The 139,533-nt window shown below is 38.4% G+C and overlaps 3 long non-coding RNA genes across 5 annotated transcripts; all 3 read right to left on the bottom strand.

Moving 5' to 3' along the window:
- Positions 1-42,885: 42,885 nt before the first annotated feature.
- LOC138926806 (uncharacterized) lies at positions 42,886-90,633 on the bottom strand. Of its 3 annotated transcripts, none has more exons than XR_011443478.1 (4): positions 90,465-90,633; positions 46,911-47,000; positions 46,680-46,742; positions 42,886-42,979 (listed from the first exon to the last, which is right to left on the bottom strand). It is a non-coding gene; the product is annotated as an uncharacterized lncRNA (long non-coding RNA). The 3 variants fall into 3 exon arrangements; XR_011443477.1 differs by lacking the exon at positions 90,465-90,633 and adding an exon at positions 56,596-56,757; XR_011443476.1 differs by lacking the exon at positions 90,465-90,633 and adding an exon at positions 50,004-50,150.
- A 58-nt stretch (positions 90,634-90,691) lies between these two features.
- LOC138926807 (uncharacterized) lies at positions 90,692-100,865 on the bottom strand. Its single transcript, XR_011443479.1, has 4 exons — positions 100,773-100,865; positions 97,803-98,123; positions 93,681-94,001; positions 90,692-90,785 (listed from the first exon to the last, which is right to left on the bottom strand). It is a non-coding gene; the product is annotated as an uncharacterized lncRNA (long non-coding RNA).
- Positions 100,866-104,743: 3,878 nt separating this feature from the next.
- Positions 104,744-118,624, bottom strand: LOC122322061 (uncharacterized). Its single transcript, XR_011443475.1, has 6 exons — positions 118,530-118,624; positions 115,728-115,773; positions 115,351-115,436; positions 113,938-114,027; positions 113,709-113,771; positions 104,744-105,212 (listed from the first exon to the last, which is right to left on the bottom strand). It is a non-coding gene; the product is annotated as an uncharacterized lncRNA (long non-coding RNA).
- Positions 118,625-139,533: the final 20,909 nt, after the last annotated feature.

The following is a 139,533-nucleotide window of genomic DNA, read 5'->3' as shown; positions in this document are numbered from 1 at the left end:
GATTTAAGCCGTGACACAATTAGATCTCGAAACATGCGAAGTAGAAGATCCGAAAGAACCGAAAAACAAATTCAGCAAAAAAATACATATGTACGTGTTAGAATAGCGCAACAACAACAATCACAGTTTCACAGTCAATAGACGCAGAACAAATGACCAACAACGACAACAGGTACATCGAGCATTTATATCTCAATTATTCCTGCGTCTAGCATTCCAGTATCAGCTTGATATTGAGTATTATGCTCACTCAAAAGTGGTAATTGGTGCTACGGACAAGGTCATGCTCTGAAATTCAAAAACAAGCCAGTTGGGATGTGTTGCGCGTCAGGAAAAGTGCAACTACTAGAAATTGAAACACCACCTGAACCATTAAACGGCTTACTTATCGGCACGGATCCAGATTCTAATGTGTTCCTTAAGTCAATTCGAACATTTAATTCATGCTTTCAAATGACATCGTTCGGAACAACAGAAATAGTTCGAAATACTAATGCAAATGGCCAAGTTTATCATAATATGGGCTCACTGCTGCCAATGCCAAACGGACCACATAATTTCTTACAAATCTACTTTATGGGCGGCGAAGATTCCGGAAGCGCACTTGCCAATCGCGTGAATGCACGTTGTGATTATAATAACCTTGATTCATTTTATGCCAGACGTAGCGTCAGTGCAGTGAGCTATATGCTCTATTGAACAAACACAATGCATTTTTGAAACGAAGCCGTAAATTTTCCTACAGAGTTTTTGAACTCACTGGATTCGCAAGGCATGCCAACGCATAATGTACAATTAAAGGTTGGATCTCCAATTATCCTACGTCGGGTACCCGCCCCGACTCTGCTACGGTACGCGATTAGTCATTAAAAAATTAATGAAAAACGTGATCGAAGCCAGCATTTTAAATGGAAAATTGGTAATCCGGATAAGAATATATTCTTATAGATTCCTATCCGTGGTATTAGTATATTTTCACCACTGAACTTTACTCTGAACTCTGAACTCTTTTCAACTCTGAACTATACTTACAGATGCACCAATTCAATTCAATCGTATTCAGTTTCCGATTATATTGGCATTTGCAATGACTATCAACGAATCCCAAGGTCAAACGATGTCTATTTGTGGCTTAGATTTAAGAACACCATGTTTTTCACACGGACAATTATACGTGGCATGCTCTCGAGAGGTAAACCATCCAGTTTGTGTTAGCTAAAGATGGACTAACAAAAAATATTGTTCACGCTATAGCACTAAGAGATTGACTTGCTGAATTACGATCAAATAATAACTTAAAAATAATGTTTGCCTTTTGTTGTTTTTATATTCCCTCATGGTTCACAGCGCTTCAGATGACTTTATAATACATAATTCTAGAACTAAGTGAATTTTGTACATAAATTATAAAGACATCTGGTGGCAAAACATCGTTTGCCGAGTCAGCTAGTTTTATATATTAGTTTGGCTTCACTCAGAAAAATAGTTTGCGTTGTTTTGAAAATTTTTTTCACCTAATATCAAAGCGAGCTGGGTAAATATTTCATAATACATTCGATGTCATTTTATTTTCGATTCAAGACTTTCTTTTGTGGGTTTTGTTCTTAACATGTGCCCATATCGGGTCTGTTGGTATTGGATTTGGAAGTTACTTACACTATATAGTTATAGTTATACGCTTAAAGCAGTTATTAAACTTTTAAAATTTAAGGACATTAAATATACAACAAACAACTTTATCTGTGAAATAATATTCAACAATTACAGATTTTTTCATTTCAGCTACTGAAAATCAATAACTACCTATTAATAGAAACTATAAATTACTAACTAACAAATCTACTTTCTTGGCTTCTTTTTTATATTATATTATAATATTTTATATTACAATTTCACAATTTAGAGTTAGAGAGTTTAAATTTTACACGAGAGCTATTTTTGGCAAAATAATAATACATCATACGAAATTTCATAACGATCGGTCGACTATATCTTATAGCTGCCTTATAACTGAATGATCGGAAATGGTATTTGGTAGACATACCAACTTTGGTATTTTTGAAAATAGAAGCTTGGGACTTTTTCTTAGATATTTTATTGTAATTAATTGGTTTTATTATGATGTTCTCATAAGGATCGGCCAACTATATGCGATGTTTGCGATATATATCCGGTTTTAACTGCCAGGGTATATCAACTTCAACCGAATTAGCTTTTCTTTCTTGTTTTTGAATTGATCGATACTGAAGTTATTTCTTTGTTTATGAAATGAGATATACAACAAAAATTATTTTATTAAATTGTCCTATTAATACCTATACCATTAAAAAATATTTTACAAATCTAAATGAGATTCGTAAACTGTCTAGGAATGTAAAGAATAAACGTAAAAAATAAAGTGCTTGTTTGATTGACTTTGATTTGAGTGAGTGCTTGACTTTGATTTTTAAAATTAAATACCTGTTCTTTACTGCTATATCCTCAAGCATTTGTCGCAGTCAGAGAGCATTCATATTCCGAAAGCTGTTTAATGAAAAACATACATTTGTAATACAATTTTATCTAAACCATCATGCGTAAAATTTTCTGATTCAGTTTCTATGGTGTAAGGATTCATCAATCGTTTCAAGAGTAGCAAATAATTTAACATCATGATTGGTATTTAATAATATATTCCGAACATATACAAACCTGCATAATAAGTCAGATTTTGAATTATTAACTGCATGTACGAAAGGTGGTCATTCTAGGTGCCAAAACAGGTGAAATCGTGAGTGTTGCACTAAAAAAATAAAAAAAAATACGAATTAAATAGGTGGCCACAAAATAGAGCAAATTTAAAATATAAGTCAGAAAAATAGTTTGCGTTGGTTTGAACATTTTCTTCACTTAATATCAAAGCGAGCTGGGTAAATATTTCATCATTCGTTCGATGTTATTTTATTTTCCTATTAATACGTATTTAATGAAATATATTCTGACCATATACAAACCCAAATAATAAGCTCGATTTTTAATCTATAATTGCATGTACGAAAGGTGGTCATTCTAAATGCCAAATCGGTGAGCTCGTGGTCATTGCACTACAATAAAAAAAAACATACGCTTTAAAATAGGTGACACCAATAGGTGTCCTGTTCGACATACCAAAAATCGCGTTACTACCTCATAGCACTGACAAAATTACGCTACCATAGCATTTTAACTCAATTTAAACTGAGGCAAAAATCCTTCATCATTAAGTCAATACATTGAGAGTTTTGTACAGTGTGCAATGCCAATAAAACGCAAAGGGGGTGATTTAAGCCGTGACACAATTAGATCTCGAAACATGCGAAGTAGAAGATCCGAAAAACAAATTCAGCAAAAAAATACATATGTATGTACGTGTTAGAATAGCGCAACAACAACAATCACGCAGTTTCACAGTCAATAGACGCAGAACAAATGACCAACAACGACAACAGGTACATCGAGCATTTATATCTCATTCATTCTTGCGTCTAGCATTCCAGTATCAGCTTGATATTGAGTATTATGCTCACTCAAAAGTGGTAATTGGTTCTACGGACAAGGTCATGCTCTGAAATTCAAAAATGAGCCAGCTGGGATGTGTTGCGCGTCAGGAAAAGTGCAACTACTAGAAATTGAAACACCACCTGAACCATTGAACGGCTTACTTAACGGCACGGATCCAGATTCTAATGTGTTCCTTAAGTCAATTCGAACATTTAATTCATGCTTTCAAATGACATCGTTCGGAACAACAGAAATAGTTCGAAATACTAATGCAAATGGTCAAGTTTATCATAATATGGGCTCACTGCTGCCAATGCCAAACGAACCACATAAATTCTTACAAATCTACTTTATGGGCGGCGAAGATTCCGGAAGCGCACTTGCCAATCGCGTGAATGCACCTTGTGATTATAATAACCTTGATTCATTTTATGCCAGACGTAGCGTCAGTGCAGTGAGCTAAATGCTCTATTGAACAAACACAATGAATTTTTGAAACGAAGCCGGAAATTTTCCTACAGAGTTTTTGAACTCACTGGATTCGCAAGGCATGCCAACGCATAATGTAAGTTAACTATGGTCAGCCAGACCAGAGTCGTTCACCACAGTCAACATCATAATGAAGCTCCGGCCAGACTGCTGACCCAGCAATGGGCCGGATGCTCGTGCACAGACGGCAGACACTGCATATTTGCGTGGCCGCTGTGAGCCTTTGTTACCTTTAAGTTCTTTACGGCACTTAGCCGTTAACTCTTTTATTAATTACACAGTGCGCCAGTGATTTGGAACTTTTGAAGAGACCTAGTAGAAATTGTTCATTAGGTCGAGTATAGTATAAAACCATGTTTGAAATTTTTCATACACCCTCAAATCTTGATTTATTTCGAAAAAACGGTTTTTCGAAAGTGTTTTGCTCTTAAAAATTCCTGAACGCGTAATTTTAGGCCTATTTTAGTTTTTTAAGTTGTACCGAAAAAATGGCGTCAAAGTTCGAAAAACACGACAAAAAATCAAAAGTGTCAGTTTCTTTTGTAAAATTTGTATCCTTTCTGTTTAAATAAATTAAAGATGTATTTTTTTTTCAAAAGCTACAACATTTAACTATTGAAAAACGTAAAAAAATTGAAAATCGGCCCAAAATTACGCGTTCAGGAATTTTTAAGAGCAAAACACTTTCGAAAAACCGTTTTTTCGAAATAAATCAAGATGAAAAATTTCAAACATGGTTTTATACTATACTCGACCTAATGAACAATTCCTACTAGGTATCTTCAAAAGTTCCTCCAACTTTTCTTTTTTTGTCGCACTGTGTTATTATACTGACTGAGTCACTAGGCCAGCGGTATCGAAGGACAGTCATCCTTCCACCGTAATCTCCCTATTCAGGAACTACGTAGATAGCTCACGCCACTACCAGGCGGTCGTTATAATTAGGAGCAAAATTAGAGGCCCTGCCGATGCGGTGCTGTCCTCGTTTGGCACTATACTGTATTTCGACGCGATCATAGATCGCCTCGATTTCACATATAGTGACAAGCGCCAGATACACGTTATCGAGCAGGAGATGGGTACCCTCAGACAGGGAAGCCTCACTCTCCTACAATACTATGACGAGGTCGAGAAAAAGCTCACCTTGCTTACCAATAAAGCCACGATGTCGTACGAAGCGTCGGCGGCAAGAATCTTATGTGAAAAGTTCCGGGACGACGCGCTCCGCGTATTTATTTCGGGACTCAAACGCAGTCTTTCCGACATCCTTTTCTCGGCGAAGCCGAAAGACATGCCAACTGCATTGGCATTAGCCCAGGAAGTGGAATCTAACCACGAGAGATATACATTCGCAACTTCGTTTGCAAAGAGCTAAGAGGATAGGGATCGTAGGCAAACCTCAAAGCCACAAGATCGCCAACAAAAGCCAAGATCGCCATCTCTGAATACGATTCAGAAACGATTAATTTTTTAGGGGAAAATCCCTGCTACCCGTCATCAGACGAAGAGTAGTGGGGAAAGAAATGAAGTTCCTCATCGACACGGGCGCGTCGAAAAATTTCATTCGACCTCACGAAGGTTTAAAAGGCGTTCGCCCCGTCGATTCCCCTTTCACTATTCATTCACTTCATGGCGTTACTACTATCACAAAGAAATGCTTTGTGTCCTTATTTAATTTAAAAACTACGTTCTTTCTACTACCGGACTTATCCACCTTTGATGGAATAATCGGCCTTGACTTATTAAAGCAGGCAGGGGCAACGCTTTGCCTAGCTTCCGGTAGCCTAAATTGGGGCACCGAGGCGGAGAAAATCGAGTTCCACACGTGCACTGACGTAAATTTCACCAGCGTGAACTGCTCAGATGCACCGCCATCGGCAAAAGACTCGTTTTTGAAAATGCTGAAGACCGGGAAAAAGGCTTTCGCAAACCCTAATGAGGCTTTGCCTTACAACACATCGGTGGTAGCCACCATCCGAACAGTTGATGAGGAGCCCATATACGCAAAATTATACCCGTACCCCATGGGAGCAGCGGATTTCGTCAACAAAGAGATTGAAGATCTGCTTAAGAACGGGATAATTCAGAAGTCGGTATCCCCCTACAACAATCTAATTTGGGTTGTGGATAAAAAAGGGACCGATGAGCACGGCAACCGGAAAATGCGACTAGTTATTGACTTTCGCAAGCTAAACGAAAAAACCGTGCCCGACAAATACCCCATGCCAAATATTAACATGATATTAGGCAACCTGGGTAATGCTAAATATTTCTCAACGCTGGACCTCAAGTCTGGCTACCACCAGATCATACTCGCAGAACGCGACAGAGAAAAAACTTTTTTCTCAGTGAATGGGGGAAAATATGAATTCCGCAGACTACCGTTTGGTCTCAAAAATGCAGGCAGCATTTTTCAGAGGACCATCGACGACATCCTACGGGAACAGATCGGCAAGTTCTGCTATGTTTACGTGGACGACTGGGACTAGATTGGGTTCTTAAGGGGGGACATCTGAGTAACAGGCCAAAAAAAAGCGGTTTTTCTCGAATTTTTTTTGGCCAAATCAAAACAGCTAATAGACAATTTGTAAATGGGGTTTTTTTATATTATATTTAAACTACACAAAAAAATTTTTTTTTAATAAATCGAAAACAAAATGGCGGCCCTGCAGCCCTTATTCGTAGGCCCTATTTTTTTAAAGGGGGTCCATGGCCGAACACCTAACGTCCTTAATTTTTGATCTAGAACAAAAAATCAAGTTTGGTTAGTTTCTTTATCTCAACGGCTATCGACACACGTAGGATTTTTTCGATATATTGATTTTTTCCAAAATGGCAAGTGATTGAACAAAATTTTCCATTTTCACTAACAAAAAACGTCACAAAATTGTTAATAAAAAAAAAAGTAAGCAAAATAAAAAAAAAATCCTACGTGTGTCGATAGACATAGGTATTCTGAGTATACTGTCAAAATTTTAGATCGATAGGTTAAGAGTTGTTCGAGTTAGGTGTTCGGCCAACCCAAAAAAAGTGGTTTCGAGAAAAACGCGTTTAAAGTTTTAAGTACTGTGGGATATACCTGTGAAGCATCGCCGCAGAATGGAAAATTTCGACACTTAGACACTTTTGCCGGACTCTATCTTTTGATATGTCATTTTTAAGACCCTAAAGAATTATTTAAGCGAAAAAAAAAATTTTCGATTTTTTCAAAATTCTACTCAGATGTCCCCCCTTAAGAGCCTGTACGAGGCGAACATGAGAGTATCTATAGAGAAATCCAGCTTTTTAAGAAACGTGTGAGTTTCCTCGGGTTTATAGTCACTTGTAACGGTGCTACAACAGACCCAGAGAAGGTTAAGGCCATAAAAGAATTTCCGGAACCCAAAAGTGTTTTTGAGGTACGATCGTTTCTAGGCCTAGCCAGTTACTATCATTACGATGTTTCATTAAGGCCTTCCCAGCTATAGCGAGACCTATATCGGACATCCTAAAAGGGGAAAACGCAACAGTTAGTAGACACAGGTCACGAAACATTCCGGTTCAATTCTCTGAAGCGCAACAACAAGCGTTCCAGAAATTACAAAATATTTTGGCATCCGATGACGTAATGCTAAGGTACCCCGACTACAAAAAGGCATTTGATCTAACGACAGATGCCTCGGCCCATGGCATTGGCGCAGTATTGTCCCAAGAGGGACGCCCAATAACAATGATCTCAAGGACATTGAAAGACAGGGAAGTTAACTACGCCACTAACGAGAGGGAACTCTTGGCCATAGTCTGGGCATTGGCCAAGTTGCGACATTATCTGTACGCGGTAAAAGATATCAACATCTTTACCGACCACCAACCGCTAACCTTTGCAGTATCGGAATCCAATCCGAATGCAAAGATCAAAAGGTGGAAAGCACGCATTGATGAGTCAGAGGCGCGTATTTTATACAATCCTGGCAAGGAAAATCTGGTTGCCGATGCGTTGTCACGACAACAACTTAACGTCATGGAGGAGCAGGAAGCCCAATCGTGCGCAGCCACCATTCACAGCGAGCTCTCCTTGACACACACAATCGAGCAACGGATAAGCCCCTGAACTGCTTCCAAAACCAGATAACTCTGGAGGAGGCACGCTTTCCATCAAAACGCAGGATAAGATCATTAAGGCGCAAAACTCGCTCCGAACCAGGGAAAATGCCTCCCGACAACGCAGAGTATTCGAAGTCGGCGAAAAGGTATTGGTAAAGTCCAACAGAAGGCTAGGAAATAAGCTCACGATAGGCACCCCAAGAAACATGAGCTAGGCGAGACTCCGATCCCCTCTCATGTGGGAGAATTGCTCCATATCGATATTTTTTCCACAGACAAAAAATACTTCCTCACTTGCATTGACAAGTTTACGAAGTTCGCAGTTGTGCAACACGTACACTCGAGGACAATCGAAGATCTTAAACCAGCCATACTACAGATCATGAATTTTTTCCCCAAGGCTAGAGTAGTCTATTGCGATAACAGAAGGCTAGGAAAGTCAACAGAAGGCTAGGAAATAAGCTCACACCCTTGTGTGAGGAGAGAGCCGTAGAAGCGGACCTGGGGACCACGGTCCTCATTAAGGGGAGGGTGGTCCACAAGGACAATCTTAAATGATGCTACCAACAATGTCCTTTCTGTTTTTTATTCATTAGTTTATAATACCTTCAAGCCACTTGGCGCACACCCTTTCTTACTATAATATTTGTAGCCACTGGCATAGTTTATTTTAAGTTCATTTTATTGGTGGTGGAAAAAACCTCTTCAAGCATAAAATAGCTAAAGTTTAATTTCATAGGATCGGACCAACACTTTGCATATTCCTGTCCTTGGCGTCGGCTCACATTACTGATTATTCACAGGCCAGGTACATCCCCATCGTGGATGGTGAAATCCTAGTATGGGAGGAGTTCGCTTATGTCACACATACAGCAAACCTCTTAGAATATGGGCGCGTAATAGAGGAGACAAACAACATGATCAACATGTTTCCGCTATCCCATATGAAGAAGCTTCTGAGCGTGGACACCGCTCACCTCCAGGATTTATTAGAGTCGTTAGGCGTTCATCACAGAGAAGCTAGGAGCTTGGATTTCTTAGGGTCAATGCTGAAGGTCGTAGCAGGTACACCGGATGCCGGTGACCTTGAGAAAATCAGATTTTCTGAAATGAAGTTAGCCGAGTCAAGCAATAGACAGATTGAAATAAACACTAAAGTCCAAAACCAAATTAAAACCAAACCAAAACCAACTTACCCACTTCGTCAATTCAATATTGAGATCAGCTAAAAATTCACAAGTAGACACTGGACATTTATATGAAACACTGCTTGCTAGAAACCGCATGTTGATGACGGAATTACAAAATTTAATGCTTGCAATAACCCTAGACAAAATTAATATTGTTAGTCCGAACATTTTAGATCATGAAGACTTAAAATCAGTTTGGCTTGAGGAACCCACCGACACACCCATAGGGGATCTTTTGTCCGTCTCGTCCGTAAAAATTCTACAGTCCATTAACATTTTACATTTTATCATTAAATTTCCCAAAATTAAACTATCCTGCAAAAAGATCACAGTTTTTCCAGTTGCCCATGGGGGACAATGCTGCAGATAATAGACAACGTCATTAAAAACTGCTCCGTATCACCGGGAGCCGCATTCTACCGCCTTGCCTCAGAGAGAGGCAAGCGTGCGCCAGAGAACTGCACGCTGGAGGGGTGGCACACTGCCCAATACAAGAGAGTGGCCTGCACCCGATAACCTACGTGGACGAAGCGATTGTAATCATCAATGACAGGTCGGCCAAAGTACGAGTGGACAACGGCACAGAGACATGGACTCACGGCGCGCACCTCATTACCTTTGAGAAAAAGGCCACGATAAATGACACGCTCTTCATCAACCATGATAACACCCATAAGAGAGCTCCAGGGACAGCAAGTCTTCCCTTATTAAACATCACCGCCACCCAAGATGTCCTCAGCCTCCCGTATCTTCACCGCCTGAGTGAACGAAACTTGGAGTTCATCAAGGAGTTCGGAGAAGAGATCGATAACAACCGATCACGTCTCGCAGCAATTATTGCAGGAGCAATATGCTGCGCACTCATCTGCATCGGGCTCACCTACAGGCACTTTACTAAGGCAAGGAAATCCGCAGGTCAGATTAGGCAGGTCATCGCCGAATTACATGCGGCCGAGGGCGGCCTTAACTTAGAGGCGGAGTAGTTAACTATGGTCAGCCAGACCAGAGTCGTTGACCACAGTCAACATCATAATGAAGCTCCGGCCAGACTGCTGACCCAGCAATGGGCCGGATGCTCGTGCACAGACGGCAGACACTGCATATTTGCGTGGCCGCTGTGAGCCTTTGTTACCTTTAAGTTCTTTTCACATATTCAGTTCATATTTGATATTCAATAAATAAAGAGCACCAGCTCTCATGCATGAAACTCCGGCACTTAGCCGTTAACTCTTTTATTAATTATTATACTGACTGAGTCACTAGGCCAGCGGTATCGAAGGAGAGTCATCCTTCCACCGTAATCTCCCTATCTCAACATAGGAGCAGTACGACCATCCCTTGGGATCTACAGCGACGTGGGCCACCAGCGGCAGTTACCTTCCGCCGACCCTCGCCACGGATATCCAACCAGCGGCAGTGACCTACTGCCGGCCCGGACAATCAATTGAGAAAGGAAGTCGAAGCGAACACCCGACTCTCCAGTGGCTGCCAACCTTGGCGGTCACCAATACCTAATCAGCCGGCTCTACCCCTGCCACGGAGGCATAGCCAGCCGGCTTTGCAATATTATCAATTCACACAAATTGGAATATTACTTGTTTTAATTGGCGCTCAACTAGCAGAAGTTGGAAGGTGACAGCAGCGCAACCGTTCAGAGATATAAACACACCATTACAGACTATGTAAGTGGGCCCTTCGGCCAAACTTTTTACGTCTTCGACTAAAAAATAATCCATAGTTCGGACCAGGGCACAAATTAACAAGTCTAAAGTGAAAAAAAAAAATAAATAAAAAAGAATCTCAATATTAAACGTTACGACTTTAATAGTGTTTATTGTTTATTTCTTTCATTAATATTTTTTCGCACTGTGTACGCAACATAAACTCTATGCAGCGGTGTACTGTTACCCTTCAGATACTTTTGGTGTATAAATTAGCGTATTGTGGAGGATAAATATCAGAGCCAAGACTCTTATAATTGAGCATACCAAATTCGGATTTTTATTGGGCATTTATTATTTAAATATATAAAAGGAAAACCTTTTTTCCTGTGTGCAGATATTTTATTTTGTTTCTATTTGTCGCTTCGCTCGAATAAAAGTTCTCGGTATTAGCTTCGCAGTCCAATTTCATTTTTTATTCTTTGTCTCCACTCTACTGCTGCGAACCCGATACGGTCGCACATGCATTTTTGTGGCAATCGTTGTTTTTTATTTTTTCTTTGTTTATCATAGCGGAGGCTCAGGCCCCGCATACCCCTCACCTTACCAGTGCTTGGCAAGGCGGCAGCTCAATTCAACGAGCACACATACATCGTTAATAAGCGGCGGCTCCGTCCCCGCCTCCAAAACAAATTGAGCGAGCAGTTCTTACCAGTGCGATTTAGCTCCACTACACATGAACTCTCAGTTCACGCAATACAGGCAGAATAAGGGGTTTGGTAGTGACTCAGAATCCGACAGAGAAGAGCCCCCGCGCACTTCCACACCCACTCAAGAAACCCATAATACCCCCCAAGTAGAGATGATGGACTCGAACCAGCTTAGGGATGTTATCCTGGCCGCGGTTAGCCAAGCCCTGGCAGAGGCGGCCGGCCAAGCCATGGCCAGAGAAGCTGAATTACGCCAAACCATTCAAGAATTAGCCGCCCAAGTTGCAGCGGTGCAAGCAGCACCCGCGCAGACGGCAGCCCCCAAAATCAAGGTCTATGAGCCCATTGATATTAAGGGCAACATCCAGTGCAATGAGCCCCTGGACGCCGTAAAATGCTTGCCCGAGTTTACGGGAGCACAAGAGTCATATGTCTCTTGGCGGCAGGCGGCGGTAGCCGCATATTTCATATTCAGGAACTACGTAGATAGCTCACGCCAGGCGGTCGTTATAATTAGGAGTAAAATAAGAGGCCCTGCCGATGCGGTGCTGTCCTCGTTTGGCACTATACTGAATTTCGACGCGATCATAGATCGCCTCGATTTCACATATAGTGACAAGCGCCAGATACACGTTATCGAGCAGGAGATGGGTACCCTCAGACAGGGAAGCCTCACTCTCCTACAATACTATGACGAGGTCGAGAAAAAGCTCACCTTGCTTACCAATAAAGCCACGATGTCGTACGAAGCGTCGGCGGCAAGAATCTTATGTGAAAAGTTCCGGGACGACGCGCTCCGCGTATTTATTTCGGGACTCAAACGCAGTCTTTCCGACATCCTTTTCTCGGCGAAGCCGAAAGACATGCCAACTGCATTGGCATTAGCCCAGGAAGTGGAATCTAACCACGAGAGATATACATTCGCAACTTCGTTTGCAAAGAGCCAAGAGGATAGGGATCGTAGGCAAACCTCAAAGCCACAAGATCGCCAACAGGAAAAATCCTTTCCTCACGCAAATCAACAGTGAGGTGCTGGTAAAAACCCGCACTTTAGCAAACAGCATAGGGCGCAGGTACAAGAAAATACCCCGGAACCGATGGACATTGACCCATCCATTTCCAGGATGAGACAACCGACCCAGACACAGGCTTACCAAAACGGGAAGCCGACCCCCTCCGGTCGATCAGAGGGTTAACCATATCGCCCAAAGCGCAGATCAAGCTGAGGGTGCGTACGCAGCCGCAGCTTCCAGCGCAGCGGCCAAAGTCGGCCATGACGCCATCTCTGAATACGATTCAGAAACGATTAATTTTTTAGGGGAAAATCCCTGCTACCCGTCATCAGACGAAGAGTAGTGGGGAAAGAAATGAAGTTCCTCATCGACACGGGCGCGTCGAAAAATTTCATTCGACCTCACGAAGGTTTAAAAGGCGTTCGCCCCGTCGATTCCCCTTTCACTATTCATTCACTTCATGGCGTTACTACTATCACAAAGAAATGCTTTGTGTCCTTATTTAATTTAAAAACTACGTTCTTTCTACTACCGGACTTATCCACCTTTGATGGAATAATCGGCCTTGACTTATTAAAGCAGGCAGGGGCAACGCTTTGCCTAGCTTCCGGTAGCCTAAATTGGGGCACCGAGGCGGAGAAAATCGAGTTCCACACGTGCACTGACGTAAATTTCACCAGCGTGAACTGCTCAGATGCACCGCCATCGGCAAAAGACTCGTTTTTGAAAATGCTGAAGACCGGGAAAAAGGCTTTCGCAAACCCTAATGAGGCTTTGCCTTACAACACATCGGTGGTAGCCACCATCCGAACAGTTGATGAGGAGCCCATATACGCAAAATTATACCCGTACCCCATGGGAGCAGCGGATTTCGTCAACAAAGAGATTGAAGATCTGTTTAAGAACGGGATAATTCAGAAGTCGGTATCCCCCTACAACAATCCAATTTGGGTTGTGGATAAAAAAGGGACCGATGAGCACGGCAACCGGAAAATGCGACTAGTTATTGACTTTCGCAAGCTTAACGAAAGAACCGTGCCCGACAAATACCCCATGCCAAATATTAACATGATATTGGGCAACCTGGGTAATGCTAAATATTTCTCAACGCTGGACCTCAAGTCTGGCTACCACCAGATCATACTCGCAGATCGCGACAGAGAAAAAACTTCTTTCTCAGTGAATGGGGGAAAATATGAGTTCCGCAGACTACCGTTTGGTCTCAAAAATGCAGGCAGCATTTTTCAGAGGACCATCGACGACGTCCTACGGGAACAGAATTTCCGGAACCCAAAAGTGTTTTTGAGGTACGATCGTTTCTAGGCCTAGCCAGTTACTATCATTACGATGTTTCATTAAGGACTTCGCAGCTATAGCGAGACCTATATCGGACATCCTAAAAGGGGAAAACGCAACAGTTAGTAGACACAGGTCACGAAACATTCCGGTTCAATTCTCTGAAGCGCAACAACAAGCGTTCCAGAAATTACGAAATATATTGGCATCCGATGACGTAATGCTAAGGTACCCCGACTACAAAAAGGCATTTGATCTAACGACAGATGCCTCGGCCCATGGCATTGGCGCAGTATTGTCCCAAGAGGGACGCCCAATAACAATGATCTCAAGGACATTGAAAGACAGGGAAGTTAACTACGCCACTAACGAGAGGGAACTCTTGGCCATAGTCTGGGCATTGGCCAAGTTGCGACATTATCTGTACGCGGTAAAAGATATCAACATCTTTACCGACCACCAACCGCTAACCTTTGCAGTATCGGAATCCAATCCGAATGCAAAGATCAAAAGGTGGAAAGCACGCATTGATGAGTCAGGGGCGCGTATTTTATACAATCCTGGCAAGGAAAATCTGGTTGCCGATGCGTTGTCACGACAACAACTTAACGTCATGGAGGAGCAGGAAGCCCAATCGTGCGCAGCCACCATTCACAGCGAGCTCTCCTTGACACACAAAATCGAGACAACGGATAAGCCCCTGAACTGCTTCCAAAACCAGATAACTCTGGAGGAGGCACGCTTTCCATCAAAACGCAGGATAAGATCATTAAGGCGCAAAACACGCTCCGAACCAGGGAAAATGCCTCCCGACAACGCAGAGTATTCGAAGTCGGCGAAAAGGTATTGGTAAAGTCCAACAGAAGGCTAGGAAATAAGCTCACGATAGGCACCCCAAGAAACATGAGCTAGGCGAGACTCCGATCCCCTCTCATGTGGGAGAATTGCTCCATATCGATATTTTTTCCACAGACAAAAAATACTTCCTCACTTGCATTGACAAGTTCGCAGTTGTGCAACACGTACACTCGAGGACAATCGAAGATCTTAAACCAGCCATACTACAGATCATGAATTTTTTCCCTAAGGCTAGAGTAGTCTATTGCGATAACAGAAGGCTAGGAAAGTCAACAGAAGGCTAGGAAATAAGCTCACACCCTTGTGTGAGGAGAGAGCCGTAGAAGCGGACCTGGGGACCACGGTCCTCATTAAGGGGAGGGTGGTCCACAAGGACAATCTTAAATGATGCTACCAACAATGTCCTTTTTGTTTTTTATTCAAGCCACTTGGCGCACACCCTTTCTTACTATAATATTTGTAGCCACTGGCATAGTTTATTTTAAGTTCATTTTATTGGTGGTGGAAAAAACCTCTTCAAGCATAAAATAGCTAAAGTTTAATTTCATAGGATCGGACCAACACTTTGCATATTCCTGTCCTTGGCGTCGGCTCACATTACTGATTATTCACAGGCCAGGTACATCCCCATCGTGGATGGTGAAATCCTAGTATGGGAGGAGTTCGCTTATGTCACACATACAGCAAACCTCTTAGAATATGGGCGCGTAATAGAGGAGACAAACAACATGATCAACATGTTTCCGCTATCCCATATGAAGAAGCTTCTGAGCGTGGACACCGCTCACCTCCAGGATTTATTAGAGTCGTTAGGCGTTCATCACAGAGAAGCTAGGAGCTTGGATTTCTTAGGGTCAATGCTGAAGGTCGTAGCAGGTACACCGGATGCCGGTGACCTTGAGAAAATCAGATTTTCTGAAATGAAGTTAGCCGAGTCAAGCAATAGACAGATTGAAATAAACACTAAAGTCCAAAACCAAATTAACCAACTTACCCACTTCGTCAATTCAATATTGAGATCAGCTAAAAATTCACAAGTAGACACTGGACATTTATATGAAACACTGCTTGCTAGAAACCGCATGTTGATGACGGAATTACAAAATTTAATGCTTGCAATAACCCTAGCCAAAATTAATATTGTTAGTCCGAACATTTTAGATCATGAAGACTTAAAATCAGTTTGGCTTGAGGAACCCACCGACACACCCATAGGGGATCTTTTGTCCGTCTCGTCCGTAAAAATTCTACAGTCCATTAACATTTTACATTTTATCATTAAATTTCCCAAAATTAAACTATCCTGCAAAAAGATCACAGTTTTTCCAGTTGCCCATGGGGGACAATGCTGCAGATAATAGACAACGTCATTAAAAACTGCTTCGTATCACCGGGAGCCGCATTCTACCGCCTTGCCTCAGAGAGTACGTGCGCCAGAGAACTGCACGCTGGAGGGGTGGCACACTGCCCAATACAAGAGAGTGGCCTGCACCCGATAACCTACGTGGACGAAGCGATTGTAATCATCAATGACAGGTCGGCCAAAGTACGAGTGGACAACGGCACAGAGACATGGACTCACGGCGCGCACCTCATTACCTTTGAGAAAAAGGCCGCGATAAATGACACGCTCTTCATCAACCATGATAACACCCATAAGAGAGCTCCAGGGACAGCAAGTCTTCCCTTATTAAACATCACCGCCACCCAAGATGTCCTCAGCCTCCCGTATCTTCACCGCCTGAGTGAACGAAACTTGGAGTTCATCAAGGAGTTCGGAGAAGAGATCGATAACAACCGATCACGTCTCGCAGCAATTATTGCAGGAGCAATATGCTGCGCACTCATCTGCATCGGGCTCACCTACAGGCACTTTACTAAGGCAAGGAAATCCGCAGGTCAGATTAGGCAGGTCATCGCCGAATTACATACGGCCGAGGGCGGCCTTAACTTAGAGGCGGAGTAGTTAACTATGGTCAGCCAGACCAGAGTCGTTGACCACAGTCAACATCATAATGAAGCTCCGGCCAGACTGCTGACCCAGCAATGGGCCGGATGCTCGTGCACAGACGGCAGACACTGCATATTTGCGTGGCCGCTGTGAGCCTTTGTTACCTTTAAGTTCTTTTCACATATTCAGTTCATATTTGATATTCAATAAATAAAGAGCACCAGCTCTCATGCATGAAACTCCGGCACTTAGCCGTTAACTCTTTTATTAATTACACAGTGCGCCAGTGATTTGGAACTTTTGAAGAGACCTAGTAGAAATTGTTCATTAGGTCGAGTATAGTATAAAACCATGTTTGAAATTTTTCATACACCCTCAAATCTTGATTTATTTCGAAAAAACGGTTTTTCGAAAGTGTTTTGCTCTTAAAAATTCCTGAACGCGTAATTTTAGGCCTATTTTAGTTTTTTAAGTTGTACCGAAAAAATGGCGTCAAAGTTCGAAAAACACGACAAAAAATCAAAAGTGTCAGTTTCTTTTGTAAAATTTGTATCCTTTCTGTTTAAATAAATTAAAGATGTATTTTTTTTTCAAAAGCTACAACATTTAACTATTGAAAAACGTAAAAAAATTGAAAATTGGCCTAAAATTACGCGTTCAGGAATTTTTAAGAGCAAAACACTTTCGAAAAACCGTTTTTTCGAAATAAATCAAGATGAAAAATTTCAAACATGGTTTTATACTATACTCGACCTAATGAACAATTCCTACTAGGTCTCTTCAAAAGTTCCTCCAACTTTTCTTTTTTTGTCGCACTGTGTTATTATACTGACTGAGTCACTAGGCCAGCGGTATCGAAGGACAGTCATCCTTCCACCGTAATCTCCCTATTCAGGAACTACGTAGATAGCTCACGCCACTACCAGGCGGTCGTTATAATTAGGAGCAAAATTAGAGGCCCTGCCGATGCGGTGCTGTCCTCGTTTGGCACTATACTGTATTTCGACGCGATCATAGATCGCCTCGATTTCACATATAGTGACAAGCGCCAGATACACGTTATCGAGCAGGAGATGGGTACCCTCAGACAGGGAAGCCTCACTCTCCTACAATACTATGACGAGGTCGAGAAAAAGCTCACCTTGCTTACCAATAAAGCCACGATGTCGTACGAAGCGTCGGCGGCAAGAATCTTATGTGAAAAGTTCCGGGACGACGCGCTCCGCGTATTTATTTCGGGACTCAAACGCAGTCTTTCCGACATCCTTTTCTCGGCGAAGCCGAAAGACATGCCAACTGCATTGGCATTAGCCCAGGAAGTGGAATCTAACCACGAGAGATATACATTCGCAACTTCGTTTGCAAAGAGCCAAGAGGATAGGGATCGTAGGCAAACCTCAAAGCCACAAGATCGCCAACAGGAAAAATCCTTTCCTCACGCAAATCAACAGTTAGGTGCTGGTAAAAACCCGCACTTTAGCAAACAGCATAGGGCGCAGGTACATTCTGTACCGCAAGAAAATACCCCGGAACCGATGGACATTGACCCATCCATTTCCAGGATGAGACAACCGACCCAGACACAGGCTTACCAAAACGGGAAGCCGACCCCCTCCGGTCGATCAGAGGGTTAACCATATCGCCCAAAGCGCAGATCAAGCTGAGGGTGCGTACGCAGCCGCAGCTTCCAGCGCAGCGGCCAAAGTCGACCATGACGCCATCTCTGAATACGATTCAGAAACGATTAATTTTTTAGGGGAAAATCCCTGCTGACGAAGAGTAGTGGGGAAAGAAATGAAGTTCCTCATCGACACGGGCGCGTCGGAAAATTTCATTCGACCTCACGAAGGTTTAAAAGGCGTTCGCCCCGTCGATTCCCCTTTCACTATTCATTCACTTCATGGCGTTACTACTATCACAAAGAAATGCTTTGTGTCCTTATTTAATTTAAAAACTACGTTCTTTCTACTACCGGACTTATCCACCTTTGATGGAATAATCGGCCTTGACTTATTAAAGCAGGCAGGGGCAACGCTTTGCCTAGCTTCCGGTAGCCTAAATTGGGGCACCGAGGCGGAGAAAATCGAGTTTCACACGTGCACGTAAATTTCACCAGCGTGAACTGCTCAGATGCACCGCCATCGGCAAAAGACTCGTTTTTGAAAATGCTGAAGACCGGGAAAAAGGCTTTCGCCAACCCTAATGAGGCTTTGCCTTACAACACATCGGTGGTAGCCACCATCCGAACAGTTGATGAGGAGCCCATATACGCAAAATTATACCCGTACCCCATGGGAGCAGCGGATTTCGTCAACAAAGAGATTGAAGATCTGTTTAAGAACGGGATAATTCAGAAGTCGGTATCCCCCTACAACAATCCAATTTGGGTTGTGGATAAAAAAGGGACCGATGAGCACGGCAACCGGAAAATGCGACTAGTTATTGACTTTCGCAAGCTAAACGAAAGAACCGTGCCCGACAAATACCCCATGCCAAATATTAACATGATATTAGGCAACCTGGGTAATGCTAAATATTTCTCAACGCTGGACCTCAAGTCTGGCTACCACCAGATCATACTCGCAGATCGCGACAGAGAAAAAACTTCTTTCTCAGTGAATGGGGGGAAATATGAATTCCGCAGACTACCGTTTGGTCTCAAAAATGCAGGCAGCATTTTTCAGAGGACCATCGACGACGTCCTACGGGAACAGAATTTCCGGAACCCAAAAGTGTTTTTGAGGTACGATCGTTTCTAGGCCTAGCCAGTTACTATCGATGTTTCATTAAGGACTTCGCAGCTATAGCGAGACCTATATCGGACATCCTAAAAGGGGAAAACGCAACAGTTAGTAGACACAGGTCACGAAACATTCCGGTTCAATTCTCTGAAGCGCAACAACAAGCGTTCCAGAAATTACAAAATATCTTGGCATCCGATGACGTAATGCTAAGGTACCCCGACTACAAAAAGGCATTTGATCTAACGACAGATGCCTCGGCCCATGGCATTGGCGCAGTATTGTCCCAAGAGGGACGCCCAATAACAATGATCTCAAGGACATTGAAAGACAGGGAAGTTAACTACGCCACTAACGAGAGGGAACTCTTGGCCATAGCCTGGGCATTGGCCAAGTTGCGACATTATCTGTACGCGGTAAAAGATATCAACATCTTTACCGACCACCAACCGCTAACCTTTGCAGTATCGGAATCCAATCCGAATGCAAAGATCAAAAGGTGCAAAGCACGCATTGATGAGTCAGGGGCGCGTATTTTATACAATCCTGGCAAGGAAAATCTGGTTGCCGATGCGTTGTCACGACAACAACTTAACGTCATGGAGGAGCAGGAAGCCCAATCGTGCGCAGCCACCATTCACAGCGAGCTCTCCTTGACACACACAATCGAGACAACGGATAAGCCCCTGAACTGCTTCCAAAACCAGATAACTCTGGAGGAGGCACGCTTTCCATCAAAACGCAGCTTCGTCCTCTTTGGAAACAAGAGACGGCATGCGATTAACTTCTCCTTTAAAGAGTCATTAATTGATGAACTCGCAGACACAATCGTTCCTAAGGGCGTAAACGCCATTCTTTGCGACTTGCACACGCTGGCAATGATTCAGGACGAATTGGTTCGACAATTTCCAGCCACCAAATTTTGGCACTGCAAAAACCGCGTGACGGATATTTTTTCAGTCCCTGAGAGACGGGAAATCCTCACCGTCGAGCACAATAGGGCCCACAGATCGGCCCAAGAAAATGTTAAGCAGGTACTCTCCGAGTACTACTTTCCAAAGATGGCCAAGTTAGCTACTGAAATCGTAGCGAGCTGCAAAACATGTGCGAAAGCCAAGTACGATAGGCACCCCAAGAAACATGAGCTAGGCGAGACTCCGATCCCCTCTCATGTGGGAGAATTGCTCCATATCGATATTTTTTCCACAGACAAAAAATACTTCCTCACTTGCATTGACAAGTTTACGAAGTTCGCAGTTGTGCAACACGTACACTCGAGGACAATCGAAGATCTTAAACCAGCCATACTACAGATCATGAATTTTTTCCCTAAGGCTAGAGTAGTCTATTGCGATAACGAACCTTCGTTAAATTCACATACTATCTCAGCCATGCTTGACAATCATTTTGGCGTCAGCATAGCAAATGCACCGCCACTCCATAGCGTCTCAAACGGGCAAGTGGAGCGTTTTCATGGCACCATCTTGGAACTCGCTCGGTGCTTAAAAATCGACAAGGGGATGACTGATACTGTGGAGATTATTCTATTGGCAACCGCCAAATATAATAAGTCAATTCACTCCGTCGTTGACAAACGACGGGTCGACATCGTGCAAGAGCACCCAGATGACCCACAGACGGAGGTCCGGGATAAGATCATTAAGGCGCAAAACACGCTCCGAACCAGGGAAAATGCCTCCCGACAACGCAGAGTATTCGAAGTCGGCGAAAAGGTATTGGTAAAGTCCAACAGAAGGCTAGGAAATAAGCTCACACCCTTGTGTGAGGAGAGAGCCGTAGAAGCGGACCTGGGGACCACGGTCCTCATTAAGGGGAGGGTGGTCCACAAGGACAATCTTAAATGATGCTACCAACAATGTCCTTTTTGCTTTTTATTCATTAGTTTATAATACCTTCAAGCCACTTGGCGCACACCCTTTCTTACTATAATATTTGTAGCCACTGGCATAGTTTATTTTAAGTTCATTTTATTGGTGGTGGAAAAAACCTCTTCAAGCATAAAATAGCTAAAGTTTAATTTCATAGGATCGGACCAACACTTTGCATATTCCTGTCCTTGGCGTCGGCTCACATTACTGATTATTCACAGGCCAGGTACATCCCCATCGTGGATGGTGAAATCCTAGTATGGGAGGAGTTCGCTTATGTCACACATACAGCAAACCTCTTAGAATATGGGCGCGTAATAGAGGAGACAAACAACATGATCAACATGTTTCCGCTATCCCATATGAAGAAGCTTCTGAGCGTGGACACCGCTCACCTCCAGGATTTATTAGAGTCGTTAGGCGTTCATCACAGAGAAGCTAGGAGCTTGGATTTCTTAGGGTCAATGCTGAAGGTCGTAGCAGGTACACCGGATGCCGGTGACCTTGAGAAAATCAGATTTTCTGAAATGAAGTTAGCCGAGTCAAACAATAGACAGATTGAAATAAACACTAAAGTCCAAAACCAAATTAACCAACTTACCCACTTCGTCAACTCAATATTGAGATCAGCTAAAAATTCACAAGTAGACACTGGACATTTATATGAAACACTGCTTGCTAGAAACCGCATGTTGATGACGGAATTACAAAATTTAATGCTTGCAATAACCCTAGCCAAAATTAATATTGTTAGTCCGAACATTTTAGATCATGAAGACTTAAAATCAGTTTGGCTTGAGGAACCCACCGACACACCCATAGGTAATCTTTTGTCCGTCTCGTCCGTAAAAATTCTACAGTCCATTAACATTTTACATTTTATCATTAAATTTCCCAAAATTAAACTATCCTGCAAAAAGATCACAGTTTTTCCAGTTGCCCATGGGGGGACAATGCTGCAGATAATAGACAACGTCATAGCCGAATGCAGCGGAGAAATCTACGCCATTAAAAACTGCTCCGTATCACCGGGAGCCGCATTCTACCGCCTTGCCTCAGAGAGTACGTGCGCCAGAGAACTGCACGCTGGAGGGGTGGCACACTGTCGAATACAAGAGAGTGACCTGCACCCGATAACCTACGTGGACGAAGGGATTGTAATCATCAATGACAGGTCGGCCAAAGTACGAGTGGACAATGGCACAGAGACATGGACTCACGGCGCGCACCTCATTACCTTTGAGAAAAAGGCCGCGATAAATGACACGCTCTTCATCAACCATGATAACACCCATAAGAGAGCTCCAGGGACAGCAAGTCTTCCCTTATTAAACATCACCGCCACCCAAGATGTCCTCAGCCTCCCGTATCTTCACCGCCTGAGTGAACGAAACTTGGAGTTCATCAAGGAGTTCGGAGAAGAGATCGATAACAACCGATCACGTCTCGCAGCAATTATTGCAGGAGCAATATGCTGCGCACTCATCTGCATCGGGCTCACCTACAGGCACTTTAAGGCAAGGAAATCCGCAGGTCAGATTAGGCAGGTCATCGCCGAATTACATGCGGCCGAGGGCGGCCTTAACTTAGAGGCGGAGTAGTTAACTATGGTCAGCCAGACCAGAGTCGTTGACCACAGTCAACATCATAATGAAGCTCCGGCCAGACTGCTGACCCAGCAATGGGCCGGATGCTCGTGCACAGACGGCAGACACTGCATATTTGCGTGGCCGCTGTGAGCCTTTGTTACCTTTAAGTTCTTTTCACATATTCAGTTCATATTTGATATTCAATAAATAAAGAGCACCAGCTCTCATGCATGAAACTCCGGCACTTAGCCGTTAACTCTTTTATTAATTATTATACTGACTGAGTCACTAGGCCAGCGGTATCGAAGGACAGTCATCCTTCCACCGTAATCTCCCTATCTCAACATAGGAGCAGTACGACCATCCCTTGGGATCTACAGCGACGTGGGTCACCAGCGGCAGTTACCTTCCGCCGACCCTCGCCACGGATATCCAACCAGCGGCAGTGACCTACTGCCGGCCCGGACAATCAATTGAGGAAGGAAGTCGAGGCGACCACCCGACTCTCCAGTGGCTGCCAACCTTGGCGGTCACCAATACCTAATCAGCCGGCTCTACCCCTGCCACGGAGGCATAGCCAGCCGGCTTTGCAATATTATCAATTCACACAAATTGGAATTTTACTTGTTTTAATTTGTACAATTAAAGGTTGGATCTCCAATTATCCTACGTCGGGTACCCGCCCCGACTCTGCTACGGTACGCGATTAGTCATTAAAAAATTAATGAAAAACGTGATCGAAGCCAGCATTTTAAATGGAAAATTGGTAATCCGGATAAGAATATATTCTAATAGATTCCTATCCGTGGTATTAGTATATTTTCGAACATATACAAACCTGCATAATAAGTCTGATTTTGAATTATTAACTGCATTTACGAAAGGTGGTCATTCTAGGTGCCAAAACGGTGAAATCGTGAGTGTTGCACTAAAAAAATAAAAAACAAGAAAGGAAAGCTAACTTCGGGCGGAGCCGAAGTTTATATACCCTTGCAGTTAAAACCGGATATATATCGCAAACATCGGATATAGTTGGCCGAGCCTTATGATTACATCATAATAAAACCAATTAATTACAATCAAAATTCTAAAAAAAAAAGTTCCAAGCTTCTATCTTCAAAAATACGAAAGTTGATATTTCTACCAAGTACCATTTCCGATCGTTCAGTTATATGGCAGCTATAGGATATAGTCGACCGATCCTAATGAAATTTTGTAGGTCGGATTAACTGACCAAATAAATAATCTGTACCAAGTTCCAGCTTTCTATCTTCAAAAACACGAAAGTTGGGTCATTTCCGATCGTTCAGTTATATGGCAGCTAAAAGATATAGTCGGCCGATCCTTATGAAATTTGGCATGTCGTATTATTTTGCCAAAAATAGCTCTCGTGTCAAATTTGAATTTTTTTGAATTCGGGAACCTCTCTAACTCTAAAAACACCAAAGTTATACCATTTCCGATCAATCAGTTATATGGCAGCTATAGGATATAGTCGGCCGATCCGGGCCGTTCCGACTTATATACTGCGTGCAAAGGAAAGAAGGGTGTGTGCAAAGTTTCAAGACGATAGCTTCAAAACTGAGAGACTAGTTCGCGTAGAAACGGACAGACAGACGGACAGACGGACAGACGGACATGCTCATATCAACTCAGGAGGTGATCCTGATCAAGAATATATATACTTTATAGGGTCGGAGATGTCTCCTTCACTGCGTTGCACACTTTTGGACAAAATTATAATACCCTCTGCAAGGGTATAAAAATACGATTTAAATAGGTGGCAACAAAATAGAGCAAATTTAAAATATAAGTTTGGCTTCACTCAGAAAAATAGTTTGCGTTGGTTTGAACATTTTCTTCACTTAATATCAAAGCGAGCTGGGTAAATATTTCATCATTCGTTCGATGTTATTTTATTTTCCTATTAATACGTATTAAATAAAATATATTCTGACCATATACAAACCCAAATAATAAGCTCGATTTTTAATCTATAATTGCATGTACGAAAGGTGGTCATTCCACCTGTTCGACATACCAAAAATCGCATATAAAGTGAGTTACTACCTCATCACACTGACAAAATAACGCTACCATAGCATTTTAACTCAATTTAAACTAAGGCAAAAATCCTTCATCATTAAGTCAATACATTGAGAGTTTTGTACAGTGTGCAATGCCAATAAAACGCAAAGGGGGTGATTTAAGCCGTGACACAATTAGATCTCGAAACATGCGAAGTAGAAGATCCGAAAAACAAATTCAGCAAAAAAATACATATGTATGTACGTGTTAGAATAGCGCAACAACAACAATCACGCAGTTTCACAGTCAATAGACGCAGAACAAATGACCAACAACGACAACAGGTACATCGAGCATTTATATCTCATTCATTCTTGCGTCTAGCATTCCAGTATCAGCTTGATATTGAGTATTATGCTCACTCAAAAGTGGTAATTGGTTCTACGGACAAGGTCATGCTCTGAAATTCAAAAATGAGCCAGCTGGGATGTGTTGCGCGTCAGGAAAAGTGCAACTACTAGAAATTGAAACACCACCTGAACCATTGAACGGCTTACTTAACGGCACGGATCCAGATTCTAATGTGTTCCTTAAGTCAATTCGAACATTTAATTCATGCTTTCAAATGACATCGTTCGGAACAACAGAAATAGTTCGAAATACTAATGCAAATGGTCAAGTTTATCATAATATGGGCTCACTGCTGCCAATGCCAAACGAACCACATAAATTCTTACAAATCTACTTTATGGGCGGCGAAGATTCCGGAAGCGCACTTGCCAATCGCGTGAATGCACCTTGTGATTATAATAACCTTGATTCATTTTATGCCAGACGTAGCGTCAGTGCAGTGAGCTATATGCTCTATTGAACAAACACAATGAATTTTTGAAACGAAGCCGTAAATTTTCCTGCAGAGTTTTTGAACTCACTGGATTCGCAAGGCATGCCAACGCATAATGTACAATTAAAGGTTGGATCTCCAATTATCCTACGTCGGGTACCCGCCCCGACTCTGCTACGGTACGCGATTAGTCATTAAAAAATTAATGAAAAACGTGATCGAAGCCAGCATTTTAAATGGAAAATTGGTAATCCGGATAAGAATATATTCTTATAGATTCCTATCCGTGGTATTAGTATATTTTCACCACTGAACTTTACTCTGAACTCTGAACTCTTTTCAACTCTGAACTATACTTACAGATGCACCAATTCAATTCAATCGTATTCAGTTTCCGATTATATTAACATTTGCAATGACTATCAACGAATCCCAAGGTCAAACGATGTCTATTTGTGGCTTAGATTTAAGAAAACCATGTTTTTCATACGGACAATTATACGTGGCATGCTCTCGAGAGGTAAACCATCCAGTTTGTGTTAGCTAAAGATGGACTAACAAAAAATATTGTTCACGCTATTACTAAGAGATTGACTTGCTGAGTTACGATCAAATAATAACTTAAAAATAATGTTTTCCTTTTTTATTTTTATATTCCCTCATGGTTCACAGCGCTTCAGATGACTTTATAATACATAATTCTAGAACTAAGTGAATTTTGTACATAAATTATAAAGACATCTGGTGGCAAAACATCGTTTGCCGAGTCAGCTAGTTTTATATATTAGTTTGGCTTCACTCAGAAAAATAGTTTGCGTTGTTTTGAAAATTTTTTTCACCTAATATCAAAGCGAGCTGGGTAAATATTTCATAATACATTCGATGTCATTTTATTTTCGATTCAAGACTTTCTTTTGTGGGTTTTGTTCTTAACATTTGCCCATATCGGGTCTGTTGGTATTGGATTTGGAAGTTACTTACACTATATAGTTATAGTTATACGCTTAAAGCAGTTATTAAACTTTTAAAATTTAAGGACATTAAATATACAACAAACAACTTTATCTGTGAAATAATATTCAACAATTACAGATTTTTTCATTTCAGCTACTGAAAATCAATAACTACCTATTAATAGAAACTATAAATTACTAACTAACAAATCTACTTTCTTGGCTTCTTTTTTATATTATATTATAATATTTTATATTACAATTTCACAATTTAGAGTTAGAGAGTTTAAATTTTACACGAGAGCTATTTTTGGCAAAATAATAATACATCATACGAAATTTCATAACGATCGGTCGACTATATCTTATAGCTGCCTTATAACTGAATGATCGGAAATGGTATTTGGTAGACATACCAACTTTGGTATTTTTGAAAATAGAAGCTTGGGACTTTTTCTTAGATATTTTATTGTAATTAATTGGTTTTATTATGATGTTCTCATAAGGATCGGCCAACTATATGCGATGTTTGCGATATATATCCGGTTTTAACTGCCAGGGTATATCAACTTCAACCGAATTAGCTTTTCTTTCTTGTTTTTGAATTGATCGATACTGAAGTTATTTCTTTGTTTATGAAATGAGATATACAACAAAAATTATTTTATTAAATTGTCCTATTAATACCTATACCATTAAAAAATATTTTACAAATCTAAATGAGATTCGTAAACTGTCTAGAAATGTAAAGAATAAACGTAAAAAATAAAGTGCTTGTTTGATTGACTTTGATTTGAGTGAGTGCTTGACTTTGATTTTTAAAATTAAATACCTGTTCTTTACTGCTATATCCTCAAGCATTTGTCGCAGTCAGAGAGCATTCATATTCCGAAAGCTGTTTAATGAAAAACATACATTTGTAATACAATTTTATTTAAACCATCATGCGTAAAATTTTCTGATTCAGTTTCTATGGTGTAAGGATTCATCAATCGTTTCAAGAGTAGCAAATAATTTAACATCATGATTGGTATTTAATAATATATTCCGAACATATACAAACCTGCATAATAAGTCAGATTTTGAATTATTAACTGCATGTACGAAAGGTGGTCATTCTAGGTGCCAAAACAGGTGAAATCGTGAGTGTTGCACTAAAAAAATAAAAAAAAATACGAATTAAATAGGTGGCCACAAAATAGAGCAAATTTAAAATATAAGTCAGAAAAATAGTTTGCGTTGGTTTGAACATTTTCTTCACTTAATATCAAAGCGAGCTGGGTAAATATTTCATCATTCGTTCGATGTTATTTTATTTTCCTATTAATACGTATTTAATGAATTATATTCTGACCATATACAAACCCAAATAATAAGCTCGATTTTTAATCTATAATTGCATGTACGAAAGGTGGTCATTCTAAATGCCAAATCGGTGAGCTCGTGGTCATTGCACTACAATAAAAAAAAACATACGCTTTAAAATAGGTGACACCAATAGGTGTCCTGTTCGACATACCAAAAATCGCATATAAAGTGAGTTACTACCTCATAACACTGACAAAATTACGCTACCATAGCATTTTAACTCAATTTAAACTGAGGCAAAAATCCTTCATCATTAAGTAAATACATTGAGTGTTTTGTACAGTGTGCAATGCCCATAAAACGCAAAGGGGGTGATTTAAGCCGTGACACAATTAGATCTCGAAACATGCGAAGTAGAAGATCCGAAAGAACCGAAAAACAAATTCAGCAAAAAAATACATATGTACGTGTTAGAATAGCGCAACAACAACAATCACAGTTTCACAGTCAATAGACGCAGAACAAATGACCAACAACGACAACAGGTACATCGAGCATTTATATCTCAATTATTCCTGCGTCTAGCATTCCAGTATCAGCTTGATATTGAGTATTATGCTCACTCAAAAGTGGTAATTGGTGCTACGGACAAGGTCATGCTCTGAAATTCAAAAACAAGCCAGTTGGGATGTGTTGCGCGTCAGGAAAAGTGCAACTACTAGAAATTGAAACACCACCTGAACCATTAAACGGCTTACTTATCGGCACGGATCCAGATTCTAATGTGTTCCTTAAGTCAATTCGAACATTTAATTCATGCTTTCAAATGACATCGTTCGGAACAACAGAAATAGTTCGAAATACTAATGCAAATGGCCAAGTTTATCATAATATGGGCTCACTGCTGCCAATGCCAAACGGACCACATAATTTCTTACAAATCTACTTTATGGGCGGCGAAGATTCCGGAAGCGCACTTGCCAATCGCGTGAATGCACGTTGTGATTATAATAACCTTGATTCATTTTATGCCAGACGTAGCGTCAGTGCAGTGAGCTATATGCTCTATTGAACAAACACAATGCATTTTTGAAACGAAGCCGTAAATTTTCCTACAGAGTTTTTGAACTCACTGGATTCGCAAGGCATGCCAACGCATAATGTACAATTAAAGGTTGGATCTCCAATTATCCTACGTCGGGTACCCGCCCCGACTCTGCTACGGTACGCGATTAGTCATTAAAAAATTAATGAAAAACGTGATCGAAGCCAGCATTTTAAATGGAAAATTGGTAATCCGGATAAGAATATATTCTTATAGATTCCTATCCGTGGTATTAGTATATTTTCACCACTGAACTTTACTCTGAACTCTGAACTCTTTTCAACTCTGAACTATACTTACAGATGCACCAATTCAATTCAATCGTATTCAGTTTCCGATTATATTGGCATTTGCAATGACTATCAACGAATCCCAAGGTCAAACGATGTCTATTTGTGGCTTAGATTTAAGAACACCATGTTTTTCACACGGACAATTATACGTGGCATGCTCTCGAGAGGTAAACCATCCAGTTTGTGTTAGCTAAAGATGGACTAACAAAAAATATTGTTCACGCTATAGCACTAAGAGATTGACTTGCTGAATTACGATCAAATAATAACTTAAAAATAATGTTTGCCTTTTGTTGTTTTTATATTCCCTCATGGTTCACAGCGCTTCAGATGACTTTATAATACATAATTCTAGAACTAAGTGAATTTTGTACATAAATTATAAAGACATCTGGTGGCAAAACATCGTTTGCCGAGTCAGCTATTTTTATATATTAGTTTGGCTTCACTCAGAAAAATAGTTTGCGTTGTTTTGAAAATTTTTTTCACCTAATATCAAAGCGAGCTGGGTAAATATTTCATAATACATTCGATGTCATTTTATTTTCGATTCAAGACTTTCTTTTGTGGGTTTTGTTCTTAACATGTGCCCATATCGGGTCTGTTGGTATTGGATTTGGAAGTTACTTACACTATATAGTTATAGTTATACGCTTAAAGCAGTTATTAAACTTTTAAAATTTAAGGACATTAAATATACAACAAACAACTTTATCTGTGAAATAATATTCAACAATTACAGATTTTTTCATTTCAGCTACTGAAAATCAATAACTACCTATTAATAGAAACTATAAATTACTAACTAACAAATCTACTTTCTTGGCTTCTTTTTTATATTATATTATAATATTTTATATTACAATTTCACAATTTAGAGTTAGAGAGTTTAAATTTTACACGAGAGCTATTTTTGGCAAAATAATAATACATCATACGAAATTTCATAACGATCGGTCGACTATATCTTATAGCTGCCTTATAACTGAATGATCGGAAATGGTATTTGGTAGACATACCAACTTTGGTATTTTTGAAAATAGAAGCTTGGGACTTTTTCTTAGATATTTTATTGTAATTAATTGGTTTTATTATGATGTTCTCATAAGGATCGGCCAACTATATGCGATGTTTGCGATATATATCCGGTTTTAACTGCCAGGGTATATCAACTTCAACCGAATTAGCTTTTCTTTCTTGTTTTTGAATTGATCGATACTGAAGTTATTTCTTTGTTTATGAAATGAGATATACAACAAAAATTATTTTATTAAATTGTCCTATTAATACCTATACCATTAAAAAATATTTTACAAATCTAAATGAGATTCGTAAACTGTCTAGAAATGTAAAGAATAAACGTAAAAAATAAAGTGCTTGTTTGATTGACTTTGATTTGAGTGAGTGCTTGACTTTGATTTTTAAAATTAAATACCTGTTCTTTACTGCTATATCCTCAAGCATTTGTCGCAGTCAGAGAGCATTCATATTCCGAAAGCTGTTTAATGAAAAACATACATTTGTAATACAATTTTATTTAAACCATCATGCGTAAAATTTTCTGATTCAGTTTCTATGGTGTAAGGATTCATCAATCGTTTCAAGAGTAGCAAATAATTTAACATCATGATTGGTATTTAATAATATATTCCGAACATATACAAACCTGCATAATAAGTCTGATTTTGAATTATTAACTGCATGTACGAAAGGTGGTCATTCTAGGTGCCAAAACAGGTGAAATCGTGAGTGTTGCACTAAAAAAATAAAAAAAAATACGAATTAAATAGGTGGCCACAAAATAGAGCAAATTTAAAATATAAGTCAGAAAAATAGTTTGCGTTGGTTTGAACATTTTCTTCACTTAATATCATAGCGAGCTGGGTAAATATTTCATCATTCGTTCGATGTTATTTTATTTTCCTATTAATACGTATTTAATGAAATATATTCTGACCATATACAAACCCAAATAATAAGCTCGATTTTTAATCTATAATTGCATGTACGAAAGGTGGTCATTCTAAATGCCAAATCGGTGAGCTCGTGGTCATTGCACTACAATAAAAAAAAACATACGCTTTAAAATAGGTGACACCAATAGGTGTCCTGTTCGACATACCAAAAATCGCATATAAAGTGAGTTACTACCTCATAACACTGACAAAATTACGCTACCATAGCATTTTAACTCAATTTAAACTGAGGCAAAAATCCTTCATCATTAAGTAAATACATTGAGTGTTTTGTACAGTGTGCAATGCCCATAAAACGCAAAGGGGGTGATTTAAGCCGTGACACAATTAGATCTCGAAACATGCGAAGTAGAAGATCCGAAAGAACCGAAAAACAAATTCAGCAAAAAAATACATATGTACGTGTTAGAATAGCGCAACAACAACAATCACAGTTTCACAGTCAATAGACGCAGAACAAATGACCAACAACGACAACAGGTACATCGAGCATTTATATCTCAATTATTCCTGCGTCTAGCATTCCAGTATCAGCTTGATATTGAGTATTATGCTCACTCAAAAGTGGTAATTGGTGCTACGGACAAGGTCATGCTCTGAAATTCAAAAACAAGCCAGTTGGGATGTGTTGCGCGTCAGGAAAAGTGCAACTACTAGAAATTGAAACACCACCTGAACCATTAAACGGCTTACTTATCGGCACGGATCCAGATTCTAATGTGTTCCTTAAGTCAATTCGAACATTTAATTCATGCTTTCAAATGACATCGTTCGGAACAACAGAAATAGTTCGAAATACTAATGCAAATGGCCAAGTTTATCATAATATGGGCTCACTGCTGCCAATGCCAAACGGACCACATAATTTCTTACAAATCTACTTTATGGGCGGCGAAGATTCCGGAAGCGCACTTGCCAATCGCGTGAATGCACGTTGTGATTATAATAACCTTGATTCATTTTATGCCAGACGTAGCGTCAGTGCAGTGAGCTATATGCTCTATTGAACAAACACAATGCATTTTTGAAACGAAGCCGTAAATTTTCCTACAGAGTTTTTGAACTCACTGGATTCGCAAGGCATGCCAACGCATAATGTACAATTAAAGGTTGGATCTCCAATTATCCTACGTCGGGTACCCGCCCCGACTCTGCTACGGTACGCGATTAGTCATTAAAAAATTAATGAAAAACGTGATCGAAGCCAGCATTTTAAATGGAAAATTGGTAATCCGGATAAGAATATATTCTTATAGATTCCTATCCGTGGTATTAGTATATTTTCACCACTGAACTTTACTCTGAACTCTGAACTCTTTTCAACTCTGAACTATACTTACAGATGCACCAATTCAATTCAATCGTATTCAGTTTCCGATTATATTGGCATTTGCAATGACTATCAACGAATCCCAAGGTCAAACGATGTCTATTTGTGGCTTAGATTTAAGAACACCATGTTTTTCACACGGACAATTATACGTGGCATGCTCTCGAGAGGTAAACCATCCAGTTTGTGTTAGCTAAAGATGGACTAACAAAAAATATTGTTCACGCTATAGCACTAAGAGATTGACTTGCTGAATTACGATCAAATAATAACTTAAAAATAATGTTTGCCTTTTGTTGTTTTTATATTCCCTCATGGTTCACAGCGCTTCAGATGACTTTATAATACATAATTCTAGAACTAAGTGAATTTTGTACATAAATTATAAAGACATCTGGTGGCAAAACATCGTTTGCCGAGTCAGCTAGTTTTATATATTAGTTTGGCTTCACTCAGAAAAATAGTTTGCGTTGTTTTGAAAATTTTTTTCACCTAATATCAAAGCGAGCTGGGTAAATATTTCATAATACATTCGATGTCATTTTATTTTCGATTCAAGACTTTCTTTTGTGGGTTTTGTTCTTAACATGTGCCCATATCGGGTCTGTTGGTATTGGATTTGGAAGTTACTTACACTATATAGTTATAGTTATACGCTTAAAGCAGTTATTAAACTTTTAAAATTTAAGGACATTAAATATACAACAAACAACTTTATCTGTGAAATAATATTCAACAATTACAGATTTTTTCATTTCAGCTACTGAAAATCAATAACTACCTATTAATAGAAACTATAAATTACTAACTAACAAATCTACTTTCTTGGCTTCTTTTTTATATTATATTATAATATTTTATATTACAATTTCACAATTTAGAGTTAGAGAGTTTAAATTTTACACGAGAGCTATTTTTGGCAAAATAATAATACATCATACGAAATTTCATAACGATCGGTCGACTATATCTTATAGCTGCCTTATAACTGAATGATCGGAAATGGTATTTGGTAGACATACCAACTTTGGTATTTTTGAAAATAGAAGCTTGGGACTTTTTCTTAGATATTTTATTGTAATTAATTGGTTTTATTATGATCTTCTCATAAGGATCGGCCAACTATATCCGGTGTTTGCGATATATATCCGGTTTTAACTGCAAGGGTATATCAACTTCAACCGAATTAGCTTTTCTTTCTTGTTTTTGAATTGATCGATACTGAAGTTATTTCTTTGTTTATGAAATGAGATATACAACAAAAATTATTTTATTAAATTGTCCTATTAATACCTATACCATTAAAAAATATTTTACAAATCTAAATGAGATTCGTAAACTGTCTAGAAATGTAAAGAATAAACGTAAAAAATAAAGTGCTTGTTTGATTGACTTTGATTTGAGTGAGTGCTTGACTTTGATTTTTAAAATTAAATACCTGTTCTTTACAGCTATATCCTCAAGTATTTGTCGCAGTCAGAGAGCATTCATATTCCGAAAGCTGTTTAATGAAAAACATACATTTGTAATACCATTTTATTTAAACCATCATGCGTAAAATTTACTGATTCAGTTTCCATGGTGTAAGGATTCATCAATCGTTTCAAGAGTAGCAAATAATTTAACATCATGATTGGTATTTAATAATATATTCCGAACATATACAAACCTGCATAATAAGTCAGATTTTGAATTATTAACTGCATGTACGAAAGGTGGTCATTCTAGGTGCCAAAACAGGTGAAATCGTGAGTGTTGCACTAAAAAAATAAAAAAAAATACGAATTAAATAGGTGGCCACAAAATAGAGCAAATTTAAAATATAAGTCAGAAAAATAGTTTGCGTTGGTTTGAACATTTTCTTCACTTAATATCAAAGCGAGCTGGGTAAATATTTCATCATTCGTTCGATGTTATTTTATTTTCCTATTAATACGTATTTAATGAAATATATTCTGACCATATACAAACCCAAATAATAAGCTCGATTTTTAATCTATAATTGCATGTACGAAAGGTGGTCATTCTAAATGCCAAATCGGTGAGCTCGTGGTCATTGCACTACAATAAAAAAAAACATACGCTTTAAAATAGGTGACACCAATAGGTGTCCTGTTCGACATACCAAAAATCGCGTTACTACCTCATAGCACTGACAAAATTACGCTACCATAGCATTTTAACTCAATTTAAACTGAGGCAAAAATCCTTCATCATTAAGTCAATACATTGAGAGTTTTGTACAGTGTGCAATGCCAATAAAACGCAAAGGGGGTGATTTAAGCCGTGACACAATTAGATCTCGAAACATGCGAAGTAGAAGATCCGAAAAACAAATTCAGCAAAAAAATACATATGTATGTACGTGTTAGAATAGCGCAACAACAACAATCACGCAGTTTCACAGTCAATAGACGCAGAACAAATGACCAACAACGACAACAGGTACATCGAGCATTTATATCTCATTCATTCTTGCGTCTAGCATTCCAGTATCAGCTTGATATTGAGTATTATGCTCACTCAAAAGTGGTAATTGGTTCTACGGACAAGGTCATGCTCTGAAATTCAAAAATGAGCCAGCTGGGATGTGTTGCGCGTCAGGAAAAGTGCAACTACTAGAAATTGAAACACCACCTGAACCATTGAACGGCTTACTTAACGGCACGGATCCAGATTCTAATGTGTTCCTTAAGTCAATTCGAACATTTAATTCATGCTTTCAAATGACATCGTTCGGAACAACAGAAATAGTTCGAAATACTAATGCAAATGGTCAAGTTTATCATAATATGGGCTCACTGCTGCCAATGCCAAACGAACCACATAAATTCTTACAAATCTACTTTATGGGCGGCGAAGATTCCGGAAGCGCACTTGCCAATCGCGTGAATGCACCTTGTGATTATAATAACCTTGATTCATTTTATGCCAGACGTAGCGTCAGTGCAGTGAGCTAAATGCTCTATTGAACAAACACAATGAATTTTTGAAACGAAGCCGGAAATTTTCCTACAGAGTTTTTGAACTCACTGGATTCGCAAGGCATGCCAACGCATAATGTAAGTTAACTATGGTCAGCCAGACCAGAGTCGTTCACCACAGTCAACATCATAATGAAGCTCCGGCCAGACTGCTGACCCAGCAATGGGCCGGATGCTCGTGCACAGACGGCAGACACTGCATATTTGCGTGGCCGCTGTGAGCCTTTGTTACCTTTAAGTTCTTTACGGCACTTAGCCGTTAACTCTTTTATTAATTACACAGTGCGCCAGTGATTTGGAACTTTTGAAGAGACCTAGTAGAAATTGTTCATTAGGTCGAGTATAGTATAAAACCATGTTTGAAATTTTTCATACACCCTCAAATCTTGATTTATTTCGAAAAAACGGTTTTTCGAAAGTGTTTTGCTCTTAAAAATTCCTGAACGCGTAATTTTAGGCCTATTTTAGTTTTTTAAGTTGTACCGAAAAAATGGCGTCAAAGTTCGAAAAACACGACAAAAAATCAAAAGTGTCAGTTTCTTTTGTAAAATTTGTATCCTTTCTGTTTAAATAAATTAAAGATGTATTTTTTTTTCAAAAGCTACAACATTTAACTATTGAAAAACGTAAAAAAATTGAAAATCGGCCCAAAATTACGCGTTCAGGAATTTTTAAGAGCAAAACACTTTCGAAAAACCGTTTTTTCGAAATAAATCAAGATGAAAAATTTCAAACATGGTTTTATACTATACTCGACCTAATGAACAATTCCTACTAGGTATCTTCAAAAGTTCCTCCAACTTTTCTTTTTTTGTCGCACTGTGTTATTATACTGACTGAGTCACTAGGCCAGCGGTATCGAAGGACAGTCATCCTTCCACCGTAATCTCCCTATTCAGGAACTACGTAGATAGCTCACGCCACTACCAGGCGGTCGTTATAATTAGGAGCAAAATTAGAGGCCCTGCCGATGCGGTGCTGTCCTCGTTTGGCACTATACTGTATTTCGACGCGATCATAGATCGCCTCGATTTCACATATAGTGACAAGCGCCAGATACACGTTATCGAGCAGGAGATGGGTACCCTCAGACAGGGAAGCCTCACTCTCCTACAATACTATGACGAGGTCGAGAAAAAGCTCACCTTGCTTACCAATAAAGCCACGATGTCGTACGAAGCGTCGGCGGCAAGAATCTTATGTGAAAAGTTCCGGGACGACGCGCTCCGCGTATTTATTTCGGGACTCAAACGCAGTCTTTCCGACATCCTTTTCTCGGCGAAGCCGAAAGACATGCCAACTGCATTGGCATTAGCCCAGGAAGTGGAATCTAACCACGAGAGATATACATTCGCAACTTCGTTTGCAAAGAGCTAAGAGGATAGGGATCGTAGGCAAACCTCAAAGCCACAAGATCGCCAACAAAAGCCAAGATCGCCATGACGCCATCTCTGAATACGATTCAGAAACGATTAATTTTTTAGGGGAAAATCCCTGCTACCCGTCATCAGACGAAGAGTAGTGGGGAAAGAAATGAAGTTCCTCATCGACACGGGCGCGTCGAAAAATTTCATTCGACCTCACGAAGGTTTAAAAGGCGTTCGCCCCGTCGATTCCCCTTTCACTATTCATTCACTTCATGGCGTTACTACTATCACAAAGAAATGCTTTGTGTCCTTATTTAATTTAAAAACTACGTTCTTTCTACTACCGGACTTATCCACCTTTGATGGAATAATCGGCCTTGACTTATTAAAGCAGGCAGGGGCAACGCTTTGCCTAGCTTCCGGTAGCCTAAATTGGGGCACCGAGGCGGAGAAAATCGAGTTCCACACGTGCACTGACGTAAATTTCACCAGCGTGAACTGCTCAGATGCACCGCCATCGGCAAAAGACTCGTTTTTGAAAATGCTGAAGACCGGGAAAAAGGCTTTCGCAAACCCTAATGAGGCTTTGCCTTACAACACATCGGTGGTAGCCACCATCCGAACAGTTGATGAGGAGCCCATATACGCAAAATTATACCCGTACCCCATGGGAGCAGCGGATTTCGTCAACAAAGAGATTGAAGATCTGCTTAAGAACGGGATAATTCAGAAGTCGGTATCCCCCTACAACAATCTAATTTGGGTTGTGGATAAAAAAGGGACCGATGAGCACGGCAACCGGAAAATGCGACTAGTTATTGACTTTCGCAAGCTAAACGAAAAAACCGTGCCCGACAAATACCCCATGCCAAATATTAACATGATATTAGGCAACCTGGGTAATGCTAAATATTTCTCAACGCTGGACCTCAAGTCTGGCTACCACCAGATCATACTCGCAGAACGCGACAGAGAAAAAACTTTTTTCTCAGTGAATGGGGGAAAATATGAATTCCGCAGACTACCGTTTGGTCTCAAAAATGCAGGCAGCATTTTTCAGAGGACCATCGACGACATCCTACGGGAACAGATCGGCAAGTTCTGCTATGTTTACGTGGACGACTGGGACTAGATTGGGTTCTTAAGGGGGGACATCTGAGTAACAGGCCAAAAAAAAGCGGTTTTTCTCGAATTTTTTTTGGCCAAATCAAAACAGCTAATAGACAATTTGTAAATGGGGTTTTTTTATATTATATTTAAACTACACAAAAAAATTTTTTTTTAATAAATCGAAAACAAAATGGCGGCCCTGCAGCCCTTATTCGTAGGCCCTATTTTTTTAAAGGGGGTCCATGGCCGAACACCTAACGTCCTTAATTTTTGATCTAGAACAAAAAATCAAGTTTGGTTAGTTTCTTTATCTCAACGGCTATCGACACACGTAGGATTTTTTCGATATATTGATTTTTTCCAAAATGGCAAGTGATTGAACAAAATTTTCCATTTTCACTAACAAAAAACGTCACAAAATTGTTAATAAAAAAAAAAGTAAGCAAAATAAAAAAAAAATCCTACGTGTGTCGATAGACATAGGTATTCTGAGTATACTGTCAAAATTTTAGATCGATAGGTTAAGAGTTGTTCGAGTTAGGTGTTCGGCCAACCCAAAAAAAGTGGTTTCGAGAAAAACGCGTTTAAAGTTTTAAGTACTGTGGGATATACCTGTGAAGCATCGCCGCAGAATGGAAAATTTCGACACTTAGACACTTTTGCCGGACTCTATCTTTTGATATGTCATTTTTAAGACCCTAAAGAATTATTTAAGCGAAAAAAAAAATTTTCGATTTTTTCAAAATTCTACTCAGATGTCCCCCCTTAAGAGCCTGTACGAGGCGAACATGAGAGTATCTATAGAGAAATCCAGCTTTTTAAGAAACGTGTGAGTTTCCTCGGGTTTATAGTCACTTGTAACGGTGCTACAACAGACCCAGAGAAGGTTAAGGCCATAAAAGAATTTCCGGAACCCAAAAGTGTTTTTGAGGTACGATCGTTTCTAGGCCTAGCCAGTTACTATCATTACGATGTTTCATTAAGGCCTTCCCAGCTATAGCGAGACCTATATCGGACATCCTAAAAGGGGAAAACGCAACAGTTAGTAGACACAGGTCACGAAACATTCCGGTTCAATTCTCTGAAGCGCAACAACAAGCGTTCCAGAAATTACAAAATATTTTGGCATCCGATGACGTAATGCTAAGGTACCCCGACTACAAAAAGGCATTTGATCTAACGACAGATGCCTCGGCCCATGGCATTGGCGCAGTATTGTCCCAAGAGGGACGCCCAATAACAATGATCTCAAGGACATTGAAAGACAGGGAAGTTAACTACGCCACTAACGAGAGGGAACTCTTGGCCATAGTCTGGGCATTGGCCAAGTTGCGACATTATCTGTACGCGGTAAAAGATATCAACATCTTTACCGACCACCAACCGCTAACCTTTGCAGTATCGGAATCCAATCCGAATGCAAAGATCAAAAGGTGGAAAGCACGCATTGATGAGTCAGAGGCGCGTATTTTATACAATCCTGGCAAGGAAAATCTGGTTGCCGATGCGTTGTCACGACAACAACTTAACGTCATGGAGGAGCAGGAAGCCCAATCGTGCGCAGCCACCATTCACAGCGAGCTCTCCTTGACACACACAATCGAGCAACGGATAAGCCCCTGAACTGCTTCCAAAACCAGATAACTCTGGAGGAGGCACGCTTTCCATCAAAACGCAGGATAAGATCATTAAGGCGCAAAACTCGCTCCGAACCAGGGAAAATGCCTCCCGACAACGCAGAGTATTCGAAGTCGGCGAAAAGGTATTGGTAAAGTCCAACAGAAGGCTAGGAAATAAGCTCACGATAGGCACCCCAAGAAACATGAGCTAGGCGAGACTCCGATCCCCTCTCATGTGGGAGAATTGCTCCATATCGATATTTTTTCCACAGACAAAAAATACTTCCTCACTTGCATTGACAAGTTTACGAAGTTCGCAGTTGTGCAACACGTACACTCGAGGACAATCGAAGATCTTAAACCAGCCATACTACAGATCATGAATTTTTTCCCCAAGGCTAGAGTAGTCTATTGCGATAACAGAAGGCTAGGAAAGTCAACAGAAGGCTAGGAAATAAGCTCACACCCTTGTGTGAGGAGAGAGCCGTAGAAGCGGACCTGGGGACCACGGTCCTCATTAAGGGGAGGGTGGTCCACAAGGACAATCTTAAATGATGCTACCAACAATGTCCTTTCTGTTTTTTATTCATTAGTTTATAATACCTTCAAGCCACTTGGCGCACACCCTTTCTTACTATAATATTTGTAGCCACTGGCATAGTTTATTTTAAGTTCATTTTATTGGTGGTGGAAAAAACCTCTTCAAGCATAAAATAGCTAAAGTTTAATTTCATAGGATCGGACCAACACTTTGCATATTCCTGTCCTTGGCGTCGGCTCACATTACTGATTATTCACAGGCCAGGTACATCCCCATCGTGGATGGTGAAATCCTAGTATGGGAGGAGTTCGCTTATGTCACACATACAGCAAACCTCTTAGAATATGGGCGCGTAATAGAGGAGACAAACAACATGATCAACATGTTTCCGCTATCCCATATGAAGAAGCTTCTGAGCGTGGACACCGCTCACCTCCAGGATTTATTAGAGTCGTTAGGCGTTCATCACAGAGAAGCTAGGAGCTTGGATTTCTTAGGGTCAATGCTGAAGGTCGTAGCAGGTACACCGGATGCCGGTGACCTTGAGAAAATCAGATTTTCTGAAATGAAGTTAGCCGAGTCAAGCAATAGACAGATTGAAATAAACACTAAAGTCCAAAACCAAATTAACCAACTTACCCACTTCGTCAATTCAATATTGAGATCAGCTAAAAATTCACAAGTAGACACTGGACATTTATATGAAACACTGCTTGCTAGAAACCGCATGTTGATGACGGAATTACAAAATTTAATGCTTGCAATAACCCTAGCCAAAATTAATATTGTTAGTCCGAACATTTTAGATCATGAAGACTTAAAATCAGTTTGGCTTGAGGAACCCACCGACACACCCATAGGGGATCTTTTGTCCGTCTCGTCCGTAAAAATTCTACAGTCCATTAACATTTTACATTTTATCATTAAATTTCCCAAAATTAAACTATCCTGCAAAAAGATCACAGTTTTTCCAGTTGCCCATGGGGGACAATGCTGCAGATAATAGACAACGTCATTAAAAACTGCTCCGTATCACCGGGAGCCGCATTCTACCGCCTTGCCTCAGAGAGAGGCAAGCGTGCGCCAGAGAACTGCACGCTGGAGGGGTGGCACACTGCCCAATACAAGAGAGTGGCCTGCACCCGATAACCTACGTGGACGAAGCGATTGTAATCATCAATGACAGGTCGGCCAAAGTACGAGTGGACAACGGCACAGAGACATGGACTCACGGCGCGCACCTCATTACCTTTGAGAAAAAGGCCACGATAAATGACACGCTCTTCATCAACCATGATAACACCCATAAGAGAGCTCCAGGGACAGCAAGTCTTCCCTTATTAAACATCACCGCCACCCAAGATGTCCTCAGCCTCCCGTATCTTCACCGCCTGAGTGAACGAAACTTGGAGTTCATCAAGGAGTTCGGAGAAGAGATCGATAACAACCGATCACGTCTCGCAGCAATTATTGCAGGAGCAATATGCTGCGCACTCATCTGCATCGGGCTCACCTACAGGCACTTTACTAAGGCAAGGAAATCCGCAGGTCAGATTAGGCAGGTCATCGCCGAATTACATGCGGCCGAGGGCGGCCTTAACTTAGAGGCGGAGTAGTTAACTATGGTCAGCCAGACCAGAGTCGTTGACCACAGTCAACATCATAATGAAGCTCCGGCCAGACTGCTGACCCAGCAATGGGCCGGATGCTCGTGCACAGACGGCAGACACTGCATATTTGCGTGGCCGCTGTGAGCCTTTGTTACCTTTAAGTTCTTTTCACATATTCAGTTCATATTTGATATTCAATAAATAAAGAGCACCAGCTCTCATGCATGAAACTCCGGCACTTAGCCGTTAACTCTTTTATTAATTATTATACTGACTGAGTCACTAGGCCAGCGGTATCGAAGGACAGTCATCCTTCCACCGTAATCTCCCTATCTCAACATAGGAGCAGTACGACCATCCCTTGGGATCTACAGCGACGTGGGTCACCAGCGGCAGTTACCTTCCGCCGACCCTCGCCACGGATATCCAACCAGCGGCAGTGACCTACTGCCGGCCCGGACAATCAATTGAGGAAGGAAGTCGAGGCGACCACCCGACTCTCCAGTGGCTGCCAACCTTGGCGGTCACCAATACCTAATCAGCCGGCTCTACCCCTGCCACGGAGGCATAGCCAGCCGGCTTTGCAATATTATCAATTCACACAAATTGGAATTTTACTTGTTTTAATTTGTACAATTAAAGGTTGGATCTCCAATTATCCTACGTCGGGTACCCGCCCCGACTCTGCTACGGTACGCGATTAGTCATTAAAAAATTAATGAAAAACGTGATCGAAGCCAGCATTTTAAATGGAAAATTGGTAATCCGGATAAGAATATATTCTAATAGATTCCTATCCGTGGTATTAGTATATTTTCGAACATATACAAACCTGCATAATAAGTCTGATTTTGAATTATTAACTGCATTTACGAAAGGTGGTCATTCTAGGTGCCAAAACGGTGAAATCGTGAGTGTTGCACTAAAAAAATAAAAAACAAGAAAGGAAAGCTAACTTCGGGCGGAGCCGAAGTTTATATACCCTTGCAGTTAAAACCGGATATATATCGCAAACATCGGATATAGTTGGCCGAGCCTTATGATTACATCATAATAAAACCAATTAATTACAATCAAAATTCAAAAAAAAAAAGTTCCAAGCTTCTATCTTCAAAAATACGAAAGTTGATATTTCTACCAAGTACCATTTCCGATCGTTCAGTTATATGGCAGCTATAGGATATAGTCGACCGATCCTAATGAAATTTTGTAGGTCGGATTAACTGACCAAATAAATAATCTGTACCAAGTTCCAGCTTTCTATCTTCAAAAACACGAAAGTTGGGTCATTTCCGATCGTTCAGTTATATGGCAGCTAAAAGATATAGTCGGCCGATCCTTATGAAATTTGGCATGTCGTATTATTTTGCCAAAAATAGCTCTCGTGTCAAATTTGAATTTTTTTGAATTCGGGAACCTCTCTAACTCTAAAAACACCAAAGTTATACCATTTCCGATCAATCAGTTATATGGCAGCTATAGGATATAGTCGGCCGATCCGGGCCGTTCCGACTTATATACTGCGTGCAAAGGAAAGAAGGGTGTGTGCAAAGTTTCAAGACGATAGCTTCAAAACTGAGAGACTAGTTCGCGTAGAAACGGACAGACAGACGGACAGACGGACAGACGGACATGCTCATATCAACTCAGGAGGTGATCCTGATCAAGAATATATATACTTTATAGGGTCGGAGATGTCTCCTTCACTGCGTTGCACACTTTTGGACAAAATTATAATACCCTCTGCAAGGGTATAAAAATACGATTTAAATAGGTGGCAACAAAATAGAGCAAATTTAAAATATAAGTTTGGCTTCACTCAGAAAAATAGTTTGCGTTGGTTTGAACATTTTCTTCACTTAATATCAAAGCGAGCTGGGTAAATATTTCATCATTCGTTCGATGTTATTTTATTTTCCTATTAATACGTATTAAATAAAATATATTCTGACCATATACAAACCCAAATAATAAGCTCGATTTTTAATCTATAATTGCATGTACGAAAGGTGGTCATTCCACCTGTTCGACATACCAAAAATCGCATATAAAGTGAGTTACTACCTCATCACACTGACAAAATAACGCTACCATAGCATTTTAACTCAATTTAAACTGAGGCAAAAATCCTTCATCATTAAGTCAATACATTGAGAGTTTTGTACAGTGTGCAATGCCAATAAAACGCAAAGGGGGTGATTTAAGCCGTGACACAATTAGATCTCGAAACATGCGAAGTAGAAGATCCGAAAGAACCGAAAAACAAATTCAGCAAAAAAATACATATGTATGTACGTGTTAGAATAGCGCAACAACAACAATCACGCAGTTTCACAGTCAATAGACGCAGAACAAATGACCAACAACGACAACAGGTACATCGAGCATTTATATCTCATTCATTCTTGCGTCTAGCATTCCAGTATCAGCTTGATATTGAGTATTATGCTCACTCAAAAGTGGTAATTGGTTCTACGGACAAGGTCATGCTCTGAAATTCAAAAATGAGCCAGCTGGGATGTGTTGCGCGTCAGGAAAAGTGCAACTACTAGAAATTGAAACACCACCTGAACCATTGAACGGCTTACTTAACGGCACGGATCCAGATTCTAATGTGTTCCTTAAGTCAATTCGAACATTTAATTCATGCTTTCAAATGACATCGTTCGGAACAACAGAAATAGTTCGAAATACTAATGCAAATGGTCAAGTTTATCATAATATGGGCTCACTGCTGCCAATGCCAAACGAACCACATAAATTCTTACAAATCTACTTTATGGGCGGCGAAGATTCCGGAAGCGCACTTGCCAATCGCGTGAATGCACCTTGTGATTATAATAACCTTGATTCATTTTATGCCAGACGTAGCGTCAGTGCAGTGAGCTATATGCTCTATTGAACAAACACAATGAATTTTTGAAACGAAGCCGTAAATTTTCCTGCAGAGTTTTTGAACTCACTGGATTCGCAAGGCATGCCAACGCATAATGTACAATTAAAGGTTGGATCTCCAATTATCCTACGTCGGGTACCCGCCCCGACTCTGCTACGGTACGCGATTAGTCATTAAAAAATTAATGAAAAACGTGATCGAAGCCAGCATTTTAAATGGAAAATTGGTAATCCGGATAAGAATATATTCTTATAGATTCCTATCCGTGGTATTAGTATATTTTCACCACTGAACTTTACTCTGAACTCTGAACTCTTTTCAACTCTGAACTATACTTACAGATGCACCAATTCAATTCAATCGTATTCAGTTTCCGATTATATTAACATTTGCAATGACTATCAACGAATCCCAAGGTCAAACGATGTCTATTTGTGGCTTAGATTTAAGAAAACCATGTTTTTCATACGGACAATTATACGTGGCATGCTCTCGAGAGGTAAACCATCCAGTTTGTGTTAGCTAAAGATGGACTAACAAAAAATATTGTTCACGCTATTACTAAGAGATTGACTTGCTGAGTTACGATCAAATAATAACTTAAAAATAATGTTTTCCTTTTTTTATTTTTATATTCCCTCATGGTTCACAGCGCTTCAGATGACTTTATAATACATAATTCTAGAACTAAGTGAATTTTGTACATAAATTATAAAGACATCTGGTGGCAAAACATCGTTTGCCGAGTCAGCTAGTTTTATATATTAGTTTGGCTTCACTCAGAAAAATAGTTTGCGTTGTTTTGAAAATTTTTTTCACCTAATATCAAAGCGAGCTGGGTAAATATTTCATAATACATTCGATGTCATTTTATTTTCGATTCAAGACTTTCTTTTGTGGGTTTTGTTCTTAACATTTGCCCATATCGGGTCTGTTGGTATTGGATTTGGAAGTTACTTACACTATATAGTTATAGTTATACGCTTAAAGCAGTTATTAAACTTTTAAAATTTAAGGACATTAAATATACAACAAACAACTTTATCTGTGAAATAATATTCAACAATTACAGATTTTTTCATTTCAGCTACTGAAAATCAATAACTACCTATTAATAGAAACTATAAATTACTAACTAACAAATCTACTTTCTTGGCTTCTTTTTTATATTATATTATAATATTTTATATTACAATTTCACAATTTAGAGTTAGAGAGTTTAAATTTTACACGAGAGCTATTTTTGGCAAAATAATACGACATACGAAATTTCATAACGATCGGTCGACTATATCTTATAGCTGCCTTATAACTGAACGATCGGAAATGGTATTTGGTAGACATACCAACTTTGGTATTTTTGAAAATAGAAGCTTGGGACTTTTTCTTAGATAATTTATTGTAATTAATTGGTTTTATTATGATGTTCTCATAAGAATCGGCCAACTATATCCGGTGTTTGCGATATATATCCGGTTTTAACTGCCAGGGTATATCAACTTCAACCGAATTAGCTTTTCTTTCTTGTTTTTGAATTGATCGATACTGAAGTTATTTCTTTGTTTATGAAATGAGATATACAACAAAAATTATTTTATTAAATTGTCCTATTAATACCTATACCATTAAAAAATATTTTACAATTCTAAATGAGATTTGTGAACTGTCTAGAAATGTAAAAAATAAAGTGCTTGTTTGATTGACTTTGATTTTTAAAATTAAATACCTGTTCTTTACTGCTATATCCTCAAGCATTTGTCGCAGTCAGAGAGCATTCATATTCCGAAAGCTGTTTAATGAAAAACATACATTTGAAATACAATTTTATTTAAACCATCATGCGTAAAATTTTCTGATTCAGTTTCTATGGTGTAAGGATTCATCAATCGTTTCAAGAGTAGCAAATAATTTAACATCATGATTGGTATTTAATAATATATTCCGAACATATACAAACCTGCATAATAAGTCTGATTTTGAATTATTAACTGCATGTACGAAAGGTGGTCATTCTAGGTGCCAAAACGGTGAAATCGTGAGGGTTGCACTAAAAAAAATGAAAAAAAAATACGATTTAAATAGGTGGCAACAAAATAGAGCAAATTTAAAATAAAAGTTTGTCTTCACTCAGAAAAATAGTTTGCGTTGGTTTGAACATTTTCTTCACTTAATATCAAAGCGAGCTGGGTAAATATTTCATCATTCGTTCGATGTTATTTTATTTTCCTATTAATACGTATTTAATAAAATATATTCTGATCATATACAAACCCAAATAACAAGCTCTATTTTTAATCTATAATTTCATGTACGAAAGGTGCTCATTCTAAATGCCAAATCGATGAACTCGTGGTCATTACACTACAATAAAAAAAATAAATACGCTTTAAAATAGGTGACACCAATAGGTGTCCTGTTCGACATACCAAAAATAGCATATAAAGTGAGTTACTACCTCATCACACTGACAAAATTACGCTACCATAGCATTTTAACTCAATTTAAACTGAGGCAAAAATCCTTCATCATTAAGTAAATACATTGAGTGTTTTGTACAGTGTGCAATGCCAATAAAACGCAAAGGGGATGATTTAAGCCGTGACACAATTAGATCTCGAAACATGCGAAGTAGAAGATCCGAAAGAACCGAAAAACAAATTCAGCAACAAAATACATATGTACATGTTAGAATAGCGCAACAACAACAATCACGCAGTTTCACAGTCAATAGACGCAGAACAAATGACCAACAACGACAACAGGTACATCGAGCATTTATATCTCATTCATTCCTGCGTCTAGCATTCCAGTATCAGCTTGATATTGAGTATTATGCTCACTCAAAAGTGGTAATTGGTTCTACGGACAAGGTCATGCTCTGAAATTCAAAAATGAGCCAGCTGGGATGTGTTGCGCGTCAGGAAAAGTGCAACTACTAGAAATTGAAACACCACCTGAACCATTGAACGGCTTACTTAACGGCACGGATCCAGATTCTAATGTGTTCCTTAAGTCAATTCGAACATTTAATTCATGCTTTCAAATGACATCGTTCGGAACAACAGAAATAGTTCGAAATACTAATGCAAATGGTCAAGTTTATCATAATATGGGCTCACTGCTGCCAATGCCAAACGAACCACATAAATTCTTACAAATCTACTTTATGGGCGGCGAAGATTCCGGAAGCGCACTTGCCAATCGCGTGAATGCACGTTGTGATTATAATAACCTTGATTCATTTTATGCCAGACGTAGCGTCAGTGCAGTGAGCTATATGCTCTATTGAACAAACACAATGCATTTTTGAAACGAAGCCGTAAATTTTCCTACAGAGTTTTTGAACTCACTGGATTCGCAAGGCATGCCAACGCATAATGTACAATTAAAGGTTGGATCTCCAATTATCCTACGTCGGGTACCCGCCCCGACTCTGCTACGGTACGCGATTAGTCATTAAAAAATTAATGAAAAACGTGATCGAAGCCAGCATTTTAAATGGAAAATTGGTAATCCGGATAAGAATATATTCTTATAGATTCCTATCCGTGGTATTAGTATATTTTCACCACTGAACTTTACTCTGAACTCTGAACTCTTTTCAACTCTGAACTATACTTACAGATGCACCAATTCAATTCAATCGTATTCAGTTTCCGATTATATTGGCATTTGCAATGACTATCAACGAATCCCAAGGTCAAACGATGTCTATTTGTGGCTTAGATTTAAGAACACCATGTTTTTCACACGGACAATTATACGTGGCATGCTCTCGAGAGGTAAACCATCCAGTTTGTGTTAGCTAAAGATGGACTAACAAAAAATATTGTTCACGCTATAGCACTAAGAGATTGACTTGCTGAATTACGATCAAATAATAACTTAAAAATAATGTTTGCCTTTTGTTGTTTTTATATTCCCTCATGGTTCACAGCGCTTCAGATGACTTTATAATACATAATTCTAGAACTAAGTGAATTTTGTACATAAATTATAAAGACATCTGGTGGCAAAACATCGTTTGCCGAGTCAGCTAGTTTTATATATTAGTTTGGCTTCACTCAGAAAAATAGTTTGCGTTGTTTTGAAAATTTTTTTCACCTAATATCAAAGCGAGCTGGGTAAATATTTCATAATACATTCGATGTCATTTTATTTTCGATTCAAGACTTTCTTTTGTGGGTTTTGTTCTTAACATGTGCCCATATCGGGTCTGTTGGTATTGGATTTGGAAGTTACTTACACTATATAGTTATAGTTATACGCTTAAAGCAGTTATTAAACTTTTAAAATTTAAGGACATTAAATATACAACAAACAACTTTATCTGTGAAATAATATTCAACAATTACAGATTTTTTCATTTCAGCTACTGAAAATCAATAACTACCTATTAATAGAAACTATAAATTACTAACTAACAAATCTACTTTCTTGGCTTCTTTTTTATATTATATTATAATATTTTATATTACAATTTCACAATTTAGAGTTAGAGAGTTTAAATTTTACACGAGAGCTATTTTTGGCAAAATAATAATACATCATACGAAATTTCATAACGATCGGTCGACTATATCTTATAGCTGCCTTATAACTGAATGATCGGAAATGGTATTTGGTAGACATACCAACTTTGGTATTTTTGAAAATAGAAGCTTGGGACTTTTTCTTAGATATTTTATTGTAATTAATTGGTTTTATTATGATCTTCTCATAAGGATCGGCCAACTATATCCGGTGTTTGCGATATATATCCGGTTTTAACTGCAAGGGTATATCAACTTCAACCGAATTAGCTTTTCTTTCTTGTTTTTGAATTGATCGATACTGAAGTTATTTCTTTGTTTATGAAATGAGATATACAACAAAAATTATTTTATTAAATTGTCCTATTAATACCTATACCATTAAAAAATATTTTACAAATCTAAATGAGATTCGTAAACTGTCTAGAAATGTAAAGAATAAACGTAAAAAATAAAGTGCTTGTTTGATTGACTTTGATTTGAGTGAGTGCTTGACTTTGATTTTTAAAATTAAATACCTGTTCTTTACAGCTATATCCTCAAGTATTTGTCGCAGTCAGAGAGCATTCATATTCCGAAAGCTGTTTAATGAAAAACATACATTTGTAATACCATTTTATTTAAACCATCATGCGTAAAATTTACTGATTCAGTTTCCATGGTGTAAGGATTCATCAATCGTTTCAAGAGTAGCAAATAATTTAACATCATGATTGGTATTTAATAATATATTCCGAACATATACAAACCTGCATAATAAGTCTGATTTTGAATTATTAACTGCATGTACGAAAGGTGGTCATTCTAGGTGCCAAAACGGTGAAATCGTGAGTGGTGCACTAAAAAAATAAAAAAAAAATACGATTTAAATAGGTGGCAACAAAATAGAGCAAATTTAAAATATAAGTTTGGCTTCACTCAGAAAAATAGTTTGCGTTGGTTTGAACATTTTCTTCACTTAATATCAAAGCGAGCTGGGTAAATATTTCATCATTCGTTCGATGTTATTTTATTTTCCTATTAATACGTATTTAATGAAATATATTCTGATCATATACAAACCCAAATAACAAGCTCGATTTTTAATCTATAATTGCATGTACAAAAGGTGGTCATTCTAAATGCCAAATCGGTGAACTCGTGGTCATTGCACTACAATAAAAAAAATAAATACGCTTTAAAATAGGTGACACCAATAGGTGTCCTGTTCGACATACCAAAAACAGCATATAAAGTGAGTTACTACCTCATCACACTGACAAAATTACGCTACCATAGCATTTTAACTCAATTTAAACTGAGGCAAAAATCCTTCATCATAAGGTAAATACATTGAATGTTTTGTACAGTGTGCAATGCCAATAAAACGCAAAGGGGGTGATTTAAGCCGTGACACAATTAGATCTCGAAACATGCGAAGTAGAAGATCCGAAAGAACCGAAAAACAAATTCAGCAACAAAATACATATGTACGTTTTAGAATAGCGCAACAACAACAATCACGCAGTTTCACAGTAAATAGACGCAGAACAAATGACCAACAACGACAACAGGTACACCGAGCATTTATTTCTCATTCATTCCTGCGTCTAGCATTCCAGTATCAGCTTGATATTAAGTATTATGCTCACTCAAAAGTGGTAATTGGTACTACGGACAAGGTCATGCTCTGAAATTCAAAAATGAGCCAGCTGGGATGTGTTGCGCGTCAGGAAAAGTGCAACTACTAGAGATTGAAACACCACCTGAACCATTAAACGGCTTACTTATCGGCACGGATCCAGATTCTAATGTGTTCCTTAAGTCAATTCGAACATTTAATTCATGCTTTCAAATGACATCGTTCGGAACAACAGAAATAGTTCGAAATACTAATGCAAATGGCCAAGTTTATCATAATATGGGCTCACTGCTGCCAATGCCAAACGAACCACATAATTTCTTACAAATCTACTTTATGGGCTGCGAAGATTCCGGAAGCGCACTTGCCAATCGCGTGAATGCACCTTGTGATTATAATAACCTTGATTCATTTTATGCCAGACGTAGCGTCAGTGCAGTGAGCTATATGCTCTATTGAACAAACACAATGAATTTTTGAAACGAAGCCGTAAATTTTCCTACAGAGTTTTTGAACTCACTGGATTCGCAAGGCATGCCAACGCATAATGTACAATTAAAGGTTGGATCTCCAATTATCCTACGTCGGGTACCCGCCCCGACTCTGCTACGGTACGCGATTAGTCATTAAAAAATTAATGAAAAACGTGATCGAAGCCAGCATTTTAAATGGAAAATTGGTAATCCGGATAAGAATATATTCTTATAGATTCCTATCCGTGGTATTAGTATATTTTCACCACTGAACTTTACTCTGAACTCTGAACTCTTTTCAACTCTGAACTATACTTACAGATGCACCAATTCAATTCAATCGTATTCAGTTTCCGATTATATTGGCATTTGCAATGACTATCAACGAATCCCAAGGTCAAACGATGTCTATTTGTGGCTTAGATTTAAGAACACCATGTTTTTCACACGGACAATTATACGTGGCATGCTCTCGAGAGGTCCAGTTTGTGTTAGCTAAAGATGGACTAACAAAAAATATTGTTCACGCTATAGCACTAAGAGATTGACTTGCTGAATTACGATCAAATAATAACTTAAAATTAATGTTTGCCTTTTGTTATTTTTATATTCCCTCATGGTTCACAGCGCTTCAGATGACTTTATAATACATAATTCTAGAACTAAGTGAATTTTGTACATAAATTATAAAGACATCTGGTGGCAAAACATCGTTTGCCGAGTCAGCTAGTTTTATATATTAGATTGGCTTCACTCAGAAAAATAGTTTGCGTTGTTTTGAACATTTTTTTCATCTAATATCAAAGCGAGCTGGGTAAATATTTCATAATACATTCGATGTCATTTATTTTCGATTCAAGACTTTCTTTTGTGGGTTTTGTTCTTAACATTTGCCCATATCGGGTCTGTTGGTATTGGATTTGGAAGTTACTTACACTATATAGTTATAGTTATACGCTTAAAGCAGTTATTAAACTTTTAAAATTTAAGGACATTAAATATACAACAAACAACTTTATCTGTGAAATAATATTCATCAATTACAGATTTTTTCATTTCAGCTACTGAAAATCAATAACTACCTATTAATAGAAACTATAAATTACTAACTAACAAATCTACTTTCTTGGCTTCTTTTTTATATTATATTATAATATTTTATATTACAATTTCACAATTTAGAGTTAGAGAGTTTAAATTTTACACGAGAGCTATTTTTGGCAAAATAATACGACATACGAAATTTCATAACGATCGGTCGACTATATCTTATAGCTGCCTTATAACTGAACGATCGGAAATGGTATTTGGTAGACATACCAACTTTGGTATTTTTGAAAATAGAAGCTTGGGACTTTTTCTTAGATATTTTATTGTAATTAATTGGTTTTATTATGATGTTCTCATAAGGATCGGTCAACTATATCCGGTGTTTGCGATATATATCCGGTTTTAACTGCAAGGGTATATCAACTACAACCGAATTAGCTTTTCTTTCTTGTTTTTGAATTGATCGATACTGAAGTTATTTCTTTGTTTATGAAATGAGATATACAACAAAAATTATTTTATTAATACCTATACCATTAAAAAATATTTTACAATTCTAAATGAGATTTGTGAACTGTCTAGAAATGTAAAAAATAAAGTGCTTGTTTGATTGACTTTGATTTGTGTGAGTGCATGACTTTGATTTTTAAAATTAAATACCTGTTCTTTACAGCTATATCCTCAAGTATTTGTCGCAGTCAGAGAGCATTCATATTCCGAAAGCTGTTTAATGAAAAACATACATTTGTAATACAATTTTATTTAAACCATCATGCGTAAAATTTACTGATTCAGTTTCCATGGTGTAAGGATTCATCAATCGTTTCAAGAGTAGCAAATAATTTAACATCATGATTGGTATTTAATAATATATTCCGAACATATACAAACCTGCATAATAAGTCTGATTTTGAATTATTAACTGCATGTACGAAAGGTGGTCATTCTAGGTGCCAAAACGGTGAAATCGTGAGTGGTGCACTAAAAAAATAAAAAAAAAATACGATTTAAATAGGTGGCAACAAAATAGAGCAAATTTAAAATATAAGTTTGGCTTCACTCAGAAAAATAGTTTGCGTTGGTTTGAACATTTTCTTCACTTAATATCAAAGCGAGCTGGGTAAATATTTCATCATTCGTTCGATGTTATTTTATTTTCCTATTAATACGTATTTAATGAAATATATTCTGATCATATACAAACCCAAATAACAAGCTCGATTTTTAATCTATAATTGCATGTACAAAAGGTGGTCATTCTAAATGCCAAATCGGTGAACTCGTGGTCATTGCACTACAATAAAAAAAATAAATACGCTTTAAAATAGGTGACACCAATAGGTGTCCTGTTCGACATACCAAAAACAGCATATAAAGTGAGTTACTACCTCATCACACTGACAAAATTACGCTACCATAGCATTTTAACTCAATTTAAACTGAGGCAAAAATCCTTCATCATAAGGTAAATACATTGAATGTTTTGTACAGTGTGCAATGCCAATAAAACGCAAAGGGGGTGATTTAAGCCGTGACACAATTAGATCTCGAAACATGCGAAGTAGAAGATCCGAAAGAACCGAAAAACAAATTCAGCAACAAAATACATATGTACGTTTTAGAATAGCGCAACAACAACAATCACGCAGTTTCACAGTAAATAGACGCAGAACAAATGACCAACAACGACAACAGGTACACCGAGCATTTATTTCTCATTCATTCCTGCGTCTAGCATTCCAGTATCAGCTTGATATTAAGTATTATGCTCACTCAAAAGTGGTAATTGGTACTACGGACAAGGTCATGCTCTGAAATTCAAAAATGAGCCAGCTGGGATGTGTTGCGCGTCAGGAAAAGTGCAACTACTAGAGATTGAAACACCACCTGAACCATTAAACGGCTTACTTATCGGCACGGATCCAGATTCTAATGTGTTCCTTAAGTCAATTCGAACATTTAATTCATGCTTTCAAATGACATCGTTCGGAACAACAGAAATAGTTCGAAATACTAATGCAAATGGCCAAGTTTATCATAATATGGGCTCACTGCTGCCAATGCCAAACGAACCACATAATTTCTTACAAATCTACTTTATGGGCTGCGAAGATTCCGGAAGCGCACTTGCCAATCGCGTGAATGCACCTTGTGATTATAATAACCTTGATTCATTTTATGCCAAACGTAGCGTCAGTGCAGTGAGCTATATGCTCTATTGAACAAACACAATGAATTTTTGAAACGAAGCCGTAAATTTTCCTACAGAGTTTTTGAACTCACTGGATTCGCAAGGCATGCCAACGCATAATGTACAATTAAAGGTTGGATCTCCAATTATCCTACGTCGGGTACCCGCCCCGACTCTGCTACGGTACGCGATTAGTCATTAAAAAATTAATGAAAAACGTGATCGAAGCCAGCATTTTAAATGGAAAATTGGTAATCCGGATAAGAATATATTCTTATAGATTCCTATCCGTGGTATTAGTATATTTTCACCACTGAACTTTACTCTGAACTCTGAACTCTTTTCAACTCTGAACTATACTTACAGATGCACCAATTCAATTCAATCGTATTCAGTTTCCGATTATATTGGCATTTGCAATGACTATCAACGAATCCCAAGGTCAAACGATGTCTATTTGTGGCTTAGATTTAAGAACACCATGTTTTTCACACGGACAATTATACGTGGCATGCTCTCGAGAGGTAAACCATCCAGTTTGTGTTAGCTAAAGATGGACTAACAAAAAATATTGTTCACGCTATAGCACTAAGAGATTGACTTGCTAAATTACGATCAAATAATAACTTAAAATTAATGTTTGCCTTTTGTTATTTTTATATTCCCTCATGGTTCACAGCGCTTCAGATGACTTTATAATACATAATTCTAGAACTAAGTGAATTTTGTACATAAATTATAAAGACATCTGGTGGCAAAACATCGTTTGCCGAGTCAGCTAGTTTTATATATTAGATTGGCTTCACTCAGAAAAATAGTTTGCGTTGTTTTGAACATTTTTTTCATCTAATATCAAAGCGAGCTGGGTAAATATTTCATAATACATTCGATGTCATTTTATTTTCGATTCAAGACTTTCTTTTGTGGGTTTTGTTCTTAACATTTGCCCATATCGGGTCTGTTGGTATTGGATTTGGAAGTTACTTACACTATATAGTTATAGTTATACGCTTAAAGCAGTTATTAAACTTTTAAAATTTAAGGACATTAAATATACAACAAACAACTTTATCTGTGAAATAATATTCATCAATTACAGATTTTTTCATTTCAGCTACTGAAAATCAATAACTACCTATTAATAGAAACTATAAATTACTAACTAACAAATCTACTTTCTTGGCTTCTTTTTTATATTATATTATAATATTTTATATTACAATTTCACAATTTAGAGTTAGAGAGTTTAAATTTTACACGAGAGCTATTTTTGGCAAAATTATACGACATACGAAATTTCATAACGATCGGTCGACTATACCTTATAGCTGCCTTATAACTGAACGATCGGAAATGGTATTTGGTAGACATACCAACTTTGGTATTTTTGAAGATAGAAGCTTGGGACTTTTTCTTAGATATTTTATTGTAATTAATTGGTTTTATTATGATCTTCTCATAAGGATCGGTCAACTATATCCGGTGTTTGCGATATATATCCGGTTTTAACTGCAAGGGTATATCAACTACAACCGAATTAGCTTTTCTTTCTTGTTTTTGAATTGATCGATACTGAAGTTATTTCTTTGTTTATGAAATGAGATATACAACAAAAATTATTTTATTAAATTGTCCTGTTAATACCTATACCATTAAAAAATATTTTACAATTCTAAATGAGATTTGTGAACTGTCTAGAAATGTAAAAAATAAAGTGCTGTTTGATTGACTTTGATTTGAGTGAGTGCATGACTTTGATTTTTAAAATTAAATACCTGTTCTTTACAGCTATATCCTCAAGCATTTGTCGCAGTCAGAGAGCATTCATATTCCGAAAGCTGTTTAATGAAAAACATACATTTGTAATACAATTTTATTTAAACCATCATGCGTAAAATTTTCTGATTCAGTTTCCATGGTGTAAGGATTCATCAATCGTTTCAAGAGTAGCAAACAATTTAACATCATGATTGGTATTTAATAATATATTCCGAACATATACAAACCTGCATAATAAGTCTGATTTTGAATTATTAACTGCATGTACGAAAGGTGGTCATTCTAGGTGCCAAAACAGGTGAAATCGTGAGTGTTGCACTAAAAAAATAAAAAAAAATACGATTTAAATAGGTGGCCACAAAATAGAGCAAATTTAAAATATAAGTCAGAAAAATAGTTTGCGTTGGTTTGAACATTTTCTTCACTTAATATCAAAGCGAGCTGGGTAAATATTTCATCATTCGTTCGATGTTATTTTATTTTCCTATTAATACGTATTTAATGAAATATATTCTGACCATATGCAAACCCAAATAATAAGCTCGATTTTTAATCTATAATTGCATGTACGAAAGGTGGTCATTCTAAATGCCAAATCGGTGAGCTCGTGGTCATTGCACTACAATAAAAAAAAACATACGCTTTAAAATAGGTGACACCAATAGGTGTCCTGTTCGACATACCAAAAATCGCATATAAAGTGAGTTACTACCTCATAGCACTGACAAAATTACGCTACCATAGCATTTTAACTCAATTTAAACTGAGGCAAAAATCCTTCATCATTAAGTCAATACATTGAGAGTTTTGTACAGTGTGCAATGCCAATAAAACGCAAAGGGGGTGATTTAAGCCGTGACACAATTAGATCTCGAAACATGCGAAGTAGAAGATCCGAAAGAACCGAAAAACAAATTCAGCAAAAAAATACATATGTATGTACGTGTTAGAATAGCGCAACAACAACAATCACGCAGTTTCACAGTCAATAGACGCAGAACAAATGACCAACAACGACAACAGGTACATCGAGCATTTATATCTCATTCATTCTTGCGTCTAGCATTCCAGTATCAGCTTGATATTGAGTATTATGCTCACTCAAAAGTGGTAATTGGTTCTACGGACAAGGTCATGCTCTGAAATTCAAAAATGAGCCAGCTGGGATGTGTTGCGCGTCAGGAAAAGTGCAACTACTAGAAATTGAAACACCACCTGAACCATTGAACGGCTTACTTAACGGCACGGATCCAGATTCTAATGTGTTCCTTAAGTCAATTCGAACATTTAATTCATGCTTTCAAATGACATCGTTCGGAACAACAGAAATAGTTCGAAATACTAATGCAAATGGTCAAGTTTATCATAATATGGGCTCACTGCTGCCAATGCCAAACGAACCACATAAATTCTTACAAATCTACTTTATGGGCGGCGAAGATTCCGGAAGCGCACTTGCCAATCGCGTGAATGCACCTTGTGATTATAATAACCTTGATTCATTTTATGCTAGACGTAGCGTCAGTGCAGTGAGCTATATGCTCTATTGAACAAACACAATGAATTTTTGAAACGAAGCCGGAAATTTTCCTACAGAGTTTTTGAACTCACTGGATTCGCAAGGCATGCCAACGCATAATGTAAGTTAACTATGGTCAGCCAGACCAGAGTCGTTGACCACAGTCAACATCATAATGAAGCTCCGGCCAGACTGCTGACCCAGCAATGGGCCGGATGCTCGTGCACAGACGGCAGACACTGCATATTTGCGTGGCCGCTGTGAGCCTTTGTTACCTTTAAGTTCTTTTCACATATTCAGTTCATATTTGATATTCAATAAATAAAGAGCACGAGCTCTCATGCATGAAACTCCGGCACTTAGCCGTTAACTCTTTTATTAATTACACAGTGCGCCAGTGATTTGGAACTTTTGAAGAGACCTAGTAGAAATTGTTCATTAGGTCGAGTATAGTATAAAACCATGTTTGAAATTTTTCATACACCCTCAAATCTTGATTTATTTCGAAAAAACGGTTTTTCGAAAGTGTTTTGCTCTTAAAAATTCCTGAACGCGTAATTTTAGGCCTATTTTAGTTTTTTAAGTTGTACCGAAAAAATGGCGTCAAAGTTCGAAAAACACGACAAAAAATCAAAAGTGTCAGTTTCTTTTGTAAAATTTGTATCCTTTCTGTTTAAATAAATTAAAGATGTATTTTTTTTTCAAAAGCTACAACATTTAACTATTGAAAAACGTAAAAAAATTGAAAATCGGCCTAAAATTACGCGTTCAGGAATTTTTAAGAGCAAAACACTTTCGAAAAACCGTTTTTTTCGAAATAAATTAAGATGAAAAATTTCAAACAGGGTGTGATACTATACTCGACCTAATGAACAATTCCTACTAGGTATCTTCAAAAGTTCCTCCAACTTTTCTTTTTTTGTCGCACTGTGTTATTATACTGACTGAGTCACTAGGCCAGCGGTATCGAAGGACAGTCATCCTTCCACCGTAATCTCCCTATTCAGGAACTACGTAGATAGCTCACGCCACTACCAGGCGGTCGTTATAATTAGGAGCAAAATTAGAGGCCCTGCCGATGCGGTGCTGTCCTCGTTTGGCACTATACTGTATTTCGACGCGATCATAGATCGCCTCGATTTCACATATAGTGACAAGCGCCAGATACACGTTATCGAGCAGGAGATGGGTACCCTCAGACAGGGAAGCCTCACTCTCCTACAATACTATGACGAGGTCGAGAAAAAGCTCACCTTGCTTACCAATAAAGCCACGATGTCGTACGAAGCGTCGGCGGCAAGAATCTTATGTGAAAAGTTCCGGGACGACGCGCTCCGCGTATTTATTTCGGGACTCAAACGCAGTCTTTCCGACATCCTTTTCTCGGCGAAGCCGAAAGACATGCCAACTGCATTGGCATTAGCCCAGGAAGTGGAATCTAACCACGAGAGATATACATTCGCAACTTCGTTTGCAAGAGGAGGATAGGGATCGTAGGCAAACCTCAAAGCCACAAGATCGCCAACAAAAGCCAAGATCGCCATGACGCCATCTCTGAATACGATTCAGAAACGATTAATTTTTTAGGGGAAAATCCCTGCTACCCGTCATCAGACGAAGAGTAGTGGGGAAAGAAATGAAGTTCCTCATCGACACGGGCGCGTCGAAAAATTTCATTCGACCTCACGAAGGTTTAAAAGGCGTTCGCCCCGTCGATTCCCCTTTCACTATTCATTCACTTCATGGCGTTACTACTATCACAAAGAAATGCTTTGTGTCCTTATTTAATTTAAAAACTACGTTCTTTCTACTACCGGACTTATCCACCTTTGATGGAATAATCGGCCTTGACTTATTAAAGCAGGCAGGGGCAACGCTTTGCCTAGCTTCCGGTAGCCTAAATTGGGGCACCGAGGCGGAGAAAATCGAGTTTCACACGTGCACGTAAATTTCACCAGCGTGAACTGCTCAGATGCACCGCCATCGGCAAAAGACTCGTTTTTGAAAATGCTGAAGACCGGGAAAAAGGCTTTCGCAAACCCTAATGAGGCTTTGCCTTACAACACATCGGTGGTAGCCACCATCCGAACAGTTGATGAGGAGCCCATATACGCAAAATTATACCCGTACCCCATGGGAGCAGCGGATTTCGTCAACAAAGAGATTGAAGATCTGCTTAAGAACGGGATAATTCAGAAGTCGCTATCCCCCTACAACAATCTAATTTGGGTTGTGGATAAAAAAGGGACCGATGAGCACGGCAACCGGAAAATGCGACTAGTTATTGACTTTCGCAAGCTAAACGAAAAAACCGTGCCCGACAAATACCCCATGCCAAATATTAACATGATATTAGGCAACCTGGGTAATGCTAAATATTTCTCAACGCTGGACCTCAAGTCTGGCTACCACCAGATCATACTCGCAGAACGCGACAGAGAAAAAACTTTTTTCTCAGTGAATGGGGGAAAATATGAATTCCGCAGACTACTACCGTTTGGTCTCAAAAATGCAGGCAGCATTTTTCAGAGGACCATCGACGACATCCTACGGGAACAGATCGGCAAGTTCTGCTATGTTTACGTGGATGACTGGGACTAGATTGGGTTCTTAAGAGCCTGTACGAGGCGAACATGAGAGTATCTATAGAGAAATCCAGCTTTTTAAGAAACGTGTGAGTTTCCTCGGGTTTATAGTCACTTGTAACGGTGCTACAACAGACCCAGAGAAGGTTAAGGCCATAAAAGAATTTCCGGAACCCAAAAGTGTTTTTGAGGTACGATCGTTTCTAGGCCTAGCCAGTTACTATCATTACGATGTTTCATTAAGGACTTCGCAGCTATAGCGAGACCTATATCGGACATCCTAAAAGGGGAAAACGCAACAGTTAGTAGACACAGGTCACGAAACATTCCGGTTCAATTCTCTGAAGCGCAACAACAAGCGTTCCAGAAATTACAAAATATTTTGGCATCCGATGACGTAATGCTAAGGTACCCCGACTACAAAAAGGCATTTGATCTAACGACAGATGCCTCGGCCCATGGCATTGGCGCAGTATTGTCCCAAGAGGGACGCCCAATAACAATGATCTCAAGGACATTGAAAGACAGGGAAGTTAACTACGCCACTAACGAGAGGGAACTCTTGGCCATAGTCTGGGCATTGGCCAAGTTGCGACATTATCTGTACGCGGTAAAAGATATCAACAACTTTACCGACCACCAACCGCTAACCTTTGCAGTATCGGAATCCAATCCGAATGCAAAGATCAAAAGGTGGAAAGCACGCATTGATGAGTCAGGGGCGCGTATTTTATACAATCCTGGCAAGGAAAATCTGGTTGCCGATGCGTTGTCACGACAACAACTTAACGTCATGGAGGAGCAGGAAGCCCAATCGTGCGCAGCCACCATTCACAGCGAGCTCTCCTTGACACACACAATCGAGACAACGGATAAGCCCCTGAACTGCTTCCAAAACCAGATAACTCTGGAGGAGGCACGCTTTCCATCAAAACGCAGGATAAGATCATTAAGGCGCAAAACACGCTCCGAACCAGGGAAAATGCCTCCCGACAACGCAGAGTATTCGAAGTCGGCGAAAAGGTATTGGTAAAGTCCAACAGAAGGCTAGGAAATAAGCTCACGATAGGCACCCCAAGAAACATGAGCTAGGCGAGACTCCGATCCCCTCTCATGTGGGAGAATTGCTCCATATCGATATTTTTTCCACAGACAAAAAATACTTCCTCACTTGCATTGACAAGTTCGCAGTTGTGCAACACGTACACTCGAGGACAATCGAAGATCTTAAACCAGCCATACTACAGATCATGAATTTTTTCCCTAAGGCTAGAGTAGTCTATTGCGATAACAGAAGGCTAGGAAAGTCAACAGAAGGCTAGGAAATAAGCTCACACCCTTGTGTGAGGAGAGAGCCGTAGATGCGGACCTGGGGACCACGGTCCTCATTAAGGGGAGGGTGGTCCACAAGGACAATCTTAAATGATGCTACCAACAATGTCCTTTTTGTTTTTTATTCATTAGTTTATAATACCTTCAAGCCACTTGGCGCACACCCTTTCTTACTATAATATTTGTAGCCACTGGCATAGTTTATTTTAAGTTCATTTTATTGGTGGTGGAAAAAACCTTTTCAAGCATAAAATAGCTAAAGTTTAATTTCATAGGATCGGACCAACACTTTGCATATTCCTGTCCTTGGCGTCGGCTCACATTACTGATTATTCACAGGCCAGGTACATCCCCATCGTGGATGGTGAAATCCTAGTATGGGAGGAGTTCGCTTATGTCACACATACAGCAAACCTCTTAGAATATGGGCGCGTAATAGAGGAGACAAACAACATGATCAACATGTTTCCGCTATCCCATATGAAGAAGCTTCTGAGCGTGGACACCGCTCACCTCCAGGATTTATTAGAGTCGTTAGGCGTTCATCACAGAGAAGCTAGGAGCTTGGATTTCTTAGGGTCAATGCTGAAGGTCGTAGCAGGTACACCGGATGCCGGTGACCTTGAGAAAATCAGATTTTCTGAAATGAAGTTAGCCGAGTCAAACAATAGACAGATTGAAATAAACACTAAAGTCCAAAACCAAATTAACCAACTTACCCACTTCGTCAATTCAATATTGAGATCAGCTAAAAATTCACAAGTAGACACTGGACATTTATATGAAACACTGCTTGCTAGAAACCGCATGTTGATGACGGAATTACAAAATTTAATGCTTGCAATAACCCTAGCCAAAATTAATATTTTTAGTCCGAACATTTTAGATCATGAAGACTTAAAATCAGTTTGGCTTGAGGAACCCACCGACACACCCATAGGGGATCTTTTGTCCGTCTCGTCCGTAAAAATTCTACAGTCCATTAACATTTTACATTTTATCATTAAATTTCCCAAAATTAAACTATCCTGCAAAAAGATCACAGTTTTTCCAGTTGCCCATGGGGGACAATGCTGCAGATAATAGACAACGTCATAGCCGAATGCAGCGGAGAAATCTACGCCATAAAAACTGCTCCGTATCACCGGGAGCCGCATTCTACCGCCTTGCCTCAGAGAGTACGTGCGCCAGAGAACTGCACGCTGGAGGGGTGGCACACTGCCCAATACAAGAGAGTGGCCTGCACCCGATAACCTACGTGGACGAAGCGATTGTAATCATCAATGACAGGTCGGCCAAAGTACGAGTGGACAACGGCACAGAGACATGGACTCACGGCGCGCACCTCATTACCTTTGAGAAAAAGGCCGCGATAAATGACACGCTCTTCATCAACCATGATAACACCCATAAGAGAGCTCCAGGGACAGCAAGTCTTCCCTTATTAAACATCACCGCCACCCAAGATGTCCTCAGCCTCCCGTATCTTCACCGCCTGAGTGAACGAAACTTGGAGTTCATCAAGGAGTTCGGAGAAGAGATCGATAACAACCGATCACGTCTCGCAGCAATTATTGCAGGAGCAATATGCTGCGCACTCATCTGCATCGGGCTCACCTACAGGCACTTTACTAAGGCAAGGAAATCCGCAGGTCAGATTAGGCAGGTCATCGCCGAATTACATACGGCCGAGGGCGGCCTTAACTTAGAGGCGGAGTAGTTAACTATGGTCAGCCAGACCAGAGTCGTTGACCACAGTCAACATCATAATGAAGCTCCGGCCAGACTGCTGACCCAGCAATGGGCCGGATGCTCGTGCACAGACGGCAGACACTGCATATTTGCGTGGCCGCTGTGAGCCTTTGTTACCTTTAAGTTCTTTTCACATATTCAGTTCATATTTGATATTCAATAAATAAAGAGCACCAGCTCTCATGCATGAAACTCCGGCACTTAGCCGTTAACTCTTTTATTAATTACACAGTGCGCCAGTGATTTGGAACTTTTGAAGAGACCTAGTAGAAATTGTTCATTAGGTCGAGTATAGTATAAAACCATGTTTGAAATTTTTCATACACCCTCAAATCTTGATTTATTTCGAAAAAACGGTTTTTCGAAAGTGTTTTGCTCTCAAAAATTCCTGAACGCGTAATTTTAGGCCTATTTTAGTTTTTTAAGTTGTACCTCAAAAATCAAAAATTCCTGAACGCGTAATTTTAGGCCTATTTTAGTTTTTTAAGTTGTACCAAAAAAATGGTACAACTTAAATCTATTTTAGTTTTTTAAGTTGTACCGAAAAAATGGCGTCAAAGTTCGAAAAACACGACAAAAAATCAAAAGTGTCAGTTTCTTTTGTAAAATTTGTATCCTTTCTGTTTAAATAAATTAAAGATGTATTTTTTTTTCAAAAGCTACAACATTTAACTATTGAAAAACGTAAAAAAATTTAAAATTGGCCTAAAATTACGCGTTCAGGAATTTTTAAGAGCAAAACACTTTCGAAAAACCGTTTTTTCGAAATAAATCAAGATGAGGGTGTATGAAAATTTCAAACATGGTTTTATACTATACTCGACCTAATGAACAATTCCTACTAGGTCTCTTCAAAAGTTCCTCCAACTTTTCTTTTTTTGTCGCACTGTGTTATTATACTGACTGAGTCACTAGGCCAGCGGTATCGAAGGACAGTCATCCTTCCACCGTAATCTCCCTATTCAGGAACTACGTAGATAGCTCACGCCACTACCAGGCGGTCGTTATAATTAGGAGCAAAATTAGAGGCCCTGGCGATGCGGTGCTGTCCTCGTTTGGCACTATACTGTATTTCGACGCGATCATAGATCGCCTCGATTTCACATATAGTGACAAGCGCCAGATACACGTTATCGAGCAGAAGATGGGTACCCTCAGACAGGGAAGCCTCACTCTCCTACAATACTATGACGAGGTCGAGAAAAAGCTCACCTTGCTTACCAATAAAGCCACGATGTCGTACGAAGCGTCGGCGGCAAGAATCTTATGTGAAAAGTTCCGGGACGACGCGCTCCGCGTATTTATTTCGGGACTCAAACGCAGTCTTTCCGACATCCTTTTCTCGGCGAAGCCGAAAGACATGCCAACTGCATTGGCATTAGCCCAGGAAGTGGAATCTAACCACGAGAGATATGCATTCGCAACTTCGTTTGCAAAGAGCCAAGAGGATAGGGATCGTAGGCAAACCTCAAAGCCACAAGATCGCCAACAAAAGCCAAGATCGCCATGACGCCATCTCTGAATACGATTCAGAAACGATTAATTTTTTAGGGGAAAATCCCTGCTACCCGTCATCAGACGAAGAGTAGTGGGGAAAGAAATGAAGTTCCTCATCGACACGGGCGCGTCGAAAAATTTCATTCGACCTCACGAAGGTTTAAAAGGCGTTTGCCCCGTCGATTCCCCTTTCACTATTCATTCACTTCATGGCGTTACTACTATCACAAAGAAATGCTTTGTGTCCTTATTTAATTTAAAAACTACGTTCTTTCTACTACAGGACTTATCCACCTTTGATGGAATAATCGGCCTTGACTTATTAAAGCAGGCAGGGGCAACGCTTTGCCTAGCTTCCGGTAGCCTAAATTGGGGCACCGAGGCGGAGAAAATCGAGTTCCACACGTGCACTGACGTAAATTTTCTTTTGGGGAAAATATGAATTCCGCAGACTACCGTTTGGTCTCAAAAATGCAGGCAGCATTTTTCAGAGGACCATCGACGACGTCCTACGGGAACAGAATTTCCGGAACCCAAAAGTGTTTTTGAGGTACGATCGTTTCTAGGCCTAGCCAGTTACTATCATTACGATGTTTCATTAAGGACTTCGCAGCTATAGCGAGACCTATATCGGACATCCTAAAAGGGGAAAACGCAACAGTTAGTAGACACAGGTCACGAAACATTCCGGTTCAATTCTCTGAAGCGCAACAACAAGCGTTCCAGAAATTACGAAATATCTTGGCATCCGATGACGTAATGCTAAGGTACCCCGACTACAAAAAGGCATTTGATCTAACGACAGATGCCTCGGCCCATGGCATTGGCGCAGTATTGTCCCAAGAGGGACGCCCAATAACAATGATCTCAAGGACATTGAAAGACAGGGAAGTTAACTACGCCACTAACGAGAGGGAACTCTTGGCCATAGTCTGGGCATTGGCCAAGTTGCGACATTATCTGTACGCGGTAAAAGATATCAACATCTTTACCGACCACCAACCGCTAACCTTTGCAGTATCGGAATCCAATCCGAATGCAAAGATCAAAAGGTGGAAAGCACGCATTGATGAGTCAGGGGCGCGTATTTTATACAAACCTGGCAAGGAAAATCTGGTTGCCGATGCGTTGTCACGACAACAACTTAACGTCATGGAGGAGCAGGAAGCCCAATCGTGCGCAGCCACCATTCACAGCGAGCTCTCCTTGACACACACAATCGAGACAACGGATAAGCCCCTGAACTGCTTCCAAAACCAGATAACTCTGGAGGAGGCACGCTTTCCATCAAAACGCAGGATAAGATCATTAAGGCGCAAAACACGCTCCGAACCAGGGAAAATGCCTCCCGACAACGCAGAGTATTCGAAGTCGGCGAAAAGGTATTGGTAAAGTCCAACAGAAGGCTAGGAAATAAGCTCACGATAGGCACCCCAAGAAACATGAGCTAGGCGAGACTCCGATCCCCTCTCATGTGGGAGAATTGCTCCATATCGATATTTTTTCCACAGACAAAAAATACTTCCTCACTTGCATTGACAAGTTTACGAAGTTCGCAGTTGTGCAACACGTACACTCGAGGACAATCGAAGATCTTAAACCAGCCATACTACAGATCATGAATTTTTTCCCTAAGGCTAGAGTAGTCTATTGCGATAACAGAAGGCTAGGAAAGTCAACAGAAGGCTAGGAAATAAGCTCACACCCTTGTGTGAGGAGAGAGCCGTAGAAGCGGACCTGGGGACCACGGTCCTCATTAAGGGGAGGGTGGTCCACAAGGACAATCTTAAATGATGCTACCAACAATGTCCTTTTTGTTTTTTATTCATTAGTTTATAATACCTTCAAGCCACTTGGCGCACACCCTTTCTTACTATAATATTTGTAGCCACTGGCATAGTTTATTTTAAGTTCATTTTATTGGTGGTGGAAAAAACCTCTTCAAGCATAAAATAGCTAAAGTTTAATTTCATAGGATCGGACCAACACTTTGCATATTCCTGTCCTTGGCGTCGGCCCACATTACTGATTATTCACAGGCCAGGTACATCCCCATCGTGGATGGTGAAATCCTAGTATGGGAGGAGTTCGCTTATGTCACACATACAGCAAACCTCTTAGAATATGGGCGTGTAATAGAGGAGACAAACAACATGATCAACATGTTTCCGCTATCCCATATGAAGAAGCTTCTGAGCGTGGACACCGCTCACCTCCAGGATTTATTAGAGTCGTTAGGCGTTCATCACAGAGAAGCTAGGAGCTTGGATTTCTTAGGGTCAATGCTGAAGGTCGTAGCAGGTACACCGGATGCCGGTGACCTTGAGAAAATCAGATTTTCTGAAATGAAGTTAGCCGAGTCAAACAATAGACAGATTGAAATAAACACTAAAGTCCAAAACCAAATTAACCAACTTACCCACTTCGTCAATTCAATATTGAGATCAGCTAAAAATTCACAAGTAGACACTGGACATTTATATGAAACACTGCTTGCTAGAAACCGCATGTTGATGACGGAATTACAAAATTTAATGCTTGCAATAACCCTAGCCAAAATTAATATTGTTAGTCCGAACATTTTAGATCATGAAGACTTAAAATCAGTTTGGCTTGAGGAACCCACCGACACACCCATAGGGGATCTTTTGTCCGTCTCGTCCGTAAAAATTCTACAGTCCATTAACATTTTACATTTTATCATTAAATTTCCCAAAATTAAACTATCCTGCAAAAAGATCACAGTTTTTCCAGTTGCCCATGGGGGACAATGCTGCAGATAATAGACAACGTCATAGCCGAATGCAGCGGAGAAATCTACGCCATAAAAACTGCTCCGTATCACCGGGAGCCGCATTCTACCGCCTTGCCTCAGAGAGTACGTGCGCCAGAGAACTGCACGCTGGAGGGGTGGCACACTGCCCAATACAAGAGAGTGGCCTGCACCCGATAACCTACGTGGACGAAGCGATTGTAATCATCAATGACAGGTCGGCCAAAGTACGAGTGGACAACGGCACAGAGACATGGACTCACGGCGCGCACCTCATTACCTTTGAGAAAAAGGCCGCGATAAATGACACGCTCTTCATCAACCATGATAACACCCATAAGAGAGCTCCAGGGACAGCAAGTCTTCCCTTATTAAACATCACCGCCACCCAAGATGTCCTCAGCCTCCCGTATCTTCACCGCCTGAGTGAACGAAACTTGGAGTTCATCAAGGAGTTCGGAGAAGAGATCGATAACAACCGATCACGTCTCGCAGCAATTATTGCAGGAGCAATATGCTGCGCACTCATCTGCATCGGGCTCACCTACAGGCACTTTACTAAGGCAAGGAAATCCGCAGGTCAGATTAGGCAGGTCATCGCCGAATTACATACGGCCGAGGGCGGCCTTAACTTAGAGGCGGAGTAGTTAACTATGGTCAGCCAGACCAGAGTCGTTGACCACAGTCAACATCATAATGAAGCTCCGGCCAGACTGCTGACCCAGCAATGGGCCGGATGCTCGTGCACAGACGGCAGACACTGCATATTTGCGTGGCCGCTGTGAGCCTTTGTTACCTTTAAGTTCTTTTCACATATTCAGTTCATATTTGATATTCAATAAATAAAGAGCACCAGCTCTCATGCATGAAACTCCGGCACTTAGCCGTTAACTCTTTTATTAATTACACAGTGCGCCAGTGATTTGGAACTTTTGAAGAGACCTAGTAGAAATTGTTCATTAGGTCGAGTATAGTATAAAACCATGTTTGAAATTTTTCATACACCCTCAAATCTTGATTTATTTCGAAAAAACGGTTTTTCGAAAGTGTTTTGCTCTCAAAAATTCCTGAACGCGTAATTTTAGGCCTATTTTAGTTTTTTAAGTTGTACCTCAAAAATCAAAAATTCCTGAACGCGTAATTTTAGGCCTATTTTAGTTTTTTAAGTTGTACCAAAAAAATGGTACAAAAGCTACAACATTTAACTATTGAAAAACGTAAAAAAATTTAAAATTGGCCTAAAATTACGCGTTCAGGAATTTTTAAGAGCAAAACACTTTCGAAAAACCGTTTTTTCGAAATAAATCAAGATGAGGGTGTTTGAAAATTTCAAACATGGTTTTATACTATACTCGACCTAATGAACAATTCCTACTAGGTCTCTTCAAAAGTTCCTCCAACTTTTCTTTTTTTGTCGCACTGTGTTATTATACTGACTGAGTCACTAGGCCAGCGGTATCGAAGGACAGTCATCCTTCCACCGTAATCTCCCTATTCAGGAACTACGTAGATAGCTCACGCCACTACCAGGCGGTCGTTATAATTAGGAGCAAAATTAGAGGCCCTGGCGATGCGGTGCTGTCCTCGTTTGGCACTATACTGTATTTCGACGCGATCATAGATCGCCTCGATTTCACATATAGTGACAAGCGCCAGATACACGTTATCGAGCAGAAGATGGGTACCCTCAGACAGGGAAGCCTCACTCTCCTACAATACTATGACGAGGTCGAGAAAAAGCTCACCTTGCTTACCAATAAAGCCACGATGTCGTACGAAGCGTCGGCGGCAAGAATCTTATGTGAAAAGTTCCGGGACGACGCGCTCCGCGTATTTATTTCGGGACTCAAACGCAGTCTTTCCGACATCCTTTTCTCGGCGAAGCCGAAAGACATGCCAACTGCATTGGCATTAGCCCAGGAAGTGGAATCTAACCACGAGAGATATGCATTCGCAACTTCGTTTGCAAAGAGCCAAGAGGATAGGGATCGTAGGCAAACCTCAAAGCCACAAGATCGCCAACAGGAAAAATCCTTTCCTCACGCAAATCAACAGTTAGGTGCTGGTAAAAACCCGCACTTTAGGAAACAGCATAGGGCGCAGGTACATTCTGTACCGCAAGAAAATACCCCGGAACCGATGGTCATTGACCCATCCATTTCCAAGATGAGACAACCGACCCAGACACAGGCTTACCAAAACGGGAAGCCGACCCCCTCCGGTCGATCAGAGGGTTAACCATATCGCCCAAAGCGCAGATCAAGCTGAGGGTGCGTACGCAGCCGCAGCTTCCAGCGCAGCTTCGACCATGACGCCATCTCTGAATACGATTCAGAAACGATTAATTTTTTAGGGGAAAATCCCTGCTACCCGTCATCAGACGAAGAGTAGTGGGGAAAGAAATGAAGTTCCTCATCGACACGGGCGCGTCGGAAAATTTCATTCGACCTCACGAAGGTTTAAAAGGCGTTCGCCCCGTCGATTCCCCTTTCACTATTCATTCACTTCATGGCGTTACTACTATCACAAAGAAATGCTTTGTGTCCTTATTTAATTTAAAAACTACGTTCTTTCTACTACCGGACTTATCCACCTTTGATGGAATAATCGGCCTTGACTTATTAAAGCAGGCAGGGGCAACGCTTTGCCTAGCTTCCGGTAGCCTAAATTGGGGCACCGAGGCGGAGAAAATCGAGTTTCACACGTGCACGTAAATTTCACCAGCGTGAACTGCCCAGATGCACCGCCATCGGCAAAAGACTCGTTTTTGAAAATGCTGAAGACCGGGAAAAAGGCTTTCGCCAACCCTAATGAGGCTTTGCCTTACAACACATCGGTGGTAGCCACCATCCGAACAGTTGATGAGGAGCCCATATACGCAAAATTATACCCGTACCCCATGGGAGCAGCGGATTTCGTCAACAAAGAGATTGAAGATCTGTTTAAGAACGGGATAATTCAGAAGTCGGTATCCCCCTACAACAATCCAATTTGGGTTGTGGATAAAAAAGGGACCGATGAGCACGGCAACCGGAAAATGCGACTAGTTATTGACTTTCGCAAGCTAAACGAAAAAACCGTGCCCGACAAATACCCCATGCCAAATATTAACATGATATTAGGCAACCTGGGTAATGCTAAATATTTCTCAACGCTGGACCTCAAGTCTGGCTACCACCATACTCGCAGATCATACTCGCAGATCGCGACAGAGAAAAAACTTCTTTCTCAGTGAATGGGGGGAAATATGAATTCCGAAGACTACCGTTTGGTCTCAAAAATGCAGGCAGCATTTTTCAGAGGACCATCGACGACGTCCTACGGGAACAGAATTTCCGGAACCCAAAAGTGTTTTTGAGGTACGATCGTTTCTAGGCCTAGCCAGTTACTATCGATGTTTCATTAAGGACTTCGCAGCTATAGCGAGACCTATATCGGACATCCTAAAAGGGGAAAACGCAACAGTTAGTAGACACACGAAACATTCCGGTTCAATTCTCTGAAGCGCAACAACAAGCGTTCCAGAAATTACAAAATATCTTGGCATCCGATGACGTAATGCTAAGGTACCCCGACTACAAAAAGGCATTTGATCTAACGACAGATGCCTCGGCCCATGGCATTGGCGCAGTATTGTCCCAAGAGGGACGCCCAATAACAATGATCTCAAGGACATTGAAAGACAGGGAAGTTAACTACGCCACTAACGAGAGGGAACTCTTGGCCATAGTCTGGGCATTGGCCAAGTTGCGACATTATCTGTACGCGGTAAAAGATATCAACATCTTTACCGACCACCAACCGCTAACCTTTGCAGTATCGGAATCCAATCCGAATGCAAAGATCAAAAGGTGCAAAGCACGCATTGATGAGTCAGGGGCGCGTATTTTATACAAACCTGGCAAGGAAAATCTGGTTGCCGATGCGTTGTCACGACAACAACTTAACGTCATGGAGGAGCAGGAAGCCCAATCGTGCGCAGCCACCATTCACAGCGAGCTCTCCTTGACACACACAATCGAGACAACGGATAAGCCCCTGAACTGCTTCCAAAACCAGATAACTCTGGAGGAGGCACGCTTTCCATCAAAACGCAGCTTCGTCCTCTTTGGAAACAAGAGACGGCATGCGATTAACTTCTCCTTTAAAGAGTCATTAATTGATGAACTCGCAGACACAATCGTTCCTAAGGGCGTAAACGCCATTCTTTGCGACTTGCACACGCTGGCAATGATTCAGGACGAATTGGTTCGACAATTTCCAGCCACCAAATTTTGGCACTGCAAAAACCGCGTGACGGATATTTTTTCAGTCCCTGAGAGACGGGAAATCCTCACCGTCGAGCACAATAGGGCCCACAGATCGGCCCGAGATCTCCGAGTACTACTTTCCAAAGATGGCCAAGTTAGCTACTGAAATCGTAGCGAGCTGCAAAACATGTGCGAAAGCCAAGTACGATAGGCACCCCAAGAAACATGAGCTAGGCGAGACTCCGATCCCCTGTCATGCGGGAGAATTGCTCCATATCGATATTTTTTCCACAGACAAAAAATACTTCCTCACTTGCATTGACAAGTTTACGAAGTTCGCAGTTGTGCAACACGTACACTCGAGGACAATCGAAGATCTTAAACCAGCCATACTACAGATCATGAATTTTTTCCCTAAGGCTAGAGTAGTCTATTGCGATAACGAACCTTCGTTAAATTCACATACTATCTCAGCCATGCTTGACAATCATTTTGGCGTCAGCATAGCAAATGCACCGCCACTCCATAGCGTCTCAAACGGGCAAGTGGAGCGCTTTCATGGCACCATCTTGGAACTCGCTCGGTGCTTAAAAATCGACAAGGGGATGACTGATACTGTGGAGATTATTCTATTGGCAACCGCCAAATATAATAAGTCAATTCACTCCGTCGTTGACAAACGACGGGTCGACATCGTGCAAGAGCACCCAGATGACCCACAGACGGAGGTCCGGGATAAGATCATTAAGGCGCAAAACACGCTCCGAACCAGGGAAAATGCCTCCCGACAACGCAGAGTATTCGAAGTCGGCGAAAAGGTATTGGTAAAGTCCAACAGAAGGCTAGGAAATAAGCTGACACCCTTGTGTGAGGAGAGAGCCGTAGAAGCGGACCTGGGGACCACGGTCCTCATTAAGGGGAGGGTGGTCCACAAGGACAATCTTAAATGATGCTACCAACAATGTCCTTTTTGTTTTTTATTCATTAGTTTATAATACCTTCAAGCCACTTGGCGCACACCCTTTCTTACTATAATATTTGTAGCCACTGGCATAGTTTATTTTAAGTTCATTTTATTGGTGGTGGAAAAAACCTCTTCAAGCATAAAATAGCTAAAGTTTAATTTCATAGGATCGGACCAACACTTTGCATATTCCTGTCCTTGGCGTCGGCCCACATTACTGATTATTCACAGGCCAGGTACATCCCCATCGTGGATGGTGAAATCCTAGTATGGGAGGAGTTCGCTTATGTCACACATACAGCAAACCTCTTAGAATATGGGCGCGTAATAGAGGAGACAAACAACATGATCAACATGTTTCCGCTATCCCATATGAAGAAGCTTCTGAGCGTGGACACCGCTCACCTCCAGGATTTATTAGAGTCGTTAGGCGTTCATCACAGAGAAGCTAGGAGCTTGGATTTCTTAGGGTCAATGCTGAAGGTCGTAGCAGGTACACCGGATGCCGGTGACCCTAAGAAAATCAGATTTTCTGAAATGAAGTTAGCCAAGTCAAACAATAGACAGATTGAAATAAACACTAAAGTCCAAAACCAAATTAACCAACTTACCCACTTCGTCAATTCAATATTGAGATCAGCTAAAAATTCACAAGTAGACACTGGACATTTATATGAAACACTGCTTGCTAGAAACCGCATGTTGATGACGGAATTACAAAATTTAATGCTTGCAATAACCCTAGCCAAAATTAATATTGTTAGTCCGAATATTTTAGATCATGAAGACTTAAAATCAGTTTGGCTTGAGGAACCCACCGACACACCCATAGGGGATCTTTTGTCCGTCTCGTCCGTAAAAATTCTACAGTCCATTAACATTTTACATTTTATCATTAAATTTCCCAAAATTAAACTATCCTGCAAAAAGATCACAGTTTTTCCAGTTGCCCATGGGGGGACAATGCTGCAGATAATAGACAACGTCATAGCCGAATGCAGCGGAGAAATCTACGCCATTAAAAACTGCTCCGTATCACCGGGAGCCGCATTCTACCGCCTTGCCTCAGAGAGTTCGTGCGCCAGAGAACTGCACGCTGGAGGGGTGGCACACTGTCGAATACAAGAGAGTGACCTGCACCCGATAACCTACGTGGACGAAGGGATTGTAATCATCAATGACAGGTCGGCCAAAGTACGAGTGGACAATGGCACAGAGACATGGACTCACGGCGCGCACCTCATTACCTTTGAGAAAAAGGCCGCGATAAATGACACGCTCTTCATCAACCATGATAACACCCATAAGAGAGCTCCAGGGACAGCAAGTCTTCCCTTATTAAACATCACCGCCACCCAAGATGTCCTCAGCCTCCCGTATCTTCACCGCCTGAGTGAACGAAACTTGGAGTTCATCAAGGAGTTCGGAGAAGAGATTTTTTTTTTTTTAATTTAATTCGAACTTGTAACTATTCAAGAATGTTCCCTGAAAATTTCAAGTAAAAATTTTAAAAACTCTTGAAGATATAGCCGATTTATGGTGGAAGCCTCAGGCGACGGCGAGAGCCGTCTCAAAACTTTAAACGCGTTTTTCTCGAAACAGTGTTTTTACGACTGGCGCATGAGGTTACTCAATAACTATTAATCCAATCGGTTCCAAATTTTAACACGTTATTCTATACATATATAGCTCTCGTATGAACTAGGATAAATCAAATCGGTGAAGATCTTCTTTACTTTTCAACTCGATTTGTGGCTGAAAAAAATGGAAATTTTCAAAAAAAAATTTCAAAGGTCCGCCATTTTGTTAATTTTTGAGCGAAGTTAATAATCCTAGTTCATACGAGAGCCAAACATGTACTTTTTCTAATCCCGTTGGAATTTTTGGATTCAGATGTTCCAGTGAGCGGAAATCACATGCGCCGCCGAAAAGAAGGGCTTTTCTTTGATCACAAAAAACAACAACAAAAACAAAACAAAAAAAAATTCTGTGAAATGATTTTCTTCCTTTTTGTGTCTTAATATATGTAAGCACAGTTACAGCCCTAAAAAATAATTTATGTTCATTTGCCAGCCCATTGAAAATCGTCAAAATTTAAAATCGAGAATGGGGGGGGTCCCCTTAATTTGTACAATTAAAGGTTGGATCTCCAATTATCCTACGTCGGGTACCCGCCCCGACTCTGCTACGGTACGCGATTAGTCATTAAAAAATGAATGAAAAACGTGATCGAAGCCAGCATTTTAAATGGAAAATTGGTAATCCGGATAAGAATATATTCTTATAGATTCCTATCCGTGGTATTAGTATATTTTCGAACATATACAAACCTGCATAATAAGTCTGATTTTGAATTATTAACTGCATGTACGAAATGTGGTCATTCTAGGTGCCAAAACGGTGAAATCGTGAGTGTTGCACTAAAAAAATAAAAAAAAAATACATTTTAAATAGGTGGCAACAAAATAGAGCAAATTTAAAATATAAGTTTGGCTTCACTCAGAAAAATAGTTTGCGTTGGTTTGAACATTTTCTTCACTTAATATCAAAGCGAGCTGGGTAAATATTTCATCATTCGTTCGATGTTATTTTATTTTCCTATTAATACGTATTAAATAAAATATATTCTGACCATATACAAACCCAAATAATAAGCTCGATTTTTAATCTATAATTGCATGTACGAAAGGTGATCATTCCACCTGTTCGACATACCAAAAATCGCATATAAAGTGAGTTACTACCTCATCACACTGACAAAATAACGCTACCATAGCATTTTAACTCAATTTAAACTGAGGCAAAAATCCTTCATCATTAAGTCAATACATTGAGAGTTTTGTACAGTGTGCAATGCCAATAAAACGCAAAGGGGGTGATTTAAGCCGTGACACAATTAGATCTCGAAACATGCGAAGTAGAAGATCCGAAAGAACCGAAAAACAAATTCAGCAAAAAAATACATATGTATGTACGTGTTAGAATAGCGCAACAACAACAATCACGCAGTTTCACAGTCAATAGACGCAGAACAAATGACCAACAACGACAACAGGTACATCGAGCATTTATATCTCATTCATTCTTGCGTCTAGCATTCCAGTATCAGCTTGATATTGAGTATTATCACTAACCATACAGCATATAGACAACCCATTTCATACAACGAAAATGGACGCGAAAATTTCTTGCGACAGGCCCCAGCAGGCCCCAGAGCGGATTTCTTACGCTCTCTTACGCTCATCGTTCGTTCATCTTACGCTCATTCTCTCATTAAATTTTTTCTGTTTCTCAGTCTCTAAACGGAGCGCGATGAAGAAGGTTGGCCTGCGCTTCGATCAACCGAATGTATGTATGCGTGTCACACATTCACTTACATGGGTGTATGTGTGCGTGCGATTTCGTTTCGAAGCCAGCGCACAAAATTTTGATTTTTCTTACTTTTCAGGCTTGCTACCCTAACCAAATTCGGGTATTCGTTATTTGATGAAATGACGAAAGAAATTATATTATTTTTTATATTATATTTTTTATTATTTCAGCATACATTTTTAATTTATTTAGGAATAAGATTAAGTGTTAGTAGTAAAATGTTTTCTGTATATATATTTTTACGAATCATTAAAAATCAATATACTGAGAAAGTGTCAGAGTATATTTCAGTCGGAGTCACTTAAAACGCCGATTGCTTTTAAGTTTTTGTTGTTTTGCAAGAGGCTTGTGCATGCCTACTCTAACGATGGAATGATTTTTAGGGGAGGGTGAAGACACGAAAACAGCTGATGGACTTGTTTACCTTTTTTGTTTACAATTTTTCAGGCACTTGTTATTATTTTGGGTTATTGTGAGATTTTATTAAATTATTGTCGTTAATTTAATAATTTCCCTATATATTTTGGAACTTTAAAAAGTCGCCGCTCGAATTTGTTACAGATATATATACATATATATATATATACGTACTTATATATGTATATATATATATATATGTATTTATGTCGGTATCCAGGGAACACCACGAGGAGGCCATTGCGATTGCGATGGAGTCTTCAATGAAGACTTTCGAGTCGACTTGAGATACCAAAACTAATTGGCTATCTCCTTGTTCCCCACCTAACATAACCTACTCCTAAACTAATAATAAAATGAGACATATACAAAACCAAAAATTATTCTTTGAGTATTTTTAGTTTCTTTGAACCTGCTGCTGATGCAGCTTTTCCTTTGAAATACATTTTTTCTGTTAGCCATTTGCTGTTTTTCCTCAATAATATTAAAACAAATCCGTCCAGCATTTTCATCCTGTGTTCATAACAGGGATGGCTAACCGAAAACCAATTAGAATATATGCTGGATTTTTCAGTGGAGGATATGCAAGATTGAATAATTGTTTTCTTTATTCTGTTCATCTGTGGCTTTTTTTCAAATATTTTCTTAAAAACAGAATAATGTATTTCAATCAAAGAAAAATAGTAGTCAGAAGGAGCTTTAAGTTTTAAAGTTTTATCAGCGCAGTCATAATTTTTATTCAGTATAAAATTTTCCGTACAGGTTTGTGCTTCTATTTTTTTCTTTAATAGATCAGCACACACTCCGCAATCTTTTTTTTCCAGAATTTTAAACAATATATAGCCTGCAAAATATCGCAAGGCATTGCTATCAAACTCGTCACCAGTTGCAATATCCAAAACTTGCTCAATTTCCGTCTCGTCATCTGAGAACATCTCGAAATCGGTATTGTCTTCGCCGGTTTTTAACTCTTTGCAAGTTTTATTCAAGCTGCAGTCCTGGATAACGTTAATTAACATTGTATCTTCATCTGGGCCGCAATTACCAGATAATGATTTCGAAGTTAATATTTTCATTGATAGCATTTTTGACATTATTGTATTAAATTCTGACATCGATGGATTGTTATTTGTTACTCCGCGAGCCCTTATTAAATAAAACAAGTTTTCTAAGGGGTCTTGATTCAATTTCGCGGTTGATAAATAAAAGATTTCGGAGCTCCACACACTTTCAGATAGTGCAAGTACTGATGAAATTGTTAACATCATGCCGTCAATGCAGTGTACTACTTGTGGATATTTAAATTCTGCAAAATAATTCCTCATTTCTAAGAGGTAATTGTGAACGTTATTATTATTTTGCAGTGCACACCTGTACGGATTTTTTTCATACAAAACATGGCTATTGAGGCAATCAAAGAGCTTATTAACCTTTTCAATAAAATTTGCCGTAGCTTCTGCGCTATTTCGGCATTCCACAAATCCGCCAGAATCAATCACTGTTCGGATTGCGGCCGAAACAGTGTGGCTAAATATTTGTGTTGCATATTTAACTTTCATTTTTTCAAATGAGTTTGGATTTATATGCTTCGCCGTTACTTTGGGACAAAGCCTCGTTGAGTTTCTAGACTCAATTTGGTATAACTTCCTTATTATATCCCAAGATACATCTCCATCCGGCGTGTTTAAATTATTTTTTATTAAAAGGTTTCTCAATGATTTTATAAGATGTGGGGCATCGAATATTGTAAATATTTTTTTACCGTTAACATTGAAACTCGGCTTGTTTATGCTAACGCCCCATTTCTTAAATGCAGCTCTATTATTTGAGCCTTGATCGCATATTATGGCACGTACGTTTAACCCCAACGTTTGCGAAACTTCTATGTTCGCTTCAACTTTTTTCATGAGGCAATCATGCTTAATACCGTTAGCCGAAACAGTATAGCTTAAAACGTACTTCCAATTTTCAAATAAGCCTCTAGCCATGAAGACGCATACTTGCTGCCCTAAAAATCGAGTTCTTTTTTCACCATCATTTTCAAATCCCTGAATTTCATCGAGAGCGGTATTATATTGCAGTCCTTTTTTGATTTTTATTTCATCACAAAGGATCACTGCTTCTTTACCTTTCTCGCTCATTTCACCAACAATTTTCTGGAGGTTTTCTAGAAAATCAGGTTGAAATCCTGGCGTCATATTTTTAAAAAGAGCCCATCGACACAACGTACTTTTGGCAGGAAGTTTTAACTTTAAAACATCCCTCATGTACTCATACGTTCGCGAAGAATAAAAATTTATATTCTGGGCTATCACTTTTTCTGCGCTGTTATATGAGTTCGATTTTTTTAGCAGCATTTTGCATTATGTTTTGGCCTCATCAGAAACATGAGGTAATTTATTTATAATATTAAATAAATTTAGGGTGCTTTTTCTACTATTTCTCATACCCTTGCGTCTACTAGAATTTTTCTCATTTTTTGCATTTTTTCTTTGTATTTTTTTAGTTCAAGAGACATCTCATAATTCTTTTTTCTGTAAAATCTCTCATTTTCTTCCCTCTTCTGGCAATTTGAACAAAAATCTTCTAACTGAGGTGAACTTTCTAAATTGGGAGTTTGTAAATTGGAAGGGCTACCTGCCCTATTTAAAAACTCTTTTCTTCCTATTGGGTTAATATAAGTGCCAATTGGTTCTTCCGCCCCATCATCACAAAATTCAAATTGTTCACATGGAACAGTACTGTTCGGACGCAATAGTGAATTGTCACATAAATTTAAAGTGGGTACGGCATTGCTTCTAAGCCTACTTTTCCCAATATATTTACTTTCAAAATGTCTGTTACAAATTCGCGCAGTTCGTCTGTTAAAAGTGTCATCCAATTGGCACAATTCAACCCATTTCTTAAGATTCCTATCATCCGATGGAAAAGAAAACAATCTAATTGGAATGGAGTGTGATGAATCCCTGTAACTCCCCTGGCAGGATGCAATAATGCACTTGCGTCCATTTTTCCTAACATTAGGCCGATTCATTTCAAAAATATTTAAACCGAATATTTAAATAAATTATTTAAGGTTTAAATAACTAGATTTATACTTGCAATTGATGATGATGTAGCCACGGACGCTCGGAAAGTTTACGTTTAGTAAAAATATTTCCGAAAAATACGTTAACACACCGATACTAATCACTTTGTTCACAAAAATCAGCACTTAATTTGGTCCTCACGAAAAACGCTCCTCACAGAACAAAAATAGAATGCCGATTAAACCATTTTCCTCTTTTTCATCAAATGGCAATATTTTAGGCGGGTAAATTAGGTTGGTGGGTAAGCCAAGTGGCAACCAAAAATTACAAGAATCAAAACAAACCAGAAAAAAAATAGTTTTGGCGCGCAAGTTAACACTTTCATTGCCAAGAACTCCAAAGGCATGCCACAGGGAAATGACGGTGTGTAAATACGGTAGTGACATTTTTATATTCATGTATATATTTTAAATTACACAGCAGATCATACAATAAGATATGCACTATAGATCATAAAACCATATAAGAATCCATAAGCATAAAACCAATGTAAATATATATATATATTTATAATATTTATAAATTCGAGCGGCGACTTTTTAAAGTTCCAAAATATATAGGGAAATTATTAAATTAACGACAATAATTTAATAAAATCTCACAATAACCCAAAATAATAACAAGTGCCTGAAAAATTGTAAACAAAAAAGGTAAACAAGTCCATCAGCTGTTTTCGTGTCTTCACCCTCCCCTAAAAATCATTCCATCGTTAGAGTAGGCATGCACAAGCCTCTTGCAAAGCAACAAAAACTTAAAAGCAATCGGCGTTTTAAGTGACTCCGACTGAAATATACTCTGACACTTTCTCAGTATATTGATTTTTAATGATTCGTAAAAATATATATACAGAAAACATTTTACTACTAACACTTAATCTTATTCCTAAATAAATTAAAAATGTATGCTGAAATAATAAAAAATATAATATAAAAAATAATATAATTTCTTTCGTCATTTCATCAAATAACGAATACCCGAATTTGGTTAGGGTAGCAAGCCTGAAAAGTAAGAAAAATCAAAATTTTGTGCGCTGGCTTCGAAACGAAATCGCACGCACACATACACCCATGTAAGTGAATGTGTGACACGCATACATACATTCGGTTGATCGAAGCGCAGGCCAACCTTCTTCATCGCGCTCCGTTTAGAGACTGAGAAACAGAAAAAATTTAATGAGAGAATGAGCGTAAGATGAACGAACGATGAGCGTAAGAGAGCGTAAGAAATCCGCTCTGGGGCCTGCTGGGGCCTGTCGCAAGAAATTTTCGCGTCCATTTTCGTTGTATGAAATGGGTTGTCTATATGCTGTATGGTTAGTGGTATTATGCTCACTCAAAAGTGGTAATTGGTTCTACGGACAAGGTCATGCTCTGAAATTCAAAAATGAGCCAGCTGGGATGTGTTGCGCGTCAGGAAAAGTGCAACTACTAGAAATTGAAACACCACCTGAACCATTGAACGGCTTACTTAACGGCACGGATCCAGATTCTAATGTGTTCCTTAAGTCAATTCGAACATTTAATTCATGCTTTCAAATGACATCGTTCGGAACAACAGAAATAGTTCGAAATACTAATGCAAATGGTCAAGTTTATCATAATATGGGCTCACTGCTGCCAATGCCAAACGAACCACATAAATTCTTACAAATCTACTTTATGGGCGGCGAAGATTCCGGAAGCGCACTTGCCAATCGCGTGAATGCACCTTGTGATTATAATAACCTTGATTCATTTTATGCCAGACGTAGCGTCAGTGCAGTGAGCTATATGCTCTATTGAACAAACACAATGAATTTTTGAAACGAAGCCGGAAATTTTCCTACAGAGTTTTTGAACTCACTGGATTCGCAAGGCATGCCAACGCATAATGTAAGTTAACTATGGTCAGCCAGACTGCTGACCCAGCAATGGGCCGGATGCTCGTGCACAGACGGCAGACACTGCATATTTGCGTGGCCGCTGTGAGCCTTTGTTACCTTTAAGTTCTTTTCACATATTCAGTTCATATTTGATATTCAATAAATAAAGAGCACCAGCTCTCATGCATGAAACTCCGGCACTTAGCCGTTAACTCTTTTATTAATTACACAGTGCGCCAGTGATTTGGAACTTTTGAAGAGACCTAGTAGAATTGTTCATTAGGTCGAGTATAGTATAAAACCATGTTTGAAATTTTTCATACACCCTCAAATCTTGATTTATTTCGAAAAAACGGTTTTTCGAAAGTGTTTTGCTCTTAAAAATTCCTGAACGCGTAATTTTAGGCCTATTTTAGTTTTTTAAGTTGTACCGAAAAAATGGCGTCAAAGTTCGAAAAACACGACAAAAAATCAAAAGTGTCAGTTTCTTTTGTAAAATTTGTATCCTTTCTGTTTAAATAAATTAAAGATGTATTTTTTTTTCAAAAGCTACAACATTTAACTATTGAAAAACGTAAAAAAATTGAAAATCGGCCTAAAATTACGCGTTCAGGAATTTTTAAGAGCAAAACACTTTCGAAAAACCGTTTTTTCGAAATAAATCAAGATGAAAAATTTCAAACATGGTTTTATACTATACTCGACCTAATGAACAATTCCTACTAGGTCTCTTCAAAAGTTCCTCCAACTTTTCTTTTTTTGTCGCACTGTGTTATTATACTGACTGAGTCACTAGGCCAGCGGTATCGAAGGACAGTCATCCTTCCACCGTAATCTCCCTATTCAGGAACTACGTAGATAGCTCACGCCACTACCAGGCGGTCGTTATAATTAGGAGCAAAATTAGAGGCCCTGCCGATGCGGTGCTGTCCTCGTTTGGCACTATACTGTATTTCGACGCGATCTTAGATCGCCTCGATTTCACATATAGTGACAAGCGCCAGATACACGTTATCGAGCAGGAGATGGGTACCCTCAGACAGGGAAGCCTCACTCTCCTACAATACTATGACGAGGTCGAGAAAAAGCTCACCTTGCTTACCAATAAAGCCACGATGTCGTACGAAGCGTCGGCGGCAAGAATCTTATGTGAAAAGTTCCGGGACGACGCGCTCCGCGTATTTATTTCGGGACTCAAACGCAGTCTTTCCGACATCCTTTTCTCGGCGAAGCCGAAAGACATGCCAACTGCATTGGCATTAGCCCAGGAAGTGGAATCTAACCACGAGAGATATACATTCGCAACTTCGTTTGCAAAGAGCCAAGAGGATAGGGATCGTAGGCAAACCTCAAAGCCACAAGATCGCCAACAAAAGCCAAGATCGCCATGACGCCATCTCTGAATACGATTCAGAAACGATTAATTTTTTAGGGGAAAATCCCTGCTACCCGTCATCAGACGAAGAGTAGTGGGGAAAGAAATGAAGTTCCTCATCGACACGGGCGCGTCGAAAAATTTCATTCGACCTCACGAAGGTTTAAAAGGCGTTCGCCCCGTCGATTCCCCTCGAAAATTGAGTTCCACACGTGCACTGACGTAAATTTCACCAGCGTGAACTGCTCAGATGCACCGCCATCGGCAAAAGACTCGTTTTTGAAATGATGAAGACTCGCACTGTGTTATTATACTGACTGAGTCACTAGGCCAGCGGTATCGAAGGACAGTCATCCTTCCACCGTAATCTCCCTATTCAGGAACTACGTAGATAGCTCACGCCACTACCAGGCGGTCGTTATAATTAGGAGCAAAATTAGAGGCCCTGCGATGCGGTGCTGTCCTCGTTTGGCACTATACTGTATTTCGACGCGATCATAGATCGCCTCGATTTCACATATAGTGACAAGCGCCAGATACACGTTATCGAGCAGGAGATGGGTACCCTCAGACAGGGAAGCCTCACTCTCCTACAATACTATGACGAGGTCGAGAAAAAGCTCACCTTGCTTACCAATAAAGCCACGATGTCGTACGAAGCGTCGGCGGCAAGAATCTTATGTGAAAAGTTCCGGGACGACGCGCTCCGCGTATTTATTTCGGGACTCAAACGCAGTCTTTCCGACATCCTTTTCTCGGCGAAGCCGAAAGACATGCCAACTGCATTGGCATTAGCCCAGGAAGTGGAATCTAACCAAGAGAGATATACATTCGCAACTTCGTTTGCAAAGAGCCAAGAGGATAGGGATCGTAGGCAAACCTCAAAGCCACAAGATCGCCAACAAAAGCTAAGATCGCCATGACGCCATCTCTGAATACGATTCAAAAACGATTAATTTTTTAGGGGAAAATCCCTGCTACCCGTCATCAGACGAAGAGTAGTGGGGAAAGAAATGAAGTTCCTCATCGACACGGGCGCGTCGAAAAATTTCATTCGACCTCACGAAGGTTTAAAAGGCGTTCGCCCCGTCGATTCCCCTCGAAAATTGAGTTCCACACGTGCACTGACGTAAATTTCACCAGCGTGAACTGCTCAGATGCACCGCCATCGGCAAAAGACTCGTTTTTGAAAATGCTGAAGACCGGGAAAAAGGCTTTCGCAAACCATAATGAGGCTTTGCCTTACAACACATCGGTGGTAGCCACCATCCGAACAGTTGATGAGGAGCCCATATACGCAAAATTATACCCGTACCCCATGGGAGCAGCGGATTTCGTCAACAAAGAGATTGAAGATCTGCTTAAGAACGGGATAATTCAGAAGTCGGTATCCCCCTACAACAATCTAATTTGGGTTGTGGATAAAAAAGGGACCGATGAGCACGGCAACCGGAAAATGCGACTAGTTATTGACTTTCGCAAGCTAAACGAAAAAACCGTGCCCGACAAATACCCCATGCCAAATATTAACATGATATTAGGCAACCTGGGTAATGCTAAATATTTCTCAACGCTGGACCTCAAGTCTGGCTACCACCAGATCATACTCGCAGAACGCGACAGAGAAAAAACTTTTTTCTCAGTGAATGGGGGAAAATATGAATTCCGAAGACTACCGTTTGGTCTCAAAAATGCAGGCAGCATTTTTCAGAGGACCATCGACGACATCCTACGGGAACAGATCGGAACAAGTTCTGCTATGTTTACGTGGACGACTGGGACTAGATTGGGTTCTTAAGAGCCTGTACGAGGCGAACATGAGCGTATCTATAGAGAAATCCAGCTTTTTAAGAAACGTGTGAGTTTCCTCGGGTTTATAGTCACTTGTAACGGTGCTACAACAGACCCAGAGAAGGTTAAGGCCATAAAAGAATTTCCGGAACCCAAAAGTGTTTTTGAGGTACGATCGTTTCTAGGCCTAGCCAGTTACTATCATTACGATGTTTCATTAAGGACTTCGCAGCTATAGCGAGACCTATATCGGACATCCTAAAAGGGGAAAACGCAACAGTTAGTAGACACAGGTCACGAAACATTCCGGTTCAATTCTCTGAAGCGCAACAACAAGCGTTCCAGAAATTACAAAATATCTTGGCATCCGATGACGTAATGCTAAGGTACCCCGACTACAAAAAGGCATTTGATCTAACGACAGATGCCTCGGCCCATGGCATTGGCGCAGTATTGTCCCAAGAGGGACGCCCAATAACAATGATCTCAAGGACATTGAAAGACAGGGAAGTTAACTACGCCACTAACGAGAGGGAACTCTTGGCCATAGTCTGGGCATTGGCCAAGTTGCGACATTATCTGTACGCGGTAAAAGATATCAACATCTTTACCGACCACCAACCGCTAACCTTTGCAGTATCGGAATCCAATCCGAATGCAAAGATCAAAAGGTGCAAAGCACGCATTGATGAGTCAGGGGCGCGTATTTTATACAAACCTGGCAAGGAAAATCTGGTTGCCGATGCGTTGTCACGACAACAACTTAACGTCATGGAGGAGCAGGAAGCCCAATCGTGCGCAGCCACCATTCACAGCGAGCTCTCCTTGACACACACAATCGAGACAACGGATAAGCCCCTGAACTGCTTCCAAAACCAGATAACTCTAGAGGAGGCACGCTTTCCATCAAAACGCAGCTTCGTCCTCTTTGGAAACAAGAGACGGCATGCGATTAACTTCTCCTTTAAAGAGTCATTAATTGATGAACTCGCAGACACAATCGTTCCTAAGGGCGTAAACGCCATTCTTTGCGACTTGCACACGCTGGCAATGATTCAGGACGAATTGGTTCGACAATTTCCAGCCACCAAATTTTGGCACTGCAAAAACCGCGTGACGGATATTTTTTCAGTCCCTGAGAGACGGGAAATCCTCACCGTCGAGCACAATAGGGCCCACAGATCGGCCCAAGAAAATGTTAAGCAGGTACTCTCCGAGTACTACTTTCCAAAGATGGCCAAGTTAGCTACTGAAATCGTAGCGAGCTGCAAAACATGTGCGAAAGCCAAGTACGATAGGCACCCCAAGAAACATGAGCTAGGCGAGACTCCGATCCCCTCTCATGTGGGAGAATTGCTCCATATCGATATTTTTTCCACAGACAAAAAATACTTCCTCACTTGCATTGACAAGTTTACGAAGTTCGCAGTTGTGCAACACGTACACTCGAGGACAATCGAAGATCTTAAACCAGCCATACTACAGATCATGAATTTTTTCCCTAAGGCTAGAGTAGTCTACTGCGATAACGAACCTTCGTTAAATTCACATACTATCTCAGCCATGCTGGAAAAAACCTCTTCAAGCATAAAATAGCTAAAGATTAATTTCATAGGATCGGACCAACACTTTGCATATTCCTGTCCTTGGCGTCGGCCCACATTACTGATTATTCACAGGCCAGGTACATCCCCATCGTGGATGGTGAAATCCTAGTATGGGAGAAGTTCGCTTATGTCACACATACAGCAAACCTCTTAGAATATGGGCGCGTAATAGAGGAGACAAACAACATGATCAACATGTTTCCGCTATCCCATATGAAGAAGCTTCTGAGCGTGGACACCGCTCACCTCCAGGATTTATTAGAGTCGTTAGGCGTTCATCACAGAGAAGCTAGGAGCTTGGATTTCTTAGGGTCAATGCTGAAGGTCGTAGCAGGTACACCGGATGCCGGTGACCTTGAGAAAATCAGATTTTCTGAAATGAAGTTAGCCGAGTCAAACAATAGACAGATTGAAATAAACACTAAAGTCCAAAACCAAATTAACCAACTTACCCACTTCGTCAATTCAATATTGAGATCAGCTAAAAATTCACAAGTAGACACTGGACATTTATATGAAACACTGCTTGCTAGAAACCGCATGTTGATGACGGAATTACAAAATTTAATGCTTGCAATAACCCTAGCCAAAATTAATATTGTTAGTCCGAACATTTTAGATCATGAAGACTTAAAATCAGTTTGGCTTGAGGAACCCACCGACACACCCATAGGGGATCTTTTGTCCGTCTCGTCCGTAAAAATTCTACAGTCCATTAACATTTTACATTTTATCATTAAATTTCCCAAAATTAAACTATCCTGCAAAAAGATCACAGTTTTTCCAGTTGCCCATGGGGGACAATGCTGCAGATAATAGACAACGTCATTAAAAACTGCTCCGTATCACCGGGAGCCGCATTCTACCGCCTTGCCTCAGAGAGTACGTGCGCCAGAGAACTGCACGCTGGAGGGGTGGCACACTGCCCAATACAAGAGAGTGGCCTGCACCCGGTAACCTACGTGGACGAAGCGATTGTAATCATCAATGACAGGTCGGCCAAAGTACGAGTGGACAACGGCACAGAGACATGGACTCACGGCGCGCACCTCATTACCTTTGAGAAAAAGGCCGCGATAAATGACACGCTCTTCATCAACCATGATAACACCCATAAGAGAGCTCCAGGGACAGCAAGTCTTCCCTTATTAAACATCACCGCCACCCAAGATGTCCTCAGCCTCCCGTATCTTCACCGCCTGAGTGAACGAAACTTGGAGTTCATCAAGGAGTTCGGAGAAGAGATCGATAACAACCGATCACGTCTCGCAGCAATTATTGCAGGAGCAATATGCTGCGCACTCATCTGCATCGGGCTCACCTACAGGCACTTTACTAAGGCAAGGAAATCCGCAGGTCAGATTAGGCAGGTCATCGCCGAATTACATACGGCCGAGGGCGGCCTTAACTTAGAGGCGGAGTAGTTAACTATGGTCAGCCAGACCAGAGTCGTTGACCACAGTCAACATCATAATGAAGCTCCGGCCAGACTGCTGACCCAGCAATGGGCCGGATGCTCGTGCACAGACGGCAGACACTGCATATTTGCGTGGCCGCTGTGAGCCTTTGTTACCTTTAAGTTCTTTTCACATATTCAGTTCATATTTGATATTCAATAAATAAAGAGCACCAGCTCTCCACCAGCACAAGGCAAGAAACTCCGGCACTTAGCCGTTAACTCTTTTATTAATTATTATACTGACTGAGTCACTAGGCCAGCGGTATCGAAGGACAGTCATCCTTCCACCGTAATCTCCCTATCTCAACATAGGAGCAGTACGACCATCCCTTGGGATCTACAGCGACCCTCGCCACGGATATCCAACCAGCGGCAGTGACCTACTGCCGGCCCGGACAATCAATTGAGGAAGGAAGTCGAGGCGACCACCCGACTCTCCAGTGGCTGCCAACCTTGGCGGTCACCAATACCTAATCAGCCGGCTCTACCCCTGCCACGGAGGCATAGCCAGCCGGCTTTGCAATATTATCAATTAACACAAATTGGAATATTACTTGTTTTAATTTGTACAATTAAAGGTTGGATCTCCAATTATCCTACGTCGGGTACCCGCCCCGACTCTGCTACGGTACGCGATTAGTCATTAAAAAATTAATGAAAAACGTGATCGAAGCCAGCATTTTAAATGGAAAATTGGTAATCCGGATAAGAATATATTCTTTTAGATTCCTATCCGTGGTATTAGTATATTTTCACCACTGAACTTTACTCTGAACTCTGAACTCTTTTCAACTCTGAACTATACTTACAGATGCACCAATTCAATTCAATCGTATTCAGTTTCCGATTAGATTGGCATTTGCAATGACTATCAACGAATCCCAAGGTCAAACGATGTCTATTTGTGGCTTAGATTTAAGAACACCATGTTTTTCATACGGACAATTATACGTGGCATGCTCTCGAGAGGTAAACCATCCAGTTTGTGTTAGCTAAAGATGGACTAACAAAAAATATTGTTCAAGCTATTACTAAGAGATTGACTTGCTGAGTTACGATCAAATAATAACTTAAAAATAATGTTTTCCTTTTGTTATTTTTATATTCCCTCATGGTTCACAGCGCTTCAGATGACTTTATAATACATAATTCTAGAACTAAGTGAATTTTGTACATAAATTATAAAGACATCTGGTGGCAAAACATCGTTTGCCGAGTCAGCTAGTTTTATATATTAGTTTGGCTTCACTCAGAAAAATAGTTTGCGTTGTTTTGAAAATTTTTTTCACCTAATATCAAAGCGAGCTGGGTAAATATTTCATAATACATTCGATGTCATTTTATTTTCGATTCAAGACTTTCTTTTGTGGGTTTTGTTCTTAACATTTGCCCATATCGGGTCTGTTGGTATTGGATTTGGAAGATACTTACACTATATAGTTATAGTTATACGCTTAAAGCAGTTATTAAACTTTTAAAATTTAAGGACATTAAATATACAACAAACAACTTTATCTGTGAAATAATATTCAACAATTACAGATTTTTTCATTTCAGCTACTGAAAATCAATAACTACCTATTAATAGAAACTATAAATTACTAACTAACAAATCTACTTTCTTGGCTTCTTTTTTATATTATATTATAATATTTTATATTACAATTTCACAATTTAGAGTTAGAGAGTTTAAATTTTACACGAGAGCTATTTTTGGCAAAATAATAATACATCATACGAAATTTCATAACGATCGGTCGACTATATCTTATAGCTGCCTTATAACTGAATGATCGGAAATGGTATTTGGTAGACATACCAACTTTGGTATTTTTGAAAATAGAAGCTTGGGACTTTTTCTTAGATATTTTATTGTAATTAATTGGTTTTATTATGATGTTCTCATAAGGATCGGCCAACTATATGCGATGTTTGCGATATATATCCGGTTTTAACTGCCAGGGTATATCAACTTCAACCGAATTAGCTTTTCTTTCTTGTTTTTGAATTGATCGATACTGAAGTTATTTCTTTGTTTATGAAATGAGATATACAACAAAAATTATTTTATTAAATTGTCCTATTAATACCTATACCATTAAAAAATATTTTACAATTCTAAATGAGATTCGTGAACTGTCTAGAAATGTACAAAATAAAGTGCTTGTTTGATTGAGTTTGATTTGAGTGAGTGCATGACTTTGATTTTTAAAATTAAATACCTGTTCTTTACTGCTATATCCTCAAGCATTTGTCGCAGTCAGAGAGCATTCATATTCCGAAAGCTGTTTAATGAAAAACATACATTTGAAATACAATTTTATTTAAACCATCATGCGTAAAATTTTCTGATTCAGTTTCTATGGTGTAAGGATTCATCAATCGTTTCAAGAGTAGCAAATAACTTAACATCATGATTGGTATTTAATAATATATTCCGAACATATACAAACCTGCATAATAAGTCTGATTTTGAATTATTAACTGCATGTACGAAAGGTGGTCATTCTAGGTGCCAAAACGGTGAAATCGTGAGTGTTGCACTAAAAAAAATGAAAAAAAAATACGATTTAAATAGGTGGCAACAAAATAGAGCAAATTTAAAATAAAAGTTTGTCTTCACTCAGAAAAATAGTTTGCGTTGGTTTGAACATTTTCTTCACTTAATATCAAAGCGAGCTGGGTAAATATTTCATCATTCGTTCGATGTTATTTTATTTTCCTATTAATACGTATTTAATAAAATATATTCTGATCATATACAAACCCAAATAACAAGCTCTATTTTTAATCTATAATTTCATGTACGAAAGGTGCTCATTCTAAATGCCAAATGGGTGAACTCGTGGTCATTACACTACAATAAAAAAAATAAATACGCTTTAAAATAGGTGAAACCAATAGGTGTCCTGTTCGACATACCAAAAATAGCATATAAAGTGAGTTACTACCTCATCACACTGACAAAATTACGCTACCATAGCATTTTAACTCAATTTAAACTGAGGCAAAAATCCTTCATCATTAAGTAAATACATTGAGTGTTTTGTACCGAAAAACAAATTCAGCAACAAAATACATATGTACATGTTAGAATAGCGCAACAACAACAATCACGCAGTTTCACAGTCAATAGACGCAGAACAAATGACCAACAACGACAACAGGTACATCGAGCATTTATATCTCATTCATTCCTGCGTCTAGCATTCCAGTATCAGCTTGATATTGAGTATTATGCTCACTCAAAAGTGGTAATTGGTACTACGGACAAGGTCATGCTCTGAAATTCAAAAACGAGCCAGCTGGGAAGTGTTGCGCGTCAGGAAAAGTGCAACTACTCGAAATTGAAACACCACCTGAACCATTGAACGGCTTACTTATCGGCACGGATCCAGATTCTAATGTGTTCCTTAAGTCAATTCGAATATTTAATTCATGCTTTCAAATGACATCGTTCGGAACAACAGAAATAGTTTGAAATACTAATGCAAATGGCCAAGTTTATCATAATATGGGCTCACTGCTGCCAATGCCAAACGAACCACATAATTTCTTACAAATCTACTTTATGGGCGGCGAAGATTCCGGAAGCGCACTTGCCAATCGCGTGAATGCACCTTGTGATTATAATAACCTTGATTCATTTTATGCCAGACGTAGCGTCAGTGCAGTGAGCTCTATGCTCTATTGAACAAACACAATAAATTTTTGAAACGAAGCCGTAAATTTTCCTACAGAGTTTTTGAACTCACTGGATTCGCAAGGCATGCCAACGCATAATGTACAATTAAAGGTTGGATCTCCAATTATCCTACGTCGGGTACCCGCCCCGACTCTGCTACGGTACGCGATTAGTCATTAAAAAATTAATGAAAAACGTGATCGAAGCCAGCATTTTAAATGGAAAATTGGTAATCCGGATAAGAATATATTCTTATAGATTCCTATCCGTGGTATTAGTATATTTTCACCACTGAACTTTACTCTGAACTCTGAACTCTTTTCAACTCTGAACTATACTTACAGATGCACCAATTCAATTCAATCGTATTCAGTTTCCGATTAGATTGGCATTTGCAATGACTATCAACGAATCCCAAGGTCAAACGATGTCTATTTGTGGCTTAGATTTAAGAACACCATGTTTTTCACACGGACAATTATACGTGGCATGCTCTCGAGAGGTAAACCATCCAGTTTGTGTTAGCTAAAGATGGACTAACAAAAAATATTGTTCACGCTATAGCACTAAGAGATTGACTTGCTGAATTACGATCAAATAATAACTTAAAAATAATGTTTGCCTTTTGTTATTTTTATATTCCCTCATGGTTCACAGCGCTTCAGATGACTTTATAATACATAATTCTAGAACTAAGTGAATTTTGTACATAAATTATAAAGACATCTGGTGGCAAAACATCGTTTGCCGAGTCAGCTAGTTTTATATATTAGATTGGCTTCACTCAGAAAAATAGTTTGCGTTGTTTTGAACATTTTTTTCATCTAATATCAAAGCGAGCTGGGTAAATATTTCATAATACATTCGATGTCATTTTATTTTCGATTCAAGACTTTCTTTTGTGGGTTTTGTTCTTAACATGTGCCCATATCGGGTCTGTTGGTATTGGATTTGGAAGTTACTTACACTATATAGTTATAGTTATACGCTTAAAGCAGTTATTAAACTTTTAAAATTTAAGGACATTAAATATACAACAAACAACTTTATCTGTGAAATAATATTCAACAATTACAGATTTTTTCATTTCAGCTACTCAAAATCAATAACTACCTATTAATAGAAACTATAAATTACTAACTAACAAATCTACTTTCTTGGCTTCTTTTTTATATTATATTATAATATTTTATATTACAATTTCACAATTTAGAGTTAGAGAGTTTAAATTTTACACGAGAGCTATTTTTGGCAAAATAATACGACATACGAAATTTCATAACGATCGGTCGACTATACCTTATAGCTGCCTTATAACTGAACGATCGGAAATGGTATTTGGTAGACATACCAACTTTGGTATTTTTGAAGATAGAAGCTTGGGACTTTTTCTTAGATATTTTATTGTAATTAATTGGTTTTATTATGATCTTCTCATAAGGATCGGCCAACTATATCCGGTGTTTGCGATATATATCCGGTTTTAACTGCAAGGGTATATCAACTTCAACCGAATTAGCTTTTCTTTCTTGTTTTTGAATTGATCGATACTGAAGTTATTTCTTTGTTTATGAAATGAGATATACAACAAAAACTATTTTTTTAAATTGTCCTGTTAATACCTATACCATTAAAAAATATTTTACAATTCTAAATGAGATTTGTGAACTGTCTAGAAATGTAAAAAATAAAGTGCTGTTTGATTGACTTTGATTTGAGTGAGTGCATGACTTTGATTTTTAAAATTAAATACCTGTTCTTTACAGCTATATCCTCAAGCATTTGTCGCAGTCAGAGAGCATTCATATTCCGAAAGCTGTTTAATGAAAAACATACATTTGTAATACAATTTTATTTAAACCATCATGCGTAAAATTTTCTGATTCAGTTTCCATGGTGTAAGGATTCATCAATCGTTTCAAGAGTAGCAAATAATTTAACATCATGATTGGTATTTAATAATATATTCCGAACATATACAAACCTGCATAATAAGTCTGATTTTGAATTATTAACTGCATGTACGAAATGTGGTCATTCTAGGTGCCAAAACGGTGAAATCGTGAGTGTTGCACTAAAAAAAATGAAAAAAAAAAATACATTTTAAATAGGTGGCAACAAAATAGAGCAAATTTAAAATATAAGTTTGGCTTTACTCAGAAAAATAGTTTGCGTTGGTTTGAACATTTTCTTCACTTAATATCAAAGCGAGCTGGGTAAATATTTCATCATTCGTTCGATGTTATTTTATTTTCCTATTAATACGTATTAAATAAAATATATTCTGACCATATACAAACCCAAATAATAAGCTCAATTTTTAATCTATAATTGCATGTACGAAAGGTGCTCATTCTAAATGCCAAATCGGTGAGCTCGTGGTCATTGCACTACAATAAAAAAAAATACGCTTTAAAATAGGTGACACCAATAGGTGTCCTGTTCGACATACCAAAAATCGCATATAAAGTGAGTTACTACCTCATCACACTGACAAAATTACGCTACCATAGCATTTTAACTCAATTTAAACTGAGGCAAAAATCCTTCATCATAAGGTAAATACATTGAATGTTTTGTACAGTGCAATGCCAATAAAACAACAAGAAAGGAAAGCTAACTTCGGGCGGAGCCGAAGTTTATATACCCTTGCAGTTAAAACCGGATATATATCGCAAACATCGGATATAGTTGGCCGATCCTTATGGGAATAGGAATATATAATCCAATATTTTACAATACAAAATCTAAAAAAAATCCCAAACTTCTATCTTCAAATATACGAAAGTTGATATTTCTACCAAGTACCATTTCCGATCGTTCAGTTATATGGCAGCTATAGGATATAGTCGGCCGATCCTAATGAAATTTGGTAGGTCGGATCAACTGACCAAATATATAATCTGTACCAAGTTCCAGCTTTCTATCTTCAAAAACACGAAAGTTGGGTCATTTCCGATCGTTCAGTTATATGGAAGCTATAGGATATAGTCGGCCGATCCTTACGAAATTTGGCATGTCGTATTATTTTGCCAAAAATAGCTCTCATGTCAAATTTGAACTCTCTAACTCTAAAAACACCAAAGTTATACCATTTCCGATCAATCAGTTATATGGCAGCTATAGGATATAGTCGGCCGATCCGGGCCGTTCCGACTTATATACTGCGTGCAAAGGAAAGAAGGGTGTGTGCAAAGTTTCAAGACGATAGCTTTAAAACTGAGAGACTAGTTTGCGTAGAAACAGACAGACGGACAGACAGACGGACAGACAGACGGACAGACGGACAGACGGACATGCTCACATCAACTCAGGAGGTGATCCTGATCAAGAATATATATACTTAATAGGGTCGGAGATGTCTCCTTCACTGCGTTGCACACTTTTGACCAAAATTATAATACCCTCTGCAAGGGTATAAAAAGGGGGTGATTTAAGCCGTGACACTATTAGATCTCGAAACATGCGAAGTAGAAGATCCGAAAGAACCGAAAAACAAATTCAGCAACAAAATACATATGTACGTTTTAGAATAGCGCAACAACAACAATCACGCAGTTTCACAGTCAATAGACGCAGAACAAATGACCAACAACGACAACAGGTACACCGAGCATTGATTTCTCATTCATTCCTGCGTCTAGCATTCCAGTATCAGCTTGATATTGAGTATTATGCTCACTCAAAAGTGGTAATTGGTTCTACGGACAAGGTCATGCTCTGAAATTCAAAAATGAGCCAGCTGGGATGTGTTGCGCGTCAGGAAATGTGCAACTACTAGAAATTGAAACACCACCTGAACCATTGAACGGCTTACTTATCGGCACGGATCCAGATTCTAATGTGTTCCTTAAGTCAATTCGAACATTTAATTCATGCTTTCAAATGACATCGTTCGGAACAACAGAAATAGTTTGAAATACTAATGCAAATGGCCAAGTTTATCATAATATGGGCTCACTGCTGCCAATGCCAAACGAACCACATAATTTCTTACAAATCTACTTTATGGGCGGCGAAGATTCCGGAAGCGCACTTGCCAATCGCGTGAATGCACCTTGTGATTATAATAACCTTGATTCATTTTATGCCAGACGTAGCGTCAGTGCAGTGAGCTATATGCTCTATTGAACAAACACAATGAATTTTTGAAACGAAGCCGTAAATTTTCCTGCAGAGTTTTTGAACTCACTGGATTCGCAAGGCATGCCAACGCATAATGTACAATTAAAGGTTGGATCTCCAATTATCCTACGTCGGGTACCCGCCCCGACTCTGCTACGGTACGCGATTAGTCATTAAAAAATTAATGAAAAACGTGATCGAAGCCAGCATTTTAAATGGAAAATTGGTAATCCGGATAAGAATATATTCTTATAGATTCCTATCCGTGGTATTAGTATATTTTCACCACTGAACTTTACTCTGAACTCTGAACTCTTTTCAACTCTGAACTATACTTACAGATGCACCAATTCAATTCAATCGTATTCAGTTTCCGATTATATTGGCATTTGCAATGACTATCAACGAATCCCAAGGTCAAACGATGTCTATTTGTGGCTTAGATTTAAGAACACCATGTTTTTCACACGGACAATTATACGTGGCATGCTCTCGAGAGGTAAACCATCCAGTTTGTGTTAGTTAAAGATGGACTAACAAAAAATATTGTTCACGCTATAGCACTAAGAAATTGACTTGCTGAGTTACGATCAAATAATAACTTAAAAATAATGTTTGCCTTTTGTTATTTTTATATTCCCTCATGGTTCACAGCGCTTCAGATGACTTTATAATACATAATTCTAGAACTAAGTGAATTTTGTACATAAATTATAAAGACATCTGGTGGCAAAACATCGTTTGCCGAGTCAGCTAGTTTTATATATTAGTTTGGCTTCACTCAGAAATATAGTTTGCGTTGTTTTGAAAATTTTTGTCTCCTAATATCAAAGCGAGCTGGGTAAATATTTCATAATACATTCGATTTCATTTTATTTTCGATTCAAGACTTTCGTTTGTGGGTTTTGTTCTTAACATGTGCTCATATCGGGTCTGTTGGTATTGGATTTGGAAGTTACTTACACTATATAGTTATAGTTATACGCTTAAAGCAGTTATTAAACTTTTAAAATTTAAGGACATTAAATATACAACAAACAACTTTATCTGTGAAATAATATTCAACAATTACAGATTTTTTCATTTCAGCTACTGAAAATCAATAACTACCTATTAATAGAAACTATAAATTACTAACTAACAAATCTACTTTCTTGGCTTCTTTTTTATATTATATTATAATATTTTATATTACAATTTCACAATTTAGAGTTAGAGATTTTAAATTTTACACGAGAGCTATTTTTGGCAAAATAATACGACATACGAAATTTCATAACGATCGGTCGACTATATCTTATAGCTGCCTTATAACTGAACGATCGGAAATGGTATTTGGTAGACATACCAACTTTGGTATTTTTGAAAATAGAAGCTTGGGACTTTTTCTTAGATAATTTATTGTAATTAATTGGTTTTATTATGATGTTCTCATAAGGATCGGCCAACTATATCCGGTGTTTGCGATATATATCCGGTTTTAACTGCAAGGGTATATCAACTTCAACCGAATTAGCTTTTCTTTCTTGTTTTTGAATTGATCGATACTGAAGTTATTTCTTTGTTTATGAAATGAGATATACAACAAAAATTATTTTATTAAGTTGTCCTATTAATACCTATACCATTAAAAAATATTTTACAATTCTAAATGAGATTCGTGAACTGTCTAGAAATGTAAAAATAAAGTGCTTGTTTGATTGACTTTGATTTGAGTGAGTGCATGACTTTGATTTTTAAAATTAAATACCTGTTCTTTACAGCTATATCCTCAAGCATTTGTTGCAGTCAGAGAGCATTCATATTCCGAAAGCTGTTTAATGAAAAACATACATTTGTAATACAATTTTATTTAAACCATCATGCGTAAAATTTTCTGATTCAGTTTCCATGGTGTAAGGATTCATCAATCGTTTCAAGAGTAGCAAATAATTTAACATCATGATTGGTATTTAATAATATATTCCGAACATATACAAACCTGCATAATAAGTCTGATTTTGAATTATTAACTGCATGTACGAAATGTGGTCATTCTAGGTGCCAAAACGGTGAAATCGTGAGTGTTGCACTAAAAAAATAAAAAAAAAATACATTTTAAATAGGTGGCAACAAAATAGAGCAAATTTAAAATATAAGTTTGGCTTCACTCAGAAAAATAGTTTGCGTTGGTTTGAACTTTTTCTTCACTTAATATCAAAGCGAGCTGGGTAAATATTTCATCATTCGTTCGATGTTATTTTATTTTCCTATTAATACGTATTAAATAAAATATATTCTGACCATATACAAACCCAAATAATAAGCTCAATTTTTAATCTATGTGGGAATGGGTCTGGCAGCGCTGTTTCTACCTATCCCATCCCTATCGTGGAGAGCAGATTGGGCAGAAGTTCTGAACGAGAAACCGACGACGAAAGACGCGAGATTACGACGAGCAGCAGAACAATTCAACAAAGACGAAAAAGGCGCGATTTAAACCAATTAAAAACGTTTAACTTACTTTATATTCTATAACTTTCAATATATAATCAAATAAACATTACAATAAAACATTAAAATAAAACTAGTGGGACTTTCTCATTTTACAAGGAAACACTAATCCCACAAATATGGGGGCTCAACCTACGTGATAAAGTGAAGTTAATAAAACGATGAACATATTAATTTAAAACGACGAAAAGTGTAAAAGTAAAAGTAAAAAAAGAAAAGTGCTAAAACGCTGTATTGTGAAATTAAAAACGACGACGACGCCACACACACAACTCTGATCTACACGCATACATTTATAACGACGCATGAGTATATGTAAACGACGGGTAGAGAAAACGTGAAAAAGAACGACGAACACTTGCGTAAGAACGACGTGAAACAACGTGTTAAAACGGGAATTGATTTTCGCAATACAAAAAGCTTGACTATACCGAGGCTGCACAAATGTCTCAACTCGGTGATTTTGATTCCGTGCTGCGGGCATTGAAAACGGAGAAGAAGAAAAATGTGAATCTTTTACACATGTTTGTGTATGAAAACAACGGTGATCGGCATAATAGGAAACGGCTGCGAAATTTTCAGGGATTTGACTTTGCCAAAGATGATGAGGAGTTTGGACAAAAAGTTTCATATGTTGCTGAGAATTTGTCCAACAACGATTTGGCTGTAATTTGCAACATATTGGGATTGCAGCATGACAAAGATGACCTAATGGTCTATATTTTTCGAAATTTGCAAGCGGGAAACTTACTCCCGGACGCCGGTAAAGAGAACGACGAAGATGACGAAGATGATGAATATGAAGAGGACGAAGAGGAAAACGATGAGAGTGGTATACCGAATCGTGTGATCACTAGAGCCAGAGAGCAAGAGAGAGCTGAAAACAAGGCTCTGAACTCGAGCGACGAAGAGGAAGAATTTCACTCTGTGGGAAGCAACACACAACAACAGAAGAAGAAGAGAGCCAAAGCCAAGGTCTCTACAGTCACGTCCGAAAACAATGATGTGAGCTCAGTGAAAAGTTTTGGAGCGGTTTCGCCACGATTTTCGGTGAATTTCCGGGATATTGAGGACTCAATTAGACCCTTTAGCGGTGACGACACGCTTGCAGTGGAAGTGTGGGTGCATGATTTTGAGGACATGGCTTCAATTATGTACTGGGATGATCTGGCAAATGTTAAAAAATGCTCTGATCAACGAGTTTAAAGCGGAAGTGAATGGTGCACAAATACATAAAATGCTGTCTGAGAGAAAAATTAAAAACAGTGAAAGCGTACAAGAATATCTTCTCAAAATGAAAGAGATTGCTTCTCGTGGAAGCGTAGACAGCAGTGCGCTTATGCAATATGTGATCGATGGCATAAACGATCTAAGCGTTAAAAAATCAATATTGTATAATGCGAAGGACATGAAAGATTTTAAGGAGAAGTTGAAGTGCTATGAAAAAATTCGCGAAAAATCCGGAAAATCTAAAAATCAGGACGAGAAGTTTAAATATTTAAACGCGAAAGACAGTGGCCATAAAGACGTGTCCGGTCCAAAAAAAGTAAATTGTTTTAACTGCGGTGCTTTAGGGCATACATCCGCTCAGTGCGCTAATCGAAGTAACGGCCGAAAGTGTTTTAATTGCAATAATTATGGGCATATTTCAAAAGACTGCACCGTTGGCAAAATCGAACCGGTATCAAATCCGATCAATATGCGTAAAGTTTCTGGGGAAAAATTACCGATGTGTAAGGAGATTCGTATGCAGCGTAATAAGTATACGGCCCTGATTGACACTGGCAGCAAATACAACATTATGAGTGAAACAGTCTACGTGAGTTTAAATAAGCCAATGCTGAATGCAGTAAACATTGTTCTCGTCGGGTTCGGAAATCAAAACAGAGTAAAACCGTTCGGTTCATTTGAAGAAGAGTTCGAAGTGGACGGGCAAGTCTTTCGAGAAAACTTTCTTGTAGTTTCATCTAATTTTTTGGACGTTGAAGTTGTGTTAGGGGCAGAATTTTGTAACACTGCGGAAATTCAAATAAATCGCGACGGAATAAAAATCAAAAAGCCAGACAACAAGGACTTGGATGTGGAAATAGAGGCGTTAATGAAAATCAATGTTGAAAATGATGAAAACGTGAACATTAATATTGACAAAGATGAAAGTTTCGAAGCACAACGCGAAGTGAACGACTTAATTAAAAACTATAAGCCTGTGAATACGAAGTCAACCAACGTTGTTATGCGTATCGTTTTGAAGGATGACACTCCTGTGCACTCGCGTCCGCGTCGATTCGCATTTTCCGAGCGATGTGTCATTGATGATCAAGTTGAACAGTGGCTAAAAGACGGTATCATTGAACATTCTGAGTCCGAGTACAGCAGTCCAGTCGTTCTCGTGAAGAAACGTGATAATTCAGCACGTCTATGCATCGATTACAGGAGAATAAATAAGGTAATAGTACGAGATTTATTTCCCTTGCCCCTGATTGAGGACCAATTGGATCGTCTTCAAAATGCACACATATTTAGTACACTGGATCTAAAAAACGGATTTTTTCACGTAAACGTTGAGAAGGACAGCCGCAAGTTTACATCCTTCGTAACGCACAATGGCCAGTACCAGTTTCTTAAAGTCCCATTTGGTCTCACGAATTCTCCAGGTGTGTTTCAAAGAATCTAATCTGAAAATTGTTATTCGACGTTGTGAAGAGTTCGGGTTAGTAATCAATCTCAAAAAATGCTGCTTTTTGAAGAAGAAAATCGAGTTTCTAGGTCATGTGATCCAGGACCAAAAGATTGCTATCTCTGACGACAAAACCAAAGCCGTGACGAAGTTTCCGGTTCCGACAAATCAAAAGCAACTTCAAAGGGTTTGGTTGGGTATTTTAGGAAGTTTATTCTTGATTTTTCGATCATCGCGAAACCTTTAACTGATCTTTTAAGGCGCGACGCAAAGTTTGTCATTACTGCTAGAGAGATTGCTGCTGTTGATAAGCTTAAAAATTTGATTTCACAGAAGCCGGTGCTTAAGATCTTCCATCCCCAACATGAAACGGAGTTGCACACAGATGCGTCGATCGATGGTTTCGGAGCAGTCCTACTTCAAAAATGTCCCTCCGATAGTCAGATTCATCCAGTCTATTATATGAGCAAGAAAACGACTGATGCTGAGAGAAAGTTTTCCAGTTACGAGTTAGAAGTATTGGCGGTGGTTGAAGCTCTTAGAAAATTTAGAGTTTATCTTCTCGGTATGAACTTCAAATTGATTAGCGATTGCAACGCATTCACCAAGACCATGGAGAAAAGAGAAGTGTGCACTAGAGTCGCTCGTTGGATTCTCGAACTTCAAGAGTTTACCTTCGACGTGGAGCACAGATCGGGAACACGTATACGTCATGCTGACGCTTTAAGCAGATACCCTGTAATGATGATCTCCGACGAAACATTACACAGTCAGTTAAGACATATACAGTCGCAGGATGAGGAGCTGAAGGCGATTATTGACATCCTGAATGAGAAGCCGAGTCACAATAATTTTTTCATGAATTCTGGTCTCCTTTACAAGCTAGTTGACGACGATGAGCTGATAGTTGTGCCACCAGTTTTTCAACGCGAAATTATCAGGCAGGCGCATGAAAGAGGACATTTTTCTGTAAAGAAAACCAAAGAAATTATATCCAAGAAGTATTTCATTCCGAAACTGGAAGAAAAAATACAACGACAGATCAGATGCTGCATTCCATGCATCGTCTCTAACCGTAAGCTTGGTAAAAAGGAAGGAGAGTTGCATCCTTTGCCGAAAGAAGCGGAACCACTTCACACGTTTCATATTGATTTCTTAGGGCCGCTCGAATCAACACATAAGGCGTATAAACACATTCTAGCCGTTATTGATGGGTTTACCAAATTCTGCTGGCTGTATCCAACCAAAACAACTTCTTCAAAAGACGTCATCGCTAGGCTGGAGGCACAGAGCGCAATTTTTGGCAACCCTGTGCAAATCATCTCCGACCGTGGTACTGCCTTCACATCCGATGAGTTTAAGCAGTATTGTAGCAAAGAAAATATCGAACTTCATGCAATAACGACTGGCCTTCCTAGAGCAAACGGACAAGTGGAGCGCCTCAATGCAACAATCATATCAGTCCTATCCAAACTATCCATCGAGGACCCCAGCAAATAGTACAAATTTGTGAGCAATGTTCAGCAAACAATTAACTCGACGTACTGTAGGAGTATACACACAACTCCATTTGAACTACTTGTAGGCGTAAAGTTGCGGACTAAAACTGACGTACAGATTAAGGAAATTATACATCAAGAGTTGATCCAAGCGTTTCAGGATCATAGAGACGATATACGCAAGATAGCCAAGCAACAGATTCTTGTCATGCAGGACGAAAACAAGCACACGTATAATCTTAGACGCAAACCTGCAGCAAAATACAAAGTCGGCGATATTGTTGCTATAAAGCGTACTCAACTTGGCGGTGGGCTTAAGTTGAAGCCAAAGTTTTTGGGACCTTACCGAGTTACAAAAGTGAAGCCGAAAGATACCTACGATGTATCGAAAGATACTGTATCTGCTGATGGGCCGAGATTCACTACCACTTGTGCTGAGTACATGAAGCCGTGGGTTCATCTAGGTCTTGAGGACGACGACGACGACGCATTCGGGACGAATGCATAGAAGGATGGCCGAGTTGTGGGAATGGGTCTGGCAGCGCTGTTTCCACCTATCCCATCCCTATCGTGGAGAGCAGATTGGGTAGAAGTTCTGAACGAGAAACCGACGACGAAAGACGCGAGATTACGACGAGCAGCAGAACAATTCAACAAAGACGAAAAAGGCGCGATTTAAACCAATTAAAAACGTTTAACTTACTTTATATTCTATAACTTTCAATATATAATCAAATAAACATTACAATAAAACATTAAAATAAAACTAGTGGGACTTTCTCATTTTACAAGGAAACACTAATCCCACATCTATAATTGCATGTACGAAAGGTGGTCATTCTAAATGCCAAATCGGTGAGCTCGTGGTCATTGCACTACAATAAAAAAAAAATACGCTTTAAAATAGGTGACACCAATAGGTGTCCTGTTCGACATACCAAAAATCGCATATAAAGTGAGTTACTACCTCATCACACTGACAAAATTACGCTACCATAGCATTTTAACTCAATTTAAACTGAGGCAAAAATCCTTCATCATAAGGTAAATACATTGAATGTTTTGTACAGTGTGCAATGCCAATAAAACGCAAAGGGGGTGATTTTAGCCGTGACACAATTAGATCTCTAAACATGCGAAGTAGAAGATCCGAAAGAACCGAAAAACAAATTCAGCAACAAAATACATATGTACGTTTTAGAATAGCGCAACAACAACAATCACGCAGTTTCACAGTCAATAGACGCAGAACAAATGACCAACAACGACAAGCATTTATTTCTCATTCATTCCTGCGTCTAGCATTCCAGTATCAGCTTGATATTGAGTATTATGCTCACTCAAAAGTGGTAATTGGTTCTACAGACAAGGTCATGCTCTGAAATTCAAAAATGAGCCAGCTGGGATGTGTTGCGCGTCAGGAAAAGTGCAACTACTAGAAATTGAAACACCACCTGAACCATTAAACGGCTTACTTATCGGCACGGATCCAGATTCTAATGTGTTCCTTAAGTCAATTCGAACATTTAATTCATGCTTTCAAATGACATCGTTCGGAACAACAGAAATAGTTCGAAATACTAATGCAAATGGCCAAGTTTATCATAATATGGGCTCACTGCTGCCAATGCCAAACGAACCACATAATTTCTTACAAATCTACTTTATGGGCGGCGAAGATTCCGGAAGCGCACTTGCCAATCGCGTGAATGCACCTTGTGATTATAATAACCTTGATTCATTTTATGCCAGACGTAGCGTCAGTGCAGTGAGCTATATGCTCTATTGAACAAACACAATGAATTTTTGAAACGAAGCCGTAAATTTTCCTACAGAGTTTTTGAACTCACTGGATTCGCAAGGCATGCCAACGCATAATGTACAATTAAAGGTTGGATCTCCAATTATCCTACGTCGGGTACCCGCCCCGACTCTGCTACGGTACGCGATTAGTCATTAAAAAATTAATGAAAAACGTGAGCGAAGCCAGCATTTTAAATGGAAAATTGGTAATCCGGATAAGAATATATTCTTATAGATTCCTATCCGTGGTATTAGTATATTTTCACCACTGAACTTTACTCTGAACTCTGAACACTTTTCAACTGTGAACTATACTTACAGATGCACCAATTCAATTCAATCGTATTCAGATTTTAAAATTAAATACCTGTTCTTTACAGCTATATCCTCAAGCATTTGTCGCAGTCAGAGAGCATTCATATTCCGAAAGCTGTTTAATGAAAAACATACATTTGTAATACAATTTTATTTAAACCATCATGCGTAAAATTTTCTGATTCAGTTTCCATGGTGTAAGGATTCATCAATCGTTTCAAGAGTAGCAAATAATTTAACATCATGATTGGTATTTAATAATATATTCCGAACATATACAAACCTGCATAATAAGTCTGATTTTGAATTATTAACTGCATGTACGAAATGTGGTCATTCTAGGTGCCAAAACGGTGAAATCGTGAGTGTTGCACTAAAAAAAATGAAAAAAAAAATACATTTTAAATAGGTGGCAACAAAATAGAGCAAATTTAAAATATAAGTTTGGCTTCACTCAGAAAAATAGTTTGCGTTGGTTTGAACATTTTCTTCACTTAATATCAAAGCGAGCTGGGTAAATATTTCATCATTCGTTCGATGCTATTTTATTTTCCTATTAATACGTATTAAATAAAATATATTCTGACCATATACAAACCCAAATAACAAGCTCAATTTTTAATCTATAATTGCATGTACGAAAGGTGGTCATTCTAAATGCCAAATCGGTGAGCTCGTGGTCATTGCACTACAATAAAAAAAAAATACGCTTTAAAATAGGTGACACCAATAGGTGTCCTGTTCGACATACCAAAAATCGCATATAAAGTGAGTTACTACCTCATCACACTGACAAAATTACGCTACCATAGCATTTTAACTCAATTTAAACTGAGGCAAAAATCCTTCATCATAAGGTAAATACATTGAGTGTTTTGTACAGTGTGCAATGCCAATAAAACGCAAAGGGGGTGATTTAAGCCGTGACACAATTAGATCTCGAAACATGCGAAGTAGAACATCCAAAAGAACCGAAAAACAAATTCAGCAACAAAATACATATGTGCATTTTAGAATAGCGCAATAACAACAATCACGCAGTTTCACAGTCAATAGACGCAGAACAAATGACCAACAACGACAACAGGTACACCGAGCATTTATTTCTCATTCATTCCTGCGTCTAGCATTCCAGTATCAGCTTGATAAGTAATCGAACTACCGAACTGAGCGGACGTGCCTTGTCCGAGCTCCGGGAAAACTTCACTTCGCTTATATTTTCGCCAATATAAGCGAAAAGACACTGAAATACAATTTATTAAAAGCGACAGACAAGCTTTTTTTTTTTTTTATAACAGTTGTAATGTGCTAAACCGAAACTAGTGCATTGTTGAAAAAAAAAAAATACGTACCACGCAATGAGCTCATTGAGCAACGACCAAAAGAACGAGCGTAGAAGTTCAGTGAACCAAAGAAACGGCTTCTACTCTTACTTTTCAACCCGCGATACCGAAGTGGAAAAATCGGCGCTTAAAAGCAACCCGGCTTTACTGACCGCTGAAACCCAAAGGGCACGGTCTTGCTCACCCGCTCTGCTCACTCCGACTCCCGCGTCATGGAGTTCGCAGTGTAAAACCCCCCCTCCAATATCGGAAACAAATTTCGCACCAACAACAAGCAGCGCTACAACTTCTGCAACAACAGCGAAAACCCCTGCAACTCAAAGTACCACGACGTCAACGACTACAGCGAGTACAAAAACAACAACCTCGGAAAGTGCCAAAGCGGCAACGGCCACACAGACTGGAATGGATCGCTACATCCAAATTAAGCGCAAGCTTAGCCCGCAGAGTAATCCGACAGGCAACAAAACAAAAATTAACCGTGTCCTGAATAACGATAATGAACCAGACAGATCCACTACTAACAGATTTGCCCTACTGGCGGAGGCTGAGGAAAACCAACCAGCCCAAGACACCGCAAAAAAACCCAAGCCCCCTCCAATCTATATTAGGGAAAAAAGCTCGAGTGCCCTGGTCAACAAAATTGCGTCGTTGATCGGGAACGGTGAAAACTTTCATGTTGTTCCGCTTATCAAAGGAAACATCCATGAAACAAAGGTGCAAACCAAGACTGAAGAGCACTTCCGAATAGTGTCAAAATATCTGGACACTGTACAGAAAAACTATTACACGTACCAGCTGAAAAGCAGTAAGGGCCTACAAGTGGTAGTAAAGGGAATAGAACCTGATGTTACCGTCGAGGAAATAAAAACCGCCCTTAAAGAAAAGGGCTTCGCCGCCAAGAATGTTATTAACATTCTAAATAAAGATAAAAAGCCACAACCCCTCTTCAAGGTCGAGCTCGAGCCTGAAAGCAGGTCGCTGAAGAAGAACGAAGTCCACCCAATCTACAACCTGCAATATCTTTTGCATCGGAAAATCACTGTTGAAGAGCCACATAAACGTAACGGTCCAGTGCAATGCACTAATTGTCAAGAGTATGGACACACAAGGTCTTACTGCACACTTCGGGCTGTCTGTGTAGTCTGCGGGGACGCCCACAAGTCCGCTTGCTGCACTACAAACAAGGACAGTACCGTGAAGAAATGTGGAAACTGCGGAGGCAGCCATACGGCAAACTATAGAGGATGTATTGTGTATAAGGAGTTAAAGAGTCGCATGCGTCAAGCGACCGCAACGCGCAACCAAAATCCACAGAATGCGTACGTTTCGTCAAAAACCACGCCAGACGTCTTCTTCGCCAAAGCTGCGAGATCCTCATTCGGTCCACTAAACACCACCAACGGCTTCTCCTATGCCGATGCTCTACGATCTGGAAGGGAAATTCCAATTCAGCCTAACTCTCAAAGCGCTCAACAGGCCCCAGAACAGCCACACAGCAAAACGGAAACTATGATGCTTACCCTCCAACAAAGTATGATGGAGCTTATGTCATTCATGAAAACGACCATGCAAACGCTTGTTCAAAACCAGAACATGGTGATACAGCTGCTCGTAGCACAACAGTCCAAATAATCTATGCAGGCGCTACGAATATCAATGTGGAACGCCAATGGTGTCTCACGGCATAAACTAGAATTGTCACAATTCTTGACCGAAAACCATATTGACGTTATGCTACTGGTGGAAACGCATCTTACAAGCAAATACAACTTTCATATAAGAGGCTACACAATCTACCGCACAGATCATCCAGATGGGAAAGCCCACGGCGGAACTGGAGTTCTAATCAGAGAACGAATTAAACACCATTTTCACAAAAGGTTTGCAACAAACTTCTTGCAGGCCACATCGATACAAATTCAGTCAAGCAACGGAATCCTTTCAATTGCTGCCGTTTACTGCCCTCCTCGCTTCTCAATCTCGGAAGGACAATTTATGGACTTCTACAATTCACTTGGGGATCGATTTATAGCCGCAGGAGACTATAACGCCAAACATACGCACTGGGGATCACGTCTAGTGACTCCCAAAGGAAGACAATTGTACAATGCAATTATAAATGTGAAAAATAAACTGGACTACGTTTCCCCTGGAAGTCCCACATACTGGCCAACAGACTCACGAAAGCTCCCAGACCTTATTGATTTTGCAGTGACAAAAAACATACCTCGCAATCTAATAAGTGCCAAAGCAGTCTCGGACTTATCATCAGACCACTCGCCTGTGCTTCTAACGCTTCTTCAAAGCCCAGAAATAACCGAACACCCCTTCAGTCTGACGACGACAAAAACAAACTGGCTAAAATACAAAAAGTACGTGAGTGCCCACATAGAACTCGCCCCGGATTTTAACATGGAATCGGACATCGACTACACTACGAGCGCCCTGGAAGAAGTACTCGTTGCGGCAGCTAAAATCTCTACTCCTCATAGGAAAGAAGTAGACCGAAACAAACACTTCAAATCTAATCAGCAAATCGAACAGCTCGTGCGAGAAAAGAGGCGCACGCGTCGTGATTGGCAAAACAGCAGATCACCAGCTTCAAAACAACGCCTTAAGGAAGCAACCCGATCACTCGACCAGGCTCTTCACCAACAGGAAGAAAATGCACAGCTGAGGTACATCCAGAATCTCTCGCCAACAAGCACAAAGTACCCCCTGTGGAGGGCCCACCCAAATCTTAGTGCCCCAATTGAAACGACCACCCCGATAAGAAACTCTTCGGGATGCTGGGCTCGCAGCAACGAAGACCGAGCTGAAACATTCGCCACACATCTCCAAAGTGTCTTCCAGCCAAACCCAGCCTCAAATTCATTCCTCCTGCCAGTAATTCAGCCAGAGTCCTCCCCTCAGCCAGCCGCATCTCCATTCCGGCCGAACGAAATCGAAAAAGTCATAAGAGGGCTAAAACCAAAAAAGGCTCCCGGTGGTGACCTATTGACCCCAAAGATGCTGATCGAACTTCCAAAATGCGCTATAGAGGTCGTCTGCAAACTATTTAATGGAATCATTAATCTTGGCTATTTCCCAAAAAAGTGGAAGAAATCCATTATTATAATGATTCCGAAGCCTGGAAAAGACCACACAATTCCGTCATCATACAGACCAATAAGCCTTCTATCTTGTTTGTCTAAACTGTTTGAAAAATGCTTGTTAACTCGCATAATACCACATCTGGAAGCTTGCAATATCATCCCGGCACACCAATTTGGCTTTCGAAGAAACCATGGAACCATCGAACAAGTGAACAGATTAACATCCGAAATACGCTCAGCCTTCGAACAACGAGAATACTGCAGCGCTATTTTCCTCGACGTATCTCAAGCTTTCGACCGAGTTTGGCTCATCGGACTCATGCACAAAATTAAAACGTATTTGCCAACATACACCCACAAGCTACTGGAATCATACCTCTTCAATAGGGTATTCTCAGTGAGATGCAACGCAGCTACTTCGGGCGACTACACCATCGAAGCTGGAGTTCCACAGGGAAGCGCACTCGGGCCGTGTCTATATGTTTTGTATACTGCGGATATTCCTACGAGCGCACAACTAACAACGTCAACGTTCGCCGATGATACCGCTATCCTTAGTCGCTCCAGATGCCCAACGCAGGCAACAACCCAACTGGCTAATCATCTCACAATAGTGGAAAGGTGGCTGTCCGACTGGCGCATTAAAATAAACGAACAAAAGTGTAAACATATAACGTTTACTCTTAATAGACAAACATGCCCTCCGCTTTTACTAAACGGTATGCAGATCCCTCAAGCTAACGACGTAACGTACCTTGGCGTTCACCTTGATAGACGACTTACCTGGCGTAAGCACATCGAATGCAAAAAGATGCATCTAAAACTGAAAGCCAGCAGCCTCCACTGGATCATAAACTCACGATCGCCACTGTGCCTAGACTACAAGTTACTACTGTACAATTCAGTCCTAAAGCCAATCTGGACGTATGGCTCCCAGCTGTGGGGGAACGCGAGCAGCAGCAACATAGACATCATACAGCGCGCACAATCAAAAATCCTGAGAACTATCACAGGGGCACCTTGGTATGTTCGCAACGAAAACATCCACCGGGATCTGGGCATCCTCGCAGTGAAAGACGAAATCCAGAAGCAAAAAGAGTCATACAAAGAAAAACTGTCTTCGCACCCAAATTTTCTCGCTCGGGGATTGACTCGGGTTTCTAGCGTATCCCGCCTTAGACGCAACGACCTCCCAACCCAGCAATCGATTTTTAGGGCCGTCTAACTCCGTATCAGTCAATATGACTGTTAGTTAAGTTAAAAATATAAGATTTGATACACCTCTTGTTAGTCTCGCAAAGAGAAGATTCAAGAAATAAAAGCAACGTTAAAATAAAAAAAAAAAAAAAAAAAAAATTCCTGCGTCTAGCATTCCAGTATCAGCTTGATATTGAGTATTATGCTCACTCAAAAGTGGTAATTGGTTCTACGGACAAGGTCATGCTCTGAAATTCAAAAATGAGCCAGCTGGGATGTGTTGCGCGTCAGGAAAAGTGCAACTACAAGAAATTGAAACACCACCTGAACCATTGAACGGCTTACTTATCGGCACGGATCCAGATTCTAATGTGTTCCTTAAGTCAATTCGAACATTTAATTCATGCTTTCAAATGACATCGTTCGGAACAACAGAAATAGTTCGAAATACTAATGCAAATGGCCAAGTTTATCATAATATGGGCTCACTGCTGCCAATGCCAAACGAACCACATAATTTCTTACAAATCTACTTTATGGGCGGCGAAGATTCCGGAAGCGCACTTGCCAATCGCGTGAATGCACCTTGTGATTATAATAAGCTTGATTCATTTTATGCCAGACGTAGCGTCAGTGCAGTGAGCTATATGCTCTATTGAACGAACACAATGAATTTTTGAAACGAAGCCGTAAATTTTCCTGCAGAGTTTTTGAACTCACTGGATTCGCAAGGCATGCCAACGAATAATGTACAATTAAAGGTTGGATCTCCAATTATCCTACGTCGGGTACCCGCCCCGACTCTGCTACGGTACGCGATTAGTCATTAAAAAATTAATGAAAAACGTGATCGAAGCCAGCATTTTAAATGGAAAATTGGTAATCCGGATAAGAATATATTCTTATAGATTCCTATCCGTGGTATTAGTATATTTTCACCACTGAACTTTACTCTGAACTCTGAACTCTTTTCAACTCTGAACTATACTTACAGATGCACCAATTCAATTCAATCGTATTCAGTTTCCGATTATATTGGCATTTGCAATGACTATCAACGAATCCCAAGGTCAAACGATGTCTATTTGTGGCTTAGATTTAAGAACACCATGTTTTTCATACGGACAATTATACGTGGCATGCTCTCGAGAGGTAAACCATCCAGTTTGTGTTAGCTAAAGATGGACTAACAAAAAATATTGTTCACGCTATTACTAAGAGATTGACTTGCTGAGTTACGATCAAATAATAACTTAAAAATAATGTTTTCCTTTTGTTATTTTTATATTCCCTCATGGTTCACAGCGCTTCAGATGACTTTATAATACATAATTCTAGAACTAAGTGAATTTTGTACATAAATTATAAAGACATCTGGTGGCAAAACATCGTTTGCCGAGTCAGCTAGTTTTATATATTAGTTTGGCTTCACTCAGAAAAATAGTTTGCGTTGTTTTGACAATTTTTTTTTCCTAATATCAAAGCGAGCTGGGTAAATATTTCATAATACATTCGATGTCATTTTATTTTCGATTCAAGACTTTCTTTTGTGGGTTTTGTTCTTAACATGTGCCCATATCGGGTCTGTTGGTATTGGATTTGGAAGTTACTTACACTATATAGTTATAGTTATACGCTTAAAGCAGTTATTAAACTTTTAAAATTTAAGGACATTAAATATACAACAAACAACTTTATCTGTGAAATAATATTCAACAATTACAGATTTTTTCATTTCAGCTACTGAAAATCAATAACTACCTATTAATAGAAACTATAAATTACTAACTAACAAATCTACTTTCTTGGCTTCTTTTTATACCCTTGCAGAGGGTATTATAATTTTGGTCAAAAGTGTGCAACGCAGTGAAGGAGACATCTCCGACCCTATAAAGTATATATATTCTTGATCAGGATCACCTCCTGAGTTGATATGAGCATGTCCGTCTGTCCGTCTGTCCGTCTGTCCGTCTGTCCGTCTGTCCGTCTGTCTGTCCGTCTGTCTGTTTCTACGCGAACTAGTCTCTCAGTTTTAAAGCTATCGTCTTAAAACTTTGCACACACCCTTCTTTCCTTTGCACGCAGTATATAAGTCGGAACGGCCCGGATCGGCCGACTATATCCTATAGCTGCCATATAACTGATTGATCGGAAATGGTATAACTTTGGTGTTTTTAGAGTTAGAGAGTTCAAATTTGACATGTGAGCTATATTTGGCAAAACATTACGTCATGCCAAATTTCATAAGGATCGGCCGACTATATCCTATAGCTGCCATATAACTGAACGATCGGAAATGACCCAACTTTCGTGTTTTTGAAGATAGAAAGCTGGAACTTAGTACAGATTTAATTCTTGGTCAGTTGATCCAACCTACCAAATTTCATTAGGATCGGCCGACTATATCCCATAGCTGCCATATAACTGAACGATCGGAAATGGTATTCGGTAGAAATATCAACTTTCGTATTTTTGAAGATAGAAGTTTGGGACTTTTTTTAGATTTTGTATTGTAATAAATTGGATTATATATTCCTATTCCCATAAGGATCGGCCAACTATATCCGATGTTTGCGATATATATCCGGTTTTAACTGCAAGGGTATATAAACTTCGGCTCCGCCCGAAGTTAGCTTTCCTTTCTTGTTTATATTATATTATAATATTTTATACTACAATTTCACAATTTAGAGTTAGAGAGTTTAAATTTTACACGAGAGCTATTTTTGGCAAAATAATACGACATACGAAATTTCATAACGATCGGTCGACTATACCTTATAGCTGCCTTATAACTGAACGATCGGAAATGGTATTTGGTAGACATACCAACTTTGGTATTTTTGAAGATAGAAGCTTGGGACTTTTTCTTAGATATTTTATTGTAATTAATTGGTTTTATTATGATGTTCTCATAAGGATCGGCCAACTATATCCGGTGTTTGCGATATATATCCGGTTTCAACTGCAAGGGTATATCAACTTCAACCGAATTAGCTTTTCTTTCTTGTTTTTGAATTGATCGATACTGAAGTTATTTCTTTGTTTATGAAATGAGATATACAACAAAAATTATTTTATTAAATTGTCCTATTAATACCTATACCATTAAAAAATATTTTACAATTCTAAATGAGATTCGTGAACTGTCTAGAAATGTAAAAATAAAGTGCTTGTTTGATTGAGTTTGATTTGAGTGAGTGCATGACTTTGATTTTTAAAATTAAATACCTGTTCTTTACTGCTATATCCTCAAGCATTTGTCGCAGTCAGAGAGCATTCATATTCCGAAAGCTGTTTAATGAAAAACATACATTTGTAATACAATTTTATTTAAACCATCATGCGTAAAATTTTCTGATTCAGTTTCCGTGGTGTAAGGATTCATCAATCGTTAAGAGTAGCAAATAATTTACCATCATGATTGGTATTTAATAATATATTCCGAACATATACAAACCTGCATAATAAGTCTGATTTTGAATTATTAACTGCATGTACGAAATGTGGTCATTCTAGGTGCCAAAACGGTGAAATCGTGAGTGTTGCACTAAAAAAATAAAAAACAAGAAAGCAAAGCTAACTTCGGGCGGAGCTTAAGTTGATACAACCTTGCAGTTAAAACCGGATATATATCGCAAACACCGGATATAGTTGGCCGAGCCTTATGATTACATCATAATAAAACCAATTAATTACAATCAAAATTCTAAAAAAAAAAGTTCCAAGCTTCTATCTTCAAAAATACGAAAGTTGATATTTCTACCAAGTACCATTTCCGATCGTTCAGTTATATGGCAGCTATAAGATATAGTCGACCGATCGTTATGAAATTTGGTAGGTTGGATTAACTGACCTATAGGATATAGTCGGCCGATCTTTATAAAATGTCGCATGTCGTTATATTTTGTGCAAAGAAAATAAGGGTGCGTGCAAGGTTTCAAGACAATAGCTTTAAAACTGAGAGACTAGTTCGCGTAGAAACAGACAGACGGACAGACAGACGGACATGCTCATATCAACTCAGGAGGTGATCCTGATCAAGAATATATATACTTTATAGGGTCGGAGATGTCTCCTTCACTGCGTTGCACACTTTTGACCAAAATTGTAATACCCTCTGCAAGGCTATAAAATAACCTATTGCCTTTTTTAATTTTGATTTATAAAATTAGATACCTTTTATTTTTAACATATTTAACATATAATCTTGGCTTCACTCAGAAAAATAGTTTGCGTTGGTTTGAACATTTTCTTCACTGCGTTGCATACTTTTGACCAAATAAGTTTCAAAAGAGGTTTTACAGAGAACTACCTAATCTAATTTTCAAAGAATAGTATATTTATAGTATCCCTAAATACTATGTCCCGAATTAGAAGTCTGTTTTCGCCTGGGCCAATAAAGTACAGTAACATTTTCACGAAAAAACATCACAAAATTGTAAATAAAAAAAAAGTAAGCAATATAAAAAAATATTTAAAAAAAAATCCTACGTTTGTCGCTAGATAAAGGTATTTTTAATATACTGTCAAAATTAAAAATCGATCGGTTAAGATCTATTCGAGTTATGTTTCAGGCCAGTCTCAAAAAAGTGATTCGAGAAATACGCGTTTAGAGTTTTAAGTACTGTGGGATATACTTGTGAGGCATCGCCGCAGAATGGAAAATTTCGACACTGACACTTTTGCCGGACTCTCTTTTATCGGTTCTTTTGACGTTATTTTTAAGACTCTAAAGAATTTTTGAGGCGGAAAAAAAAAATGTTCGATTGAGACTAGTTTGCGTTGTTACAAAGGCTGCGTGACTTGTAAAAAAGGTACAATGTATGTACATATGTTTAAATACATAAGGTAAAACAAATAAAATATTTACCCGATAGATAGATATTCCTATATCTTCACATAATCTTGTATATTTGTAAATTTAATTCCATAAAAAACGAAGATAGGACAATAAATCTAAAAAAAAAAAAAATGAAATTGTTTTGTAAAAAAAAATTTATTATTCTGGTAAAATTGTGTTGTAGCTACACTCAGCTATTTGGTGTTCATCAAGAAAGAACAGAGACGAAAAATAAATTCATCACAGATAATATTCTTTTAACTTAAACTAATTAAAACGACGTGTAGTTGAGACTTAATTTTTTTTTTAATGCATACAACTTAGAATGTTTTTTGTATTAAAAAATATAAATAAATGGCATCTTCAATAAATTTTCTTAAAACTATTTTAGTTTAAGTTTAGTTTACCTTAAATGGTACGTTTCTGGTACCTTGAATCCATTAGAATTAAAATCTGAAATGTGAAAATTTTATTATTTTCTTTTGGAATTTCTAATAGAAGCCCTACCTTTTAAAAAACTTTTTGTAATTTCTCCCTAATTAAGAAATAATAGTATACCTACCTATTAATAGAAAACATCTCCCAAACCCACATATAACTGCGGGCGGAGCCGATGTGTATATACCCTTGCAGTTAAAACCGGATATATATCGCAATCATCGGATATAGTTGGCCGCTCCTTATGCGAATATGAATATACCTGGTCGAAATAAACATTGGGACACTTTATTTTTTTTAAATAAAATCGTAAATGATTTTTAATTTTTTTTGTTTTTATTTTATTTGTAAATATAGAGAAGAAATGTATTGAAAACAGATAAAACTTTTTTATTTTACTGATCCTTTCCACGAAAATTGATATTGTTATGTTAGCTCCCTTAGAAATAATTATTGGGACACTGTAAAGAAAATAATTTTTAAAAAATTTATAATTGTAGAAAAAAAATGTATTTTCTTACCTAATAGTGGGTATTGCCTCCGTGCTTTGAAATTACTTCAGCCAAGCGTTTAGACATTAAATTAGCCAAATCCTGCAATGTTTTTCTTCGATTTTGGCCTATTCTTCAACAAAACCCTTCTTGAGCTGTGCCAAATTTTCAAACTGTCGTCCATTGCTGTATACTGTATTTGAGAGTATACCCCACACATTCTAAATCGGGTTTAGGTCGGGACTACAAGCTGGCCACCCCAAATGTTCAATTTTTTAATCCTCAAAAAACTGCTTTGACACTTCGGATACGTGGATGGCGGCGTGATCCTGTTGAAAAATTAACTTTTTCTCAAAATAAGTTTCGCCAAACGGTATCAAAACGTCGTCCATTAGTCTTATGACCATCTGAGAATTCATTCGTGTTAATCAAAAACATATAGAGGATCTTCCGGCGTATCCAAATGCGGCCCATACCATCAGTGACCCACCTCCAATATTGCGAGTATAGCAGGACTTGCGTTCACGGCGGATATCTCTCTAGGACATCATTTTTCCATCAGGACCATTCAAGTTGAAAGGAAAAATGATGTCCTAGAGAGATATCCGCCGTGAACGCAAGTCCTGCTATACTCGCAATATTGGAGGTGGGTCACTGATGGTATGGGCCGCATTTGGATACGCCGGAAGATCCTCTATATGTTTTTGATTAACACGAATGAATTCTCAGATGGTCATAAGACTAATGGACGACGTTTTGATACCGTTTGGCGAAACTTATTTTGAGAAAAAGTTAATTTTTCAACAGGATCACGCCGCCATCCACGTATCCGAAGTGTCAAAGCAGTTTTTTGAGGATTAAAAAATTGAACATTTGGGGTGGCCAGCTTGTAGTCCCGACCTAAACCCGATTTAGAATGTGTGGGGTATACTCTCAAATACAGTATACAGCAATGGACGACAGTTTGAAAATTTGGCACAGCTCAAGAAGGGTTTTGTTGAAGAATAGGCCAAAATCGAAGAAAAACATTGCAGGATTTGGCTAATTTAATGTCTAAACGCTTGGCTGAAGTAATTTCAAAGCACGGAGGCAATACCCACTATTAGGTAAGAAAATACATTTTTTTTCTACAATTATAAATTTTTTAAAAATTATTTTCTTTACAGTGTCCCAATAATTATTTCTAAGGGAGCTAACATAAGAATATCAATTTTCGTGGAAAGGATCAGTAAAATAAAAAAGTTTTATCTGTTTTCAATGCATTTCTTCTCTATATTTACAAATAAAATAAAAACAAAAAAAATTAAAAATCATTTACGATTTTATTTAAAAAAAATAAAGTGTCCCAATATTTATTTCGACCAGGTATAAACCAATTTATTACAATACAAAATCTAAAAGAAGTCCCAAACTCCTATCTTCAAACATACCAAAGTTGGTATTTCTACCAAAAACCATTTTCGATCGTTCAGTTATATGGCAGCTATAAGATATAGTCGGTCGATCGTTATGAAATTTGGTAGGTCCGATCAACTGATCAAAAATAGAATCTGTACTAAGTTTCAGCTTTCTATCTTCAAAAACACGAAAGTTGGGTCATTTCCGATCGTTCAGTTATATGGCAGCTATAGGATATTGTCGGCCGATCCTTACAAAACTTGGCATGTCGTATTATTTTGCCATATTTTGTATTATTTTTTAGCGCTCATGTAAAATTCTAACTCTCTAACTCTAAAAACCCCGAGGTTATACCATTTCCGATCAATCAATTTTATGGCAGAAATAAGATATAGTCGACCGATCGTTATGAAATTTGGCATGTCGTATTATTGTGCCAAAAATAGCTCTTGTGTAAAATTTAAACTCTTTAACTCTAAAATCACTAAAGTTATACCATTTCCGATCAATCAGTTATATGGCAGCTATAGGATATAGTCGACCAATCCCGGCCGTTCCGACGTATATACTGCGTGCAAAGAAAATAAGGGTGCGTGCAATGTTTCAAGACAATAGCTTTAAAACTGAGAGACTAGTTCACGTATAATCAGACAGACAGACGGACATGCTCATATCAACTCCGACCCTATAAGGTATATATATTCTTGATCAGGATCACCTCCTGTCTCCTTCACAGCGTTGCACACTTTTGACCAAAATTGTAATACCCTCTGCAAGGCTATAAAATAACCTATTGCCTTCTTTAATTTTCATTTATAAAATTAGATACCTTTTATTTTGTTATGATTGGTTTTTAATAATATATTCCGAACATATACAAACCTGAATAATAAGCCCGAATTTAAATCTATAACTGCATGTACGAAAGGTTGTCATTCTAGGTGCCAAAACGGAGAGATCGGGGTCGTTGCACTAAAAAATAAAATAAAATACACTTTAAAATAGGTGACACCAAAATGGAGCAAATTTAACACATAATCTTGGCTTCACTCAGAAAAATAGTTTGCGTTGGTTTGAACATTTTCTTCACTTAATATCAAAGCGAGCTGGGTAAATATTTCATCATTCATTCGATGTTATTTTATTATCCTATTAATACCTATAACCTATATTCAAAAATACCAAATCGTAGCATTTTAACTTTCTAACTCTACAAGTAATAGGATTTCCGATCAATCAGTTATATATATGGCAGCTATAGGATATAGTCGGCCGATCCTTATGAAATTTGGCATGTCGTATTATCGTGCCAAAAATAGCTCTTGTGTAAAATTTAAACTCTTTAACTCTAAAATCACTAAAGTTATACCATTTCCGATCAATCAGTTATATGGCAGCTATAGGATATAGTCGACCGATCCCGGCCGTTCCGACGTATATACTGCGTGCAAAGAAAATAAGGGTGCGTGCAATGTTTCAAGACAATAGCTTTAAAACTGAGAGACTAGTTCACGTATAATCAGACAGACAGACGGACATGCTCATATCAACTCCGACCCTATAAGGTATATATATTCTTGATCAGGATCACCTCCTGTCTCCTTCACTGCATTGCACACTTTTGACCAAAATTGTAATACCCTCTGCAAGGCTATAAAATAACCTATTGCCTTCTTTAATTTTGATTTATAAAATTAGATACCTTTTATTTTGTTATGATTGGTTTTTAATAATATAATCCGAACATATACAAACCTGAATAATAAGCCCGAATTTAAATCTATAACTGCATGTACGAAAGTTTGTCATTCTAGGTGCCAAAACGGAGAGATCGGGGTCGTTGCACTACAAAATAAAATAAAATACACTTTAAAATAGGTTTCACCAAAATGGAGCAAATTTAACACATAATCTTGGCTTCACTCAGAAAAATAGTTTGCGTTGGTTTGAACATTTTCTTCACTTAATATCAAAGCGAGCTGGGTAAATATTTCATCATTCATTCGATGTTATTTTATTATCCTATTAATACCTATAACCTATATTCAAAAATACCAAATCGTAGCATTTTAACTTTCTAACTCTACAAGTAATAGGATTTCCGATCAATCAGTTATATATATGGCAGCTATAGGATATAGTCGGCCGATCCTTATGAAATTTGGCATGTCGTATTATCGTGCCAAAAATAGCTCTTGTGTAAAATTTAAACTCTTTAACTCTAAAATCACTAAAGTTATACCATTTCCGATCAATCAGTTATATGGCAGCTATAGGATATAGTCGACCGATCCCGGCCGTTCCGACGTATATACTGCGTGCAAAGAAAATAAGGGTGCGTGCAATGTTTCAAGACAATAGCTTTAAAACTGAGAGACTAGTTCACGTATAATCAGACAGACAGACGGACATGCTCATATCAACTCCGACCCTATAAGGTATATATATTCTTGATCAGGATCACCTCCTGTCTCCTTCACTGCCTTGCACACTTTTGACCAAAATTGTAATACCCTCTGCAAGGCTATAAAATAACCTATTGCCTTCTTTAATTTTGATTTATAAAATTAGATACCTTTTATTTTGTTATGATTGGTTTTTAATAATATAATCCGAACATATACAAACCTGAATAATAAGCCCGAATTTAAATCTATAACTGCATGTACGAAAGGTTGTCATTCTAGGTGCCAAAACGGAGAGATCGGGGTCGTTGCACTACAAAATAAAATAAAATACACTTTAAAATAGGTGACACCAAAATGGAGCAAATTTAACACATAATCTTGGCTTCACTCAGAAAAATAGTTTGCGTTGGTTTGAACATTTTCTTCACTTAATATCAAAGCGAGCTGGGTAAATATTTCATCATTCATTCGATGTTATTTTATTATCCTATTAATACCTATAACCTATATTCAAAAATACCAAATCGTAGCATTTTAACTTTCTTACTCTACAAGTAATAGTTTTTCCGATCAATCAGTTATATATATGGCAGCTATAGGATATAGTCGGCCGATCCTTATGAAATTTGGTTGGTCGGATTAACTGACCAAAAACATAATCTGAACTAAATTCCAGCTTTATCTTCAAAAATACGAAAGATGGGTCATTTCCCATCGTTCAGTTATATGGCAGCTATAGGATATAGTCGGCCGATCCTTATGAAATTTGGCATGTCGTATTATTGTGCCAAAAATAGCTCCTGTGTAAAATTTAAACTCTTTAACTCTAAAATCACTAAAGTTATACCATTTCCGATCAATCAGTTATATGGCAGCTATAGGATATAGTCGACCGATCCCGGCCGTTCCGACGTATATACTGCGTGCAAAGAAAATAAGGGTGCGTGCAATGTTTCAAGACAATAGCTTTAAAACTGAGAGACTAGTTCACGTATAATCAGACAGACAGACGGACATGCTCATATCAACTCCGACCCTATAAGGTATATATATTCTTGATCAGGATCACCTCCTGTCTCCTTCACTGCATTGCACACTTTTGACCAAAATTGTAATACCCTCTGCAAGGCTATAAAATAACCTATTGCCTTCTTTAATTTTGATTTATAAAATTAGATACCTTTTATTTTGTTATGATTGGTTTTTAATAATATAATCCGAACATATACAAACCTGAATAATAAGCCCGAATTGAAATCTATAACTGCATGTACGAAAGGTTGTCATTCTAGGTGCCAAAACGGAGAGATCGGGGTCGTTGCACTACAAAATAAAATAAAATACACTTTAAAATAGGTGACACCAAAATGGAGCAAATTTAACACATAATCTTGGCTTCACTCAGAAAAATAGTTTGCGTTGGTTTGAAAATTTTCTTCACTTAATATCAAAGCGAGCTGGGTAAATATTTCATCATTCATTCGATGTTATTTTATTATCCTATTAATACCTATAACCTATATTCAAAAATACCAAATCGTAGCATTTTAACTTTCTAACTCTACAAGTAATAGGATTTCCGATCAATCAGTTATATATATGGCAGCTATAGGATATAGTCGGCCGATCCTTATGAAATTTGGCATGTCGTATTATCGTGCCAAAAATAGCTCTTGTGTAAAATTTAAACTCTTTAACTCTAAAATCACTAAAGTTATACCATTTCCGATCAATCAGTTATATGGCAGCTATAGGATATAGTCGACCGATCCCGGCCGTTCCGACGTATATACTGCGTGCAAAGAAAATAAGGGTGCGTGCAATGTTTCAAGACAATAGCTTTAAAACTGAGAGACTAGTTCACGTATAATCAGACAGACAGACGGACATGCTCATATCAACTCCGACCCTATAAGGTATATATATTCTTGATCAGGATCACCTCCTGTCTCCTTCACAGCGTTGCACACTTTTGACCAAAATTGTAATACCCTCTGCAAGGCTATAAAATAACCTATTGCCTTCTTTAATTTTGATTTATAAAATTAGATACCTTTTATTTTGTTATGATTGGTTTTTAATAATATATTCCGAACATATACAAACCTGAATAATAAGCCCGAATTTAAATCTATAACTGCATGTACGAAAGGTTGTCATTCTAGGTGCCAAAACGGAGAGATCGGGGTCGTTGCACTAAAAAATAAAATAAAATACACTTTAAAATAGGTGACACCAAAATGGAGCAAATTTAACACATAATCTTGGCTTCACTCAGAAAAATAGTTTGCGTTGGTTTGAACATTTTCTTCACTTAATATCAAAGCGAGCTGGGTAAATATTTCATCATTCATTCGATGTTATTTTATTATCCTATTAATACCTATAACCTATATTCAAAAATACCAAATCGTAGCATTTTAACTTTCTAACTCTACAAGTAATAGGATTTCCGATCAATCAGTTATATATATGGCAGCTATAGGATATAGTCGGCCGATCCTTATGAAATTTGGCATGTCGTATTATCGTGCCAAAAATAGCTCTTGTGTAAAATTTAAACTCTTTAACTCTAAAATCACTAAAGTTATACCATTTCCGATCAATCAGTTATATGGCAGCTATAGGATATAGTCGACCGATCCCGGCCGTTCCGACGTATATACTGCGTGCAAAGAAAATAAGGGTGCGTGCAATGTTTCAAGACAATAGCTTTAAAACTGAGAGACTAGTTCACGTATAATCAGACAGACAGACGGACATGCTCATATCAACTCCGACCCTATAAGGTATATATATTCTTGATCAGGATCACCTCCTGTCTCCTTCACTGCATTGCACACTTTTGACCAAAATTGTAATACCCTCTGCAAGGCTATAAAATAACCTATTGCCTTCTTTAATTTTGATTTATAAAATTAGATACCTTTTATTTTGTTATGATTGGTTTTTAATAATATAATCCGAACATATACAAACCTGAATAATAAGCCCGAATTTAAATCTATAACTGCATGTACGAAAGTTTGTCATTCTAGGTGCCAAAACGGAGAGATCGGGGTCGTTGCACTACAAAATAAAATAAAATACACTTTAAAATAGGTTTCACCAAAATGGAGCAAATTTAACACATAATCTTGGCTTCACTCAGAAAAATAGTTTGCGTTGGTTTGAACATTTTCTTCACTTAATATCAAAGCGAGCTGGGTAAATATTTCATCATTCATTCGATGTTATTTTATTATCCTATTAATACCTATAACCTATATTCAAAAATACCAAATCGTAGCATTTTAACTTTCTAACTCTACAAGTAATAGGATTTCCGATCAATCAGTTATATATATGGCAGCTATAGGATATAGTCGGCCGATCCTTATGAAATTTGGCATGTCGTATTATCGTGCCAAAAATAGCTCTTGTGTAAAATTTAAACTCTTTAACTCTAAAATCACTAAAGTTATACCATTTCCGATCAATCAGTTATATGGCAGCTATAGGATATAGTCGACCGATCCCGGCCGTTCCGACGTATATACTGCGTGCAAAGAAAATAAGGGTGCGTGCAATGTTTCAAGACAATAGCTTTAAAACTGAGAGACTAGTTCACGTATAATCAGACAGACAGACGGACATGCTCATATCAACTCCGACCCTATAAGGTATATATATTCTTGATCAGGATCACCTCCTGTCTCCTTCACTGCCTTGCACACTTTTGACCAAAATTGTAATACCCTCTGCAAGGCTATAAAATAACCTATTGCCTTCTTTAATTTTGATTTATAAAATTAGATACCTTTTATTTTGTTATGATTGGTTTTTAATAATATAATCCGAACATATACAAACCTGAATAATAAGCCCGAATTTAAATCTATAACTGCATGTACGAAAGGTTGTCATTCTAGGTGCCAAAACGGAGAGATCGGGGTCGTTGCACTACAAAATAAAATAAAATACACTTTAAAATAGGTGACACCAAAATGGAGCAAATTTAACACATAATCTTGGCTTCACTCAGAAAAATAGTTTGCGTTGGTTTGAACATTTTCTTCACTTAATATCAAAGCGAGCTGGGTAAATATTTCATCATTCATTCGATGTTATTTTATTATCCTATTAATACCTATAACCTATATTCAAAAATACCAAATCGTAGCATTTTAACTTTCTTACTCTACAAGTAATAGTTTTTCCGATCAATCAGTTATATATATGGCAGCTATAGGATATAGTCGGCCGATCCTTATGAAATTTGGTTGGTCGGATTAACTGACCAAAAACATAATCTGAACTAAATTCCAGCTTTATCTTCAAAAATACGAAAGATGGGTCATTTCCCATCGTTCAGTTATATGGCAGCTATAGGATATAGTCGGCCGATCCTTATGAAATTTGGCATGTCGTATTATTGTGCCAAAAATAGCTCCTGTGTAAAATTTAAACTCTTTAACTCTAAAATCACTAAAGTTATACCATTTCCGATCAATCAGTTATATGGCAGCTATAGGATATAGTCGACCGATCCCGGCCGTTCCGACGTATATACTGCGTGCAAAGAAAATAAGGGTGCGTGCAATGTTTCAAGACAATAGCTTTAAAACTGAGAGACTAGTTCACGTATAATCAGACAGACAGACGGACATGCTCATATCAACTCCGACCCTATAAGGTATATATATTCTTGATCAGGATCACCTCCTGTCTCCTTCACTGCATTGCACACTTTTGACCAAAATTGTAATACCCTCTGCAAGGCTATAAAATAACCTATTGCCTTCTTTAATTTTGATTTATAAAATTAGATACCTTTTATTTTGTTATGATTGGTTTTTAATAATATAATCCGAACATATACAAACCTGAATAATAAGCCCGAATTGAAATCTATAACTGCATGTACGAAAGGTTGTCATTCTAGGTGCCAAAACGGAGAGATCGGGGTCGTTGCACTACAAAATAAAATAAAATACACTTTAAAATAGGTGACACCAAAATGGAGCAAATTTAACACATAATCTTGGCTTCACTCAGAAAAATAGTTTGCGTTGGTTTGAAAATTTTCTTCACTTAATATCAAAGCGAGCTGGGTAAATATTTCATCATTCATTCGATGTTATTTTATTATCCTATTAATACCTATAACCTATATTCAAAAATACCAAATCGTAGCATTTTAACTTTCTAACTCTACAAGTAATAGGATTTCCGATCAATCAGTTATATATATGGCAGCTATAGGATATAGTCGGCCGATCCTTATGAAATTTGGCATGTCGTATTATCGTGCCAAAAATAGCTCTTGTGTAAAATTTAAACTCTTTAACTCTAAAATCACTAAAGTTATACCATTTCCGATCAATCAGTTATATGGCAGCTATAGGATATAGTCGACCGATCCCGGCCGTTCCGACGTATATACTGCGTGCAAAGAAAATAAGGGTGCGTGCAATGTTTCAAGACAATAGCTTTAAAACTGAGAGACTAGTTCACGTATAATCAGACAGACAGACGGACATGCTCATATCAACTCCGACCCTATAAGGTATATATATTCTTGATCAGGATCACCTCCTGTCTCCTTCACTGCCTTGCACACTTTTGACCAAAATTGTAATACCCTCTGCAAGGCTATAAAATAACCTATTGCCTTCTTTAATTTTGATTTATAAAATTAGATACCTTTTATTTTGTTATGATTGGTTTTTAATAATATAATCCGAACATATACAAACCTGAATAATAAGCCCGAATTTAAATCTATAACTGCATGTACGAAAGGTTGTCATTCTAGGTGCCAAAACGGAGAGATCGGGGTCGTTGCACTACAAAATAAAATAAAATACACTTTAAAATAGGTGACACCAAAATGGAGCAAATTTAACACATAATCTTGGCTTCACTCAGAAAAATAGTTTGCGTTGGTTTGAACATTTTCTTCACTTAATATCAAAGCGAGCTGGGTAAATATTTCATCATTCATTCGATGTTAATTTATTATCCAAATAATACCTATAACCTATATTCAAAAATACCAAATCGTAGCATTTTAACTTTCTAACTCTACAAGTAATAGGATTTCCGATCAATCAGTTATACACTGACGAGCAAAACTGTAACACGAGTTCAATGTTTCAACTTCAAAGGTCTGTAACTTTTTTTTAAGGACGCTCTTGGTATGGAACTAGAGATCCGAAGATGCAGTCACCAAGGAATGTGCGAAAAACTGTCAAGCACGGTGCCGGTTCCAACATGGTTCGGGGATGAATTCATTTAAATGGAGTTGGTCCTTTAGGGTTAATCGATGGGATAATGCGAAAGGAGCAATATCTAGCCATTTTACAAGAGAATCTTCCGAAGGTTATTGAGAATATGGGTCTTTTTGCCTAAAAATGCGTTTTCAAAGAAAGGCAACGACCCGAAGCACACGTCCATAATGGTGAAAAATAAGATTGCGAAACAGAAATTTCAATCTATGAAGTGGCTACCACAATATCCCGACATGACTCCAATAAAAAACTTGTGGAGTCCTGTGAAATCGCGGCTGTTGAAATATGCAGTTCCTCCAAGTAGAGTGAAGGAGTTGTGGGAACGGACACAGGACATATGGAATGCTGTTCCACCGGAAATGGTACAACGGTATATTCAAAGTATGCCCAATCCCATAGAAGAGCTGAAAAAGTCCAAAGGAATGTGGACTCATTATTAAAAAACAATAAATAAAAATATTTGTTAAAAAAATAACCAGAGTGCAAAACTGTAACATTTGACTTTTTTTACAGTTTGGCGTGTCATTTTCTTTAACCTATACAAAATGGCTTCTAGTTTAACTCAATAGTAGTAAATTATATAACCTACAAAAAAAGACTAAAATCTTTAAAATGCGTGCCTTAAAAAAAAAGTTACAGACCTTTGAAGTTGAAACATTGAACTCGTGTTACAGTTTTGCTCGTCAGTGTATATATGGCAGCTATAGGATATAGTCGTCCGATCCTTATGAAATTCGGTAGGTCGGATTAACTGACCAAAAACATAATCTGAACTAAATTCGAGCTTTATCTTCAAAAACACGAAAGATGGGTCATTTCCCATCGTTCAGTTATATGGCAGCTATAGGATATAGTCGGCCGACCCTTATGAAATTCGGTAGGTCGGATTAACTGACCAAAAACATAATCTGAACTAAATTCCAGCTTTATCTTCAAAAACACGAAAGATGGGTTATTTCCCATCGTTCAGTTATATGGCAGCTATAGGATATAGTCGGCCGATCCTTATGAAATTTGGCATGTCGTATTATTGTGCCAAAAATAGCTCTTGTGTAAAATTTAAACTCTTTAACTCTAAAATCACTAAAGGTACACCATTTCCGATCAATCAGTTATATGGCAGCTATAGGATATAGTCGACCGATCCCGGCAGTTCCGACGTATATACTGCGTGCAAAGAAAATAAGGGTGCGTGCAATGTTTCAAGACAATAGCTTTAAAACTGAGAGACTAGTTCACGTATAATCAGACAGACAGACGGACATGCTCATATCAACTCCGACCCTATAAGGTATATATATTCTTGATCAGGATCACCTCCTTTCTCCTTCACTGCATTGCACACTTTTGACCAAAATTGTAATACCCTCTGCAAGGCTATAAAATAACCTATTGCCTTCTTTAATTTTGATTTATAAAATTAGATTCCTTTTATTTTGTTATGATTGGTTTTTAATAATATAATCCGAACATATACAAACCTGAATAATAAGCCCGAATTTAAATCTATAACTGCATGTACGAAAGGTTGTCATTCTAGGTGCCAAAACGGAGAGATCGGGGTCGTTGCACTACAAAATAAAATAAAATACACTTTAAAATAGGTTTCTCCAAAATGGAGCAAATTTAACACAAAATCTTGGCTTCACTCAGAAAAATAGTTTGCGTTGGTTTGAACATTTTCTTCACTTAGCATTTTAGAATTTTAACTTTCTAACTCTACAAGTAATAGGATTTCCGATCAATCAGTTATATATATGGCAGCTATAGGATATAGCTATAGGATATAGCTCCTGTGTAAAATTTAAACTCTTTAACTCTAAAATCACTAAAGTTATACCATTTCCGATCAATCAGTTATATGGCAGCTATAGGATATAGTCGACCGATCCCGGCCGTTCCGACGTATATACTGCGTGCAAAGAAAATAAGGGTGCGTGCAATGTTTCAAGACGATAGCTTTAAAACTGAGAGACTAGTTCACGTATAATCAGACAGACAGACGGACATGCTCATATCAACTCCGACCCTATAAGGTATATATATTCTTGATCAGGATCACCTCCTGTCTCCTTCACTGCATTGCACACTTTTGACCAAAATTGTAATACCCTCTGCAAGGCTATAAAATAACCTATTGCCTTCTTTAATTTTGATTTATAAAATTAGATACCTTTTATTTTGTTATGATTGGTTTTTAATAATATAATCCGAACATATACAAACCTGAATAATAAGCCCGAATTTAAATCTATAACTGCATGTACGAAAGGTTGTCATTCTAGGTGCCAAAACGGAGAGATCGGGGTCGTTGCACTACAAAATAAAATAAAATACACTTTAAAATAGGTTTCACCAACATGGAGCAAATTTAACACATAATCTTGGCTTCACTCAGAAAAATAGTTTGCGTTGGTTTGAACATTTTCTTCACTTAATATCAAAGCGAGCTGGGTAAATATTTCATCATTCATTCGATGTTATTTTATTATCCTATTAATACCTATAACCTATATTCAAAAATACCAAATCGTAGCATTTTAACTTTCTAACTCTACAAGTAATAGGATTTCCGATCAATCAGTTATATATATGGCAGCTATAGGATATAGTCGGCCGATCCTTATGAAATTTGGCATGTCGTATTATCGTGCCAAAAATAGCTCTTGTGTAAAATTTAAACTCTTTAACTCTAAAATCACTAAAGTTATACCATTTCCGATCAATCAGTTATATGGCAGCTATAGGATATAGTCGACCGATCCCGGCCGTTCCGACGTATATACTGCGTGCAAAGAAAATAAGGGTGCGTGCAATGTTTCAAGACAATAGCTTTAAAACTGAGAGACTAGTTCACGTATAATCAGACAGACAGACGGACATGCTCATATCAACTCCGACCCTATAAGGTATATATATTCTTGATCAGGATCACCTCCTGTCTCCTTCACTGCCTTGCACACTTTTGACCAAAATTGTAATACCCTCTGCAAGGCTATAAAATAACCTATTGCCTTCTTTAATTTTGATTTATAAAATTAGATACCTTTTATTTTGTTATGATTGGTTTTTAATAATATAATCCGAACATATACAAACCTGAATAATAAGCCCGAATTTAAATCTATAACTGCATGTACGAAAGGTTGTCATTCTAGGTGCCAAAACGGAGAGATCGGGGTCGTTGCACTACAAAATAAAATAAAATACACTTTAAAATAGGTGACACCAAAATGGAGCAAATTTAACACATAATCTTGGCTTCACTCAGAAAAATAGTTTGCGTTGGTTTGAACATTTTCTTCACTTAATATCAAAGCGAGCTGGGTAAATATTTCATCATTCATTCGATGTTAATTTATTATCCAAATAATACCTATAACCTATATTCAAAAATACCAAATCGTAGCATTTTAACTTTCTAACTCTACAAGTAATAGGATTTCCGATCAATCAGTTATACACTGACGAGCAAAACTGTAACACGAGTTCAATGTTTCAACTTCAAAGGTCTGTAACTTTTTTTTAAGGACGCTCTTGGTATGGAACTAGAGATCCGAAGATGCAGTCACCAAGGAATGTGCGAAAAACTGTCAAGCACGGTGCCGGTTCCAACATGGTTCGGGGATGAATTCATTTAAATGGAGTTGGTCCTTTAGGGTTAATCGATGGGATAATGCGAAAGGAGCAATATCTAGCCATTTTACAAGAGAATCTTCCGAAGGTTATTGAGAATATGGGTCTTTTTGCCTAAAAATGCGTTTTCAAAGAAAGGCAACGACCCGAAGCACACGTCCATAATGGTGAAAAATAAGATTGCGAAACAGAAATTTCAATCTATGAAGTGGCTACCACAATATCCCGACATGACTCCAATAAAAAACTTGTGGAGTCCTGTGAAATCGCGGCTGTTGAAATATGCAGTTCCTCCAAGTAGAGTGAAGGAGTTGTGGGAACGGACACAGGACATATGGAATGCTGTTCCACCGGAAATGGTACAACGGTATATTCAAAGTATGCCCAATCCCATAGAAGAGCTGAAAAAGTCCAAAGGAATGTGGACTCATTATTAAAAAACAATAAATAAAAATATTTGTTAAAAAAATAACCAGAGTGCAAAACTGTAACATTTGACTTTTTTTACAGTTTGGCGTGTCATTTTCTTTAACCTATATAAAATGGCTTCTAGTTTAACTCAATAGTAGTAAATTATATAACCTACAAAAAAAGACTAAAATCTTTAAAATGCGTGCCTTAAAAAAAAAGTTACAGACCTTTGAAGTTGAAACATTGAACTCGTGTTACAGTTTTGCTCGTCAGTGTATATATGGCAGCTATAGGATATAGTCGTCCGATCCTTATGAAATTCGGTAGGTCGGATTAACTGACCAAAAACATAATCTGAACTAAATTCGAGCTTTATCTTCAAAAACACGAAAGATGGGTCATTTCCCATCGTTCAGTTATATGGCAGCTATAGGATATAGTCGGCCGACCCTTATGAAATTCGGTAGGTCGGATTAACTGACCAAAAACATAATCTGAACTAAATTCCAGCTTTATCTTCAAAAACACGAAAGATGGGTTATTTCCCATCGTTCAGTTATATGGCAGCTATAGGATATAGTCGGCCGATCCTTATGAAATTTGGCATGTCGTATTATTGTGCCAAAAATAGCTCTTGTGTAAAATTTAAACTCTTTAACTCTAAAATCACTAAAGGTACACCATTTCCGATCAATCAGTTATATGGCAGCTATAGGATATAGTCGACCGATCCCGGCAGTTCCGACGTATATACTGCGTGCAAAGAAAATAAGGGTGCGTGCAATGTTTCAAGACAATAGCTTTAAAACTGAGAGACTAGTTCACGTATAATCAGACAGACAGACGGACATGCTCATATCAACTCCGACCCTATAAGGTATATATATTCTTGATCAGGATCACCTCCTTTCTCCTTCACTGCATTGCACACTTTTGACCAAAATTGTAATACCCTCTGCAAGGCTATAAAATAACCTATTGCCTTCTTTAATTTTGATTTATAAAATTAGATTCCTTTTATTTTGTTATGATTGGTTTTTAATAATATAATCCGAACATATACAAACCTGAATAATAAGCCCGAATTTAAATCTATAACTGCATGTACGAAAGGTTGTCATTCTAGGTGCCAAAACGGAGAGATCGGGGTCGTTGCACTACAAAATAAAATAAAATACACTTTAAAATAGGTTTCTCCAAAATGGAGCAAATTTAACACAAAATCTTGGCTTCACTCAGAAAAATAGTTTGCGTTGGTTTGAACATTTTCTTCACTTAGCATTTTAGAATTTTAACTTTCTAACTCTACAAGTAATAGGATTTCCGATCAATCAGTTATATATATGGCAGCTATAGGATATAGCTATAGGATATAGCTCCTGTGTAAAATTTAAACTCTTTAACTCTAAAATCACTAAAGTTATACCATTTCCGATCAATCAGTTATATGGCAGCTATAGGATATAGTCGACCGATCCCGGCCGTTCCGACGTATATACTGCGTGCAAAGAAAATAAGGGTGCGTGCAATGTTTCAAGACGATAGCTTTAAAACTGAGAGACTAGTTCACGTATAATCAGACAGACAGACGGACATGCTCATATCAACTCCGACCCTATAAGGTATATATATTCTTGATCAGGATCACCTCCTGTCTCCTTCACTGCATTGCACACTTTTGACCAAAATTGTAATACCCTCTGCAAGGCTATAAAATAACCTATTGCCTTCTTTAATTTTGATTTATAAAATTAGATACCTTTTATTTTGTTATGATTGGTTTTTAATAATATAATCCGAACATATACAAACCTGAATAATAAGCCCGAATTTAAATCTATAACTGCATGTACGAAAGGTTGTCATTCTAGGTGCCAAAACGGAGAGATCGGGGTCGTTGCACTACAAAATAAAATAAAATACACTTTAAAATAGGTTTCACCAACATGGAGCAAATTTAACACATAATCTTGGCTTCACTCAGAAAAATAGTTTGCGTTGGTTTGAACATTTTCTTCACTTAATATCAAAGCGAGCTGGGTAAATATTTCATCATTCATTCGATGTTATTTTATTATCCTATTAATACCTATAACCTATATTCAAAAATACCAAATCGTAGCATTTTAACTTTCTAACTCTACAAGTAATAGGATTTCCGATCAATCAGTTATATATATGGCAGCTATAGGATATAGTCGGCCGATCCTTATGAAATTTGGCATGTCGTATTATCGTGCCAAAAATAGCTCTTGTGTAAAATTTAAACTCTTTAACTCTAAAATCACTAAAGTTATACCATTTCCGATCAATCAGTTATATGGCAGCTATAGGATATAGTCGACCGATCCCGGCCGTTCCGACGTATATACTGCGTGCAAAGAAAATAAGGGTGCGTGCAATGTTTCAAGACAATAGCTTTAAAACTGAGAGACTAGTTCACGTATAATCAGACAGACAGACGGACATGCTCATATCAACTCCGACCCTATAAGGTATATATATTCTTGATCAGGATCACCTCCTGTCTCCTTCACTGCCTTGCACACTTTTGACCAAAATTGTAATACCCTCTGCAAGGCTATAAAATAACCTATTGCCTTCTTTAATTTTGATTTATAAAATTAGATACCTTTTATTTTGTTATGATTGGTTTTTAATAATATAATCCGAACATATACAAACCTGAATAATAAGCCCGAATTTAAATCTATAACTGCATGTACGAAAGGTTGTCATTCTAGGTGCCAAAACGGAGAGATCGGGGTCGTTGCACTACAAAATAAAATAAAATACACTTTAAAATAGGTGACACCAAAATGGAGCAAATTTAACACATAATCTTGGCTTCACTCAGAAAAATAGTTTGCGTTGGTTTGAACATTTTCTTCACTTAATATCAAAGCGAGCTGGGTAAATATTTCATCATTCATTCGATGTTATTTTATTATCCTATTAATACCTATAACCTATATTCAAAAATACCAAATCGTAGCATTTTAACTTTCTAACTCTACAAGTAATAGTTTTTCCGATCAATCAGTTATATATATGGCAGCTATAGGATATAGTCGGCCGATCCTTATGAAATTTGGTTGGTCGGATTAACTGACCAAAAACATAATCTGAACTAAATTCCAGCTTTATCTTCAAAAATACGAAAGATGGGTCATTTCCCATCGTTCAGTTATATGGCAGCTATAGGATATAGTCGGCCGATCCTTATGAAATTTGGCATGTCGTATTATTGTGCCAAAAATAGCTCCTGTGTAAAATTTAAACTCTTTAACTCTAAAATCACTAAAGTTATACCATTTCCGATCAATCAGTTATATGGCAGCTATAGGATATAGTCGACCGATCCCGGCCGTTCCGACGTATATACTGCGTGCAAAGAAAATAAGGGTGCGTGCAATGTTTCAAGACAATAGCTTTAAAACTGAGAGACTAGTTCACGTATAATCAGACAGACAGACGGACATGCTCATATCAACTCCGACCCTATAAGGTATATATATTCTTGATCAGGATCACCTCCTGTCTCCTTCACTGCATTGCACACTTTTGACCAAAATTGTAATACCCTCTGCAAGGCTATAAAATAACCTATTGCCTTCTTTAATTTTGATTTATAAAATTAGATACCTTTTATTTTGTTATGATTGGTTTTTAATAATATAATCCGAACATATACAAACCTGAATAATAAGCCCGAATTGAAATCTATAACTGCATGTACGAAAGGTTGTCATTCTAGGTGCCAAAACGGAGAGATCGGGGTCGTTGCACTACAAAATAAAATAAAATACACTTTAAAATAGGTGACACCAAAATGGAGCAAATTTAACACATAATCTTGGCTTCACTCAGAAAAATAGTTTGCGTTGGTTTGAACATTTTCTTCACTTAATATCAAAGCGAGCTGGGTAAATATTTCATCATTCATTCGATGTTATTTTATTATCCTATTAATACCTATAACCTATATTCAAAAATACCAAATCGTAGCATTTTAACTTTCTAACTCTACAAGTAATAGGATTTCCGATCAATCAGTTATACACTGACGAGCAAAACTGTAACACGAGTTCAATGTTTCAACTTCAAAGGTCTGTAACTTTTTTTTAAGGACGCTCTTGGTATCGAACTAGAGATCCGAAGATGCAGTCACCAAGGAATGTGCGAAAAACTGTCAAGCACGGTGCCGGTTCCAACATGGTTCGGGGATGAATTCATTTAAATGGAGTTGGTCCTTTAGGGTTAATCGATGGGATAATGCGAAAGGAGCAATATCTAGCCATTTTACAAGAGAATCTTCCGAAGGTTATTGAGAATATGGGTCTTTTTGCCTAAAAATGCGTTTTCAAAGAAAGGCAACGACCCGAAGCACACGTCCATAATGGTGAAAAATAAGATTGCGAAACAGAAATTTCAATCTATGAAGTGGCTACCACAATATCCCGACATGACTCCAATAAAAAACTTGTGGAGTCCTGTGAAATCGCGGCTGTTGAAATATGCAGTTCCTCCAAGTAGAGTGAAGGAGTTGTGGGAACGGACACAGGACATATGGAATGCTGTTCCACCGGAAATGGTACAACGGTATATTCAAAGTATGCCCAATCCCATAGAAGAGCTGAAAAAGTCCAAAGGAATGTGGACTCATTATTAAAAAACAATAAATAAAAATATTTGTTAAAAAAATAACCAGAGTGCAAAACTGTAACATTTGACTTTTTTTACAGTTTGGCGTGTCATTTTCTTTAACCTATATAAAATGGCTTCTAGTTTAACTCAATAGTAGTAAATTATATAACCTACAAAAAAAGACTAAAATCTTTAAAATGCGTGCCTTAAAAAAAAAGTTACAGACCTTTGAAGTTGAAACATTGAACTCGTGTTACAGTTTTGCTCGTCAGTGTATATATGGCAGCTATAGGATATAGTCGTCCGATCCTTATGAAATTCGGTAGGTCGGATTAACTGACCAAAAACATAATCTGAACTAAATTCGAGCTTTATCTTCAAAAACACGAAAGATGGGTCATTTCCCATCGTTCAGTTATATGGCAGCTATAGGATATAGTCGGCCGACCCTTATGAAATTCGGTAGGTCGGATTAACTGACCAAAAACATAATCTGAACTAAATTCCAGCTTTATCTTCAAAAACACGAAAGATGGGTTATTTCCCATCGTTCAGTTATATGGCAGCTATAGGATATAGTCGGCCGATCCTTATGAAATTTGGCATGTCGTATTATTGTGCCAAAAATAGCTCTTGTGTAAAATTTAAACTCTTTAACTCTAAAATCACTAAAGGTACACCATTTCCGATCAATCAGTTATATGGCAGCTATAGGATATAGTCGACCGATCCCGGCAGTTCCGACGTATATACTGCGTGCAAAGAAAATAAGGGTGCGTGCAATGTTTCAAGACAATAGCTTTAAAACTGAGAGACTAGTTCACGTATAATCAGACAGACAGACGGACATGCTCATATCAACTCCGACCCTATAAGGTATATATATTCTTGATCAGGATCACCTTCTTTCTCCTTCACTGCATTGCACACTTTTGACCAAAATTGTAATACCCTCTGCAAGGCTATAAAATAACCTATTGCCTTCTTTAATTTTGATTTATAAAATTAGATTCCTTTTATTTTGTTATGATTGGTTTTTAATAATATAATCCGAACATATACAAACCTGAATAATAAGCCCGAATTTAAATCTATAACTGCATGTACGAAAGGTTGTCATTCTAGGTGCCAAAACGGAGAGATCGGGGTCGTTGCACTACAAAATAAAATAAAATACACTTTAAAATAGGTTTCTCCAAAATGGAGCAAATTTAACACATAATCTTGGCTTCACTCAGAAAAATAGTTTGCGTTGGTTTGAACATTTTCTTCACTTAGCATTTTAGAATTTTAACTTTCTAACTCTACAAGTAATAGGATTTCCGATCAATCAGTTATATATATGGCAGCTATAGGATATAGCTATAGGATATAGCTCCTGTGTAAAATTTAAACTCTTTAACTCTAAAATCACTAAAGTTATACCATTTCCGATCAATCAGTTATATGGCAGCTATAGGATATAGTCGACCGATCCCGGCCGTTCCGACGTATATACTGCGTGCAAAGAAAATAAGGGTGCGTGCAATGTTTCAAGACAATAGCTTTAAAACTGAGAGACTAGTTCACGTATAATCAGACAGACAGACGGACATGCTCATATCAACTCCGACCCTATAAGGTATATATATTCTTGATCAGGATCACCTCCTGTCTCCTTCACTGCATTGCACACTTTTGACCAAAATTGTAATACCCTCTGCAAGGCTATAAAATAACCTATTGCCTTCTTTAATTTTGATTTACCTTTTATTTTGTTATGATTGGTTTTTAATAATATAATCCGAACATATACAAACCTGAATAATAAGCCCGAATTTAAATCTATAACTGCATGTACGAAAGGTTGTCATTCTAGGTGCCAAAACGGAGAGATCGGGGTCGTTGCACTACAAAATAAAATAAAATACACTTTAAAATAGGTGACACCAAAATGGAGCAAATTTAACACATAATCTTGGCTTCACTCAGAAAAATAGTTTGCGTTGGTTTGAACATTTTCTTCACTTAATATCAAAGCGAGCTGGGTAAATATTTCATCATTCATTCGATGTTATTTTATTATCCTATTAATACCTATAACCTATATTCAAAAATACCAAATCGTAGCATTTTAACTTTCTAACTCTACAAGTAATAGTTTTTCCGATCAATCAGTTATATATATGGCAGCTATAGGATATAGTCGGCCGATCCTTATGAAATTTGGTTGGTCGGATTAACTGACCAAAAACATAATCTGAACTAAATTCCAGCTTTATCTTCAAAAATACGAAAGATGGGTCATTTCCCATCGTTCAGTTATATGGCAGCTATAGGATATAGTCGGCCGATCCTTATGAAATTTGGCATGTCGTATTATTGTGCCAAAAATAGCTCCTGTGTAAAATTTAAACTCTTTAACTCTAAAATCACTAAAGTTATACCATTTCCGATCAATCAGTTATATGGCAGCTATAGGATATCTCTCCGATCCCGGCCGTTCCGACGTATATACTGCGTGCAAAGAAAATAAGGGTGCGTGCAATGTTTCAAGACAATAGCTTTAAAACTGAGAGACTAGTTCACGTATAATCAGACAGACAGACGGACATGCTCATATCAACTCCGACCCTATAAGGTATATATATTCTTGATCAGGATCACCTCCTGTCTCCTTCACTGCATTGCACACTTTTGACCAAAATTGTAATACCCTCTGCAAGGCTATAAAATAACCTATTGCCTTCTTTAATTTTGATTTATAAAATTAGATACCTTTTATTTTGTTATGATTGGTTTTTAATAATATAATCCGAACATATACAAACCTGAATAATAAGCCCGAATTTAAATCTATAACTGCATGTACGAAAGGTTGTCATTCTAGGTGCCAAAACGGAGAGATCGGGGTCGTTGCACTAAAAAATAAAATAAAATACACTTTAAAATAGGTGACACCAAAATGGAGCAAATTTAACACATAATCTTGGCTTCACTCAGAAAAATAGTTTGCGTTGGTTTGAACATTTTCTTCACTTAATATCAAAGCGAGCTGGGTAAATATTTCATCATTCATTCGATGTTATTTTATTATCCTATTAATACCTATAACCTATATTCAAAAATACCAAATCGTAGCATTTTAACTTTCTAACTCTACAAGTAATAGGATTTCCGATCAATCAGTTATATATATGGCAGCTATAGGATATAGTCGGCCGATCCTTATGAAATTTGGTTGGTCGGATTAACTGACCAAAAACATAATCTGAACTAAATTCCAGCTTTATCTTCAAAAATACGAAAGATGGGTCATTTCCCATCGTTCAGTTATATGGCAGCTATAGGATATAGTCGGCCGATCCTTATGAAATTTGGCATGTCGTATTATTGTGCCAAAAATAGCTCGTGTAAAATTTAAACTCTTTAACTCTAAAATCACTAAAGTTATACCATTTCCGATCAATCAGTTCCGACGTATATACTGCGTGCAAAGAAAATAAGGGTGCGTGCAAGGTAGCTTTAAAACTTTGAGACTAGTTAACGTATAATCAGACAGACAGACGGACATGCTCATTTAAACTTAGAAGGTGATCCGGATCAAAAATATATATACTTTATAGGGTCGGAGATTTCTCCTTCACTGCGTTGCATACTTTTGACCAAATAAGTTGCAAAAGAGCTTTTACAGAGAACTACCTAATCTAATTTTCAAAGAATAGTATATTTATAGTATCCCTAAATACTATGTCCCGAATTAGAAGTCTGTTTTCGCCTGGGCCAATAAAGTACAGTAGAATTTTCACGAAAAAAACATCACAAAATTGTAAATAAAAAAAAAAGTAAGCAACATAAAAAAATATTTAAAAAAAAATCCTACGTGTGTCGCTAGATAAAGGTATTTTTAATATACTGTCAAAATTAAAAATCGATCGGTTAAGATCTGTTCGAGTTATGTTTCAGGCCAGTCTCAAAAAAGTGATTCGAGAAAAACGCGTTTAGAGTTTTAAGTACTGTGGGATATACTTGTGAGGCATCGCCGCAGAATGGAAAATTTCGACACTGACACTTTTGCCGGACTCTCGCCGCAGAATGGAAAATTTTCAAAGAATAGTATATTTATAGTATCCCTAAATACTATGTCCCGAATTAGAAGTCTGTTTTCGCCTGGGCCAATAAAGTACAGTAACATTTTCACGAAAAAACATCACAAAATTGTAAATAAAAAAAAAGTAAGCAATATAAAAAAATATTTTAAAAAAAATCCTACGTTTGTCGCTAGATAAAGGTATTTTTAATATACTGTCAAAATTAAAAATCGATCGGTTAAGATCTATTCGAGTTATGTTTCAGGCCAGTCTCAAAAAAGTGATTCGAGAAATACGCGTTTAGAGTTTTAAGTACTGTGGGATATACTTGTGAGGCATCGCCGCAGAATGGAAAATTTCGACACTGACACTTTTGCCGGACTCTCTTTTATCGGTTCTTTTGACGTTATTTTTAGGACCCTAAAGAATTTTTGAGGCGGAA

This window comes from Drosophila bipectinata, chromosome 4 (assembly GCF_030179905.1).
Source record: "Drosophila bipectinata strain 14024-0381.07 chromosome 4, DbipHiC1v2, whole genome shotgun sequence".
NCBI classification, from domain to species: Eukaryota; Metazoa; Arthropoda; class Insecta; order Diptera; family Drosophilidae; genus Drosophila; species Drosophila bipectinata.
The sequence above is the reverse complement of the archived record's forward strand: the minus strand, read 5'-3'. Positions and strand labels throughout refer to the sequence as shown.